General features: G+C 44.2%; 3 protein-coding genes and 1 long non-coding RNA gene across 9 annotated transcripts; 1 reads left to right on the plus strand and 3 right to left on the minus strand.

Moving 5' to 3' along the window:
* Positions 1 to 12,744: 12,744 nt before the first annotated feature.
* Positions 12,745 to 16,621, minus strand: LOC309345218. The gene is made up of 2 exons (XR_014158108.1): positions 15,896 to 16,621; positions 12,745 to 12,958 (listed from the first exon to the last, which is right to left on the minus strand). It is a non-coding gene; the product is annotated as an uncharacterized lncRNA (long non-coding RNA).
* A 14,778-nt stretch (positions 16,622 to 31,399) lies between these two features.
* On the minus strand, positions 31,400 to 99,454 carry JPH2 (junctophilin 2). Of its 4 annotated transcripts, none has more exons than XM_081867663.1 (6): positions 98,226 to 99,446; positions 87,407 to 88,190; positions 47,650 to 47,768; positions 36,115 to 37,015; positions 33,986 to 34,081; positions 31,400 to 33,188 (listed from the first exon to the last, which is right to left on the minus strand). In XM_081867663.1, the coding sequence occupies exons 1-5, from the start codon at positions 98,602 to 98,604 to the stop codon at positions 34,003 to 34,005; spliced, it is 2,262 nt and encodes a 753-aa protein (XP_081723789.1). In that variant the 5' UTR covers positions 98,605 to 99,446; the 3' UTR covers positions 31,400 to 33,188; positions 33,986 to 34,002. The 4 variants fall into 4 exon arrangements, with proteins under 4 accessions (XP_081723789.1, XP_081723790.1, XP_081723791.1 ...); XM_081867664.1 differs by having other exon boundaries at positions 33,986 to 34,083; positions 36,147 to 37,015; positions 98,226 to 99,444; XM_081867665.1 differs by lacking the exon at positions 98,226 to 99,446 and adding an exon at positions 89,915 to 90,072.
* Positions 99,455 to 105,352: 5,898 nt separating this feature from the next.
* Positions 105,353 to 116,674, minus strand: OSER1 (oxidative stress responsive serine rich 1). Its single transcript, XM_081867966.1, has 4 exons — positions 116,335 to 116,674; positions 108,732 to 108,828; positions 107,080 to 107,190; positions 105,353 to 106,138 (listed from the first exon to the last, which is right to left on the minus strand). Exons 1-4 carry the CDS (start codon positions 116,657 to 116,659, stop codon positions 105,460 to 105,462), a joined length of 1,212 nt encoding a protein of 403 aa, XP_081724092.1. The 5' UTR covers positions 116,660 to 116,674; the 3' UTR covers positions 105,353 to 105,459.
* Positions 112,029 to 126,252, plus strand: LOC309345047 (oxidative stress-responsive serine-rich protein 1-like). 3 transcript variants are annotated; one of them, XM_081868081.1, is made up of 5 exons: positions 112,029 to 112,152; positions 121,820 to 121,940; positions 123,191 to 123,295; positions 123,731 to 124,366; positions 126,022 to 126,252. In XM_081868081.1, the coding sequence occupies exons 2-5, from the start codon at positions 121,864 to 121,866 to the stop codon at positions 126,098 to 126,100; spliced, it is 897 nt and encodes a 298-aa protein (XP_081724207.1). In that variant the 5' UTR covers positions 112,029 to 112,152; positions 121,820 to 121,863; the 3' UTR covers positions 126,101 to 126,252. The 3 variants fall into 3 exon arrangements, with proteins under 3 accessions (XP_081724207.1, XP_081724208.1, XP_081724209.1); XM_081868082.1 differs by lacking the exon at positions 112,029 to 112,152 and adding an exon at positions 116,577 to 116,713; XM_081868083.1 differs by lacking the exon at positions 112,029 to 112,152 and adding an exon at positions 116,806 to 117,857.
* Positions 126,253 to 128,784: the final 2,532 nt, after the last annotated feature.

A 128,784-nucleotide genomic window follows, 5' to 3' on the forward strand; every position in this document is an offset into this window, starting at 1 on the left:
ATTTGCTCCCCCTCCTGTGTCTCTCCTTCTGAACCCCTGACATCCATCCCCCCCTCGAAGCCCCCCCTTCCCTTCCCCCCTCCCCCTCTTCAGGTGCGGGTTCCGGGTGCTCCAGTGTTGTGGGGGTAATTTCAGGATACAGTTCGTCCCCCGAGGCGTGCATCCAGCGTGATAAGTCCGGGAAGTCCTCCATGGGCTCGTTGACGGCGATTTCCTCCGCTTCCATCTCCTGGGCGGTGTGTTCAAAATCTGAAGCCGCCCCCAAATCACCCAAGACCCCCTCTCCCTCTGTCACCTGAGGTGACTCCACTTCCCAGGGTCCCTTCGGCATGTCTCTGCGCCAGCCCACTTCGGGTTGGTCCTCCCACCAATAAGATCCCCCCGTGCCAAACCCTGAGAGTGATCCCTCTGGGGAACTGCCTCCCGGAGTCGATTCCTCAGTTGAAGAGAAACCCCGGAAAGTGCTGGCTGAGTGTGTGGGTGTGAACAGACAGTCGTCAAAAAGGCCCGCCGGCATGGGCTTGTGCAGGAAAAGTGTATGGAATTCTTCCTTGAGCCACTGCTCCTCCAATGCGTAATCCTGCACCCACCTGTTGGCGCTGGCCGGGGTGTCCTCTGTGGCGAGAAGATATTCGATCCCGTCCTCCCCCCACCTTGAGTCTAAAATCTCTGTGGCTTCATTGAGTGGCTCCCCTCTCGGCGACCCCCCCTTTTTGGGCGCTTCCCTGAGCTGGTCTGGCGCCGTCCCTGGTGCCTGAAACCTGTGGGGCTCTCTGTAGGGTGTGAGCACTGATCTATGAAAGACCGGGTGCATTCTGGACCCCTCCGGGAGTGTCAACCGGAAGGCCACTGGGTTGATCTGCGCCTCTACTTGGTACGGCCCTAGCTGCTTGTGCCCCAGCTTCTTCTTGGCCAGCGATCTGGCTGGAACTGCCTGGGCCGCTAACCACACCCAGTCTCCTACCCTGATGTCTTCCCCCACTCTCCTGTGTCGGTCTGCCTGCACTTTGTAAGCCTGTTTCGCCACCTCTAACTGCCTCCTGAGCTGCTCGTGGATCTCCTGCAATTCCGCTGCCACAGCCTCTGCTCCCTGCGGCTCCCCTGCCTTCACTGTCTCCAAACCCGGGAAGGTTCTGGGATGCCGCCCATTGTTGGCGAAAAACGGCGTCACCCCCGTGGACGCGTGCTTCGTGTTGTTGTAGGCAAACTCGGCCAACGGTAGATAGTCCACCCAGGTCGAGGGCTGCTGGTTTGCGTAGCATCTCAGGTACTGCTGCATAATGGCGTTGACTCTCTCCGCCTGCCCGTTGGTCTGCGGGTGTCGCGCCGACGCCAGGCTGACCTTGACGTTCAGGAAACCCATCAGCTTTTGCCAGAAGTTGGATATGAACTGGCGCCCCCTGTCGGACAGGATGGACCGTGGCAGGCCGTGTACCTTGAACACGTGGTCTATAAACAGCTTGGCGGTCTGCTCGGCTGTAGCCACCTTCGCGCAAGGAATGAAGTGGGCCATCTTGGTGAACAAGTCTACTACCACAAGTACTGCCGTCTTGCCCCTCGAGCTGGACAGATCTGTGACAAAGTCCAGGGCCACCCTCTCCCACGGTTCGAACGGTGTCTGTAGCGGTTCCAACAGGCCTGCCGGCGGCTGGTGTACTGGCTTGGCCCTTTGGCAGGTGTCGCACCTATTGACGTATTCCGCGACATCCCCTCTCATCTTGGGCCACCAAAAGTCTCTGGCTACTAAGTCCACTGTCTTCTCCTTGCCGAAGTGTCCCGCGCTGGGCGCGTCGTGCATCTGTTGTAGGACTTTCGCTCGGAGGTTGTCTCCCGGTACGTAGAGGGCTCCTTTGCGGATGAGCAGGCCGTCGCGTATTTGGAAGTCGTCGTCCCTCGCCGTGCCGCTACGGACCTCCTCCATCTTGGCTCGCGCGAAGGAGTCCATCTGCAGCGCGCGCCGCACTGCGTCCAGGTCCACCGTGGCTGACGCGCATGCCCACGCCTTCGGTGCGAACATGTGCTTGGCCGCCGCCGGTGCCTCTTCCTCGAGATACTGCGGTTTCCTGGACAGCGCGTCCGCCATGATGTTGTTGTCTCCAGGGATGTATTCTATTCTGAAGTCGAAATCTGCAAAGAACTCCGCCCAGCGGATGTGTCTCTGGTTCAGGAACCTCGCCGTGCGCCAGTACTCCAAGTTTTTATGGTCTGTACGGACCTGCACCGTGTGTTTGGCTCCGACAAGGAAGTGCCGCCACGCCTTGAAGGCTGCATGTATGGCCAGTAACTCCCTGTCCCAGATGGTGTAGTTCTGCTCCGACTTGCTGAGTTTTCTGGAGTAGAAAGCGCACGGTCTCCAGTCCCCCTGGTGGTCTTGCTGCAACAGGACGGCCCCGACGGCCCTGTCTGAGGCGTCCGTCTCCACTCTCATGGGCCTGCTGGGGTTCACGTGTAGCAGGTGTTCCTCGGACGCGAAGAGATTCTTGAGCTTTTGAAAGGACTGCTCTGCCTGCTCTGTCCAGATGAATTTCTTCTTCTTGGCACTGAGGGTGTCAGTGATGGCCGCTGTCTGCATGGCGAAACCTTTGATGAACTTGCGATAAAAGTTGGCAAAGCCGACAAACCTCTGGACTTCCTTCCGATTGCGTGGGCTCTTCCAGTCCAGCACTGCACGTACCTTGGTACTGTCCATGGCGAGTCCCTTGTCGGACAGTTTGTAGCCCAGGAAGTCCACCTCCGTCTTGTCGAACTGGCACTTCTCCAGCTTGGCATAAAGTCTGTGCTCCCGCAGCCGTTGCAGGACCTCCCTGACATCCCTCTCGTGAGCCTCCGGCGACTCCGAGAAGATGAGGATGTCGTCCAGGAAGCAGACGCACTTCTTGTAGAGAAGACCCGCCAAGACATGATGCATGAATGCTTGAAAGCAGTGGGAGCCATTTTGTAATCCAAAAGGCATAACTCTATACTCATAGGTGCCCAGCGGCGTAAACATGGCCGTTTTCCACTCGTCACCTTCGCGCACGCGAATGAGATTGTACGCTCCCCGCAGATCCAACTTGGTAAAGATGCGACCCTTCCTCACCGTCGCTAGCAAGTCATCGATCTTGGACATAGGGAAGGCTGAGGGCTTGGTCTTCTGGTTTAAGACGCGGTAATCAACGATCAGCCTTTTCTGGGGCGTGTCCCACTTCCCCACAAAAAATACGGGACTGCCCCCCACCGCCTTGGACTCTCGGATGAATCCCCGCTTCAAGTTGTGATCTATGAACTCCCTGAGCTCCTGCAATTCATCCTCCGACATGGAATACAGTTTCCCCTTCGGGAGCGTTGCCCCCGGCAGGAGGTCAATCTTGCAGTTGTAGGGTCTGTGGGGAGGCAGCTTGTCCGCTTCTTTCTCGCAGAAGACCTCCAAAAACTCTTTGTACTTGTTAGGTACTGCTTGCAGGATGCCCAAGTTCAGCTGTGGTCCATCCTCCTGCCCCTCATCTTCCAGGTTAGCCAGGATGCAGTGTTCTGCGCAGTAGGAGGAGCCGAAGGTTAGTTGACGCTGGTACCAAGCTAATGCCGGGCTGTGCCTATCCAGCCAACTCATGCCCAACACTATGGGCGTGTCTGACAGGCGGGTGACGTTGAAGCTGATGACTTCGCGGTGATTACCAATGCGCATCACCATTGGCGGTGTCTGCTGTAGCACTTGCCCTCCCAGTAGCTCCCTGCCGTCCACCGTGATGACGTTCAGAGGTACCGTCGCTGGCAGAAGGGCTATGCCATGTTGCTGGATGAACTCCATGCCTATAAAATCTGCATTGCTCCCAGAATCAATGGAAATGGGGACTTCCACGGTGAGCCCATTTGGGAGCTGGAGGGATGCGGTGAGCTGCACCACTGGTTTGGGCGGGAGGGGGTCTGTGGGCTGTAAGATGCCTGGGGACTGCTTCACTGATACGTCTGGCTGGGCCCCAGTGGCTCCACTTCCAGCCAGACAGTGCCGTTTCCCTGCTGTGGTGCAGTCTGCTGAACTGATTCTGTTACTGTTGCTGAGGCTGCAGTGTGCTTGTGGATCCTCCGGGGACACTCTTTCGCCATGTGTTGAGCACTGTCGCAGATGTAGCACTTCCTGGTCCCTCTAGGAGGCTTCATTTTGACTGCTCCCGGCGTTAGGGCTCCGGCTGGGGACTGAGCCTTAGCACCACCTATCTCCATCGGCTCCTCTCCCTCTCCCAGCGGAGGCATGGATCGAGCGCGCGCCGCTTCCTTGGGAAAGGGGGGCGGTCCTCTCGCTGGCGTGCGTCCCCAATGCCCTTCCTCCTTGTCCCAAGGGCATCCTTCCAGCCTAACCCCCATCGTGAGTGCCCTCTCCACAACGTCTTTGGTGGTCTGGGGTCTCTCCCCCCTTGCAATTTCGTCTTTTACAGCTCCATTCAGCCCTTCCCAGAAAAGGTCTCTGACTGCAGCTGAATTTTTTTCCCATCCCAGCGCATTCACCAATCCAAAGAAGCGGGAATGATACTCCCTCACCATGGCTCTCCCTTGTTTCAGCCCATGTATCTGTTTTCTGGCGATATCAATGTCTATTGTTGATAAAAAACACGAATCCATGGCTTTAATGAAGGCATCCGCACTTCGGAGCGCCGGATCCTTATCTCTCCACAGATTGCGCAGCCACGCTTTTGCTTCTCCATGCAAATGAGATAATATAAATCCCACCCTCTCCTGCTCATCTCTAAAGTCTTTATCCAGCAATTGCAGCGCAAACAGCACGTCTGCTCGGAAGTTAGGGTACTGCTGCAAATTCCCATCGAAATGAGACACAAGGCTGCCCCCTCTCTTCCCCAGCCCAATCCCCTCTGGCTTTGGGGGGGGGTGCCCCTGCTTTGTAAGCGCTTCCAACCTGGCTTGTAGATCCTTGCAGGCAGCAGCTGCTTCGTCTTCCCTCCTCCTAGATGCGAGTATCTCCTCGTTGAGTCGCGTCACTGCATTTTGCAGGGCTGCCATTTGCTGTTCGGTAGTCATCTTGCCTTGCTTTTGTGAACTCGTTAAGCACCAATCTTCGCCCCTCGCTGCGAGGTTCTTGGTGAAAGATGGGGAGGGGACTTACTGTCAGGTCTGCCTCTAGATCCCAGCTCACAGAGGACCAACGCCCGGTGGATATAATATACAAAGTCTTTATTGAAGTTTAGTTTCCATTTCAAGGCTCTGGGCGCGCAGACCCACGTCTCGACGCTAGACCGGCTAAGTCCCCTCTGACTCACTGCTCCTCCCACACCAGTTTAAGATCCTCGCCCGGCTCCACCTCCTACGCTGTTCTTTCCTTCGCTGGGTCTTTCTGCCCTCTGGGGTCTCCTCCTTCCTGGACTCTTCTGACGCTGACCCCCCTTGGTCTTCCCCTTCCTTCCGGCGGGCTTTAGGACCTGGCTCCCTACCCGGGCTCCCTGCTGTGCTGCTCGCCTGTACATTTGAACTTGGCGCGCGCGCCCAGCCGGTAACCTTCCTCCTGACCGTTTCCCCGCTTCCTGATGTGGGCGTGACCAAACCTGACTCCTCTCCTCCCGCTGGTGGTGAGAGCACTGGTCCCGATTCCTGGGACTCCCCCTCCCCACTGCGCTCTGGTGGGGAAGCTGGTCCTGATTTCCAACTGCTGCTCAGGGACTCCCCGCTGGCCCCTTCCTCCTGGGGCTTCCCCCCTGGAACCCCCCTCGCCCTGGCCACCGGCGCTCCCTTCTGTGAGTCCTCCGATTCGCTGGAGAGGCTTGTGGAATAACTCTTTCCACTGTCACTGCCTGCTCCCCCCTCGTACTCCTCCTCCTCACTCTCCATTTGCTCCCCCTCCTGTGTCTCTCCTTCTGAACCCCTGACACATGAGTATTTCCCAACTTTTTAAAAGGGAATCTGTGGCCACTGAGGCCTCATTTGTCAAAAGCCAGTGTGGCCCCATGGTTGGACTAGGAATGAAATGTTGGATTACTTAGAAAACCCACTTAATAATAGTAATAATATGCCACCCATATGACTGGATTTCCCCAGCTACTCTGGACAGCTTCCAACAAACTAAAACATCGAACACAGTAAAACATTGAACATTAAAGACTTCCCTACACAGGGCTGCCTTCAGATGTCTTCTAAAAGTCAGATAGTTGTTTCATTTCCTTGACATCTGATATGAGGGCTTTCCACAGGGTGGGCGTGACTACCACAAAGGCCCTCTGCTTGGTTCCCTGTAACCTCATAATGAGGGAACTGCCAGAAGGCCCTCAGAGCTGGATCTCAGTGTCTGGGCTGAACGATGGGGGTGGAGGCACTACTGCAGGTAGATAAGACCACCCTAGGTAAGTTCACATGTGTGCTAGGCCAGGCTGCGAAATGATGACTGATCCATGGTTAACTAGTCATGGTAGAATTGGGAAATGGCTGCGAAGGCTCACCAAAAGAGCATCTTCTTGGCGGTTTGATGGTCCCAGGTTTTTTCTCTGGAATCTCCAGGTAACATGGTGTCAACACCAGGGAAAACTATGGCAGTGAGTAGGTTTAGAAAAGGGCATACTTTTCAATAATCATTATTTTGATGAGAAGTGGAGAAAAAAAATATCATATTTCCAAAGATGTTTTCCATTCCAAAACTGTAATTAGTGAGCATCATATGGCACTGCTGATTGCCTACAGTAAGTCATATTGCTACCATGGCACTCCTGGCTCTAGCCGAAGCCAAGCGAACGACGACACGCTGAGAAGCCTCTTTTGCAGCAGGGGAGATGTAGAACCACAGACCAGCTTTAGACTGCCATTGTCCATGCCTTCCTCTGCTATGCTGACTGAACATGCAGTCCCACCTGCAGCGCAGCTGAACGTGGGGGCTGTGGAGGCTGTTTTGAAGGTCAAATGCACAGCAGGTGTGCACCGCACAGGCAGAAAATCTGCTGCACAGATCTAACTTTGGTGAAGTGATGCCATTTCTGTTTGTCAAAGTTCTTTGTTGTTAAACGCTAGAAACACAGAATGCAGAAGACAGCAGCGGCCCTGCTTCTGTGCACCTTTAAAAGCACTGTGCAATTTTTAGTCTTGGAGATGCTTATTAGGCTGCTGAAAGCAGGCAGTTATCAGTAGGGTGGAGCAAATATATCAATTACAGTTTCTCTCAGTTTCTCATTTTTTTCTATATTAACTTCAGTCCTCTGTTTTGGCATCAGATGTGATTATTATTTTCTTACAAGCTCCTCACAAAAAGATCACCATCAGCTTAATGCGAATTTCACCTAATACACACATTTGTCTTTGCAATTTTGCCTAACAAACAACATTTTTGCAAGCAAGGTGCACTTTTACATATGCATATTCCCCCCTAATATATGCATTTTTCTACACTTTATTTATTTATTTTGCAAAATATTTGTTTGCTCAACTGTATCACAACAGTAAGAGAAACACGAATTTTGACAAAACAAAATAAAAAAATTCCTTCCAGTAGCACCTTAAAGACCAACTAAGTTAGTTTTAGGTATGAGCTTTCGTGTGTATGCACACTTCTTCAGATACCAATTCTTCAGATTGGTATCTGAAGAAGTGTGCATGCACACGAAAGCATGCACACATGGCTGATGAGCAGCAAAACAAAAACAACAACAAAGAAAAGCAAAAATATGTAAAATGCCTGCTGCAGCAAGACAGAGTTAGCCTGGTGTATTGGTGCCAGGTAAGCCTTCTTGGGTAGATGTTCCACAGCTGGAGCTGAAAAAGCCCTCTCTCTGTTTCAGGGTGGGGAACCTTAGACCCAAGGCCAAATACAGAACTGCAGTCTTCTCTTTCATGCCCTTGGACTCTGCCCAGGTCACACCCCTTCCCCCAAGACACACCCCATCCCCCAGGACACACCCCTCACTGGCCTTGCTTCACATCCTCCTTGACTGTTATTGTCTGGATAGAACGTGCCCTTGAACTCTGATAATAACTCTTGCCTGGATACATAGTACTGATGGTTGTTTGTTGGCTATTAACGTCCTACACAAAGGCAACATGTTCCACTCATTGTTCAGCTCACTTTTGTCTCTGCTCTGTCCACTACTGGCTTGTGACCCTCAAAAGGCTGCCCAGTATGGCCTTGGTCCAGTATACCTGAAGGAACATCTCCACCCCCATCGTTCTGCCCAGACACTGAGATCCAGCTCCGAGGGCCTTCTGGTGGTTCACTCGCTGTGAGAAGTGAGGTTACAGGGAACCAGGCAGAGGGCCTTCTCAGTAGTGGCACCCGCCCTGTGGAACGCCCTCTCACCAGATGTCAAGGAAATAAACAACTATCTGACTTTTAGAAGACATCTGAAAACAGCCCTCTTTAGGGAAGTTTTAAATGTTTGAAGTTTTATTCTATTTTTAATGTTCTGTTGAAAGCTGCCCAGAGTGGCTGCGGAAACCCAGCCAGATGGGCAGGGTAGAAATAAATTATTATTATTATTGTTTTATTATTATTATTATTATTATTATTATTATTATTATTATTATTATTATACCTCACTGCCACTCTAGTTGGCATGAATCTGACGCTCCGAGGAGGGCATCAATAGTAGCCCTCATAATGTGGGAAGGATAGTACGCAGATGGGTGCTCCGTTAGGTATTTGGATCCCAAGCCAGCAGCGATTTTAAAGGTAAGTGCCAACACTTAGAAGTAGGCTGTGAAATGAGTAGGCAGTCAGTGAGGCACTTTCTAAACCAGGTGGGAGGTGATCCAAATGAACTGCTCCCATACAAAATTCTGGCAGCTGCATTCTACATTGACTGAAACTTTCAAGCCTCCTTCAAAGGAAGCCCCACATGTATTACATTTCAGCAGTCAAAATGGGAGTTTACCATGGCTAACTATGGCCACACTATGCCTATTCAGGAGTGACCACAGCTGGCAAACAAAGTTATACGTAGTTGCGGAAGAAACTCTGTGCTATATAGCCACTTGAACCCAGGAGGAGCCACATGCTAAAAAAAACCCTTCATTTTCAGGTGGAGCGTCACTCTGTTGAGAACTGGTTGAACATCCTCTTTCTGAACAAGAGAACCATCTACCCATGGCACCTGACAGGCTTTGGGCTGTAATATTTCAGCAGCGCTCTGTTCGACACCTGAATTCAGCCCCACCACCCGCCTTCTGTTGTCCATCATTGTTGCAGCAGCAGCCCCTGCAGCACACTCTCGGCTCAGGAACCAGTCACACTCCCCTAAATCTGCTTCTGACCTTTGTCTTGTTAGTACTGAGCTTCAGTTTATTGGCCATAGTTCAGCCCATGATCAAATCCAGACACCAGTTCAGAAATTCGGCAGCCTCATCTGACTCTGAAGACAAGGATAAATAAAACCATCATCAGCATATTGATGATTCCTCACACCAAATCCCCAGGAGACCTCACCCAGTGGCTTTCTATGGATATTAAAAAGTATAGGGGACAGCAAAATAATAATAATAATAATAATAATAATAATAATAATAATAATAATAGGGGACATGGTGGGACTCCCATGGAACTCTGTAGCATAAATGCTGAGGGACTGAGCAGAAGGACTTAGTACACTGGTGGGACCTTGTGGGAAAGGTGATTGCTTAGACTGACACGGGGTCAAGAATAAGGTTTTTTTTTTTATTATTTCCCTTAAAAGAAAAACTGTGAATAAGACACTTTCCCTATTGCAGCACGTTTATTATCACAGGGCAAATCAGTACTGAATAATTGCCTAGATCCCCATCATTTCTCTCTAAGAACCACAATGTCCAATTTCTTCCTGTTCGTATATCAAATTAACACTTTCCTTACATACCCCCTCCGTCTCCGGCAGCAATGACTTTCTTCTCTCAATTTCAACATCCAAGCAATTGTTCTTGGATGATTCAATTAATCATTAAAACAGCACATACATTGCTGTGATGAACAAAACAGACTATTTCCCCCCCATGCTACAAAATGTTTCGGCTTCCAGCATCATCAGTTGCTCCAATAAAAATGTGATTCTGTTGTTTCCAAGGTGGCCATTACAGAGCCTTTATTTGCTGAAGCCAAGTGATGTTGGTTGAAGCCATACAGTGAGTACATTCAGAAGTTCTCTGTTTGTTAACATTGTTGGATCTGTTCGCATCTCTGTAGCAACTACAGTGGTACCTCGGGTTAAAAACTTAATTCGTTCTGGAGGTCCGTTCTTAACCTGAAACTGTTCTTAACCTGAGGTACCACTTTAGCTAATGGGGCCTCCCACTGCCACCATGCCACTGGAGCATGATTTCTGTTCTCATCCTGAAGCAAAGTTCTTAACCCGAGGTACTATTTCTGGGTTGGTGGAGTCTGTAACCTGAAGCGTCTGTAACCCGAGGTACCACTGTATTGATAAGTCAGCCAGCCGGTAGTTCTCAGAATTAAATTGTTTGCTTCACTTTTTACTTTATTTCACCCAAAACTCCCGATTTGTGTTTTTTAACGTGTGTGGTTTACCTGCAGTTTTACCTACCTAAAGTGTCTGGCATCCCATTTTTTTTACATTCCGTGACATATAGATAATATTTCAGGACCTGCAGGTAATGTTCTGTTTGATGTAATATGTTCTACCCATCCTGGTGCTTTTGAAGGCAGCTGTCTCCATGAGATGCACGCAGGTGAGGCATCATTTGGAATTGCAAGGCGGAGATCCAGGATTGCTGATACATGGCTCAAGTATAGCTCCCACTTATGGTTTGCATAGATATGGTATGGAGATCAGCAAAATGCTATAAACAGAAGGCTTGCTGATAGCTTTGGCATTTTTATCAGAGCAACTGACAACATAAATGAAAGATACTCTGTTTTGTTAATCACACTGATGTGGGAATATTACATGTATTTTCAGTTCTTAGTTATGTTTAATTCATGCCAGAGCTTTACCCATCTTTGCTGTAATCAAGCTTCCAGGCAAGTCAATTGGGTATCTGAAATATACAAAATGAGGGCTCATCATAGCCTACGTTGAAGTTAATGGAAAGATTTTAGCTTAGCTGAAACAGGTGCCTTGGTTATTTCCAGCATTGCGGGGTGGGGGATGGCAACAAAATTTGCTAATTCAACTTTATGAAGTTTGTATCCTGAGCTCTATAATAGACATCCTCAGACTGAGCAACCGGCAAACGTCAGACCTGCAAGAAGTGTAAGTTATGGGAAGAAAAGAGGCACCCAGTTTTATAAAAGCAACTTGCAAGGTATCTTTTTTCAAATAATAAGGAATTCAAGCAGTCAGTGCCAAAAGAACGGAGCCCAAACAGAACCCCTGGGAATCAAGAGGAAGGTGTCAGCATGCTGAGGGAATTCTGGAGTTTGCAGAAGTACAAAATAAATATTTTAAATAACCCTTTGAAGAGGGTAAAGGTGTTTCAAAAACCAATGCAATTAGGATAGTATGATCAGTAGCTATGGAATGTTGCTGAACAAGAGCTCTCTGCTAAGGAGGCGAAGATACAAGGCGACATTTGTTGCAAGTCGTTTGGTAAGGATTGGGCTGGTAGGGGATGCAATGCATGAAGCCTGGAGGCGTCAGGGTTGTGCTTTTGGTTTTGGCAAGGGAAAGTGGGCACCTCCATACCACAGAATGGAGAGATACGCGAGCAAAATGCTGACCACACCTTGTCAAGTTTTTCTCACCAACAATGAGATACAGGACTCAGCTATACAGCAGCAAATGAAACCTTCTGAATGTGTTGTAATGTGCAATATACAATTGCAACACTAGATGGCATCTGTGACCTATAGCAAATTCAATGCATTTTTCAAAACGATTATAAAAAAGTGTTTTTAACATGTGCGCAGATTCCACCCTAGAAACTTGAAGAAATTTCAGAGCGAAAAGTTAGATAATTGAGAATTGCCACCCCATTTTAGCCAAGACAGTTTCTATCCTGTGAATTGTAAACACCACCAATCAAGAGTTCCTAAAACGCTTGAGGTTAAATGTTACATATAAAATATTTCTTCACAAATTTTAAATTCGGCCAACATATTCTATATCTGAATACAAAACGGGCTGTTTTAAAACTCACATTTAAAATGTAATTCTCAAAACCCTTCTAAAACTAGTTCTCACATCTCACCAAATCATTTCAGCAAATGTGGAATGATAACTATTAAAAATGCTTGATACTCAGGATATAGATTAGCTCGGGCTTCCAAAATTCCCTTAATGACAGAGGAGGTGATTGAGTTTGTGACAAAGCAGTACATCTCCTCCCCTTGCAATAAGGTGTTTTTCATTCCAACCCTAGGGCAACAGCCTCATATTTAATAAGACTTTGCAATCTGAAATGTCACAGAATGGCTACTATTCAGAAAGACAGAGAGAGAATATAAATGAAACATGAATCTCATTTTTAAAGACTTCCTGAAAAGGAAGTAAGACATTATCAAAAAGAAAGATATGACTCTATTATGCTTTGGGGGGGGGGGTTGCATAAAATATATAAAGGCCACAGTCCTATCCTCATTTTCTTCCTTCTGAGAAGATTGCACTGTAAAAGTCATAGTAAGTTGAGAGTTGCTGAGGGGCTGTAGATGGGATTGATATAAACCAGTTCCTTCTCCAGTTCAATCTGTTTTGCTCTCCCACCCTGAATCTCAGGACTCTCCCCACTAATTAGTGCAGAATGGCAATTAGCAGGCAAGGTAAATTGCTACAGAGTCAGGGACATCCAGCAAGTGTGAAGAGGTGGAATCCTGCAGTGCTGAGCTCCTGCCCACCTCCCATCATCATATTAATGCAATTTGTCAAAAGTTGTTTGTTTATTTTGCAATTCATGTTTTGAAAGAACCCCTGGAGCTCCTCAATCAGCACATACTTGAGGGCATCCTAAGTTTTCTGTTCAGAGAGTGCTTAGAAGCAGCTCCACATCTTCGCAAAACCAGTGAGCAGGAAGTGGATGCAGAGAAGTGATTTGTCTGTCTGTCTCTCTCTCTGCCTCTTTCTCTCATATACTACTAGAATCTGGAGTTGTCCAATGAAGCTAAATGATGGGAGATTCAGGACCAAAAAAAAAAAAAATACTTTTATCACAGAGAGAATGTTCAGTAGAGACAAGGAGGGTGCTGTGGTCTAAACCACTGAGTCTCTTGAACTTGCCGATTGGAAGGTCAGCGGTTCAAATCCCCGCGATGGAGTGAGCTCCCGTTGCTCTGTCCCAGCTCCTGCCAACCTAGCAGTTCGAAAGCACACCAGTGCAAGTAGATAAATAGGTACCACTGTGGCGGGAAGGTAAACGGCGTTTCTGTGCGCTTTGGTTTCCGTCATGGTGTTCTGTTGCACCAGAAGCGGTTTAGTCATGCTGGCCACATGACCCAGAAAGCTGTCTGTGGACAAGCGCTGGCTCCCTTAGCCTGAAAGCGAGATGAGTGCCACAACCCCATAGCTGTCTTTGACTGGACTTAACCGTCCAGGGGTCCTTTACCTTTACCTTTTACCTATTCAGTGGGATTTGCTTTCAAAAGCAACTTAATCTCTATTCATGTATTAATAGGGATAGTTTCCATCCCAGTTCTACCTGGGGGCGGGACTAAGTCTGTCTCCTCCCATTTCTACATGGATTTCAATGCGAAAGGGTTGGACCTTTGATGCCCTATATGGCTACCAATTCCTGCCTTATGGTTTCTAGCCACATTTGGTAAGTGGTGGTACGTAGTTCTATGACCTCTCTCATAGCCATAGTTCTCCACCTGCCACCATCCTGCTCCCTGCCAGAATTTATTCATTTTTTAAACTGCATTTCAAAATTTCAAATATTGGGGCCAGGATCACTCAAGCATGACATTTGAATTTTCTAGATTTGGGCTTTCGATCTGGGGGTGGAATGCCTGCCACAAAACGGCCATTAATATAACCATGGTCCTGTGCACTTGACCACAAAGATAAATTGGCCGGTCAACAGGTGGGAACTGGATGAGATCCCAGCTGGAGCAAACTCCCAGGTTCAATGGGACTGAGGATATGGGCCAGGCAGTGAGGAAACTGATACCATCAGTTATTTAAAAGAAATGTTTATCTCAAGTAGACAGCATGAGGGATTTGCTACACTTCTCAGCCTCAGAAATAGATCAGATTATTAGGACAGCTGCTCCCAGAATTGCACTCCCCGTTCCAAATGCCTCCTTCTACATTCCAGCTGGCCGCAAGGACATGGTCCTTTTATAAGTATTGATTTGTCAGCTCAAGACGTTTGTGAGGGGCTTTACTTTATGTCTCAAGCACTCTCTCTCACACACACACAAAGTAAGGGCGGGGGACAAATTTGATTCAGTTCTCATTTAAAGGCGAATATGCCTATCTGATGCTTCTTAAGACCATGTGCAAACCTGAAGCACGGCCATCTTTCAAAATGTGCACTTCTCTGAATTTTGCAGTGAAGTTCGCCAACCAAGTAATGTGTGCTAAAAAAAGGTATATTCTATGGGAAAGTGCTCATAAATAAATGTATTAGTGGAGATAACAGATAAAATGCATTATATTAGGGGGAAATACTTGCAAAAATATTTATATTAGGTAAAATTGCATTAAAAAGTGTGTATTGGGAATAAAATATGCACTAGAATGCAGGCAAGATACAGAGATGTGGAGAGCCAAAGTCTGCTCCAACTGTGGGAACTCTCCAACATGTCTGCTTTTCAAACTTTGCGCAGCTAACATGAGAAAGCAGGTGTTTGGTGTGGCGTTTGCTCCTAGGTGGGTCATAAGGAAAGGGTTAAATGAGTGTGAAGTGATTGGCCCGTGGAAACAGAGGGGAGGAGTTAGAGTGAGAGTTGGAGTTGTGTGGAAGTCAGTTGAGAGTGGGGTGTTGGAGAAGGAAGAGGGAGGATAAGTCGGTGGGTTGGTCGAGTTGTGTGGTGAGAGAGTGAGAGGAACTGTTAGGTGGAGTCAGATAGTTAGATGGGATAATCGGTTTGAAGTTGTTAGGAACGAATAGGACAGTTAAGGAACTAAGATTAAGAAACTGACAAGAAAAATTAACTGAAACCATAAGCTTGTTCATGCCTATAAAATAAACTTGATTATTTGTTAATGTTAACAACTGTCTGGACTTAGTGTGTACCCGTGAGAAACAGGTTGGTGGCAGTGAAGAAAGCAATCACAGTGGTGGCACAGGGTCAATAGACCATCAAACGTCTGGGGACCCTGTGTGGTTGCCACACTTGGACTCACAAGAGATGCCCAAGCAGTCTGTGTTGCGTATTATCTACATATATACTCCTTCAACCCATCGCCACCTCATGAAAGTTCAGCTTACTCATGTTGCTTTCTGCCCTCCAGAGGGTACAAAGGCCACTTATTAATTTTAGTCAGTTACCAACACTGTTGCCATTCCTTTCCATCCATTCTCCAAACTGCTCTGGGAGAAAGGTCACCACACTTAATCTTGCTTAAAGGATGGGGACTTGAGAGAGGGAGAGAGGGACTTGTGCTGAGCCACTTGGAAAGTTCATGAATGAAACCGAATAAACCTCTGCTCTCTCTCTCATCTCTTAACAAGCAAAAGGGGAACCCTGAGAAGCACAGACTTCTTCATTGCGCACTTGTAGTGAAACAGAGGAGTTCTGGAGGCACATGTTGCTCGTGCATCTCACTACATGCGAGATCTGAACATCTCCACTTCAGTATTACACAAAACCACTTTTTAAAGAGGCAAACAGCTAGAAATCCTGGCAATCACTTGAAATGGTACTTAATGAATTGCAAGTAAATTCCACCTTCAATATACTCACTTATTGTTCTTAGGAACCACCCACATATAATACATCTGCTTTAAGAAACAGTTGTACATATTTACACTCTGCACTTTCAGCTCCGACCTAACCATGTTTACTCCTGAGTAAACACAATTGATTTAAACTGGAATTACTTCAAAGCAAGCATAATTATAGGCTTACTTGCAGACGCCTGGTACTGTCCCCCAGAAGACCAGTGGTTAGCATGCTATGATGGCTGGATGGTTGGCATCTCAAGGGTAAAGTAGCTGTCATCCTATGCCTTCCTTGGTGAGTAATTACCCTACATTAAGAAAATCCATGGTGTCATCTGTCTCCTTGACCCAGTCTTCCCTGCCAAAGCAGTTTTGAAGCAATGCCCACTGTGTTTTTCCCCCCTGCTCTCCATTCTGTAAGTTAAATGCTCCCAATTTGCTCCATTTGCAGGAATCGAATGTGTTTTCATGCCCAGTCACTTGTGTGATTTGATGCCAGTCCTGCTCTGCTTTGCACCCACAATGCCAGGGCTCTTTTGACAAAGCCAGGTGCTTCTGCTGATACCCAAGTTTGCCTGCCTGAAAGCTCAGGGTGCCTAAGTAAAGTTCAACAACCCTTTAATCGAGATACAGATTTGGATCATGGATCCAGAAATTCCAAATCCATACAGATCTTCTGGTTAATCACGGGAGGCCCCCCTCCCTGGGATCATTTGAGATCCATTAGATGAGACCAGAAGTATCACATGTTTCCCTCACAACAACAATTCACAACAGGCAGAGGTTGAAAAAGTCTGCTCTTCATTTTCAGGTGCTATGCTGTGGTTAATGCTTAATGTGTCATGCTTAATGACATCATCAGAGCCTGTCTCTGTGACATCACAGGGACCTGCCGCATGACATCACTGAGGTTTGTGGCCTAAAACCTCAGAGTCTGGGATATTCCTGACCTGACAATCCTATTCAGAAGTGCCCTCAGGCTTTTTAGTTTGCTTTTAATGTGAAACTAGCATTTTAGCCTCCTCCTCTGTTTAGTTTTCTTCTTGTCTTTGTATGCTGGTGTTTGTAATAATTTGAATGATGTCCAAATACTCTGAGCAGACCCATCAAAATATATGGATTCAAGTACAAGGACTATTGATTCAATAGGCCTACATTGAATAGAAAAGGTAAAAGGGAGAAACGTGCTAAGAGAAGGCACGCTTGGCAAATCCACACCGTGATCAACTCCTCCCAGAAACCTATGTCCCCACTGTGGAAGGACGTGTGGATCCAGAACTGGCCTCCACAGTCACCTACGGACTCACTGTTAAAACCGTGTTTATGGAAGGCAGTCTTACTCGGCTATGAGTGATCACCAAAGAAGAAAGAAGAATACTTTGAATAGAACTAATGTTGGATATAAGCCTTGGGATTTGCAACAGGGGTAAGTAACTTCTAGCCCATGAGTCAAGTGCAGCCCTCTCTCCAAGTCAAACCCCTCACCAGCTGTACTCTACACCCTCAAGTGCTTTTGCTTGTTTGGAATGTTTCCTTGAACTTTCATAATGCTTCTTGTTTAAGGGGATTGAAAGATGAGCTGGCGGGGCCCGTAGAAACCTCTGACTTCCGCATAGCTGAAATGGAGCCTACTGCACAAGCTAAGAGACACATTGGCTCGTCCCCTCCACCTGTGACCCCACTACCACTGCTGGCATGCAATCCTGAGGTGGGAGGGGGTGTTTCTCTGAAGGGGAATGCAGCCCTTTTGCTGAAAAAGGTCCCCTATAACATTTTTATTGCCCTCCCTGGTATCAGTCCATGTAGGTCTTTAAATGTTTTAAATAATAAACAAGCACACATATCAATTACTGCTGAGATGCTCCCACAATTGTGAGGCCCAAGGAGATGATGATGATGCCTAGCTGTTGCCGTTGGCTACGGACTACCTGTGATGTCACAAAAGTACATGGCAGCTGAGTGGATATAAAGGTGGGGCCTGTTCTTCTCCCCCAACAGAACACAGTGGGCAATAGCTCTGACATCCAGCACTGCCCAGTCTTCTTCCACCTGGAGGAGAAGTGGCAGGTGGATGCAGGCAGTCACCTGGCTGTGGGGTGCTGTGGGGGTGACCATAAAGCAAGTCTACTTCCTGAGTGGGATCACAGCTTGAAGGCAGCTGCTATTCACAGTTGCAAGCTGGCTGATGTCTAGCGATGGGCCTAGCAAAAGCTGACAGGTGTTAGCGGGTGAAAGCTGGTGGAAATCACATTGGGAACCAGTGGATGCCCTGAGCCTGAAGCAGGTTGGTGTTTGTGGATGTAAGCTGGTTGACATTCGCATCTGGAAGCTGGTGGACAGAAACTGGTGGATATTTGTGGGCTAAATCTGGGGCACTGATGTAAATGAACGGAGAGTGAAAGATGAGTGAATATGTCCATTGGCATTCCTCACGCATATTGGTTGGCATATGCTTGCGTGTATGAAAGGGAGGCTTCAAATGCAGGTAAGGCAAATGGTATGTGTAAATGTGGTATGTGATAGAGAACTGGTGGACATTCATGAATAGATGAAACTCAAGTTGCCAAGCTGAAATTAGTGGAAATGCATGTTTTTCTAAATGCATCTACCTTAGTTGTGATTCTTTTTCTTCAAAGACAGCGGAAATATTTGAATTTATGGTCTCTCTCTCTCTCTCTCTTACACACACACACACTGCATGAGTATATATGAAGAGGGAGCTGTAAATATTTTTAATAATAAACAAATTACTGTTGAGGTGCCTCCACAGTTGTGAGGCCTAGGGAGGTTCTGCTGATGCCTCCCCAGTTGTTGCCATTAGCAACAGAATGCCTCTGATGTCACAAAAGGACATGGCAGTTGAGGGGGAAGCCAGTTATTAGTTTAACGTGCTTTTATACCACTGTTTGACTGGTTCCGTGTTCAATTAAAAAAACGGGATTTTGTCACTGAGAATCCCCAACCCCCATCCAAAATAAACTTCATAGGCTCCCTAGGGTTTGAAAAGTTCTGTTTTAGCTGAAATATTTCTGCTGGGTCTAGTAAGGTGTCTATGATCAGTCAATGCATATTAATAAAAATAATTTATAAACAGCTTAATATCATTAAAACAAAAATTCAACATGAAACCAGTCAAACAGTTGTATAAAAGCACGTGAAATGAGGGCAGGATATATTGTCTTCCATCTCGGGTAGTGAAACATCTTGGACAGGCCCTGAATGCAACAAACTGGGATCAACATTTTCTGGATTCCTAGTAATAATGAGTTAATGAATGGGATCAATACTGAAGAAAAAGGCTGTTCAAAGTTTCCTTCCAGAAATGACAAACAAAAGTTTGACACTTCCCCAAGCACTTCATTAATTAATGCTGGCGTTGCATAATTGTGTTGTGTAATCAGGATCTCTGTATATTTTCATTAATCTCTTCTCAGGGATCTTCAGTGCCCTGCTGAACTGCAGACCATTCTCACCAGGAGGAGCTGATGGTTGTGCACAAGTTTAAAACTTTATGCTTCAATTAAATACAGGATGCACACAGCATCTGGAATCCCAGTTCCTCTGAGGAGAATGAAAGACTTTTCAAAGATTACCTGTCAGGATTTAACACTGAACAAACTGACTCAGATTAAGATGTTTATATTTTCAGGTACGATTCAATCATATACCAGCAAATTCATTGTCTAACCTCCCCACAAAAAGATCAGTTAGAGACCCACACTTCTAGAACTAGTTTCCAGGATTGCCTAGTATTATGTATTGGGTTTAACACTTTTTATGTTACAAGGCGTGTTTTAACCAATCGTATAAGCGTTGGTAGACAAACGTTCTAATGGTAAGTAAGCGCATGCACTTTCAACTGTCAACTGTCAACGGTCAGTTCATGTTGAGGCTTTTATTGAGTAGTCCTGTGAGTTCGGGTTTTGTTTTCCTATGAGTGAGCCATTGTCATTGACAATGTTGAATAAACGTAGTTGAGGAACTTATACTGCCTTTGGCTTCTGACTTTTTCTGAACATTTAACGAAGAGGACATAATTATTAAAGGAGTTAATACAACTGTGGTATAGACAAAAGCCCTTAAAAACTACCATCTGTACTCAGACCTGCTGCTCTCAGACTACGACCCCACCTGTGAGATATATTTAAAGCAGCACCATGACACTTTACACAGTCATAGTGAAATAGAGTCACGTGGTGATTTCATGCTCTTTATTGCAGCTCGTGAAACAGTGAATGAATTTTCCCCAAAACCTCTGGCTTTATATACATTATTTACACAATGGGTCCCATCTGATTGGCTGATTCTGCTTCCCTCCTGGAGTCCGATTGGGGTGCTCCTGCTGGCCAATCAGTTGTTGCATTCTAGGATCCTACTGGCCTAATAGGCTGATTAACTCCCTCCTGGGGCCTAACTGGGCTGCATAACATCTGGTTTCTTCCAAAGCATCCTGGGAACTGTAGTTTGTTAAGAATGCTGAGTGCTGTTTCCCCTCATAGAGCTACAATTTACGGAGTGGTTTAACATTCAATCCCTCTTACAGAAAACCATAGTAATTGTAGCTCTTTGAAGGGAAATAAGGTTCTCCTAACAACACTTAACAAACTATAGTTGGTTAACTCTTAATGTGACACTTAACAAACGATAGTTCCCAGGATTCCTTGAGGCATAGCTGTCAACTTTTCCCTTTTCTTGCGAGGAATCCTATTCGGAATAAGGGAATTTCCCTTTAAAAAAGGGAAACGTAGACAGCTATGCCTTGAGGAAAGTGTCCTTCTTTAAATGTAGAGTGCAGATGGGGCCTGACTTTTTCTATCTACTTATGAAAGGACAGTGACAGTATTGTGAAGCGTTATCTAGAGCAGGCAGTTCCAAATGCAGGCACTGCCATACAAAATCCAGTTGGCTCCTCAACCTCAGTACTGTCTACACTTGGAAGAGCTGTGGCTCAATGGCAAAGCACCTTCTTTTGCGTGGACAGGCGGAGTCCCCAGATCCCGAGTGGTCCCCCCGTCATGTGGAATAACGACTCTAGACAACGTGCTATGGGATTAAATTGGCCACAACTTTATTAAATTTCAAATGTGGGTAGACCTTGGCTCAGGCATTGGGCGTTCTCCCTCCCTAGTCCCCAGCCGGGGACCTAGGGAGCATCAGGGTTATCCAGTGTGGGGGGGGGGATGGGCCGGCTCTGGAGAACATATGTTCAAGCAGAGATAGCCGCCCCCGTTACGCCGCCGCAGGGGAGAGCAATGACGACCTTTCGGCGTACAGCCAAAGCCTCCCTTCAAAAACCCCTTTAACGGGGAACCCTGGTATCGCCGCCGCAAAGAGGAAGATGGACTAAAGGATTCCGCCCAAGGCCTGATCCCGCCAAAGTTGTGACGTTTTGCTACGGGAAAGGTGAAACCTGCCAATGCAGGGAAATTCCTTTCCGGCCCTTTAACAGCAACCTTATCGTAGCAGCGCCCGCATACCTGTGGAGACAGGTTAACCTGCAAAACCTATGAAGAAAAGTTAACCTGCAAAAGAAGACATTAACTGAGGGTGGGTAGGGTGGGAGAAGCTCTGGAGCCAAGTGAGGATTAACAATTAAGATCCACCCTCTATTGTGTGGGCAGGTAATCCCTCCCCTTACCTGGCCTGGTTTCCCTGGCAACACTTCCCCCAGGTGGGATTGGACAACTCGCTGGGGTAGGCGGGGACCTCCAGGTATCCCACCTGAGGGAAGGCAAAGCCTATGCTGATGGGGCCACTCCAGATCCAGGGCTGCACGCGTCCACGCAAAAGGCGCCCCCCGTTTTAAGTGGGGAGCGGCCATTCATGTAAAAGATCCCAGATTCAGTGCCCAGCGTCTCCAGGTAGGGCTGCAAGAGATCCCAATTCATATCCCAGATACTGCCAGTCATTTTAGGCAATGCTGAACTTGATACACCAATGAAATGACCAAGTATAAGGCAGTTTCCTATGTTCCAGTGTGCACTGACAAACAGGCGCTCTCCTGGGTTTGGGGAAGGAATCTTTCTCCGGCCTACCTGGTGATTCCAGGGGCTGATTCTGGGACCTTCTGTGTGCATAGGATGCTCTCCACCACAAAGCTGCGCTCCTTCCCTGTATCAGCTTAACTCTGGACTCATGTGTAAATTAATAGATATTGAAGCTGTCCGTTGATCAGAAAATGGGAGCCAGTTTTACAGCTGGCAGCCAGGACAGAATTGATCCGAAGGAGGTAAGTAGCCAATGAGACATAGTTGTATTTTAACCTGTATTTTTAAATTGGTTCCCCCCCCCCATTATGTTTTTATTGTAATTTTACTGGTGTTAGCTGCCCTGAGCCCAGCTCTGGCCCAGGAGGGCGGGGTATAAATAAAAATTATTATTATTATTATTATTATTATTATTATTATTATTATTATTATTTTATTACAACTGTAGATTTGGTTATTGCTGCTTCCCTTTGTCCCTTCCTTCATTCTCTCTCTCTCTCTCTCTCTCTCTCTCTCTCTCTCTCTCTCTCTCTCTCTGGCTATTTTAGCCTAAGACTTCCCTCAACCACGTCTAATGATTTTCAAACCTCTTTTAATCTTACATTTATTGCCCTAACTATTACTTTTAATAGTCAATAACTTAAAATCCCTTCTCATAAGTCTTTCTGTAATATTTCATATCGTTCTCCTTACATAACTTCTTGTAGTCCTACAAGCGTAGTGAGTACATTGTCTTTCAAATAACTCACATATTTACTCCAATCTTTCAAGAATTTCTGGCCCCGCTGGTTTCGAATTCTTCCAGTCATCTTGTCCAATTCTGCACAGTCCATTAATTTCATCTGCCATTCCTCTTTTGTCGGTAATTCTTCTTGCTTCCATTTCTGTGCCAATAATACTCTTGCTGCAGTTGTCGCATATAAAAACAATTTTTTATCTTGTCTATTAATATCAGTACCTACAATACCAAGTAGAAATGCTTCCCTGCTTGAAGATTTTGAATGACCAGGCTGGTGAACAGTTTCTACCATGATTGCTGTTCTTTGTCTTAATAGATCCCATCAATACAAGCTCTCATACAGAGAGATTGCTGCTCTGGATTAGTCACAGCAGCTATTATATTCAGGGACTTTAGACTCTTGAGTGCTGGGAACTCATTTATGAGAATGTAATGGCTCTTGATAGAGCAATTCATCTAATGGTTTGGGTTCATCTTCTGTGGAAATACCGAACAAGCTTCTTTTTTGTTGAAATGCTTCTGTTTGTGTGCAATATGTGATTCCACTAAACCATAAAAAGTGTTGCTTCTTTCTAGGGTTGTTTTGGCAGCTGTGGAACAAGCCTGCTGAAGGCACAAGTCCCATCATGGCCTGTTGTCCTTGCTGATCAGGGGCAGGGACTGGCTGTGCTAAGGGCATTTCTAATCAGGAAGTGTTATGTACTGAAGTTCTCACCTGGGCCAGCAGGGGGATACTGTAGATAGTTCAGGTCCACATATGCAAATAAGGGATCGAAAGTGACGTTCAGTGATTGGATAGTTACAGAAAATGGTTACTGTTGCGTTCTAGTGGAGCTCTATATAAGCAGGCTGGCTGAACCCTTCAGTTCAGTTCTGTTCTGGCCTGTGAATAAACAAGAGCTGTTTAAAGAATTGCTGTGTCATCTGATATGTTCACCCACAACTTAACACTGGCGACGAGGATGGGATGGATAGACAACAGAGCACAGCCAGATGCAGCCACCCTCTGAGCGGAGCTCAATCACTGAGCTGAAACACCAAGTGAAATCACTGAACGTCACTTTCGAACCCTTATTTGCATATGTGGACCTGAACTATCTACAGTATCCCCCTGCTGGCCCAGGGTGAGAACTTCAGTGCATAACAGGAACCCCATAGCACAGCAGATCCCACCCAGGTTAGCTACCGCCACCAGTCAGCTGATTGGTGCTGACAGCATGCCTTGGTTCCAAATGAGCAATTGGGAGACAAGCATGCAAGGTCTGATTTGGCCCCCAGGCAGATGGTTCCTAACTCCTGGTATAGGAGCAGCGCCTGCACCAATTTTGACAACCCCACTTAAAGAAGGCAAGATCATGGACTAAAAGTTAAACAATTATGAAAATAGTTGGATGAGACTCAAGAGTATACACCGCCAGCCAATATACCAAGCTTATTTTTGCACACAATTTTATTCCCCACTTGGGTAGTCCCACTTTGGTAGTTCCTGTGTGGAGCTTTCTTCATTAAAGAAAAAAGCATGCTGATTTAGATTCCTGCAGTGCAATGCATCAGCCTCAAATCTCTAAAGTTCCAGACCATCAACCCAGGCAGGGGAGTTATTATTATGAAGAAGAAAGTCTGCTCCAGTTGTTTTATTGAATTGGAAACATAAGAAGAGGATTCCCTTTCTGTATCTGATAACTCTGCTCTATTGCATAGTATTATTGGTGAACAATGACCATTGTGGGCTGGCAGAGAAACAAAAGCCTTTCTTCATGTCTGGCTTGCTGCAGGGAGCCAATTCTTCGTCTGCCTTTTATCAGGACAAAATTTTGACTTGAAAGGAAGTTCTGTTTGTGAAGAATTGCATGTCTGCCCACCACAACCCCCCAAGAATATTCAAGCTATTAAAAGAGCAGGGATGATTGAGAGGCAGGGACATGGCTTTGTGCTCTGCCGTCCCAGGGTGGCAAAAGTTTTTAAAATACGTTTTGACATGAGGACAACTTGACCTTGCTATAGTGGATTAAGAGCAGGTTTATCAGAAATACAGTCGTACTTTGGAAGTCGAACAGAATTCGTTCTGGAAGTCTGTTCGACTTCCGAAACATTCGGAAACCGAAGGAAGCTCCTGCAGCCAATCAGAAGCCATGGAAGCCCCGTTTGGCTTCCAAAAATAGTTCGCAAACTGGATCAGTCACTTCCAGGTTTGCGGCGTTTGGGAGCCAAATGTTCAAGAACTACGTTGTTCGAAAACCAAGGTACGGCTGTATCAGAAATGTCTCTTGCCTGTGTTTCTAACCAACCTGGTCCCTCCAGATGAAACCTGGAACCCCGTTTCCTGGATTTTCTTGGTTTTTTAAACCACAGTTTCCCGTGACATCCACACTGGGAGATTGTGGTTTAAGTGCTCCATATGAACCAGGGTTGCAGACCAGGATCTGGGCAGCTCCTTCAAGCGTTGCCCTCATCAGACTCCATCTTCTCTCCAGAAGAAAGAGGCATTAGGGGCTAATGTTAAAGAAAGACCACTTTCCTAGGGTGATGCTACCAGTGGTGTAGCCCACCTTTTCTTGGTGCAAAACCCAGATGTGAGTCACATACCAAAAATACTAACTTTGGGACAGGGAACCTGTGGCCCTCCATAAGTTGCTGGACTACATCTTCCATCATCCCTCATCCCTGGCTATGCTGGCTGGGGCTGATGGGAGTTGGCATACTCCAGTACACATCTAGAATATGTGTGTTGGTTCTACTGTCATCTTTTCACTGTAGAGTCTTCTCTTCTATAGAATGTTTTTGTTTTTCTCCCCAATTGCTTATGGTGCTGCTGCCATTCTGGGAACCAGAGATAAAAATGAGGCAAGGATAAGGCAGACAACATAGGTTGCCTTAGAAACCCTTCTTTAAAACAATATCCCTTCATGGAAGCTAGACACCAAGGTTACAGGCTCCTTGCGAATATTCCTCTGCTCTGTGACCAATAAGATTTTCACCCTATCTCATAGCTCTTTCATTTATCAAAAAACCACTGTAGGCTTCCCAAAGGACTTTTTCACTAGGGCTTGGAATTGTGATCTGATGAGCTTTCTTGTGTGCTTCGATCAGAAATCTCTGCGCAAAGAACTTGGGATGAGCTCTCATCAATGTGTATGTTGCAGTGCATATGTCCTATCTAAATATTTGTTAGCTTTGCAGATGTGAATGCTGAAGCCATTTAAAATCTACGGATAAAGCATTGTCGTCACCCTGTCCAAGCAGAGGATACCAGTGCACAAGTTGGAAATCATGAGCCTAGAGGCAGTGGGGGAGAAATTTGGATTTTATGCGCACCTCCCTCATGCACACTTCTGGTATCAATACATTGAAACGAAATGCAGATAAGCTTGACAATTTGCACTTCTCTGAATTTCAGGATGCAGTTCTCCTACCAAAGAAATATGTAGGAAAATGTGTACATTAGAGGGCGAAAGGTGTACAAGAAGGTAGGGTGAAAATAACATATAAAGTATATATTAGAGAAAAATTGTGTGCAAAAATGCATGCATTAGGGAAAATGGCATATAAAAATGTGTATATTCAGAGAAATGTTCACACACACATGAAGTGTACAATTTTTTTCTGCAGACCTTTTAGGAGAAACCCGAAACTGAGGCAGAAATGGGGTGAACTTCACTTAAGGGGTGACATCACCACTGAATGTGAAGGATCCATGGTGGATTCATTCATTTATTTTTCATTTGTTTATTTGTATCATTAATAGAGAAGCTTTCCCCCAAGGCTGACTGCAGTGCAGGAGGAACTTTTACCATAAGGAAGGTAGGTGCTTCTTTATTATTACAATTCTTTATATTCCCCATTCAAGATACAGATCCTTCCAAGGCAACATGCAGTTCGCATCATGTGTAGTTAGGCCCTAACCTGGGAGGTGTTGGTGTAACATGGAAGCACCTAAAGAAAATCTTTCAGAAGAGAAATAGGATTGTTTCATATGGTACTGGGATGCAAGGTGTTGTTGTTGTTTAGTTGTTTAGTCGTGTCCAACTCTTCGTGACCCCATGGACCAGAGCACGCCAGGCACTCCTGTCTTCCACTGCCTCCGCAGCTTGGTCAAACTAATGTTAGTAGCTTCGAGAACACTGTCCAACCATCTCGTCCTCTGTCGTCCCCTTCTCCTTGTGCCCTCAATCTTTCCCAACAACAGGGTCTTTTCCAGGGAGTCTTCTCTTCTCATGAGGTGGGATGCAAGTTTATATAATACAATATCTCTTTCCATCTTATATAGATGACATCCCCTTTTCTATTTTTCCTTCCTGTTCTATTGACTTTCCTTTACATCCTAGTAATTTCTTAATTCATATTACATTACATTGTGCATTGACAAAATGTTACCTTTATTTTTTTTATTAAAAAATTTAAAAAAAATATTTGGTGATATGGAGATATGATAATGGGATATGATGGGAGATTGGTTGTTTCAAGAGCAGGGAATGTGACTCAAACTCTCTGATGGAAGCTGAAGCTTAAATTTTGCCTGTCAGTGTTGAATAAATGAGGTATGGATTTAGCCCTGAAGCATAAGAATAGTTGGAGGTAAGGCACAACTGCTTGAAATATCATTTTCTGTGAGTGTCTTCTGGGAAAAGCCATCACTGTTAAAGCAGTCAGTATTTTGCAGGAGGGATTAAAATACATACTGGAACTTTGGACTTGTGTAATCAAAGTGGATGAAAATGCTCTGTTGTCCTAAGTGCAAGAAATCCACTTTAAGGGAGGAAATGACACTTTTGCTGTTAGGAAAGTGATGGGGAAATGCACTGAAAAGTGTGGAATGCAGCATGTCATATAACCACACCGTAAACAAATCAGAACAAATGCTAAATAAACACTAAACAATCTAAAACATCATGTAAGCTTTGGTCACATCCACACCATATATGTTAAAGCACTCTTACACTTTGGATTAACATCATGGCTTTCCCCTGAAGAATATTGGGAACTGTAGTTTGTTAAGGGTGCTGCCGTCACATGGTGGTTAAAGTGGCAGAAGTGCTTTAAATGGTCTGGATATGACTTGAGTGCAAGCAAATCAGGGTGAATGCCGAATCAGCAGGCCATCTGGAAGGGCCACATAATGGCCTCTCATTTCCAGTAGGGGCTCCCACAGCACAAATTATGAGGCTACTTAGGAATAGCAGCTGTCTTGGGCAAGATCTACCTTCTACCAAGGAGGCGTTATTTTATAGCTTCTCTATACTCTGTTGCAGCTGGTATTTCTGGCCTGGAATCTCTTCAAGGCATTAACCATGGAATCTTATCCTTGTCATATCATCTCACAGCAATCAGATGTGTCAGTGGGTTGGAGAGTCTCCCATGTTCCTTCACCAGCCACTGCGGTTCATATCTCTTCCTTGTTTTCCGCCTGAAGTCTTCTCTCCAGTCATGGAAGGCTGCAAGTACATGAACCCGCTTTTTATGCTCTTGATTGAGGTGGCTGGGTGTCTCTGACGCCCCTTCATTGCCTACACAGCACTTACTCAAAAGCCCTTGACTGAAATTGTTAGTTTGCTTTCCATTCAAGTCCTCCTCTTGCTTGAAGTTACCCTATAGCCAACCTTGAGCTGGCCTGACAAGATTTATTGATCATTCCTGTTGGTTTAAAATCTGCTCAAGTTACTCCAGCTACAAATTGGCATACACAGAAATGCATTTACTTATTTCATCTATATTCCCTCCCCCCCCCCCCCATGTTCCTCCAAGATTTTGTGGTTGCTTGGACAGAGTTGTTCCGCCTGGCCTTTGGCTTGGAGTCAATTTGATTCCCTCCCCCTCTTTCTTTTTCCTTTCTCCTCCTGTGATGAGGCTGCATTTTAATGTTTTAATGTTGTATTGTAATCTTGCTTTTTAAGTTGCATTTCAATAAACTTGTTTTTTATTGGTTGTTAGCCGCCCTGAGCCTGGTCTCAGCTGGGGAGGGCGGGGTATAAATAAATTTATTATTATTATTATTATTATTATTATTATTATTATTATTATTAGGAATCAGATAATCATTCCCTCTATTTCCTATGTTCAGTTTGCAGGTTCCGTTGGTTATGTAGCCAAAACAACGAAACACACACACACACACACACACACACACTATAGGGAGGCCTGAGGAAAACCCCAAGCTAGAAGAAATACAAAATAACTTTAGTGATTCCGCGCCCCAGACTTGCAATCCCCTGAGGACTGATCATGTTCACTTGCTGTTGAGGCCCCCCCCCCGAAACTGAAGAGGAGACTAGAATAGAGTGGTGGAATTCTGAACAAGGGAGCATACCACACTGCAACACTTTGTTGCAGGTCTGCCTTGTTGTGAGATATGACGGGATGGTTAAACCCTCCTGCTGATGGAGGCTGATGGAGGGCCTCTGCAGAGAGCAGAGAATACAGCCAATTTGGATTTTGGCTCTGCAGCCTAGGAAACCCTAGATCTCAGCCTTCCTTCAATAAGCTGCTGGCATTCTACCTGCACAATTGTTACTGTAGGTGCTTTATTGATCGTTTGAGTTTTCTTTAGGTCAAGGAAAGGAGGGGCAGGGTAGGATGCCCTGACCCTCCTTGCCCTGCTGCCAAACTTGCCTTGATGCTTGGTCCGCTGGGGCTCCTTGTAGCGAATGGAGTGGGCTCCACTCGCTAGGATGCTCCACGTTTTTATGTCTGGCTAGTTACTGCAACGAGGACAGGAGGTTGGTTCAAATCCAGCCATCCCCTGGGAAGAGGAGTGGACAATGAGTGTTGATTAAATGGGGAGTGGACAATAGCAGCTGACTCAAGTGGTGGTGGTTCCTTAGGGCAGGGTTTCCCAAACTTGGGTCTCCAGCTGTTTTTAGGTTACAACTCCCACCATCCCTAGCTAGCAAGACCCAGTAGTCAGGGACGATGAGAATTGTAGTCCAAGAACAGCTGGAAGAGACCCAAGTTTGCAAAACCCTGTCTTAGCGGATAGACCTTCTAACCTTCCTTCTTTGTGGTCCTCTTCACACACTATTAGTAATATTACTGAAATGGACTGACTAGATCTTACTTTATTTTTGTTTTTTGTACTGGCAACTACACAATTTTTAGCGTTCCAGTTACCCTGCAGGTACTTTGCACTCTACCTTTCATACTAGGCTAGATTTTAGCTGGTTTTAATCTGTACTGGCAGCTGGAACTTTTAGCTGAATCTTTTTTTCGGCAACGACAGCCTAACCTGTATAACTGAGGGGGAAAGAGCTTGTGGGGTGGGTGTGCTTTTAAAGAAGGCTAAACTTGCCCTCCTCTGCTAGGGTAGCACTGAACAGTAGCTTTCCTACAGACTTCCAACCCCTAGAATATAGTTCCTGAGTTTTACATTTTTACATAATTTTGCTTCAAGCACACAGTGACCTTACTATGTCCTTACTTGCCTGACCTTTTGAAATAACTAAATAAATAAATGTGCTTTTCTTACCCTCTCCTCACACGTTTGTTTTAACTCACATTTACACTTTCTCAGCTGGGGCCAAGCACTTTGCCACCATGAAACAGATCTCACACATTCTGACTTAAGTTCTCACTAGTATGTTATTATTTGCAGTTTATATAACAACCTGACACACAAATCAGTTAAACCCCAGATCTCTTGGGACGTGATTCCACCTTATTGATTTCAACGGGAGAGATTTTATTATGCATTCAAACGGTCCTATTGAAAGCTACGGTACTGAAAACGACTTAACTTTGACGGGCTGCACCTAGATTTGTGGCTTGCTGTTTCTGTGGAACAAGACTAGTTAACATTTAACTTAAAATGCATAATATCAGAGATATACCATTTCTAACAGCCACCGATCTAAAAATTTACAGTGGGTAACGTGAGCAAAAGAAAACATTTTATTATTGCACATAATCCAGCAGAACAACTGATGAAAACTCCTGGACGATATTATACAAATTGCCATACACTTTTTTATTTTTTAAAAAACCTTGTGATTAAGGTGTGTTGTTGGTGGTGACAACATTTTTCCGTTTTTGTAAGACCTGAAAAATCAAACAACAGACACCTACTTTTGAAGGCATGGAAACTTGAGGTAAACCTGTTCTTGCTCACGCTGGGAAACAAAAAACCCAGCAGGCTTGTGCATACATTTGTTCTGATCCATCAGTTCTTTGAGGATGCCAGCACTACGCTGCACACATGCCGCTCCCCTACCAACAAGACCCTTCAACTCGCTTTAAAAGAGAGGGCAGATTATGAATGCATGTGCACAGAGCCCCTTTCATTGAAGCAAATGAAAAGTCTCCATCATTTGTGCACCTGGGCTCACAGGGGGCTCTGGATTTGAGGCATGATGTTTGTTCATTTTAAAAGTTTGTCACGTTCAAGCTCATCTTTGGAACAATGAGGACTAGGAAATTGCCATTTTAAAAACACGGAAGGCTGGGGTTCACAAGACTCTAGAAAGACATGGCAGGGAATATGAAACTGCTTGGGAGCTGCATTATCAAACGTAACCCGTTTGTGCTCTACTGAATTACTTATCATTACTTCTTGGAGGTAGACCTGTGGCTACCTGTATGTAAACACAGCAGTTACTACAGGTTGTAGGGACCAAGGGATAACCATGTTTGCACAAGCCCTCCGGATCTACATACAACACATATGGTTAGGATTCAAAGAACTACGCAAACAGTTCTGTACACTAAACTGCAGTCATGACGTGCTGAATGGCAAACTGCACATGAAAGTGATGAGTTTCAAATGCAGCTTGGGATTTGGCATGGAGTTTCAGGTGTTCAAATGAATTAAAAAACAAACAAACCCCACAGTGGATGCACACAAGCTTTTGGGCACGTCTAAAGAAGCCCTCTCGATCCCAGTTCATATATTTATATATGCCACATAAAGCAAATCTACCTACTTTCCCCATCACATTGTAAGGAACAAAGCACAAGAATGAGACAGCAGAACATCATATTTGTATGAAGCGGGGTTTATGAGGTGGGGGTAGGGTTGGCAACAATCTCTGCCTTTTTCAAAAGGACCAGATTTTGTGCTTCATGATAAATAAAGGCCACTGAGGTCTCTCAAAGAAAATAACATACATAGTTATAAAGCAGTTTGCATACTGAAATTGGACATCTGGTGGCTAGGGAGCCAGGAAACAGGTTGTCACATTTCAAAAGCAAATAACAGCCTATTTGTTACAAACACCTTTAGAAGAGAAAAAGTAATCATAAAACCCAAGGCTGACTAAATTGTTATCACCCCATGTTCTGCGGATGTTCCTCAAACATGGCTAAGCATTTTGCTGAAGCCTCTTCCAACACATGGGCTGCTGGGCAGAGATAATGTATCCCTCTTCCTCCAATTTACAATATAATTTGATTAAAGTAGAAAAAGCAAGTGGGAAAGGCACAAAATGTCATCACTCCTGCTTCCCAATTTCATTTTCAGCGACTTATGAATTCTAAGTAATCTGATCTGAAAAAAATACTACCCTGGTGTCTACCTGCTGCCTGTCTATGGCACCATATTTATAAGGCTTTCACTGCTTGGCAACTGCAACTGGAGCCTTCCTTTTTAAACCCAACATTTTTCAACATTTTTCCACTTTCTCATTTTAACCAGCTTCTGCTGCACCAAGGAGTGTCAGCAAACATACAAGTTCACAGTCAGTTTTAAATAAGGCACATTTTAAAGCTTTTGAAATTGAATCAAAGTCTATGCTTTGGGAGGGGAGGAAAAACATCCAAACACATTTAGGGCTGATTCATGCATTACATTTTTTAGGGTTCTGCATATGCCAGGTCATATGTGCATCTGAATACCCAGAGAAAAACATAAGTGAATCTCACGGCTGGCCTAACTTCTGGGGAATAGGCAACTTCCAATGACAAGAGGATGCTGACAAGGCACTGCTTAACTGAGCACTGACTTCATCTACCAGTACTTTGCGAACCACATTCAAAATGCAGCCCTTAGTGAGAAGGTTTCTTAAACTCTAAAAAAGATTCACTCTATCTAATTCCTACTTGGCAGAACTGCAGAGGATTCATTTCTAGGGACTGCTTATAAGACTACATTGAAGCATCCTTACACTGAAATCCATGGGTGTTTTCATTTTTTCCACTGTGGATTCACTTGGATCCTAATGTGGATCCACTACTCAAGGAAATGGCTTTTGCCTGCTCTAAAATCTGGACTTCTACACAGAACTTTTTCCAGAGTTATGCAGCAGCGGGGAGCATAGCCTAACCTTTCCTAACACTGGATTCATAACAATCTTGGTTTGGGTGGGAGAAGTTAAATCAACAGCTATAACAATTATTCCTGGCTGCTACATAGCTTAGAAACATGGTGTTCTTCAGGAGATTTATAACGACGAGTCTTCCAGTGAAGCCTGGAATTTTCAAGGTGGAATTTGAAGGAGAGACTGCCTTGTTTGTGTTTCCACAATTACAGATGAATCCTTGTTTCTTCAAACTGCAGTACAACAGTATCAACAAAGTTATGAAACTTTAAGGCAATTCTCATTCACAACAAAAGGAAGAATGAGGAGAGGGATGCAACAGTCAAGGTTTCTTCCTGCTGGGCAGAAGAGATCGTCTATAGTTGGGGGCCTAGGCTAACAAGCTCTTCAGAAGCCTTCTATGGAAGTTCATGACCACAATGCCAACACTGGGTTCTAAGCTCCTCCCTCTTTAGATGGTTCTGAATGGATGGTGTTATACCTCTGGCAAGGCATAGATGTCAGCAGAAACTTCTGTAAGAATAGAAATCAGCGAGAAAGAAAACAGGGAGTAGCAATGGTAATAGAAAATATAATTATTGGTTTAAGTTAATGTTTAAGATGTCACACTCCAAAAAGCTTTCAACAAGAGGTGTCAGGATAAAGGAATTATTTAACAAAGAATTAGAGGCCTTAACCCAGCAAAAGTCATGGCTGAATTATTGCAATTCATTTTATGTAGGGTTGCACTTGAAAATGAAGCTACAGCTAGAATGCAGCCACTGGCTATTGAGCAGAACAGCAAAATGGGATAATGTAACACCAATCTTGAAAGTGCTTCACTGACTGCCTGTAAGCTACCTGGCCCAATTCACAATCCTAATGCTAGTATTTAAAGTCTGAGATGGTTTGGGTCTCATGTATTTACAGGAGTTTGTGTATATGAGTGTGGTTCTGTAAGGAAGCTTTTGCAGCTTCTTGTTATTTTTTTATTCAAGATCTGAAACGTGTGTGTGTGTGTGAGAGAGAGAGAGAGAGAGAGAGAGAGAGAGAGAGAGGGAGGGGGGGACATGGAGAGAGGGTAGATATCCTGTTGTGACCCTGTATGCAAATTTTCTTGGGATCAACCCCTCACTGAACTGCTTCGAAATAAACATGCACAGAACTGGAAGCTCTCCTCTTCTTCACAAAACAGGAAACAATAGTTGTGCACTGATGTGTAGCCAGATAACCAAGTTGTCCTTTTACAAAAAGGTTCCAAAGCGAAGTCTTCATTTCCCAAAATGTCAAAACAATAGGGCACTCTGAGCCATTTCATTTGTCCCCCTTACCTTGTCTTAGCATCTCATCATGTCAGAAAATGGACAAATAAGATGGAGAGGCCAACGTTCAATAGGATGACCATGCAAATGATGATTGTGTTAGGTCCCTAAGGAAAAAAACAACAAGAAGAGTATAATGTTATCTACTGTGATTTAGAAGACACAGATGAAAAAAATCCTCACTTGTGAAAGCAAAAATAGTTCTGTCAATGGCTTTTATGCATTATAGCCACCACTGTCAGAAGCAATTTGTAGAGCAGTGGTGGGAACCTGTGTCTCACCAGATGTTCTTGGACTACAACTCCCATAATCCTTGTCCACTGACCATGATGGCTGAAGCTGATGGGAGCTGCAGTCCAACAACATTCACAGGTTAGCCACCCTTGTCCTGCAGTAAGTACTAATGAAATCAATAGGGTTAGGGTTATTTGCTTTCATTCCATCATCACCACACCTAAACATTTGTGCAGGTCAGTCTCATGCCACCATATCTGGGGTAATGTTCATTTCGATGCCTGGAGCAAGCTGCACTAAATCTTCATTTTGGGAGAAGCTACACATGTTGCATACCTGCCTTTCCTGCAGCTGTTAAAGGCACTGGAGCCCTGTGCACAGAAAAGATGGTAACCAAATTTGTCTTCTGCAAATATACCACCTGAGGTATTTTTCTAGACTGTAGAGTGACAGCAGGAATGTCAATCCCTGTTTTGCTGGCTCTGCTCCTGTGAGTTCAGCATTAGCCTGTTTTTTAAAAAAGCTGGTGAATGCTACACTCATATGAACTTCGGGGGGAAATAACTTCTATGTATACAGGCAGAAACTCAGGCTGGAAGATGTTTTCCCCACCATGGATATAGCCATACCTGTTCAATTTCTGCATGTCAGACACAGAAGCACGGCTAAGAGAAAAAGAGGGGAGTTCTAACCCGGCACTCCAATACACCAGCTGCTCTCAACCTGATGCCTTCCAGATATTGTTGGACTCCAACTCTATACAGCCGCAGCCAGCAAGCCCAATAGTTAGGGATGGTTGGAACTGTAACATCTGGAGGGCACCAGGCTGGGAAGTTTGCAGTATAACTTTATTGGGAGCACCCAGCAGGGCTTACTTCCAAGTAACCATGCATTGGATTGGGCTGTTTGGGATTAATAGCTCTGTTCTTGAAGGTAATATTTGCTGGCTTCTCTATCAGAATCATGTATTATCACTATATGAAGTGATTAATTACACTGATGAGGTATGATTATGAATAGAATCATGTGCATTTTTTATTCAGAAGCAAGTTCCAAGATGCTCACTTACTCTTCTGTGGGGGTGAATAGGTTTGCTGCCTTGGAGCGCTCTGCCTTCCATTCACTCTGCCTATGCTACCCCTGAGTTCACCAATCATCAGCTACCCTCTGTACTACCAGCCCCAATGAGCACCAGCTGCCATTGATGCCAACCCTGTTCTACAATCCAGGAACACTCACCCTAGCAGTAAGTCAGCAAAGTTAACATTTTCAACAAACCACGACATGTATTTTAACATGGCTGTGGTACTGGAAATATAGATAGCACACAATATATTGTGTGATTCTCTCTCTCTCTCTCTCTCTCTCTCTCTGTGTGTGTGTGTGTGTGTGTGTGGAGAGAGAGAGAGAGAGAGAGAGAGAGAGAGAGAGAGAGAGAGAAATCTTCTGAACCACAGAGCAAACTTTACAGCTAGAAGATTGCTCTAGCTATTTTTTTTTTTTAAATTGTTTGGCAGGAGGTGGAAAAGGGATAGGTGATACACACACACAAAAACACCCCAGACTGTTACACCTGAGTAAATCCTATCTGCATCTGGTAGTATTTATTGACCTGACTTAAAAATGTCAATTCACAGTACCTTACAGCCCCATCTGAGGGAATGGAACACATAACAATTCACACAGTACTGTAGTTTTTAAAATAAGTTTTCACATGTAGACAGTAGTCCTGATCAGGTGCACGCATGTCGTGCATTTATGTACCCACCTCAGTTTTTGTACATGAAAGCAATGTGGCACAAATGACAGCAGTGAAGCAAACGAGAAATTGAAAAGGAGATTCAGATTATTATTTGCTTCTTTCCCTCCCCTATCCAGCCCCCAATGGAAAAAAAAAAACACTCCCCTCTCCTTTATAAAGACCATGTAGCAGCACCTCTTCATGCTCTTCCACCTCTTTCGTTGCTGCCTCTGGTGAAGCAACTTTCTTCACCACAGCCTTGGGGTCAGTTTTGGCCACCACCTTCGTTTCAGTTTTCCGTTCAGGCTTGCCTTCAGCTGCAGCTTCGGCTTTCTCTTCTGCTTTGGGTTCTGGTGGCGGATGTTGCTTGAGATCCTGCTTAGGTTCTGCTCTGAGTGCTTTTTTTTCTTCGTGAGCTGCTTCATGCTGAGAGACAGGTGTACCTCCCCTCTTTTGTGGCTCCGGTTTGTGCTCAATGGCCTTCACATCTGCTTTGGGCTCTGGGGAACTTGGCTTGGCAGGCAACTTGGAGTCAGGGAATGATTCCTCCTCAAAGTCCACTGGGGGAGTAACCGGGGAGGTCCTCACAGCATAGCTGTGATAGCCCTGAAATAATGCAACGTCGCCTTCCTGATGTATCCTCTGAAGGGGTTTGATCTCCATCTGGTCAGCAGCAACCCTCACATGGCTAGGGTGGCTGGGGCTCCGGGAAGCAGGCCTACTACCACCTGCTGCCTTCTCTGCAGGTGCTAGCAAAGCTTTAGAAGGTGTGTTGGGCCTACTTCCTGTGCCGCTGCCATCCTTGCCATGATCTCCATTCCAGCTCCCAGGGCTTTTCTGAGAACCTTGCTTAGCTCGTTTGGCCTCAGGTGGTGTTCCAGCTGGTGAAGGCGTTCGAGCAGGACTTTCTTTGGGCTTGGTGGAATCTTGCTCATCAACCTGAGGGCTCTCTGGAGGTGGTGGTGGAGGTGGCTGTTCCACAGGTGGTGGCTCTTCAGTATTCTCTATATTCTCTTCGTTCTCCATGAGCTCCTGGAACAGTCGCCTCTTCAAGTATTCAGGACCTAGAAAAGGCAAGAAGAGGTTTTTGAACATCGCCAAGAGACAGTCAACCAGCATGAAATTCCAGTGGAATTAGGAAGCATAAGGCAGAAACAAAACCACAGGGGAAGGACCAAGGTTGCTTCATCACAGTCTCATCACCTCATAGAGGGAAGAGAAGATAATCAGTTAAGGAAAAAAGGGCCAGTTCATCAGTAACCCCATAGCTGTGCTGAATAGGGGGTGGGAAGGAGGCAGACCTTGCGAGCAGGAAGCTTTTAATTAAAAGTGAAGTAGTACTTAAAAGCCTTAGTAATGCTTTGTTACTGGGCAGGCAGGTGCTACATTCACATTTTATCAAAAACTAGGTCTAATAAACAATGGAGAACAACACAGAAAGCACTAGAATGCAACAATTTGGCAATGACATTGACTGAAGGGGCAACTCCAGAACAAAGTATTAGCGTGGAAGCAACCTACAATACAAGCTCACATTACGAACACCAAGGCAATCTTGGGCATAGATTTTGGAACTTGCACATAAAAGATATAAATTCAATCCTAACTCAGGACTAGTGGAGCTATCACAAGTGATGCTAAGAGCACTTTGTATGCCTTAGTTTATACCTTCTGACTGTTATCTATCTGGTAATAAAAGCAGATCAACCCATTTTCAGAATGTAAGTGCATTGTGATTAATATGGATTTATCATTTGATTTGACGCCTTGATTTCAAGTTTCATTCTTTTTCTTCAGAGATGACCAAGGGTCTCTCTAAAACTTTAATTATTATTTGGTTTGAGGCCAAACTATTAATTACTGATGGGATATCTGTGATCTCCCAATGTTATATTTTTGTTAATGAAATGTAGCTGAGGGAAGGCTGCCAGTTTCCCCACAGCCATGGCGGAGAAGGGTGTGAGTTAACCCTTCCTCTCATAACAGTTCTCTGGTTTAAATAGCCCCCCTTTCATAGTCTGCTACTAGACTAGACTAGAAACTGTCACAGAGACAGGAATGGGTGAATCTGTCAATTTCTATTTTTCCCAGTTTATCAACTTTTCTGATCTTCAGTTCTCCACAGTTCCACATTAGTTTGCACATTTATTTTATTGAAAGTATTCATGAAAATTCATCAGCAAATATCTCCTAATAAACACATCTTTGTATGCAATTCTGCAACATGTACACATTTTCCAAAACAATATGAGAATAGAAACAGACATCCTTCTAAATTCACATTTATCTGAATTTTTCAATGCAAGTAATATGTACAATAAATGCATATACTAGGGTAAAGTATGCATACAAATGCATGTACTAGTGAAGGTAACATACACAAATGCATTGTATATTAAGAAACTGCTTGCTGAAATGTATCCGTTAGTCAACACATGCATACAAACATTTGTTTATTGGGGAAAAATTGCACTTAAATGCTTGAGAACTTTTATGACCATTTTATTTGTAAAAGTTGCTGCAGAAAATTGCAGCTGGAAAAATGAACAACTGTGAGAACCAACACTGAAAGATCCCTTTGCCTCTACTCCCAACAGCATACTGAGGAAAAGCAATGGTCCTGAAGCCCATAAAACATTTTGATTGGCCAAATCTTTGTACATCTACCTGTACAATGATATATTTCACTGAAGAGGGCTGGTTGAGAGAAGGTGTGAAGAGAGCTGTCAGATGTGTGCATTGCTCACTAATAAGGTCACCCACCCGTGACACTAAGATCCTACTGAACACACTTGAGCAGTTGACCCGCCTCCATTAAACAAGGTGACTTCTGGATTCACATTTCATTCTGTCCTCATCTGACTGGGTTGTGTCATCGTCTCCTAGCAGCACTGCCATCGGCTGCCTTATTGTTTACATATTGGTAAGCCTTAGCTCAGTGCAGAAACGAAACAGCAAATCTCCCCCCACGCCCCCGTCTCTCAAACGAACGTGCTTATGAACCGAAACAGAGCAACCGGCCTTAATTAGGTCCCAAATATTTGTGGGCAAAACTGAGCCAGGAAGCTCCAAGTCTACATTAAGGTCAGAGCACTGTCACACACAACACTTAAATCAGTCGACAATGCCAATGTAAAATATGCAACAGCTGCAGTGCTAATTTGATTTCTTTCTCACAATCTGTCCCGTGTTGACAGCATTTACACATGGCACATCGCCTCAGAGAGGGTCAAAGGCACATTTTAGTATGTTGTGCAAAAGCTGAATTTGGGGTTGTAGTGGAATATAATCTTTACACTTCATATAGTTTCCAGCTATATCCAGGACTGAGGAGTGCTTCACATAATATAGAATGGAATGGAACGGAACGGAATTCTGCATCCAGGCAATTTAAATTATGCTTCAAGAAAATAAGTATTCTGTAACCCAGAAGTGGGGAACCTTTTTTTTTTTTTTTTTTTTTTTTTGAGAGCCACATTCCAGTAAGGTGAATAACCAAAGCAAAAATGGGCCGGGCTGCCCTTTTTATTTCTCTCTTTATGCTCCCCCTATCCTCGTTTTTCTGTCCTTGCCACCTGCATGAAATTAGTTCAAGGGCTACATAAATTTATGTTGACTGCTACATGAATGAATATGGGGAAGCATTATAATTAGCAGGAGGAATACTTTTCCCTCTAGAATTTCACTTCCATTGCAGTAGTGAAATTAACACAGGGAAAAGTTTCAAAATCAGTCAAGAAGAATTCATCACTAGTTACCTGCAAAACTTCAGTCCATATGGCAAGTTCTTCTTGACCCATCTTGAAAATGTCTTCCCCTATCTTATTTTGCTAGTTTGTTAAGAAGATAGCTATACTCATGCAACATATGAACGATTGCTTTTAGACACAGACTGTGCATGGACAAACATAATGATACTTGGAATACATTTAGAGAAATTGTAATGACTTGTATACTCGTTGGAATAATAGTGGTACTTATTTATCTATATATCATATTGTATTACAGTCTCAAAGCACTTTTCCCTTTCTTCCACCCCCCATTCTTTCTCTTTATTTGTTCACAGAAAAAAAAAATCAATAAAAAAGGACAGTTATATGTACATATCTGAGAGAAAAACAGTGCCATTGAACACAAGGGACCGACATTTGATTTGCATAGATTAAACACTGGCAGTTTCTGTGCATATTAACTCAGAAGTAAGCTGGCTGTGTTCAGAGGGTTTCCTGCCTCTCTAGTTGGTGGGTTTAACATTGGGGGTAACTTCCTGCATGGAGTTACCCCCAATGAATGCAGCAGGACTTACTTTCTAGCCAACATATATAAGATTGAATTGTAATTGTATCTGATATAGTACTCTGGGGGGAACACTTATCAATTATTTGACTGGAAGCTGTGTACCCTGCCGCTCCAGCACAGAAGATCATGTGCCACACCACTGACAGTTTTTTTACAGGAAGAACAGTGACCAAGGCAGCTTCCAGACCAGTTGTTGGCTGAGGATTCTTGTTGATATGTTTGCACAAAGACCTATGAGACGCTCTTGGAGCATAGATGGCCACAAGGTTGAGCAGGTCTCTTGTTTCAAATACCTGGGGGTAGTTTTTCACTCTACTGGCAGTAGGAAAGCCCATGGGAAACATGTTGCTGAAAACAAGAGGTGGCCACTATATACCGTATTTTTCACTCTATAGGACGCACTTTTTCCCCTCCAAAAATGAAGGGGAAATGTTTGTGCGTCCTATGGAGCGAATGTAGGCTCCTTGGCTTCAGCGAAAGCAACGCGAAGCTTCCAAAGCACAAAGGGAGCGCTCCCTCCACGCTCCGGAGGCTACGCGTTGCTTTGGCTAAAGCCTGGAGAGCGAGAGGGGTCAGTGCGCCCCTCTCACTCTCCAGGCTTCAGGGATAGCTGCCTGAAGCCTTTGGAGCGCAGTGGGACCTCGCACTGTGCTCCAAAGGCTTCGGGTTCCTTTTGCTGAAGCCAGGAGTCCCGGCTTCCCCCTTCAGCCCTGACACTGGCCGGGTTGGCTGGGGGAACCCCCAGCTTCCCCATAAAGCCCCGACAATCTCAGCCGGGGCTGTAATTCAAGCAAAGGGAGAGCTGCTTGCACGCGTGTAAGCAGCTCTTACTCTGCTAGATTTACAATGTGCCGGAAGGATGGGGACTGCCCCTTCTGCCCCTCCCCCAGCTTATTGTGCCCGTAATTCCCGGCATTTCCTCCTTTTGCGCTGGTTCCACGAGGCAAGGCAGCTGCAATGATTTGATTCAGAATATTTTTTACTTGTTTTCCTCCTCTAAAAACTAGGTGCGTCCTATTCTCGGGTGCGTCCTATAGAGCGAAAAATACGGTACCTGCAGCACTCTAATTATATGAGGCCAAAACAATAGCACAACTTCTCTATGGTGCCCAGGTGGGCCCCTTCTCTAATTTTGGCCCCCTAGAACTTGTACAATCCAAATTCCAAAGATCAGCCCTTCAAGTCCCAAAATGTGTCTCTAATGCCACCCTGAGACTAGAGACAGGTTTCATAAAAGTGGAAGCCAGAGTGTGGGTGACCATACTCAACTACTGGCTCAGACTATCTTTATTTCCCCTTGGCCTTGCCCCACTAACTATGAACAATGATTTTCAATACGCACAGAAACAAACTGTGGTAACTAAAATCTCAGCCTTGGGCTTCTCTCCAAGTTTGCTACTCAGCATGGGATACGAACAGGCTAAAGCTCTCATAAAACAACGTGTTACAGATACTGAGCTCTAGTTGGATCTAGCCTGGACCCCAACTTTTATTGCCAATGAATATTCCAGGTACTCTGCCTCCCCTATGGCATATCTATCTAAACTTGAAGTCCCTAAGCACCGGATGGCCTTTACCTTGGCTTAATGTCATGCCCTCCCCTTGGCTGTCCTTGAAGGCCAATACAGGAGGATTGCTTATCTGGAGAGGCAATACTCCTGTGACTCTGGACAAATAGGAACAATAGAGCATGTGCTTCTCCAGTGTCTTTACTATAGAGAGATTTGTACTAGCCTCATTTAACCATCATTGCATAAGTACCCAGGGCGCACAGGACAATTCTATACCTCCCTGCTGCTTTCAGATACCAATCCTGCTACAACATACAACATTGCCAGATTCTGCACGGCAGCGTTCAAAATTCGATGGATTACAACCTGTGCCACAAACTAAATATAATGAGCACTCATATTAGAGTGCTCTGTAGACCGACTACTATAGTCTTATATATATAGTGGTACCTCTGGTTGTGCATGGGAGCCGTTCTGGAGCTCCAGTCAGATCCCGAGGTGTGTGTATCCAGAGGTGCTGCTTCTACGCATACGGCGAAACCTGGAAAAATACTTCTGGGTTTGCCGTGCATGTATCCCGAAGGATACATAACCAGAGGTGAACATAAGTAAAGGTACAACTGTACTAACCTTTTACGCTCTTTCATTCTTGTCTAATGTTCCTAACACTTCTTTTGGATTTTCTTAGCTTCTTTTGGATTCTTATAGACTTTTATGTATATATTCTGTTTTTACTCCTTTTAGTTTTTGTTTTTAATGGTTTTTTGTTTTTTTTTTCTAGATTTTAAATGATCGTACCCTTCCCTCCTTATACTGGTCTATGACCATAAAAAAGATTTGGGGGGAGGGGAAATGTTTGCCCAAAGTTTGCCAAAAGGTTATATGATGTCATCGTGAACACTAAACCTGACATGCTTGTATGGAGGTTATACAACTTTGCCAGCTAGTGGTTGTCATCCCACAGTTTTCAGTGCAATTTTCTGCTATTTTTCTTATCAGACTTTCTAAAGTTAGAAAAGTGACAGAACGATTGCGCTAGAAAGTGCAGGATAAAGGTCAGTTTTTGTCTGGAATTTCCTGCAGACTGATGTCTGTGGCTATTACTTCTCAGGAAGGTTACATGTATCCCTATAGATTATATACAATATAATGCAGATAAATCATCCAAACAAACCGTGAGCAGTAAGCGAAGAACAAACTTTGGCTGCAGCTCGTGGCTTGCTTGGAGCAAGAGAAACCATGAGCTTAGAAATGTAACTCTAAGCCAAACCATGGCTCAGCTCCCAGTACAGTAGCTGCAATTTCCTCCCTGTGCATCAGCACACTTTCTCGTTCACAGTAAGCCGTAGATTGGCTTAGCGTTACATGTGGGCCAAACCAAAGTACCATTTTATAATGAGGTGGTCAAGAAAATGGACCTATTTCATTAATTATCCAAACTGTTTACAAATCCGTGCGATTCTACTGTAGAGCAAGAAATCAGGGTGGGGGAACCCTGCTATTTAAAACATAGCTGAACACATACATTTAATCTCCTGTAATGATTTCAGCTGAATGATTAATGAGAATTCCGACCAAACTCATGTCATATTTGCATTTGCTTTTTATGATGGCAGCAGGAAACAGAATGACTTTCCACCTCCATAAGTCAATTTTGAAACAGCGTCTGAGAATTTTGTTCCAGTAATGAGTTCAAATATCTGAAATTCAAGGGAGCAAATCCTGCCCAACATGTTCGGTCAGAGATTAGATAAAGGTACATCTCCTATGCCTGTGTGAGATTGGTTTGCATTTCTAATAATGACTATGGCAAGCTGCTTTCACTGACTGATCAGCAAGGATAATTTTAACTGGTGAATGAATATGAGAAAACTCAAACTGTCCCCCAGATGTCCCGGGAATAAAAAAGAGCAGTGTCCATCAAGTACATTAGTGGCTGTGAATCTAGGCCATGTGACACCTACCCACTGCTTGTAATCCTGAAGGACTCTGCTGAAGCTGAAAGGAATATTTTCTGGCAGACAGATATATCTGGCACAGCCTGTGCTATGTGAGGAGAGGCCACTGAGGGCCAACTGGTGCAAGCAAAATCTATTAGTAAAACTTGCCCTGTGCTTTGCTGCTGTCTGTCCACAGGTAGGGATTGACATATCAGTCTGCATCCAGTCTATATCACTTTTGTATGTGCTCATTCATAAATCAGTTTTGTCCTGTTTCCACGTCAATCTTCCTTTTTAAAAAAATTAAAATTAATATTTATAGAAAACTTACACTTGGGATGCCAGAAATGGGATGAGGCATTTCTACCCTAGATATGGGGTGAAGGAATACTGTTTTAAGATCAAAATATAACTATCTCCCTGACACCTCTCCTCTAGTTCCACAACTTTCAGCTGGGCTCCTGTAACAGAAGAGAACTCAGATGTACCTGTGGGGTCAGACTGCAGGTAGAATAACTCAGCACCTCTCACTTCCTTGCCCCTCTTCCTCTTCAAACAGACACCCACACAGCTCCTGCTTTATACAGGGTTGGAGCAGACCCACATTTAGACAGATCTACTGCTGTCAACTTTAGTTTATGCGGCTGGTCTAGACATTTTCTCTCCTCCTTTTGCACACCACCAGAATCTGTTCTGGAGGGTCCTTCAACCCTGCAGAAAATATTTTCTTTTCTTTTTTTAAAAAATATTTTTTTATTATTTTTCTCCTTAATATTTTTGACAATACAATAACAAACATAAAAACTTTCTGCTCTGCCGAGTGTGTGACTTCTCTCCCTCCCTTCAGCAGGTTTTCCGCCTTTTTCACACTTTAGCTCCTTAATGTCTATTGTTCACATTGTAGGATTTATTTCAATCCTGCTAGTGTCTTCAAGTTTTTGCAATTATTATTCAAATATCCAATAAACTTACTCCAATCCCTTTGAAATTTTTGATCGTCCTGGTCCCGAATCCTGCAAATCAGTGGCCAAGTCTGCAAAGTCCATCATCTTCGCCTGCCACTCTGCAATCATTGGTAACTCCTGTAACTTCCACTTTGGGGCCATTAAACGTTCTCGCTGCTACTGTGGTGTGCATAAATAGTCTTTGGTCTATCTTTGCAATTTCCTCTCCCATCAAACCTAGCAAGAATGCTTCAGGTTTTTTGGGAAAGGTATATCTAAACTTCTTTTTTAATTCGTTGTAGATCAATTCCCAGAATGTTTTTACTTTGTCACACGTCCACCACATATGGTAAAAATCTCCATCTGATTCTTTACATTTCCAGCATGTTTTATCTCTCATCCTATACATTTTCGCTAACTTTACTGGTGTCAAATACCATCTATACATCATCTTCATTACATTTTCTTTTAATGCCATACAAGCCATAAATTTCAAATTTTCATTCCACAGTTTTGTCCAAGAATCAAACTCAATATTATGCCCAAAATCTATCGCCCATTTTATCATCACTTCTTTGACTTCCTCATCTTTAGTATACCATTCTAACAACAAATTGCACATCTTAGATAATAATTTACCTCTGCTTGCCAACAGATCGATTTGAAATATTGATTTTTTTTATTTTCAAAGCCACCCAGAAAATATTTTCAGGCTGCATAGTGGGCTGGAGGGAACAGGAGAAAAAAAAGGAAGTTCCATTGTGTGCACAGAAATAGGTACGCGAGTGGAGCAGAACTGGATACAGCACTAGGGTTTAAAAGGGAATTGGACAAATTCATGGCGGAAAGGTCTATCAGTTGGTATTAGCCATGACAGTTCCATGGAACCACTATAGAGGAAGTACACTTTGCATTAGGGCAAAGGATGAGGAATGTTTTTTGTCTTCATCCCGTGCTTGTGAGCTTCCTAGGAGGATCTATCTACTTGGGGAGCAGGATACTGAGCTAATGGACCTCTGGACTAATCCATCAAAGGTCTTCTTGTGCGTTTATGGTCTTAAACCTTTGATAAAGGGACAAAAGCACACCAAATTTCACTGGGTTTAAAAAAAAAAATCCAGTTAACAGACTTAAGGTATACAGTACCATACACTAATGGAGAAATGGGGAACCTGTGACCTTCCAGATGCTGTTGGACTATAAATCCCATCACCCCAGATCATTACCCATACTCACTGGGGCTGATGGGAGCTGGAGTCTAAGAATATCTGGAGGCCCATATGTTCTCCACTAATGCAAACCATGGGCACCTGTGCCTCACTATAGCGTGTACAAATACAGTATTCATGTGGTTAAAACAAAGGGTTACAGAAAATACGAGAGGTATTAGCATATAGTTGCTATTTCAGAAATGTGAGAATCATCTTTAAGGCTGGATTCCTACGCAACTGAATTCAGTGGAACTCACTCCTGAGAAATTATACATAGGATTGAGCTTCAAATCTGTTCAATCATTCTGACAAAGCAATGGTATAAATTGGATGCTAATATCTGTTCTACACAATTCTATACCAAAGGGGCTCAAGAGGAAGAGAACTGTAAAACATTTATTTTAGCCATCCTGCCCTGCCTGCAGGCTCCCGTCAATCATAAAAAGACCCATTCAGGGCCATTTATTTCTGGCTGCAAGGAGGCTATTTGGAAGCTATTTCACCAGTTGCTCAAGCTCCTCAAAATAGCACTCAGCGGCAGACTGACCATTCGTAGTCTCTTGACTCTCTGTTTGTGACATCTTCGTCTAAATAAATCACACAAATACCACCACACTGAAACAAATACAAATCAGTGGGCTTTGGTATATTATTATACTACTAAGGCTACTTTTTATGACCTCCACTGATTTCTATGAAATCCTCCTATTACCTCAGAATACATATTTTTAATGAGTATTTTCCCTCTGATTAATCAACTGAAGTCTTGTTAGGTTGCAATCCTGTGCACACTTCCTTGTGAGAAAGGCCTATACACACTTATCTGAGAGTAAGCCCCACTGATCTCAGTGGGACTTAGTTCTGAGTAGAGATGTATAGAACTGCATGCTAAATCAAGTAAAGATTGCAATTATATATATCTGTATGTGTGTCTGTATATACATACATGCGTACACATACCAATGTAACATTCAGGACTAGGGGTTAACCTTAAAGTGCTAAGGGGTTAACCTTAAATTCATTCGCTGAAAATATAAGTTGAAACTTACATGCGCTTAGCTTGTACACATGCAGCTTTATGCACTTGGTTTAAAAAAAAATAAACAAAAACGGGGGCAGACATGTGGGAAAAAAGATTTTGGCAATCCCACCTACCATTGAACCCAATGTGTTTTGACTGTACAGTGATACCTTGGTTTACAACCATAATCCGTTCCAGAGGTCCGGCTGTAATGAAAACAGGTTGTAACCCAAGGTGCACTTTCGCCAATGGGGCCTCCAAAAAAAGGGGGGGTTGTAATCCCCAAAAAAATGGGTTGTAATCCAAAAAAAGGGACACGCACTTCCGGGTTTGATGTGGTTGTAATCCAAAATGGTTGCAAACCAAGGTACCACTGTAAACAATTTTGGCTTTACACACTATCCCTGGAACGTAACTACCATGTAAGATAAGAGTTGCCGGTATGTAGTTCTCTGATTAAATACTATTCTTGGCTGTGAAATCATGAAAAGTATATAATTATGACATATGACATGGGCCAATTGCATGGTTTTCTTCACTCAGTGCCTAAGCCTATGCAATGTTTCAAGTCATTTGACAGCAAAGCCACTTGGTTCAGCACCCCCACTTCAACTCATGCATGCTGCGTTTTAAACGCCCTCCACTCAAACACTTCATAGGACTTCAGCTTATGGGCTGTACTATAGTAATGTCAACTTTGGCTTTACTCTGCTTAGTACCTCACCACTGCTGAAAGTCAGCAAATCAAAGCTGGGCTGATTTCACTTCCTACCTGGCTGATAGAAATCCGGAGATAGTTCCCTGGCCATCGACCTGGCTAAAGTGGATTCATTGTTAGCTGCCACTGCTGCTTGCTCAGCCCCTTCTGACTTGGCTTTGGCATGGGCAGTCCTGTGGAGAGAACATCCATCATGGCAATTAGTATTTCCATTTGTTGCCAAGGCTGTCTTAGGCTGAGTTCCTTAGCCATTTATTCCAAGGTGGCTCTTCTGATGCGAATAGGACTCCTCTTTAATAAATGGTTTCATAATGACAGTCTTGCATGATGCTCAGTTCCTTAATATAGATGACTTTGCTTTGTAATTGTTTTAAACATAAAATAAAAGGAGTAAGGAGGAATGAAAAATACATATTATCATGATATACATTTTACTAGCTTGTTGATTAGTAGATCCAGCTTTTGTATTTATATTTATGTTGCAGTGTTCTTAGCAAAGTATAGAGTTCAACATTTTCTTCTGTTTTATTACACCAGTACATCATAAAATAAACTCCACTTCTCCATAAGCTGGTTAATAATTTGTCTCCCTTCCTGTACTCTACTATATTGGGCAGCTTGACTTCCCATATCTTCATTATCCAGTCCTGCAATGTTTGAGCATTTACTTTTCTCCAACAGTGTACGCCAGCTCCCTCGGCCAATAAAGCGAGATAAGCGCCGTTACCCCAGAGTCAGTCACGACTGGACCTAATGGTCAGGGGTTCCTTTACCTTTTAAATCAAAACTCCCAGACTCTTTTTATTATGAAGATTACAGATTTCTTCTGTTCACATTAAGCAATCATCATTGAGATAACCAATTTTACCAGGACCAAGAAAATTGTTGTCACTGACAAAATTCAATTCAGTCCTGCCCCTTTGGTGATGTATGTTATCTGCTATTGCTATTGTGGATAAAGTGTGACGTTTGTGCAACAGTCATGGGCATCTACTGAAGATACCCTTTCTGCACAACCAGATTTTTTGCTCAGTAATTGCAGTGTTGCAGCTTTGCAGATCTAGCACATTTCCTCTGCTCTCAAAATACACCAGCTGGTGGAAGAAGCACATATGATAACATATGGCAGTCAGAGTTGTGAGAAAACACGGTAGCTTCACAACAAAAGTGCTACCTTGAAAGGAGGCATTTGGGTGCAGCATACGAGTAACAACCATGTGACTGTTGTGCTGTAAAGTGATAGTCTGAGAAGGCTTTTTAGCAAGGAAGCAGAGATGATCTTGCACATTTCTTCTCCATAAAATAAAAAAATTCCTTCCAGTAGCACCTTAGAGACCAACAAAGTTTGTAACTGGTATGAGCTTTTGTGTGCAAGGAATTTTTTATTTTGTTTCGACTACGGCTCCCTACCTATATCTAGTTCTTCTCCATGCAAGGTATGCCAAGGAAAACTAATAAAACGTATTTCTTTATTTTCCTTTTGATACTTTTTATTTTAGTTTTCACAATACAAACAATAATAAAGATGCAGCAAGAAACAAAGCACAAAGTCAAGAAATGCGGCACAGAGCATAAAGATTGTTTCAATCTGCAGAATGAAGAGTGTCCAGCTGTTGGACCAGCCAGAAGATCCTATATGCTGTAGGAAGGCTCTTGTTGTCCATCTTAGCCACGCATGCAATAAAACAATACCAGTCTGCTGTAAATGTGTCTGTGTTCTTTTCCCCCTCTTGCCATCCTCAGTTTATGGGGAAGTTTCTCATTCGAGGCAATCTGCTGTATCAATTGATACAAAGTTCTGGGAGAAGCCCCCTCCATGTCCTTCCAATAACAGTATCCAACATCAAGTCCCACAGTGGCCAAGCAAATAAACCTAGGAAATTGAGAAACAGGGCATGACCCTTCTCTCTGCTGTTCCCCAGCATCTGGTACTTAGAGGCATGCTGCCCCTGAACCTTGAAAGAGCGTGTGTGTGTGTGTGTGTGTGTGTGTGTGTAAAGGGACCCCTGACCATTAGGTCCAGTCGTGGCTGACTCTGGGATTGCGATGCTCATCTCGCTTTATTGGCCGAGGGAGCCAGAGTTTGTCCACTGACAGCTTCCGGGTCATGTGGCCAGCATGACTAAGCAGCTTCTGGTGAACCAGAGCAGCACACAGAAACGCCGTTTACCTTCCCGCCGGAGCAGTACCTATTTATCTACTTGCACTTTGACGTGCTTTCGAACTGCTAGGTTGGCAGGAGCAGGGACCGAAAAACGGGAGCTCACCCCGTCGCGAGGATTCGAACTGCCGACCTTCTGATTGGCAAGTCCTAGGCCCTGTGGTTTAACCCACAGCGCCACCCGTGTCTCTCATATATATATATATACACACACACACACACACACACACACACACACACACACACCATGGCTATTAGCAATTGATAACCTTCTCCTCCATGAATTTGCCTAATCCCCTTCTAAAGCCATCTAACCAAGTGCCTGTCACCATATCTTGTGGCAGCAAATAATCCTTAAGTCGGGGTAGCCAACAAGTTGCCCCTCAGACGTTGTTGCCACTCCCATCATCCCTGACCACTAGTTATGCTGGCCAGGGCTGACAGAACTGGAGCCCAACAGTATCTGAAGGGTTGGCTACGTCTGCCACAGGTTAACTATGTGCCGTATGAAGAAGTGAATCTTTCAAAGGCACTTAAGTATCTACATCCCAATGAAACATTTCAAAAATCTCACATGAGTCACCTAGTGTGTACACAGCATTCTCTGCCCTCCCTCCAGCAATGCCATTTAGATAACCCACAGGACATTCTGTTTCTTGATGCAACAAATCCCACCACGCTTCAACCTCCTTTGAATTGAAAGCACGATTCTTCCTATTAACTCATCCAGAGAGATCCCTATCCTTTGAGGCCTGTTCTGTGGGGGAATGTTTTTGGCACCCTGCATCCTGTTAAGCAGCTCTCTGGCTCCACGGCCATTTGGAGACATTTGGCCGAGGAGGTAGAAATCTGCAGTTTTAAGCCCTGACAGCTCACAGAAGGCCCCCAAGAAGCTATAAACAGGCACAGCATCTCCTTTTTTGGTAGCATATAATCAGTGTGATTAATTCCACTGTAATCTGTGGGAGGCCCAATGGCATATTTATGTCTTATTGTGCCTAAAGAACTGATGTTGGAAGCAAAGTGTCCAGAATATGCAGCACAAGGTAAAATCAATCTTTAACCAGATCTTTAACCACATAAGCTTTAACTCTCCAGAAGAACTCACTGAGAAGAGGCACAGCGTGAAAAACCCAATCAAGGCAGCTAATGGGCAAGGAGTGACTAGGAAGAGATGTAGGATTAATGTTCCTCCATTAATGCACTTGATGTGTGCCTGTTTGTGGAGAATTAGGAACATAAGGAAGTTGCCTTATATCAAGTCCAAATATTGGTATGTCTAATTCAGTATTATCTAGTCCAACTGGCAGAGGCTCTCTGGGGTTTCAAGACAGGAGTTTTTCCCTGGGCCAATCTAAAAATGTTGAGGATTGAACCTAGGACCTTTCATACACAACCATGTGCTCTACCACTGAGCTATGACCTTTCCCTCATTTCAAAGGAACGGTGCTGAAATCTGTATCCTTCAACACGAAAATATGAGCATAGAAAATTGTGGAAGTTGCCAATATATATGTTGCTGGCTCACCCATTAACTTGTGCCTGTATATAGCCCTGGGGACAATTATTTATGTTTGCAATACAAGACACTATCCTCAGTGTAATGTAGAAAATGACTTATTGTGATTAATGGTAGCAATATAGGGATATAGCAAACAATTCAATATTCTTTCTCCAGTAGTCTTCACAAGCAGCAACATTCCAATAGCACCTACTATCATCGACTCTATTCTTCAACAAAAAGATGAGGCTGTGCTATGGTGGAAAAACTTATTTTCCTTTTATTCGAAACCTCTCCTGTCACAGCTATGTAACATGGCTACCTCAATGGAAGTTCAAATATCAGGTAACATCTTTCTCCACTGACAACTATAAGCTCAGCCCTCCTCAGTCATTCGTGACTCCAGAAAATGAGATCAAAGGAACAACTTGGCAATAACATCAGACAACCCCTCATCATGCTAATCTTCAGGCGTCTCCATGCACAAGGGTCTTCCCTCAAAGGCTGCTGTCTAGAACTTTAGCATGATTGCATCAGCCCATCTTAAGCAGTACCTTCCTTTTAAGCACAAAAACACCAACAAAGCCAGGGATGAATGAAGAAGTTAACCAGAGTTGGTCCTCCTAAGATAAACACACCTGAAATACTTGTTTGTGTTCATACAAGGAATGATTAGTGATGGGAGCAAACAGCTTTGTAATAAATTGGGTGGGGTAAATTGAAACTTGAATTGGTATGAGATCAATTGGTATGAGATCAATGTTTATCTCTTCTTATGTGATGGAGCCACTTATGTGATGGACCCACACTTGTCCTGTGCTTTTGAAGGCAAGGGTCTGAGCAGTTTTCTGTTTGCCCCACTGCTTTCCCTGGGAAACCTGTCCCTTATCGCTGAATCAGAACGAACGTCAATCCACGGAAAACCTGATGGATGTCTGCTCCAATTCAGCTGTAAAGAGTGGGTTTTCCCAGGTGAAACAGTGGTACAAGAGAAGTGTGAATGAGACCTCTATGAATGGTTTGGGGGCAGCTAGTAGGATGGCCACATAGGCAAAATTTAGGAAAATTCACTATACTTTCAACAGAAATATATTACATTTCACCATAGTGACTACGGCACCTCCAAACTGTCACTATTTTGAAGGAATTCAAGAGCATGGCAAACATTTAGGTTTGCACAGTTAAAAGTGGATTAAAGTGCTTTGCTGCCCCACCACAACAAGTTGACATAAGAAACAACAACAGACTTATGTGGTTAGGAAAGTGACAGGGAAATCCACTGAAAAGTCTGGGATGAACAAGTGATCAGTGGGAAGATATATGCAAGCAAGTTATGATAAACGCAAGATGAACAGTCATTGTTGTATAATTTCCCTGTAAACCAAATCATAACAAAAGCTCAACAAAGGCAGTACAATAGTCTAACCACTATGAAAGCTTTCTGCAAGCAAATCAGGATAAATGCTGAATAACCATGTCACCTGGAGAAACCCTAGGTAGACTGGCGTGCCTGCTCAATCTCCAGTCCCGATGCTAACTGTTGATGGGCAAACTTCAAAGTGCCTCTATTCTTATGGCTCTTAAAAGAACTTGTTTGGACTTGAACTGGACAACCTTTCAAATATAGGACTGTCTTCTGTAAAATAAGACTCATGGCCACCCTTGCAGGAAGTGAAGGACACTACATTCAGTATGACTGCAATGGGAATTCAAGCCAACAAGGCGTTGGCATCTTGCAGGAATGTGAGTCAGGCATTTCAATCTCCATTGCTGGTGACCGCTTACGCATTGCCAAAAAAGAAAAAGAAAATGCATCACCAAGGGAGAGACAAATGAGGATGGCCAACGTCATGGCCCCTCCTGCTCTCCCTTCTTAGGGATATTTATTTTTAAACCAGACTTGGATTGGACAGCCTTTCAGTGTCGTGCCATGAAATTTACAACAGTAGGTACCATCACAGATCAAACCAGTAACAGAGAAAGGGGCAGGCAGCCTAGGAGGCAGGGGTGAGATGCAGGGGTCAGGGTCGCAACCATGTGCCAGATGCACTGAGGGGAGGGAGGTATGGGGAAAGGCATGAGGCTATGATGAGTCTCTAGATATAGGAATGACAGCCTTCACGTTCCCTCACAGTCCTGCCTATTCCAGATAACTGGGTCAAGCTTCACAGGCAGAGCTCACCTTTCCCTGAATGAAAATGGAGGACCACACTTCACAGTAAGCCAGGGGATGAACTGCATTTCTATTAAGAGAGACTTGGACAAATGGGCCCCAGGCCAATACTGAGAAAAAATAACACTCTGTTCTGAGATCTGATACCTAAACACATACTTAACAAGAGCATCTATTTACCTGTTGAGTGATTCTGTCTAGCCTTCCTTCATGGACCCTGGAAGTCTTTCACAGGTCACACAGATTATTTTGAATCCCCCCCCCCAATTAGAAACCTACTGTCGCTATTTTCTTATCATTTAATAAAGAGGCAGGTTCTGAACAGTGGATCTGTTTAAAGAACGACTGCCCAAGGATCAACACCTAGGATCGCTCAGATAATTAACACATGATCAAATGCTCCAGTTTAGCTGAGGCACTGCACTTTAACATAATTAAACTAAACATAAATCAAGCCCTACAAGGACATCAATATCTTCTTGGCATGAAACCCCACAGCTACTTAGATCATTAATTGTGGAAGAGATTGAATGATTGATGTCCCTTTGGAGCGTCCTGGTCTGAGATGCAGTAGGCAAGATACTCCTGCACACGGTTGAGTTGGCAAGGAAGATTACAACCTTAACTAGGTTTCCTAAGAGGCATCTGAACTCTAACCAGGTGCTTAAAACAATAGTGAATTATCAAAAAGAAGACAAATGAGAATGGGGGATGGTTGAATTATGGCTTTCTATGTGAATAGAAAGAAGAAAAAGAAACTCACAGGCTACACATACACCTAATGGGGAAAACAATATTCTTTCACATATGGAGAAGGTTATATCCACAGTGCAGCAGAACCCAAGTTGCAGGCTGCATTGGGAAAATGTTGCAGGGTGCAGGGGGTGGGGAGTGGAGGAGGAAGAGGTGGTGAGGCCAATGAAGATAACCTTTTCCCCAAGCCATTATTTTGCCTTTGGTTCTGCTCTCAAGCCACTCTTTATACCTGGCTTCAGTTGGTGGGCCTTGACTGTCTTGTTAAAAGCAAAGTAGATCTCATACGTCTCAATTCTGCCCACTGCTAGCTAGGAATAGGCAAATCCATCAGTTTTGTTTTCTCTCTGTTTCTCATTTCCCCACTCTTAAATTAAGATCTCTACATCTCCATATTGTTTTGCTGAAAAAAAAGTCTTCATGAAAATTCAGCAGCATTTAGTACAAATTTCTCCTAATCTCTGTATGTAACTTTGTCTAATATACAAAGCAATTTCCCCTTATATAATGGGTTTCTGTATGCTATTTTTACTAATGGTAGGGCCAGATTCAACTAATTCAACAACTAAGTCCTGCTAATAGAAGCACCACACAATGGGGCTTTCCCCTCCCCCTACCTTCAAATTGGCTAGGGGTTGTGGGGAGAACATACAGAACAATGTGTGGGGCCAGTTGAGGGAGATTCTTCCATCTGGCAAGCTGAAATGCTTGTTCTGATAGAATGATTGCCACACCACTACACTGAATTCCTCCCCACCCCATCAATTTCATGCATGCTTTCCACATTACTTTTCAGGAAAACTGCAGTGCAAAAAGTGTGAATTTCCAAGGATGGCTGTGTTTTGGTTTGCACACATTGTTTCAGGAAGTGTGGATTAGGTAGATTCACCTATAAATGCAAACTGAATCAATTTTCTCCCACATTCCTACTCCTGGCCTAGAGATAATCATGAAAAAACTGTCTGCTGGTGGCTGGCTAGTATCTGTGCTCTCTGCATCACTGTTGTGTGGAAAAGAGGGAGCCTGAATGAATGGGAAAGAAAGATTTTATCTCCATTTTCAATCTCTGCAACTGGTCCTATTATACATGGAAGTATCAGAGCAAACACCCTGCACAGGAACCATATCTAACCATATCTAACCCTGCACAGGAACCATGACTGTCTGACACCCTGCTCCATCTCCTACACAGCAGATTGAACTTTAGTTACAAAACTCAGTTGTAGTATGTATAGCAGACATGTCCAAAGTCCGTTTCGGGGGCCTAATCTGGCCCCTGTGGCAGTTTATTTCCTGGGGTAAAATCCTAAAAAAAAACCTCAACAGCTTCAATCCTAAAAGAGGATCAACAACTTTGGTCGGCCCTTTGGTTGGCCCTCACAGCCCTTCACTTCATCAAATCTGTCCCTCTTTGAAAAAAGTTTGGACACCCCTGATGTATAGTATAGAATCTATATGTATGGAGGAAGATGTGTATCAGAAGCATACCCCTCAAGTGTCCTGATTTAATCAGGACATCCCGAATTGACAGAAGCTGCCCCAGCTTCTGATCCCAATCTGGGATGCCCTGGTTTTTCAGATGCGGCATGGAGAGGGGCGACCTTCCCAGAGGCCATGCCACATCTTGTGAAGCTGCAGAGCAGGAGGCAGGAGGCAGAAGACAGCAAAGAAAAGAGAGAGGGGGAAAGGTGGGGACAAGCAAGAAGGTTGTGGCAGTGGGCAGGCAGGCGAGGAAGGGGTCAATGACGGGGATGGTGGGGGTGCCCTGAATTTTTGTCACAAAATGTTGGAGGATATGCAGAACAACATTACTAATATGTATGTAGGCTTGTCACGGGGCTAAGTTCTATCATTTGTGGCTTGAATTCAGATAATGGGTCACAATTTGTTTTAATTAGCTATCCAATGCCAGGATGTTTCTCTCATCACCTACACATCCTTTGTGAATAGATGCTGTTAATTGTAATTGTCACTGTCTGTACTGTCTACATTTCATTGCCCTCTGACCTTTCTATTTACAAATTCTCTCCACAACACCAGCAACTCAAGGAAACACATCTGATGACTCTTATACCATACTGTATTTTTTAGAATTTAAGAGTAGCACAAGCATCATTATAGGCTTTCCTACAATAGATGAACAGGGCTCCCCTTCTGGGAAAGTCATGGATGTGGGCTCCCTATTCGCAATGGGTACTGAGACAGGCTCTGTCTTCTCTTCCTCCCTTGACAAGAGTGTAGCTGTGACAACTGGCCAACAAACGTGTCCCCCTTGGATTGTTTATGGGATTTTCTGCATCGAGGTTTCATTAGACTGTAAATGAGATTTGGATTAGCAGAGTCATGCAAATGTTACTTGGAAAACATCTAAGAGCTCTGCACAGTGAACAGATGCCAGGCTGAATCTGCAGCCCAGCCCAGCAGAATACTGAAACCCTTATCAATGTAAAATTAAAAGCTGGAATCCACAAATGTCGGTCCTGTGCCATGTTCAGTGTTCCTGTGCTTTCTGTATGGCAGAAGGGCAATGACTCAGCCCTGAGATAATGTTTGCCTTCAGAGGCACTTGGAAGCAGCATGACTACTTATGGCTAACAAGTGCCTCCAAAATCCAATACAAAGTCAGAAGTGAGCCCCTGCCTAGTTGTCTCTCATTTTGTGTGTATTTGTGTGCATGTGTGTATGCATGTCACAAATGCAGTTTAAGATTGCCACTGGTAGTAGGCTGGTGAACACATTTGCAGACCCTTGATTAAAAGATCATGAATGACCCTTGAAAATTTGCATTCTGGGATCCCACACCTACCAGACCCATCTGTTATATACTTTCCTTTGCTTAAAATCAGAAACACAAGTTCGGTTTAGGAGTTTGCCTGAACATGCAAAGAGTAAAACAGGTGAAGGGGCATACATGTAATCCCTGGCCCCAATGTTCCTGGGCTTGATAGTTGCTGTCTAAACCTCTGCATGAGTAGCACAAAGGTCTGAAGAAGTTTCTCAAAAGCATCTGGCTGCCACTGTGAGAAACAGAATCCTGGCGGTGATGTGAAAAACTTCTGCCTGAGACACCTCAAGGGTCCATCTTTTTGTAACCAAGGGCACATTTGCAAACCAAAGAAATGTCCATGGGGATGACAAACACTCTGCAACCAAGCACATACCATAATGTACTCTCTGCTGGCTACAACAGAATGCCTCTTTCAAGCCTAATTTCAGTAGGGGACAAACAGGCATCTTTGCCTGACAAGGCATGGAAAAAATTCAGCGAGCTGGACAAATAATCTGACCTGATGTTACATTTGTTCACAGAATCATGAGCGTGCATGTATGAAGCTGTCATACAGCAGATTGGGATTGCTTTCTTGCAAGCATGTAGTTTTATGCGAAACAACTCTAACAAGTTTAAGACTGACAATTAAAAGTACTTTTATCAAAACTAAAATGCTGACTTTGCTAACTGCTACTCCACCCATCACTACATTTTGCATTAACATTTTAGCATATGTAGATTTTATTAAGTCAATATTAGTTTCTGCTTCACTGCCTGCCGGGGAATGTTTTGAGCATGGGTAGGCAAACTAAGGCCCAGGGGGCAGATCCGGCCCAATCGCCTCCTAAATCCGGTCCGCGAACGGTCCAGAAATCATGTTTTTACATGAGTAGAATGTGTGCTTTTATTTAAAATGCATCTCTGGGTTATTTGTGGGGCATAGGAATTAGTTCATTTCCCCCCCAAAAATATAGCTGGCCCCCCCACAAGGTCTGAGGGACAGTGGACTGGCCCCCTGCTGAAAATGTTTGCTGACCCCTGATTTTGAGCATTAAATTAATTTCCAGAATGCTGGAAGCGCATCAGCTGAGACATCATTTTTAATTCCATAGCTAACAGAGTATAAACCAATCAACAATGACCATGCATGACTCTGTTTTGTCAGCATAGTTTGGGCCTCATCCAATTTAGACTGTAAATTCCTCACATCAGGGTCATTGTTTATGATGCCCTGGAACCAGACACACCTAACCAAGGATGTTATGACTGAGGGCACTTTCAGACCTCACTTTTACCCCAGTGATATGGCAAAGGAAAACAGCTCATAGTGTTCCTATGATGTCATCTGTTTATTCCTGGCACTTGTTTGGGCATTCTTTTGATCTGGTGCTAACATGGTCACAGCTTTAATCCAAGGACATTTCTACACACACTTAAATTCCTGAATGCTATCCCAGAATGCATCCAGGACAGCCACAATTTATGCATTTTCTCTTTGGGGCTATTTCATGTCATACTTGGAGGGTATGGAGAGGAGAATTCGGGACAGTCAAAAGCGTCCTACATATATATCATCTTGTCTAAAAAACAGGGATCTGCAAAGTATCTTCCTGGGAATCCAGGAATTCCTACGAAGCTTATTGGAGGGTCCTCAGTAAGAAGATTAGCAATGGCAGGCAAGCTTCTGTGACAGGCAGCTTATCGCCTTTACTTATCTTCTGCTGCAACTACATGAGGACATTAGGCACATTCTAGGGCTAGCTCTAGGCTTGAGTGGGCAGCAAGGCCCAACTGACCTGGCTGGCACTGGGCATGACCTGAGAGAATATCATAGCATGGTCAGCAACATGCAGGGGCTCAATGGCAGGTCCAGAGGGGTTCCTCTGTGTATAGCGACTGATATGGGAAAATTCATTGGAAGGGAGGAAGTTTGAAATCCACAGAGCTGGGAGAAACTGTCTCCCACCCTACTGCCTCTTTCTGGCCAACCGTTTTCTCTCAGTTAGGAATGGTCGTCGGGGTTCACTGAGCTCCAACGAGGTCACCACTGCCTTAGCCTTCATGATTACTTGGTGAATTTTTTAAATGCTGAAACATTATCCTCAGCCCTAAATAGCTCAAGGCCATTTGCATCCTTCCTTGAAGGATATCGCCCCATGGAACAATCATAGGACTGAGACAGTCTGCCACTGTCTCCATGATAATGTATCTTTACCTAAAAGTCCCACTCTAGCACACACACAAAAATTATAATAAAAAAACACTTTAAGGCTGCAATTTTAAACATGCATACTACGGAATTAACCCCACTGCACATCATGAAACTTCTGCGACCACATTAGAACCCTCCTCATTCCCATGACAGATTTTCACAGGTGGTGCATTTTTGAGATGGCAAAGTACCGGTTTTCAACTTCACGGTCCTCTACCTGCATTCTGAAGCTGTACATTTTCAAAAGGACCATACCCCATGCTTCTCCCAATCATGTATAGCTCCTCTTAGACTTGCAAACTGCATTTATAGTTCTGCAGTCTCCAAAGGTCATACACAACAAAGATACATAGGTACAGGCTGCTACATACAACCTCTTGAGATATAAAGATATGTGAATTATTGAATATCAGTAATTTAAGAAATTTGGCTGATTCAGTTCCAAAAGCAGATCTGAACCTGATTGCAGTAGATCTAGATAATCAGCCTCATCCAAGAACATCTGTAGTTGCTCCACTGTTGCTGTTCTTTTCTTGTTTAAGAGAGACAATAAAGGTTTATTGCAGGCATAGGTAAACTCCGGTCCTCCAGATGTTTGGAACTACAATTCCCATCATCCCTAGCTAACAGGACCAGTAGTCAGGGATGATGGGAAATGTAGTCCCAAACATCTGGAGGGCTGGAGTTTGCCTATGCCTGGTTTATTGTCTAGCTTTTAAGCCTCTAATGACAGTCACAGCACTAGATCAGCAGAGTGCAGAGATACCAGTGACTAAGATATTTTAAAAGCTCACAAACTGACACTCTATGTAATTTTAAAATTATCTATTACACGTGCATACTCAGAAGTATGTCCCTTTGAGTTCAATGGAATTTATAGAATCACAGAATTGTAGAGTGGGAAGGGACCTAGAGGGTTATCAAGTCCAACCCCCTGCAATGCAGGAATCTCAGCTAAAGCATCCATGACAGATGGCCACCCAACCTCTGCTTATGCCCAGGTAAATTGCACAGATTTACAGCAGGTAGAGGTGTTTCAGCCCAGTATGTTGGTAGAATGATATACTCATTCTACCTCACCTTTCAATCAGAAAATATTCCCAATGAAGTAATAAAATAATGAAGTATTCAAATCATAAAACGTGCAATTAAAATGACCCAACTTATGCAATTTAAAGCATAAATGAAGCACAAAACCTTTGTCAGGGAGTTCCACTGAGAAGGCGCAACTACTGAAAAGGTCTTCCTGACTTTCAAAAATCTTCTGAGCATCATGGCACTTAAAAGGCCCCATCCAGTTATTTACAAACATAGGGAGCTTCATATAAGTGTTGCTCTGTTCCTAGTCAGTGAGTTCTTCCTATCTATTTCTTCCAATTATAAAGGAAAAGTCCTCCTGTTAGTAAGAAAAAGCAAGCATCAGTAGGCAAGATTAATTCACAAAGCCAATGTAATTCTATTGAAACTATCCTGTTTTGTTTCAACACTGTCACATTTCTTAGCCTTCAAAAAGTCACACTTTAAAAAGTCAAATATATACTTTCTTTCTTCTTTATTTTGTCCTTTTAAAAAAGTGACCTTTCTTTCTTCAAGTTCCTATTTACTTCTACTAAAATAAGCTGCTGTTTAACTTCCAGGAAGACACAACTTTTCAGTAGTTCAGCCAGTACATTTCTCATTCACAGGAGATTCTCTCTTTCCTGTCTTGCAGCTCTGAGCTTCTAAATGATCCCTACCATAAATAACCAGGTATGTATGTATCTGACAGGTGCTGAGGTTTGTGGAGCAAAAGAACTCACCGGCAGTGAACACACACCATAAAGGTAGATAGGAAGCTGGAGAGATTTCCTCTTTTAATGACATAGAATAAAAAGGCCCTGCTGAGTACAAGCAGAAGCATCACAAGATGCAAACCTTGCTATATCTTCTGTGCAAAACAAAAGATTTTGACATCCTCCTGTGCCAGCATAATTTTCAACCAAGCCAACTTTTCAACCTTCATAGTGGCTCTGAAAAATGAAAATCTGGCTCAGTTGAGAATTGAACTGGTCAAGAAACATGTCAACATCTTTTCCTTAGCAAGTTTTGTCTTTTTAGATGATGACAGGTCTTGTTTAACTGACATGGGATTTTGAGGCAGGCAAATTGTTGTACCCTGCCATGGGTCCTGCTGGTGAAGGGCAGGTAATAAATTTAACTATAAGAATAAGAATGAGCCTTTTGCCTTTTAATGCTTTCAATCCAAAGGCATTAGTGAATAAAGCCTAGAGAAAAAAGATGCAAGCCCTGCTGTTACCACTTGCTAGATAATATATTTTCAAATAAGTGGATGCATTATTGACCTGCTCCTGTTATGTACAATGTACACTTAATGACTTTCTGTTTGCAGTGCCATCAGCAGCAAACCACTCGTTCCAGTTTTCATAGCGTCTGGGGAAGCACCTGGCAAAATAAAAAAAATCTACTGTAGGATGCATCCTGACTGTTATGGGTACATATTGGATAATGCCTGTGACATCACTGATGAGCTATTGATATAAGCAGTAAAATGCTTAATTAAAAACTGAAATGGAGCTTCCTGTAAATAAACTGCAAATAAGGGATGAGGAGATGAGGGGGGGAAACGGCTGGTTTTTCCTTATGTGGGCTGCACCACCTATACTCAAGTTTGCAATTCCCCACCCCATCCCTTCTTTTATGGAAATAAAACGCACAGAGTTTTAGCACAGGTTAGCATTACACATGCCTTGAATTAGCAAATATCGATCCCTTTGTAGGTGGGCCTTCCAGCTCATATCAGATTGGTGAATTTTTCTTAAGGAAAGAAAACTATCCCTTGACATTTTCTTTTGCATACTCTGGACCAGGCAGGATCTCATACCATATAGTAGAAACAATAAAGGGCTACGTTACACTATAAAAACAAACAGGCTTATTGTGCCATAAAGTATTGTAGGCTACAACCTGATGTGGCCTGGAAATCTGGTATGGTGAGTTTACTATCTAATTGCTGTAAATGAGTCTGTGGTTTGGACAAAGGAGAGTTAACAGTCAAACAATGAATTACTGTTCCTTAATTATTAATGGATGTCCTTATATAAGAGCTAATGGGTAGAGTGCTCATGTATTCTACTTGCAGAGGGCAGTCCTCAATTTGAAGGTGGGCTATCCAGTTTGGTTTAAAAGTAAAGAACTATTAGAAGGGATAACTTTGAGGGAGGTGTAGCTGTTGGAATCCCCTTTTCTACCCAACTACTAAAGGTGAAAGAGGTCCTTGTCCTCTTTTTCAGCTGCTACAGAGAGTGTTCCCTACTCACAGACAGAAGTGAAAATCTTACGTAGCTGCAGACAGTATTATTCCTGGTTGCATGGGCCAACAATTACACTATTTGTAATCCCCTCTTCAGCTCAAGGGAAACATCAGATTTGCTAATGAATTCTAACTCAGCCTGTTCACGTTCTAACCTCACTCTATGAACTCTTTTTGTTCAAGTTCAGTGACTCTAAGGTCAGCTGCAGAATCCATAATAAAATAAGTTATTTATTCCCTTCCACTTTCTCCCCTACTGCTGCCTTCATAGAAGCAGTTGGCTGCCAACCTGTGGCTCTCAGCAACACACAAACAAGCCACTGTATTCCCTGTCCTCAGACAGCCACACCCACCGCTAGACGGGAAAGGAAAGGGCTTGGATGATTTGGCAAACCATGGTGTTGTTGGCACAAGCCATTATAAGCAAGTTGCTGCTGCTTAACAGCTTGCCATAGCAAAGGAATAGACACAGTGGTCAAAGCTGAGATTCTGGCTGGGAGCCACCAATTAGTAGGTTCATGCTATGGGAAGTGAGAAAATGTCATGAATCCAAGAAGCACAACTGTCCAGACTCCCAAGCGGCACCATTCCAATCACACTTTAAGAACTGGGTAGGATAGCCATCTGTCCTTTACTTGAAGAAAGGCTCTTTTTGAAAGGCTATCCTACCCAAATCCAGATAAAGGACCCTAAGAAAGGTGAGCAGGTGCTTTGAAGTTGCCCATCAGCAGTTAGCACCTGAATAGCAGACTGAGCAGGTGCAAAGGTCACCTGATCACAGGCTTCTCCACTCTGGTGGGATGTACTGTGGCTGCGCACAGACATTTTATTCTAAAATCAATGGGGACTGAGTATTTGGGGGGGGGGGGGAGTTCTACATAGTCCACACAAAATCTAGATTCATTCATTCATTCATTTTTGCCCCTGAAAAGCACTTCTGAGAAACTGGTTTCATTCTGAATGTAAGAGCTTGTTAAAGATTTGTTCTGCTTTACCGCTCAGCGTGTCCCTTTCAAAACAGATGAAACAGATGTATGCAGTTGCAGCAGTGGGAGGGGGCATGTAGCCACACCTACTCAATGAGGTTGTGGGTGGGCATATAACAAGACTGCATTCACCACTTCCTTCTTCACCTGGGGCATGTGCAGGGAGGAGAAGACATGGGTAACCAGTTTTTGAAACTCCCATTGTTCTAGGCGCATTTTGCAACAGGGAATTTCATTAGCGCAAGCAGTTTCTGAGCTCTGGGCACAGTACTGCGCCTAGGATTTCATATTAAAACTGCAGTGGAAGGAAAGGAGGATATTTTTCTGTCTCCCCACTTCCAGCTACTCTCTGAAGACTGGAAAAGAGACCCTCTTAATAATAATTTCGGGGGTGGTCAGGGGAAGGACTTGTATTCTTGTTATAAAAAAAAAAGTTGTTGCACCCATAAAACTAGGTTTAAGGTGCCATTTAGCTCCTAGCTTTCATATCTCAGTTCCTAACACTGTAGGTAACCTAATCAAGGGGAGGGTTTTCAAATAACCACACCCATCCTTGTGAACACCAGGATCAAGAGTCAATCTAGGCTGAAAGCAGCATGTTGACTATGTGCAGGAATAATTGGAGAAACACAACCTTTTTGGCTACAAATAGGTTGGTGTGTATGCAGCCTGTATTTTTGTTTGAAATACTGTTTATTTATTTATTTTCAAATCACAATCCGAGATAGAAATATAATGAACCAAACTTAAGGACTGAAAAAATGAGAAACTGAGAGAAACCGAAATTGATAGGTCTGCCCACCCCTGATTTCCATATACAGTGGTACCTTGGGTTAAGTACTTAATTTGTTCCAGAGGTCCGTTCTTAACCTGAAACTGTTCTTAACCTGAAGCACCACTTTAGCTAATGGGGCCTCCCACTGCCGCCGCGCCACCGGAGCATGATTTCTGTTCTCATCCTGAAGCAAAGTTCTTAACCCGAGGTACTATTTCTGTGTTAGCAGAGTCTGTAACCTGAAGCGTATGTAACCCGAGGTACCACTGTACGACTTACCCCTCTCATATAAAATGAGAGATTGACATAGTAGGTTCTGCAGACCTGTATTTAGGGATGCACATCAAGGGCCATTTGTAATGTTGCCTCAAACACTGCAAACATGATGTATTCAGTGTCATAATGCTTTTCTGGAAGTCTGATGCATATTAAGGTCTGTAGTAGCAACTGTGAGCATTAGCAGAACAAACTCCATGCCCTCTTGCAATGGTATAACTCTGCTGCATTTAAAAACCAGTTTCAAGCTCGTTTAACGGCCATATGTTCAAACTAAGAAACATTGGCACCCTCCCCAAAGCATATTTCCCATGAACTTTGGGGGAGGAAGTCAACTGTTGCCAAGCCAGTTTGAAACTGGTTTTGAGGATGCACCCATACAGTTCCCTAAAGCTGCAGGAGTCCAGAAGGAGCCAAGGGAATAAGTGCCTCAGAGACAGAGTTTTAGTTGCACAGGTGGTGAAACATCATCTAGCAGGCAACTGGAAGGAAACAAAATCCGCTCCATCTAAATCCCTGCATATGATGTTCACCCACCATGGCCAAAAGGCAACTTCTCATCTTAACCCTCTGGTATAACAAGCTACAGAAACATCCCTGTAACACGTACACATCTAACTCAAAGAATATAAGTTCAGGGTTATTGCTGCTTTACCAGGTGGGGTAACTTTATTAAATAACAAAGGAACTTCCAAGGAGCTCAAAGCAGCATACATTATTCTTCCTGCACTCCATTTATCCTCATGACAACACTGTGAGGTACAGTCAGTTGCATATAGTGAACATCTTAAGTGTGTATAGTATACTCACTTACCGAAGAGTAAGTCCGGTGCTTTTGGGGGGGGGGTATGCAGGGGTACGCATACCCCTAAACATTTTGTGAATCTTTGTACTTTTGTCCATTTACTGTATTTATTTTTCCTGATTTGAACTATAAAATGGTGATTTTCTTGAGTCAAAATGAGAGTACCCTTAAACATTTTTTTAAGGAAAAAAAGCCCTGAGAAAGTCCCATTGAACTTGCTTCTGATTTGACATAGGACTGCATCCTTACAGCACATTCAACGCCCCATGAATCACCACGTTCCAGACAAGTTAACATGACCAAACAAGACCAATAAGCAAACCTCAGGTGTCATGCTGTTTCATTTAATTTGCAAATACTGTACAGCTTGATTTCTAGCAATGTGGCTTTGGAATTCCGCAATATCTAATGTCACATCTAGTCTGCTCTTAACTTCTCCTGAAACATGAGCATTGAGACAATAACTATTTCCAGTTTTAATGATAATTTTTTTACTGTATATGCACATTTTTCTTTTTCCCTGTTTAAAGTAACAAGAGCTAAGGAGGGCAGGATAACTTTTATTTTTTTTTTTTTTTAAAAATTTTTTATTAATTTTACAGAATAGAAAAGAACAAAAAATAAAATACAAAAGTTTCATAAATCATATTTCTTTTACAGAATCTTTTGGACTTCCCCACATCTTCCCGAATCTGCATTATTTATAATACCAATTTCAGCATTTTGTTATCTTGTTTCATCACTTATTGTATCTTTCATTTTGTCATATTACCCTTTTCAATATATTTATAACCCAATGTTCATAATACAAAATCTTCAGCTATTTATTGTCTTATTTCATTACTTATTGTATCTTTCAATTCATTATTGTATCTTTCAATTTCATGTTACCAAAATCAAAGTTATTGTAACCATAATCTTATATATTGTGATTAGAACGTAATGCAATAAAGATTTTTCTTAATTTCACCTCTCTTTTCTTGTGCCTTAATTTTAATTTCACCTAATTACCATTGCTGGGGCTAATATTTCCTAAAAAGTGCATTTTCTTAACATTCATACAGCTTATAATATTTTTGTAAATAGTCCTTAAATTTTTTCCAGTCCTCTTCCATTTTTTCTTCTCCCAAGTCTCGGATTCTGCCAGTCATTTCCGCCAGTTCCGTATAGTCCATCAACTGCGTCTGCCATTCCTCCAGTGTGGGTAAATCTTGTGTCTTCCAACACTTTGCGATGAGAATTCTTGCTGCTGTTGTAGCATACATAAAAAAAGTTCTATCTTTCTTTAACACATTCTGGTCTACAATGCCCAGAAGGAAGGCCTCCGGTTTCTTAGGCAAGGTATATCTAAATACCTTTTTTAACTCATTATAGATCATTTCCCAAAAGGCCTTCACTTTCGGACATGTCCACCAGAGATGAAAGAATGTCCCTTCCGCCTCTTTACACTTCCAGCATTTATTATCAGACAGGTGATATATCTTAGCAAGCTTGACTGGGGTCATGTACCACCGGTATATCATTTTCATAATATTTTCTTTCAGGGCACTACATGCCGTGAATTTCAATCCGGTGGTCCATAACCTTTCCCAGTCCTCAAACATAATGTTATGTCCAATATCCTGTGCCCACTTTATCATGGCGGATTTGACTGTCTCATCCTGTGTATTCCATTTGAGCAGCAAGTTATACATTCTTGAAAGTAATTTGTCTTTAGGTTCTAACAATTCTGTCTCTAATTTCGATTTTTCCACCTGGAACCCAACCTTTTTGTCTGTTTTGAAAATTTCTCGAATTTGGGCATAATGCAACCAGTCTCGCACCTTACTTTTTACATTTTCAAAACTCTGCAGCTTCCAATTGTCACCATCTTACCTTAGTCTTTTGCTTGTTCAACTTAAATCCCGCCACCCGACCATAATCAGATATTAAATCCAAAACTCTTTTTGTGCTAGAAACTGGCTCCTGTAATGTTAATACCAAGTCATCTGCAAATGCTTTCAGTTTATATTGTTTCACTCCGACCTCAATGCCCCGAACTGACCGGTCCCTTCTAATCATGTTCAAAAGCACCTCCAGGACCGAGATAAACAGTAATGGGGATAGAGGGCACCCTTGCCGTGTCCCTTTTTCAATATTGAATTCCTCCGTCACCACATTGTTTACTATCAATTTAGCTTTTTGGTCTGAATATATTGCTTCTATACCATTTTCAAACCCCCGTCCCACTCCCATCCCTTCCAAATTTTTCTTCATGAACATCCAAGAAATGTTGTCAAAGGCTTTCTCCGCATCAATAAAAATTAACGCCGCTCTAGTGTTGATATTTGTTTGTAAGAGTTCCAAGATGTCAATAATGTTTCTCGTGTTGTCAAACAAATGCCTACCCGGGAGAAAGCCTGCTTGGTCCTTGTGGATCACTTCATTCAATACCTTTTTAAATCTATTTGCCAAAATGTCTGCAAAAATTTTGTAATCCACGTTTAGGAGTGAGATGGGACGGTAGTTCTTAAGTTGAGTCTTTTCAGTTTCTGTTTTAGGAATCAATGTGATGAAAGCTTCTTTCCACGTTTCTGGTGCCTTCTTACCCTCCATAATCTGGTTACATACCTCCATCAAGGGTTGTATCAAATAGTCCTTCAAAACCTTATAATATTTGGAGGTAAGTCCATCAGGGCCTGGAGATTTGCCTAATTGGAGGTTCTGTATGGCACTCTCGATTTCCTGCTGTGTAACTTTAACATTCAGGGTTGTTCTCATTTCCTGAGGAATTTTTTGTAATCCGTTAGTTTTAATAAATTGATCTATCTCGGATTCTTTCTGCGGCCCTTGTGCATAGAGATCTTTGAAATATCTCTGGAAACATTTCCTAATTTCTTCAGGCTTCTGAACCATTCTTCCTTCAATCTCTAGATTTGTAACTGTATTTAATTTTTGTCTTTTTTTCAACTGCCATGCTAGCAGTTTCCCACATTTATTTGCTGAATCGAAAGATCTTTGTCTCATTTGTTTAATTTTCCACTCCACTTCTTGGTTTATCAGTTTCATATATTGGGCCTGGAAAAATTTCACTTCTCTCAACACTTCCTTAGACTTGGGCCTAGATCTTAATTTCCTTTCACCCTCACTTATTCTCTCCAGTATCTTCTGCTTCTTTTCATTCCAGAGTCTTTTCTTTACAGTGTTTTGTTGTATTAGAAACCCTCTCATCACCGCTAGGATAACTTTTATTTTTAAACAGTTGTATAGAAAAAGGCTCTTGTTACTGAGAAAGGGGGTGAACCCCCCCCCCCACACACACACACAAAATAGCTGTACAAAGAGTTCCGGGTGCTCTAAAATCATGGAGAAATGGTTGTAAACTCCTTTGTAAAAATTGCTTGGAAAAACTTTCATTCTGCAGCTCATCAAAGCTGAGTGAAATGTAGTTAGCCCAACAGGATATGTATTTAATTGTTTTAAGATTTCTTGGGTGTTTTGTGAAAGAGGCATATCTGCCATAATATCTTCTCCTACTCAACAATTAAAGATAAAAAGAACTCTCTCCCTGCATGTCTGTGTGTGTCTCCTTCCCACCCTTTCTGTTTAAAATGAAACTCCAAAAAGGAGACATTTGTGCGAGCCACCTTGGATCAGAGTATGGCCATATTCGGTGGGTCCTGGGGCTCACCAAATTAAGAACAATCTCCTTCTTATTGATGGTCACAGTCCCTCAGAGGTAAACTGTCAGGAGCAACATGCCAGCAGTGGATTGGGTTAGCCAATAGGGACAGAGTTTTCTGCTTGGCCACCCTTTCTCTGTGCCACCTCTCTCTTACACTTACACACACGACACAAAAGAGGAAGCCATTCCTAAGGCAGTGATCTGGAGAGCAAGAGTGGACTCACAGTGTCCAGACCTTGTCCACCACTGACTTACAGAGTGTCATCCAATAAGTTACCGGTTCAAATCTCAGCTCAACTATGAACTCTCTATGGCAGGGGCTTCCAATCTGTGGCTCTCTAGATGTCGGTGGACTACAACTTCCTGGCCATTAGCCATACTGGCTGGGGCTGATGGGAGTTGGAGTCCAACAACATCTGGAAGGCCAACAGTTCCTCTCCCCTGCTCTGTGGCCATAAGTAAGCCACCATCTCTCAACCTTAGTATCCTCCCCCATAAGTAAAGATACCAATCTTGCCTCTCTTGCAAGGGTTATTGCGATAGTGTACATGAGGCAGTGGGAACAATGAAGCACTGTAAAAAAGAAAAAATATTAAGCATTATGTAAATGCTCAGATTTGTGTTGTCTTCTTATTTGACAAGAAACTATTGTTGTCAAGGATGGGTAAACAAGGGACAAACAAGAGACTCAGTAGGTTAATGACCAGGAGAGAGACAAAGAAGAGAAAAGCAGCTGAGCTACACATTCTGGCCCAGAAGTACTGCCTCCACTGTCCCACAGCCAGCAAGGCTGACCTTAAATGAGAAAGTGACATTTACATCCATTCAGAAATACAACAGGCTGGAAAAATGGGATCAAGAGGCGAGCATCTGCAAACTTCCTGCCAGGACATGTCACATGGGAAAAATAAAGGCTGTTCTAGTCTCATTAAGAAATCCAGTGGTCCCTGGGGAAACTATGTTTCTTACTGAGCTACTGACCACTAGTATTTCCAGGCATAATAATAATAATAATAATAATAATTTATTATTTGTACCCCGCCCATCTGGCTGGGTTTCCCCAGCCACTCTGGGCGGCTTCCAACAGAGATAAAAAATACACTAAAATGTCACATATTAAAAACTTCCCTGAACAGGGCTGCCTTCAGATGTCTTCTGAATGTCAGGTAGTTGTCCATCGCCTTGACATCCGATGGGAGGGCATTCCACAGGGCGGGCGCCACCACCGAGAAGGCCCTCTGCCTGGTTCCCTGCAACTTGGCCTCTCGCAGTGAGGGAACCGCCAGAAGGCCCTCGGAGCTGGACCTCAGTGTCCGGGCAGAACGATGGGGGAGGAGACGCTCCTTCAGATATACTGGACCGAGGCCATTTAGGGCTTTAAAGGTCAGCACCAACACTTTGAATTGTGCTCGGAAACGTACTGGGAGCCAATGTAGGTCTTTCAAGACCGGTGTTATATGGTCTCGGCGGCCGCTCCCAGTCACCAGTCTAGCTGCCGCATTCTGTATTAGTTGTAGTTTCCGGGTCACCTTCAAAGGTAGCCCCACGTAGAGCGCATTGCAGTAGTCCAAGCGGGAGATAACCAGAGCATGTACCACTCTGGCGAGACAGTCCGCAGGCAGATAGGGTCTCAGCCTACGTACCAGATGGAGCTGGTAAACAGCTGCCCTGGATACAGATTTGACCTGTGCCTCCATGGACAGCTGTGAGTCCAAAATGACTCCCAGGCTGCGCACCTGGTCCTTCAGGGGCACAGTTACCGCATTCAGGACCAGGGAATCCTCCACACCTGCCCGCCTCCTGTCCCCCAAAAACAGTACTTCTGTCTTGTCAGGATTCAACCTCAATCTGTTAGCCGCCATCCATCCTCCAACCGCCTCCAGACACTCACACAGGACCTTTACCGCCTTCACTGGTTCTGATTTAAAAGAGAGGTAGAGCTGGGTATCATCTGCATACTGATGAACACCCAGCCCAAACCTCCTGATGATCGCTCCCAGCGGCTGCATGTAGATGTTGAAAAGCATGGGGGAGAGGACAGAACCCTGAGGCACCCCACAAGTGAGAGCCCAGGGGTCTGAACACTCATCCCCCACCACCACTTTCTGAACACGGCCCAGGAGGAAGGAGCGGAACCACTGTATGACAGTGCCCCCAGCTCCCAGCCCCTCAAGACGGTCCAGAAGGATGTCATGGTCGATGGTATCAAACGCCGCTGAGAGATCCAGCAGAACTAGGAAACAGCTCTCACCTTTGTCCCTAGCCCGCCGGAGATCATCAACCAGTGCGACCAAGGCAGTTTCAGTCCCATGATGAGGCCTGAATCCCGACTGGAAGGGATCCAAATGGTCCGCTTCTTCCAGGCGTGCCTGGAGTTGTTCAGCAACCACTCGCTCAATCACCTTGCCCAAGAATGGGAGGTTTGAGACTGGGCGATAATTGGCCATCGTGGCCGCATCTAAAGATGGTTTTTTAAGAAGCGGTTTAATAACCGCCTCTTTCAGCGGGTCTGGGAAGGCTCCCTCACGGAGGGAAGCATTCACCACCCCACGAAGCCCATCGCCCAGTCCTTCCCGGCTAGCTTTTATAAGCCAGGATGGGCAAGGATCCAGGAGACAGGTGGTTGGCTTCACTCGTCCAAGCAGCCTGTCCACATCCTCGGAGGTAACAGATTGAAATTGATCCCACACAACTTGACCAGACAGGACTCTAGCACTCTCCCGCCCCGGCCCTGCTCCCACGGTGGAGTCTACTTCTTCCCGAATCTGAGCGATTTTATCTGCAAAAAAATTTGCAAAATCATTGCAGGAGAACATGTGGCCCGTACTGGGCCCCGATGTTACAGGTGGTTCCGCTAAATTGCGAACCACCTGAAAGAGTCTCCTGCTGCTGTTTTCTGCAGATGCAATAGAGGCGGTGAAGAAAGTCTTCTTCGCCGTCGCTATCGCCACTTGGTAGGCTCGACGTTGAGCTCTAACCCGTGTCCGGTCAGATTCAGAATGAGTTATCCGCCACCGGCGCTCTAGCCGTCTCAACGATTGTTTCATTGCCCTCAGATCCGTGGAAAACCACGGGGCTCTCCGGGCTTCATGCAATCGGAGAGGGCGCTTCGGAGCCAAACAGTCAATAGCCCTGGTTAACTCCACATTCCAGCGGGCCACCAGGGAATCGGCTGAAAGGCCATCAACATGGGATAAAGCATCCCCAACCACTCTCTGGAAACCATTTGGATCCATTAAGTGGCGGGGGCGAACCATCCGAATCGGTCCCACCTCCCTGCAGAGGGGATGGGTCGCGGAGAAGTCCAGTTGCACCAGGAAGTGATCTGACCATGGCACTTCTTTCGTTTCGCTTTTACTTAGTGTCAGATCACCAACATCCGTAGAGGTAAACACCAGGTCCAAGGCATGTCCGCGGCTATGGGTTGGGCCAGACTTATTCAGGGACAGCCCCATGGAGGCCATGCTTTCCACGAAGTCCCGAGCGGCCCCTTGTAAGGTCGTGTCGGCATGGATGTTAAAATCCCCTAGGACGACCAAGCTAGGTGTCTCCAGGAGAACATCCGCCACGACCTGAAGCAGCTCGGGCAGGGAATCCCTGGTGCAGCGGGGAGGTCGGTACACCAAAAGGAATCCTGTACTGCCCCTATTGCCCAACTTCCAGAACATGCACTCAGAAAACTGGGTCTTCCCAATAGGACGCCTGGTGCAAACTAATGACTTCCTAAAAATCACTGCAACCCCCCCTCCCCGCCCACATGACCTGGGTTGCTGTGCGTAAGAGAAACCTGGTGGACAAGCAGCGGCAAGGACAGGCCCATCTGCTTCATCCAACCAAGTCTCTGTTACACATGCCAGGTCAAGTCCTCCATCCATGATCAAGTCATGGATGGCAGTGGTCTTATGAATCATTGACCTGGCATTGCACAGCAACACTTTCAGGTCATGTGGGTATCCCTTGCTGATTCTAGTATTCATCCGGTCAGGACCAGACCCAGAGGCAGGGATAGTCCTCAGACAACGACTAAACCTGCCTCCTCTGTAATGACATGGTCTGGTCTTAGCGTAACTCCTCCTCCTACCCGTGATCACTGAGATCGGTTGTCCCAGTGCATTCCCCCCTGTGAAGCATATCCCAGCCATTTTATGGGCTGAGGCCCATTCCCCGGCAGCCCTGACCCCTCCCCTTAAGAACAAAATAACCCCTTTAAGAAACAAACAAACAAACAAAAAACACAAATAAGACAATATAAACAAAAAACAATAGAAATTACAAAAATTACAAAAACATAAAATCAAACAAATTCCCAGGCCCAATAAACATCCACCGCACCCCCCCCCCACATACAAAAAATTCAAAATAAAAATTTTAAAACATTTTAAAAGCACTCTGCACCCCTCCGGCAGTAACCGCAACTGTTCCAGTGAGGCCCGTCAGGCCCTGCCCCAGGCCAGATGGTGAATGGCAGGAAGGAGCAGGGCCCTCAGACACTCACATGCAGGAGAGTCCTCCCGGGCAGCAGAGTCCAGCAGTCCTTTATGAGGCTTCAGGCCCCGCCCCAGGCCAGATGGTGAGTGGCAGGAAGGAGCAGGGCCCTCAGACACTCACATGCAGGAGAGTCCTCCCGGGCAGCAGAGTCCAGCAGTCCTTTATGAGGCTTCAGGCCCCGCCCCAGGCCAGATGGTGAGTGGCAGGAAGGAGCAGGGCCCTCAGACACTCACATGCAGGAGAGTCCTCCCGGGCAGCAGAGTCCAGCAGTCCTTTATGAGGCTTCAGGCCCCGCCCCAGGCCAGATGGTGAGTGGCAGGAAGGAGCAGGGCCCTCAGACACTCACATGCAGGAGAGTCCTCCCGGGCAGCAGAGTCCAGCAGTCCTTTATGAGGCTTCAGGCCCCGCCCCAGGCCAGATGGTGAGTGGCAGGAAGGAGCAGGGCCCTCAGACACTCACATGCAGGAGAGTCCTCCCGGGCAGCAGAGTCCAGCAGTCCTTTATGAGGCTTCAGGCCCCGCCCCAGGCCAGATGGTGAGTGGCAGGAAGGAGCAGGGCCCTCAGACACTCACATGCAGGAGAGTCCTCCCGGGCAGCAGAGTCCAGCAGTCCTTTATGAGGCTTCAGGCCCCGCCCCAGGCCAGATGGTGAGTGGCAGGAAGGAGCAGGGCCCTCAGACACTCACATGCAGGAGAGTCCTCCCGGGCAGCAGAGTCCAGCAGTCCTTTATGAGGCTTCAGGCCCCGCCCCAGGCCAGATGGTGAGTGGCAGGAAGGAGCAGGGCCCTCAGACACTCACATGCAGGAGAGTCCTCCCGGGCAGCAGAGTCCAGCAGTCCTTTATGAGGCTTCAGGCCCCGCCCCAGGCCAGATGGTGAGTGGCAGGAAGGAGCAGGGCCCTCAGACACTCACATGCAGGAGAGTCCTCCCGGGCAGCAGAGTCCAGCAGTCCTTTATGAGGCTTCAGGCCCCGCCCCAGGCCAGATGGTGAGTGGCAGGAAGGAGCAGGGCCCTCAGACACTCACATGCAGGAGAGTCCTCCCGGGCAGCAGAGTCCAGCAGTCCTTTATGAGGCTTCAGGCCCCGCCCCAGGCCAGATGGTGAGTGGCAGGAAGGAGCAGGGCCCTCAGACACTCACATGCAGGAGAGTCCTCCCGGGCAGCAGAGTCCAGCAGTCCTTTATGAGGCTTCAGGCCCCGCCCCAGGCCAGATGGTGAGTGGCAGGAAGGAGCAGGGCCCTCAGACACTCACATGCAGGAGAGTCCTCCCGGGCAGCAGAGTCCAGCAGTCCTTTATGAGGCTTCAGGCCCCGCCCCAGGCCAGATGGTGAGTGGCAGGAAGGAGCAGGGCCCTCAGACACTCACATGCAGGAGAGTCCTCACATGCAGGCAGAGTTGGAAGAGACTCCTGTCCAAAACCCTCAAGGAGATAATACCGAGCTACGTGGACCAGTGGTCTGACTTGGTATAAGGTACATAACTTTCTATCTTCACACACAGTCATATAATTTTGTCAACCCTTGACCTTTGCTCATTTCAGTGATTAAATTGCATGGGGCTAGAAGTCCGTGCCAGTTCCATGAAGATGCTTTATCCCTGACTTTTCAGAAAAGGAAGGGCTTCCAAAACACACTCTCTTGTCCCAAGAGATACAAAGCGTATGATAGGTAGAGATCCACAGAAACTAGTGGATGCATTTCAGGGTAGTGTGTATGTGAAAGAACTTATTTGTGTCCCGCATTCACTTTTGCTCACATGCACCCATTCACACTACTCACATGGGATACTCATACATACTCTAGTCACATATGCCATTCACACAAGCTGGGCTAGGACTTGAGCTGGGCACCATCTCAGAACCTGTCCCCTTTCACTGGCAGGGAGAAAGATTCAGACAGGAGCATATTCTGGCTGGCTATCAAGCCGAGCTATGATTTTTTGACCTTTGTCTATTGCACACCACTTTAGCAAGTACAGTGTGCCTCACAATCCTTCCTCACACCTCCTGCTCTAATGTGGGTAGTGACAACAGAGAGTTTGAGAGGCTGGCATTCATAGAGAAGCTTCCATTAGAAAGAGACTTAAGGATATATGCAGAGTATGCCGCTAGCCTCAGGCACAGAAACTGAAGCACAAAAGAATGAATGGCACAGGGCTGGCCCAGTTCTTGTACAGTGAGGGTATTTTTTTTTCTGTCTGCTGGACTTGCAGAGAGGGAATGAGGTGAGCAACCAGCTGCTAGGAGTAAGGGAATCATCAATACGGAGGGAAGGCGAATAAAAGAATAGGGAAGGCAGCATATATCTATAGGTATAATCCTGCCACTCTATGGTTTGTTGCCCTGCTCTAGAAAGTTAGGAGCTAAGCAGGGGCTGCTCATGTCATGTGCAGCAGCAGACAGCTCTCACACAGGCTAATTTGCCTTATTGTGCTTTGCGGACAGCATCATGTGTGAGAATGACCAGTGTACACCTTTAAAAACTGCAAAGTAAAAAAAGGGGGGGGGAGACCCAGCTACGTACAGACATATTGGCAATGCAGAGAGGGAAATGTGTGCAGAATGAGCATAAAGCTACAGCAAAGTGTCCAATTCCAGAATTAATTTTGGAAATACTCCAAGTCAAACTGGAATTTAGGAATGGAATGCTACGCGGAATGGAATTCCAGAAGAATAAATGAATGGAATGATGGAGGTCTGCTTCTCCCTAGAACTCCATGGTGCACTGAGGAACAAGTCACACAGACTCTTTCTGCTCAGACTTGTGCCGTGCAGATTGCACCTGTCCCTGCCAGCCACACGTACTAGTGGGGATCAGTGTAGGCTGAAGCATTCTGCACACGCCTGCCTACACAGAGAGCCCTATGGATGAGCTCCATGAAGACATCAAAAGTGGAGTGCACATTCCATGGGTCTCATATCACCGCTGGCCCAGAATAAGAAAGCTGGTGCAGACAAAGCCTAAAAGGCATTCCTCTGGCTGCCGTATTTCTCCCCTTGCTAAAATAGTGCCTTTGAAAGCTCCATGACAAGAGTAGAACTGTTGGATATGGGCGTGGTTTGTAAGAACGTGAATTGTCAGAAACCCTGGCCCTGAATCAGTTCTAGTTGAGCCCAGCTGCTCATGGCCTATAGTGGCAACAGGCACCCTTGTCTACATGAAAATCCACTCAACTGGACCTGATTGGGCATCATGCCATGGATGTCAATGGACACTTGGGTCAGTAGTGTGTTTAGAAGACAGCTTCCAAACACACATCTTCAAAAAGAGTTTGGAGTGGCTATTTAAAGCAGCGGTAGGGAACGTTAGGCCCATAGGCCAAATGTAGTCCCCCACTCTTCTAGGGACTCCCTAGGCCACACACCCTCATCAGGCCACACTGCCCCTCAACAGCCCTGCATCTGCCTTGAGTGTTTTTGCCTTGCTAGAATTTGTCCTGGAATTCTGATAGTGCTTTTTGTTTGCTTGGGCAGAGGATGGAAAGGAGTTTGCAAATCTATGTGGAAACTAACCTACTGTACAAAGATTTAAAAAATCACATCCATTGCTCTAGTCACTTTTGCCTAGTTACTTTTGCCTCTGGCTCCATCCCACTGGTACTTGGCACCCCAGAAAGGAATGTGGCACTCAGATGAAGGGGGGCGAGGTTCCCTGCGGATTTAAGGGATGCCTTAATCTATACCAAAAAACAACCATATTTCTGCTTCAGGAAAATCCAAACTGTGCAATCATAAGAAGGCCTATAAATGTGTATAGATAACATGGATTTGCATAATTTATTCCGAGTGCAATATTCAGCTTTTATGAATTAGCATTTATTGGAAAGGATCATGAGGGGAAAGGGCAGGCAAGGAAAAGCAAGAGAAGGGAAGGACAGCGAAGGCAGAACCTTTATTAAGAACTTCCATTTTTATTTCCCAACCATTAGCCCCTAGAATTAATAAAACTCCAACTTGTTGTTTGCAATAAGCAGTAGAAACTTCCTTTTCCAGGAGAAAAGGACAAAGAAGCACAAATTTCTTAGGAAGCTGAATGTTTTGTCATGTTATTCTATGAGCACAGCACAGAATCTACACAAAGCCATTACTTTAGTACTTTGGAAACATAGGAATAAAATCCACCTGAACAGGTTTGTACTTAATAGACAAACATGTAAGCTCTTGGCTGTTGCATTCTCCTGTCGGTTAGGTAAACTACTGCAATGCATACCCTTATTTAGTCAGGGCCTTCTCTGCTGACACCAGCACTTTCAACACGTCATTTACACCATGCTCCACCAGTGTCCCCCAAGGAGACTCTCATTCCTGCCTATGTAATGTAGATTTGAAATGCTGAGCACACTGGAGATATAAGTTAACATTGCTTAAGAGCATGATTGGCCAGGAGAGTAAAGGAAAGTGATACGAGGGAGGGCTGCAGTTCAAGTCTCGGCAGATGAGCGGCTCTGTTATTTTAAGGGCGGGTGCAACGTGTCCCATGGAGACAGGCAACACCAACGGACGGAAAAGCTGGCTAGGATTTAAAACTCGATCCTTTTAAACAACTTGCTTCAAACAGACAAAAAACAAGCATACAAACTGGGCAGCAGAGGTTTGGTGTCCGTAGACATGTTTTTATATTATACCTGATTTTTTTCCTGAAGGGCAGAAAATGGTAGAGAGAAAGGCTGCAGTGAAAGAGAGTCCGCTTTGCATGCGGAAGGTCATAGGTTCAATCCCCAGCATCTTCAAGTAAGGCTGAGAAAACCTTGGTTTGAAAACTTGGGAGAGCTGCTGCCAGTCACAGGTAGATAGTAATGAGCTAGATGGCAGTAGAAGCTGGCCCAACAGGGCAAATTGCACACTGCGGGTGGCGCTGTGGTCTAAACCACAGAGCCTAGGGCTTGCCGATCAGAAGGTCGGCGGTTCGAATCCCCGCAACGGGGTGAGCTCCCGTTGCTCGGTCCCTGCTCCTGCCCACCTAGAAGTTCAAAAGCACATCAAAGTGCAAGTAGATAAATAGGTACCACTCCGGCAGGAAGGTAAACAGTGTTTCCGTGCACTGCTCTGGTTTGCCAGAAGCGGCTTAGTCATGCTGGCCACATGACCCAGAAGCTGTCTGCAGACAAACACTGGTTCCTTCGGTCTATAGAGCGAGATGAGCGCCGCAACCCCAGAGTCGTCCACGACTGGACCTAATGGTCAGGGGTACCTTTACCTTTACCACCAACCTGATGTGCCCTCAGTCAGCCCCCACCTGCCTGCTTTCTTACTTACAACTACTAAGTGGCGTTGACTGTCATCTTCCTCCTCCTTAGTCTTGGGGCCCAGCTTTCCCTAAGCCTGTACCTCTTTGCCCCATGTTCAGTTTGGTGTTTCGACTTGTGATTTTTGCCTCAGATTTCAGTGAAGAAAGACCCCCCTGAAACCCTGTGTTTTCCCATTAATTCTTCCTATAAACCAATAGTCTGCTTTTCATGTTGCCTCCACCTTCAGCTCTGCCCACCTATGGCAGAGAATCAGAAAACCAAAGAATCAGACAATCATTCAACATATACAAAAGGAGCCCTTCCAATATGTATTATTTAATACTTATTATTAAAGACAGAAAATAAAGCTGTGGTTGGGACCATCACAACCAATCAAAATGAACAAGTAGGAACACAAAAAAAAGTGTTTTGCACATACGTATATCGTTTGATCACTAAACAAGGAAAAGTAAACTAAAAAAATAAAACTGCAAGTGCACTGCTCAAAGTTGGAGAGACAACTGGAAAAATCATAGGACTCCCAGGAAAGTACTAAAATCCTGTTCATGAGCTATTTTAGAACTGGTTCTGAAGGAGGAAATTTTTTCTTTGGCTTTTCTGTGGATTGACGTTTGGTCCAATTCAGAAGTGAGCAGTGGATTTTCCTGGGGAAAAGTGTCGGGGGCGGGGAGGACACCTCTCAGACCCATGATAACAGATCGAAACAAAATTAGGGCTACCGTATGTCCAGATTTTCCTAGGCATTACCAGGATTTCAAAGTTGGAACTGACGTCTGGGCTAATTTCCAAAAGGCAGCACTTTGTCCTGGACCTTAGGCAAGGACACATTTTGGGTTGTTTTAAAAAAAGATCAACAACTTGGGGGGGGGGCTGATTTTTTGTTTTTGAAAAATGTCAACCGTAACAGAATACTAGAAATCATGGGACAAACAAAAGTGTGGAAGGGTCCTTAAATTAATTGGTTCAGTAGGTTTGCTCTGAATATGACTAAAACTGGATATCCCTCATGATGTTTAGGAAGGAAATCAAAGAAGTATGTGTCATTCATTTATCATAATTTTATCTAACCCTTTATTCCAGCAACTGAAAGTAGCATATATTTCTCATTGTACTCACACAACAACCTTGTGCTGAACGTAAGTAACCTGAGTGTGAGCAGTTTGCCGAAGGTCACTCAATGGGCTTTATAGCCAGGTAGGGATTTGAATCCAGTGTCCTCAAATTAATCCTGACACTCTAGCCACAATATCACACTGGCTGTGCGGTAAAGCATATATATCCCACAGTCTTATCCAAATCAAACAAATACGTAGCAGCAAGGTTATTAGTTCAGTGGTCTACCCTCAAATGGATTTTTCTTTCTTGTTTTTCTACACCAGTGCGGTGTAGTGGTTAAGAGCGGTAGTCTTGTAATCTGGGGAACCGGGTTCGAGTCTCCGCTCCTCCACATGCAGCTGCTGGGTGACCTTGGGCTAGTCACACTTCTTTGAAGTCTCTCAGCCCCACTTACCTCACAGAGTGTTTGTTGTGGGGGAGGAAGGGAAAGGAGAATGTTAGCCGCTTTGAGACTCCTGAAGGGGAGTGAAAGGCAGGATATCAAATCCAAACTCTTCTTCTTCTTGGTTTTTTCTTGTTTTTATTATTTTTTCTTCTGTATTTTATGATGTGAACTGCCCTGAGATCTTCAGATTAAGTCTGGTATACAAATTTTAATAATAATAATATCAATAATAAAGGTAAAAGGTAAAGGACCCCTGAACGGTTAAGTCCAGTCAAAGGCAACTATGGGGTTGTGGCGCCCATCTCGCTTTCAGGCCGAGGGAGCCAGCGTTTGTCCACAGCTTTCAGGGTCATGTGGTCAGCATGACTAAACTGCTTCTGGTGCAACGGGATGCAGGTGGCACTGTAGTCTAAACCACTGAGGCTCTTGGGCTTGCCGATTGGAAGGTTGGTGGTTCGAATCCCCGCAATGGAGTGAGCTCTGGTTGCTCTGTCCCAGCTCCTGCCAACCTAGCAGTTCAAAAGCACACCAGTACAAGTAGATAAATAGGTACCACTGTGGTAGGAAGGTAAACGGCTTCTCTGTGTGCTCTGGTTTCCGTCACGGTATTCCGTCACGCCAGAAGAGGTTCAGTCATGCTGGCCACATGACCCAGAAAACTGTCTGTGGACAAACGCCAGTTCCCTTGGCCTGAAAGTGAGTTGAATGCTGCAACCCCATAGTCACCTTTAACTAGACTTAACCGTCCAGGGGTCCTTTACCTTTACCTATCAATAATAATATCCAGAGCAGCTCATTTGGCTACATAATATACAAACACATGTTAAAGCAGGTTAGGGAACCCTGTCCCTCCAGATGTTGCTGCACTATGAGTCCTATCATCCCTAGCCATTGACCATGCATGATAGGGTTGATGGGTTGATGATAGGGTTGATGTTCAGCAACATATGGAAGGCCAGATATTCCTCACACCTGAGTTTAAATCATTAGGGAAAGCCTGGCTTTCTGTCCCACCCTTTCCTGATGCCAGGTTGTTGAGGATGCCAGTTAAAACCTTATCTATCCTGAAGTCTATCCTGCAGAGATTTTTTCCAAATGAGGCCTGTCTGAGCTGGTCTCTATTTTTTAGGAATGTTGATGATGATGATGATTTTATTTAAATCTAGTTAGCTGCTAAGAATTTATACCAGTCGTGTAAATAAGCCCACAAAATATACTAGCCTGCATAAATGTTGCTAGCCTGCTGGAGGCTGGCAGAGAGAATCAAACTGCTCTGACCGTCCTGCAGCAGCCTACTGTTTTTCTATGCTGGGCACAGAGGAAGAGAACTTCCATTCTCCAGCAGCCCACTTTGTTTCTGCTCTGGAAGCATTCACCTGATTCTGCATGGAATTCCACGCACTCACCTTGTCACCTATGGCTTGTCACCTGTAGCTACTATTGAATTCAAGGCTGATTTACACTGCTTTTCGTTTGCTCGTCTTGACTTTGTGGTATCTCTTTTTTTGATTGACTCCAACTAATTTATTGCACAATGTCTTGGGGCAAGTTGTTTTGTTTGTTGTGATAATCTAAAATAAAAGCAAATAAACAGAACATTTGGCTACGTTTCCCAAGGGAAACATGCCTGGTCTCGAAACTCAAGGGCTAATTCACAAGAGAGTGAGATGAGCAGGGGCTGCTAGCATGGAAATTGCAAGCCCTCTTTCCAAGTGTCTCAAGCAGCTGCATTTGTGCAACACGCAAGGAGGAGGAAAATGGCTCTACGTGTCTATTTCCCCTTGCTCAAAAGTTTCCTTAATAGGAAATTATGTCCAAGCAGCGCTAAGGGAGGGATGGAGTCCCCCGCTCCACCAGGAGTGCATTCCAATCTCTGATGTAAACCACCAGAGTTCCCCCTTTGATTTGAAGTGTAAATAGTGTATAATAAAAAGATCCTTTTATAAACTGCCGAGCATTTGTACAGCAGTTCAACAGCTCCAACACCATTATTTATAGCCTTGCAACACTTTATATGCATGACTTTTCCAGCATGCTGTGGAAGAGACCACAAGCAAAGAATCGGCAAAATCAGACAGCATCTCCTGTGCTAATATGGATGTAGATCATCATATCCCACGGCTACAGATTCTTTAAAAATTACCTAAACCATTATTGCCCATGTTAATCAGAGCCCAGGCCTATTCCAAACATAGATGAAGCAGAGATGAGGGCTCAGTTTTAAGAGTTAAAGGGTCAAAAGGATAAGGAAGCTGAATGCACACGTAGGGGTGAGGAGTATGCGTCTGTGTGCCAACTCAACAGTGCTTAGTTAGGTTTTGGTTGCTAATGTCAATATTATTTTGTGGACTAGGAGTCCTGTAGTCCTTTGTGAATCTTATAATATGACTTTTGTTGTGTTTTTGCTGTTTAGCTTATTTTTTAGTTATTTAGTTAATTGTGTTTTAAAGAATATGACTATTTTACTGATGATATGTAATTGTTTCACGGATGATTTGTTAATTAATTATTATATAGGATTTATGTTGTCATTGTGATGTTCCATTACATTATTGTTTATTTATTATTTGTGAGCTGCTTTGTGATTTGTGGAATCACGGCATAGAAACATAATAAATGAAAACAGCCATTCTGTCAGTTTTGGTTTCTCTCAGTTTCTTATTCTTCCAGTCTCCAGTTCTCCACATTTCCCCATCAGTTTGCAATTAGAAAAAAAATACGGAAAACTTTCATGAAAATTCACCAGAGAATTTCTCCTACAATATACATTTTTATGCAATGTTCCTTAAGATACACATTTTGGCAAAGCAATTTCCCAAAAGTAATATATTTTAATGTTATTTTCACTAACCTATGCATTTCAGTACACAGTTTACCCGAGTATATGCTTTTTTTGTACACAATACTTTGCCAGAGAATTGCCCTGCAAACTGAGATGTGCAAATTTTGAAAGATGGCTGTGTTTCCGTTTGCATATTATTTTGGAAATTGTGAATTAGATAGATTTGCCTTGAAGAGAATCTGAATTCAGTTTCTCTACCACCCCTAAAGGTAAAGGTAAAGGGACCCCTGACTGTTAGATCCAGTCGCAGACGACTCTGGGGTTGCAGCGCTCATCTCGCTTTACTGGCTGAGGGAGCCGGTGTACAGCTTCTGGGTCATGGGGCCACCATGACTAAGCCGCTTCTGACGAACCAGAGAAGTGCACAGAAACGCCGTTTACCTTCCCGCCAGAGCGGTACCTATTTATCTATTTGCACTTTGATATGCTTTCGAACTGCTAGGTGGGCAGGAGCTGGGACTGAACAACGGGAGCTCACCCCATCGTGGGGATTTGAACCGCCGACAAGCCGTAGGCCCTGTGGTTTAGACCACAGCGCCACCCACGTCCCTTCAACCACCCCTACCCACATTTTAACTCTCCTGTAGACCAGATATAGGCAACTCCCCACTTACATGGGGTTTAAGTTCTGAGCCCCCATGCGCATAAGTGAAATTGCATAAAGTGGGGAGCACCCTCTAAACATTCTTTAAACACCCTCTCTTTCACTTCTGTTCAGTCCAAATCAAAAATCCAATATCCAAAAATATCCACAAATAGAATTGAACCTCTGAGGCTGAAGGACATGCAGGCAAGTGGCAACTGCAGCTCCGCTACCCTACACATCAGCTTCTAGATAGGGAGGCTGAGCAGGCTAAACAAAGCCCTGCTGTGCCTTCAGTCTCTTCGGGGCTTCCTTCACCCTCACTTAAGTCCTCTTCGGGCTCCACACAAGCCACAAGAACTTTCCAGCTCTGTTCCGCCACTTCTGAGTATGAATTGAATTACAGTGGTACCTCAAGTTAAGTACTTAATTCGTTCTGGAGGTCCGTTCTTAACCTGAAACTGTTCTTAACCTGAAGCATCACTTTAGCTAATGGGACCTCCTGCTGCTGCTGCTGCCACGCTGCCAGAGCACAATTTCTGTTCTCATCCTGAAGCAAAGTTCTTAACCCGAGGTAATATTTCTGGGTTAGCGGAGTCTGTAACCTGAAGCGTATGTAACCTGAAGCGTATGTAACCCGAGGTACCACTGTATTTACATATTTCCCAGCACCGCACTTATGCACAGTCGCGTACAAGTCAAATGCATGGGGGGGGGCACCTGTACATGTTTTCTTCCTCCTGGTTGGAAGGGAAAGGAGTTCAGGCTACAAAAGAGGCAAACCATAGAAAGTGCGAGGGTGTCCTGAAATTCCTGTATTGCGCAGGGTTTGACTAGGTCAGTGATACTCAAAACAGTGGTCCACAGACAATGGCTACTTAACCCAGCCCAGGTTGGGTAGGATGCTTCAGAGTCCACACATTGTACCGGTCACTGGCACATTGAGGAGTGGGAGATTTGTTGGTCCACTCCATCAGATAGTTTGGGAAGAACAGGACTAGATAACCTACAAGACCTTCTCCAACTCCATGTTTCTATGAGTAGTATTGGTTGTGAGTGGTGCACTCCTATTTTTTAGCACATAGAAAAACAGTATTTTCTTTTCCATGTATTTTCCTAAGAAAAGTGCCATTTAATGCATTCTGGGATTGCGGTGCTCATCTCGCTTTATTGGCTGAGGAAGCCGGCGTACAGCTTCCGGGTCATGTGGCCAGCATGACTAAGCCGCTTCAGGCAAACCAGAGCAGCGCACGGAAATGCCGTTTACCTACCCACTAGAGCGGTACCTATTTATCTACTTGCACTTTGACATGCTTTCGAACTGCTAGGTTGGGAGGAGCAGGGACCGAGCAACGGGAGCTCACCCCATCGCGGGGATTCGAACCACCGACCTTCTGATCAGCAAGTCCTAAGCTCTGTCGTTTAACCCACAGCGCCACCCGCGTCCACTTGCATGAGTAACTAGAGCCAGAAACAAACATCAAAGTAAGATGAAGCTTAGCCCAGACTATAATTCCTCATTTATGCTTCATGGGAACATTAGTGCCTTTGGCAGAAAAGAACCTGCAATGACCTTTTCTGTGGCAAGATCTATTACCTTGGAGATGTGCTACCCTTCATTTAACACCTTGCCAAGACGCATAAATTTCTACTAGGCAAATCTGGTGGGTGGCTGTGATTTATTTCTATACCACCAGCAGTGTGCATAGTATTTTACATGCCAAATAACACCATAAACCTATGTATCTATTATCAGTGTTCACAGCACTTTATAGGTAACATTACCGTGTGATTCTATACGTCTACACAAAATTAAGTCCTATTGAGTTCAGTGAGTTCTTACTCTAAAGTAAGTGGGTAAAGGATTTCATCCTAAAGAGCACAATCAACTGGGAAATTATCTTGCCCAACCCCCACTGAAATCAAAGGGAGCATTGCAATAGTGTGGTAGTGCTCTCATGTAGCTCCTTAATTTTAATGGGGATTATTTCTCGTTGGCCAGAAATGAACAGTGTGTCAATGCATGCTTCCACTTTGCTGTTTTCCCAGCTACGAGCTAGAACAACAAACCCTGAACCTTGGCTTACCATGTTGCCCAGATCCAGGATTGTGGGATGTTTCTCACTAAACAAACCATGATCAGATGCCAAGAATAAACAGACTCTTGGGCTGGGGTGTTTGTGGTGTTTTGTTAGGGGGTTGCTATTGTTGTTTTTAGATCTTGTGGTTTATGTGGAAATTATCCAGTTTGGTTGAGCATTTTTAATGTTGTATTTATTGTTTATGACTACTTTTGTTATGGATGATGGATGGAAGCCCGCCAATATAAAAGAAAAGTTAAGTACTGACTCAGGGCCCAAAATACCTTGATTTCATTACTGGACATTAAAACATCAATTGTGTGTGTGTGGTGGGTGGGTGTTCTAAATCTAATACCAAGGGAATGAACATATGAATCTGCTTTAGCCCACTGGTCCACTTAGGTTTACAGCCTCCCACTCGGGCTAGCAGTAGTTATCCAGCCCATGACACCTTTAGATCCAGTGTCCTCCTCAGTCACGTTGAACAGGAACTTTTTTTCCTAAGTCTACTTTGTTGTGTGTAAGTGTATCCCCACCCCCACCCCCTGCGAGAGGTGATGGCAGTTAAGATGAGACAGATTAAAACAGTGTCCCACTGAAAATCCTACTGTTAATTTTAAAAAGTCCTATTCACACAAATGGTGCCTTTCCCTGCCTTAAGACTGGAGATAAAGTAGGCATGATGTACCTTTTGCCCAGGGCCAAACTAGACCCAGCAGGGGCCCTAATTAATCTTGCAAGGTTTTCCCAAGTCACAATAACTTGCCCCCTATGACATCAGATGTAGGGCAGGTTAAAGACACAGCTGCAAAGGAATGATCCAAGGTAGATAACCTGGCTAGATATAATGCTGGTGCTGCCTGTCCCAACAGGATGGTGCTGACACAGGAACCAAGGTCTGCCTAAAATGCACAACTTCTATTTTCACATTTTGTCAGATCTCACCAAATGCATCATTCCCAAAACGATTGCTCCTTGATGATACGCAATTCTTGATCTATATGTAATCAGTCATGAGACATATCTAAATTCAATAACACCAAACAGATTGTTCTTTGTTATCCTTCTTAAGTTCCTCACCCATCAATGTGTAGTAGACATGTCAGAAAATAGTAGGTTTTATCTCATGGATGTAATTGACTATGTTGCTCCATTTATCAGAATTTTAAACCTGCCCAGAAATAGAATTTGCCAGAAATTGAGGTTTGTTTTAATGTACATCTTATTTCTACACAAGTATATTTAATAGATACAAAATGGATTTATCTTTCCTCATCCATCATTGTGCAGTGGACATATCAAAAAACAGTAAGTTTCATGTCCTAGCCATAATTAACTATGTTATTTAGTTTCTCGGAACTTTAGATTTCCTCATCTGCCCAAAACTAGAATTTGCCAGAAATGGAGATTTATTTTAATGTACATCTTATCTACAAATATTTCTTAAACAAAAGACAGGGAACCTGTGGCCTTCTAAATGTTCCTAGACTACATCTCCCACCACCCCTGATTATGGGCTATGCTGCTAGGCGTGATGGGGAGTTGGAATCCAACAACATCTGGAGGGCCAAAGGTTGCCCATCCGTATCTTAAGCATCAATTGCGAACACTTATTCAATTAAAAATGAAACTCTGGATGATTCCTTCTACTTTCACATGGTAAATGTCAAGCCTCAGGCTCTTACCTAGAAGCTGCAATCTCAGATTTCTGTCTGGCGATGGCTGCTGCCCTCTGAGCCCCTTCCAGGCTCCTGTCCACCTTCTGCCTTATCTTGGCACTTTTCAGAGGTATCACCCTCTTCTTCATGCCTTTGATCAGGACGTTCATTCGGTATTTCCCTTCTTCCTTCTTACCATCAGGCAAAGTGGTGCAACCGTATCCATGCCGTACATTATCCAGCCATTCACCCTCATACTTCAGGCCACTTGATCTCTCACTCACGCCAAACCCAGAGCGCTTGTCATTCTTCCACTCACCCATATAGGACTCTGTCGTGGTGGCATCAATATCAGCGTCAAAAGGCGGGAAGTCCTCTCCCTCAGCTCCTTCTCCTAGGCTAGCTGTGGAGGTGGCATCGCTACCAGTGGAGCTCATCCCGCTCTCGCTCTTGAGAAAGCTGAGTCGGCTCCTTTGGCTGGCCAGGGAAGTCTTAGAGTCGGATTTCTTCAACTTCCCAAACAAGGAACTCCGCCTGAAGAGCCCTCCCTTCTTCAGCTTGCCCGCATCAGCATCCGCGTACAGGCTGAGAGCAAAGCCACCACGGGTGATCGTAGGTGTCATGGGAAAGTTCTCCAGGTTTGCTGATGGGGAGTCATGTTGCAACAGGGTGCCATTGCTGTGCTCACTACGGAGCGAAGTAAGGGAGGTCCTTAGAGGGTTGCGGACTACAGCTGCTATGCCATATGGGACGCTCTGCCGGACGCCATAACCATGGCGCATTCCATTGGTGAACTGGCCTTGGTATGTACCTACAATCAAGAGCAATAGTGAAGTTAGTTACACATTTCCTGAAGAACACGGATGAAATCATGGTTATTCAGGCTGCAATAGCCTTCCCAAAATCACCCACAAAATGGCCCCTTATGTTGGCTGAGCAGGAAATGAACTGTGTGCTCATTTCCCATTCAGCAAATACAATTTTCCCTCCACCATGAGTCCAAAGGTAGCATCTGTACACTGTCTCTGTGGCTGGAGATGTTCTCTGGTGGCATGAGGGAACTACCCAGAGATGTTACTCACCATGGGCAGTTTTGCAAGTTTCAGGAGAGGCTGGGTATGGGTGCTGCAAACCCCTGCTATTTTTTTTGCCAGAATAGGGCATCTGAATATTTGCTCTCCAATCCTCGGCTCCTCTCTTTTTAGACATCCAGAAGGATGTTGTCAGCATACGATGGAAATGAAGGTGCCAGGCGCGCTTATGTAGGGAGGGAATTTCACAACTTAGGAGCTGCCACAGAGAATGCCCTCTCCCAGACTGCCAACCCCCAAACTTCTGTGGGTGGTGGAACAACTAAGAGGGGCACCATTGCTAAGCTGAACACTCAAGAGCAGGGTTCGGCAAGGTTTACCTCACCTGGGCTGGTTCACCCCCGCGGAGATTGCTCCGTGGGCTGGATTGGGTCTGCGCAGATGTGATTTTTGGCTTCTGCATCTCCACAGATGCGATTTTTGGCGCCGCGCAAGTGAGTTCCCGCTCTGTGCTGGTTTAGATCAGCGCGCGGGGACTCACCAAGCGGGCAGCTCAGTTCGGGGGCGGCTCGGGAGCCGTTTGAATGACCCCTGTGGGCCACTTGTTATCAACCCCTGCTCAAGAGTCTGAAGGGGAAGAGGCAGTCTTTCAGATATTTGGGGGCAAAGTCATTCAGATAATTTGGGGGTAACATTTCTCTGGAAGGAATCAATAGTGTTTTACCAGATAAATAGGGAGAATCAGAGCATACATTATTGTACAAATGAAGTTAGAACTAAACTGGAATGCAATATGCAATTGCAAAGGATAAAGACTAACAGAAAGACGTGTGTCATTCATGACTGTATTTGTTGTTCATGCCCAACATTTCAAGGAGTGATACCAACAAGCCAGAGGGAAAGGGTGGATGTGAAGGAGGGGGGGGGGGACCCTGAACAACTTTTTGTTGCAAGTTTGTGTATTCCTAATACCAAACTAATTGAAATACAGCAAAAGTTCCCTTGCTGGAGCCAAGTTGAACACTTCCCCAGAAGGAAGCTACGGTAGTTCCTTCCCACCAATTGCCTCAGAACATTAATTTCCCTCACAGCAGAGTTTCTCTCTCCCTTGATTGTCGTCCTTTTGTTGATGTGGTTACCTAGTAACTAGCAACCTACCCAAAGAAACCCACTTTGGCTCAATCCATCACTTGCTATTAGGAGCCTCACTCCCCAAATTTGTAAACCACCAGCTCTGCAACCAACCACCCAAATCCCCATTCAGCTAGAGTATCCTGGGACGAAACATGCTGGAGAAATACAAATATTTATTACCAGTATAAAAGAATTAGCTCCCCCAAGGATTTGCTTTCTCACAGGCAAATGGCCATGGGGTATTTTTATAGCCACAGACTGCCAGCGATTTCTGTCATGTTAGCAAAGCACAATAATCCTTGGGGAAGCTAAGAAGCCAAAGGACAAGAAAGAGCCCAGAAAGAAAGGCACGAAAACATAAAATGGTCACCTAAGGTTAAATAGCTCTGGATGGGAAAAGACACTTGCTCAGTGGCAGAGCACACACTTTGAGAGCCCCAGCCTTAAACCCTGCTATCTGCATTTAAAAGCATCTCTGAGGAAATCCTTTCCTTGTGAAAGCCTTTTGGTAGACAAGGCCGAGCCAAGAGGAACACAGGCCTGTCAGCTTCTTCATTCTTGCTGGCTGTTGAATTGTGTTTCAGCTCTAAATCAATCCCTGGAACGAATGGAGATGTGAGAGAAACCTTCCTTGTCTGTTTGTGTGCTGACAATTTTAATGGCAGTGTGGTGTAGTGGTTAAGGTGAAGGACCTAGGAGACCCAGTTTCTAATCCTCACTCCTAACCATGGAGCTCACTGGAGAGGTGACCTTGGGCCAGTCACAGTCTCTCAGCCTCTCAGCTCTACTTGGCAACACAGACAGATGGGCAGGGTATAAATAATATAATTATTATTATCAGTACTATCAGAATCAGTGTTTAGGTGAAACTATTGACAAAGGAAAGGGTAGGACACTGATTCAAATGAGGAAAGCATATTCATTTTTAAACAACAATTTGTAATGATTTGTGAACAAATTCACAAGTGAAACCCTGAGAAAAGCCCAACAAGCAACTTCCGGAAGCTTCATTCCTCCAGCCTTAGGACTTAAGGAATATTGAAGAGGGTTGAATCGCAGAATGCCAAGAGCTGAGGGTTTTCTTCTCTTAAAAAAGGAAAATCGAGGGGGATGTTTCAGTAGAGTGGGAAAGGGAAACTATATTTTCCCTTTCCTAAGCTTCTCAAACACTCCAGTGTCCCACATATCGCTAAAAGGCTCAGATTATGAGCTAGCTATCAGACTGTGACTACACAAATTTACCTTGGATTAAGCACCATTGAATTCAATGGAGCTAACTTATGCATAGGCATGTATAGGATGGTGCTATTAATCTGAGCCCTATATGTGTGTGTTTTTTTAAAAAATGAAACCAGTGTGGTGTAGAGGTTTCAATGCCTGACAAGAACCTGAGAGACCAGGGTTCAAATCCCCATTCAGCCATGAAGCTGACTGGGCCAGCCACTCACTCTCAGCCTAGCCTACCCCACAGGGTTGTTGTGCAGATAAAATGGGGGGGGGGAGGAGACCTATGTACACTACCTTGAGGAGAAAAGCTGGGGTATAAATGTAACAAATAAATAAACAAATCATAAAGTTGTGAAAACGTTCCCACAGGAATTCCTGCACTCCCTCAGTTGTGATATGTTATAGTATCTCCTTCTCCTGTCACAAATGTAAAATTTCTCCCCGATACAGGTGTCTTTGGGGAGACTAATTTCTTTAGTATAAGCACTAGAATTTCTTTCTTTTTCATTCCCATGAGAACCACTTCAAAATAGCAGCAGAGATCTCCAAGGGTGAAATATTTAACTGTCAACTTAATGAATCACTTTACCATTAGAAAATTCCCAAGTGCCCTAGAGAAGCATCCCAGAGATCACTTGAAGAAAGCTTGTGGGGAGCGTGGGGACAAGCAAAGCGAGTAAACAAGGAGTTGGAAAAACTTCCTAATTAGAAGAACGACCAAACCCTCGCACCATTATAAACTTAAGCACTGTACATCTGATGTCAGGAAATATCCCATGGAAGAGAATGAAAGGGGAAAATTGGGAATCAGAAATGTAAGAAGCTCCCTTATATCATCAGATTATTGGTGTATCCAGGGCTGGATTTAGGTTTGATGAGGCCCTAAGCTAATGAAGGTAATGGGGCTCTTTATATGTCCAACTGTCCTTTGTCAACAACTAATTGTTGCTGTTTTTTGTGTTGAATATATGCTATATGGTAATTTATGGACCTAATAGGTATCTAAAGCCATTTGCACATGTTGCCTTGCAACCAGTCCATGCAGAATGCAGGCACCCTATATATAGAAATGAGCAAACCAGGGATATTTTAGGGAGCAGGCTAGCAGACAGGGCCCATTACTTGCCTCATAGGAGCCTACACAACACAAAACACTGTTGCTGTATGTAGGTTTTATTTTATTTTATTTTTATCATATTTTGGAAATGTACATTGTTGTTTTTCCTTTAATTTTTTTGGGGGGCCCCCAAGAGAGTGGGGCCTTAAGCTATAGCTTGTTTAGCTTATACGTAAATCCGGCACTGGGTGTATCTGAGGTATGGAGAACCTTTGGCTCTCCAGGCATTACTGAACTGCAACACCCATCATCCCTAGCCATTGGTCATGCTTGGTGAAGTGGGTGGGAGTTGTAGTTTGGGAACATCCGGAGGGCAAAAGGCACCCTTACCCTGGTCTATCCAGCATGGTAAATGCTGGTTGTGTTTGAATGTAGCACTAAGCTAGGCCAGAAAGCACATGAGCTAAATGCTGGCAACTGAAGCCCTCCTACTTTGCAAGCAGGGAAACCACAAAGTGGCTAGCTTGGCATAACATGCGAACCTGGGGTTGTGGTTTCCTCTACCCTAACAAAACCACCATCACTAATCCAACCACAAACCGTGGCTTCAAGGTAGCTTAACAAGCATTGCTTGTTAGGGCAAAAGAAACCACGATTCCTGCCTGTGCAGAGTATTATTCAATAATTTTATGGTGTTATGTGCCAGCCAATACAGTCAGCGGCTGATAGCATCTCTCCTGGGATCTCTGCCCCCCCCCCACACACACACCTGGGCATGCTTGGATTGAACCTGGGAATTTTTATCTTCAGCTCAGGATCAGACAGTTCTGATTTAATGGCACTGTGGGTTAAACCACAGAGCCTAGGACTTGCTGATCAGAAGGTCAGCGGTTCGAATCCCCGTGATGGGGTGAGCTCCCGTTGCTCGGTCCCTGCTCCTGCCAACCTAGCAGTTCGAAAGCACCTCAAAGTGCAAGTAGATAAATAGGTACCGCTCCGGCGGGAAGGTAAACGGCGTTTCTGGTGGGAAGGTAAACGGCTCTGGTTCGCCGGAAGTGACTTAGTCATGCTGGCCACATGACCCAGAAGCTGTACGCCGGCTCCCTTGGCCAATAAAGCGAGATGAGTGCTGCAGCCCCAAAGTCAGCCACAACTGGACCTAACGGTCAGGGGTTCCTTTATCTTTTAACTCTCCTCACAATACAGGTTTAGAAGGAGCTGTGTCTAAGAGATTGGTTTATGGCAGCTCTGCAGGGTGATTCACACTTAACACTGAGTGGTTTTTCAGAAGTATTAGCCCCTATCGCAGCTTGGTCTGAAACCGAGAGAATGTCTTACAACAAAGTTTTTATCCTCTCTTTGCAGGTTGGGCTGAGTATAATATACAAGAACTCTAAGGTGTTGTTCATTGCCATAATCCTATTGCAGGTTTCAAGGCTGTGTTGAGAAAGAGCAGCCTAAGATAGCCCTACTATGTAATACATTGTTAATACTGAGCTCAGAGGAGGAGCTTAATTTAGACTCAAAGTAAAAAATTACTGGGACATCTCAGGCTGCAACTAAGATAAATCTACTTAAAACTGTCCCCTCAGACCTCCTCCAGACCAAATCAAGCACTCAGTTGCATGCAGAATCCTCGCGCTCTATTGACTTGCATGCAGACATGCAGACTAGTTGCCATTTTAAATGTTCAAAAACTGAAAATAAAACAAAACAAATTTTGCACATGAAGTAAGACTCCAAGTAGAAGCTGGGTCTTAGGTGCCAACCACTCACACTTCCAGTTCCAGTTCAGGGTCTTAGGTGCCAACCACTCACACTTCCACTTCCAGTTCAGGTAACACACACACCGGGGATAAGCTACAACATTTTGTCGCAGCACTCTACTCGTTATTTTCAGGTTCTGCGCAGGGATGCTGAGGCTGAGAGATAGTGGCTTCCCTAAGGCCACGTAGTGGGTTTGCAGCCGAGATGAGATGTGAAGCAAAGATGTCCTTGTTCAGTCCCTTAGCCACTATGCAATACTTATTAATAGCACTCATTGGACGGTATACCTCTCATAATACTGCTTGTTACCAAAGACACCCATTAAAGATCTTATTAGTATTTTGAGAGGGGAAATAGCCATGCAATTACATTCCACCGCTTCTTCTCTGGCTTCTCCTATTGAAGGAGCTGGCAGGAGCCATATGAGCACCTGCAAAATCTCAATGCCAAATCTACCCCCACTGGTTTTAGTGCTGGTTAAAGCCATCAATCACCATGGAAGCTAGTTTACAAAGCAGTTCAAAAGACATCTGGAAGAAATGGTCTCCTATAAAAGAAAGATAACTCACAGAACAAAATTACAAGTGTGTGAAGACAGAAAACATTCAAAAGCCTGTAACCCACAAAAAGTATGCAGAAAAAATTATTACTATTATTCTGCAGGCTCAGTTTTATTTGGTTATTTTATGCAAGTTAAGTAATTAAACAGAAAAAATAGCCACCTCCACTTACTGGACAAGAGCACAAAAATGAAGTACAGCAATCATTATGGTAGACTAGAAAAGGAAATATTCAACCACTGTAAGAAATATGCAGCCGCTGCAGCTTCACCGTTCAATCTCCTTGGAGTTCTGCAGATTCCAAACAGCTTTGTGGATGGAGTCGCTTTCTGAATTCCCAGTAATGCAGCACATTATTATACACATATTGACGGTGTTTGAGTAAAGAGAACTTGCCAGACCTCAACTCCAGAACTGATTTTGAATGGCTGGAACATGAGAGTAAGGCAGCACCTCTGGGCACGTACAAAGTGCATTTTTCCCTGCCCCTAAGTAACCCTTGCTAACACACATCTCTAGGAACGGGAACAAAAGTTGTCATTCCGAAACCTACAGCTTCAGACCCATTTGTGCCACTCCCAACAATTGACATGGTTTGCTTGACACCCTGATGAACTGCTTATATTGCCATATAAAACTCCTCACTCTTAAATTAAAGCAAGTTCAGTTTTGGTTTGCATTTAAGCTTTGAAACGGGTGGTGCTGGATATGCAGAGCATGTTTGCACCATGACAAAAGACCCAGGTAGCCTCTCTATACTGTATTTTGTTTTAATCTGTTGCATCTGCACATTTTTATTGTATTGCTCTTATTTTTGTAAACTACTCATTTTGGCAAATGGGGGCATATAACAGATTTGTTAATAGATAACAGCCAGTTTATAACATAATTGTCTGTACAGAGTCAAACAATGTTTATCTGGGAATCGTACAAACATTATCCTCCTTCTCCCTCCAACAGAAGTCTTTGCCAAACAATTTTCAGTCCCTTTGTTGTAATTCCTTACGTTTCTGCCTGATGTAAAATATCTGTTTTCATTGCATACCGCCCTAAGATGCAAGTACAGTGGTACCTCAGGTTAAGTACTTAATTCGTTCCGGAGGTCTGTTCTTAACCTGAAACTGTTCTTAACCTGAAGCACCACTTTAGCAAATGGGGCCTCCTGCTGCCGCCGCGCCGCCAGAGCACGATTTCTGTTCTTATCCTGAAGCAAAGTTCTTAACCTGAAGCACTATTTCTGGGTTAGCAGAGTCTGTAACCTGAAGTGTATGTAACCTGAAGCGTATGTTAACCGAGGTACAGTACCACTGTACTGCTATTCCAGGAGGGGGAAGGCTGGAAGAAAATGCATACCTGTTGCTCCACCCACTTTTGCCTCTGGCCCCACCCACCACTGGAATGTGGCCCCTAGAAAGTTCACCAGGAGACAAAGTGGCCCTTGAGGGAAAAAGGTTTTGCCACCCCAGTCTAGAGACCAAGTGCTTGGGGGCCTGTAAATCCAGCTGTCCCTGGATTCTTGATGTCTTGCCATTCAGATGCCGCACCCTGTTGGCTCCTCCTGCCTATCTATAGAGGATATGCCATCAGGAGCTAAGGAACTCTGGGACTTGTAGTTCTCGAGAGATCATATTGCATAGGGTAGGGAGGCCCACTTCTGTCTGTGAGTCCTAGAACTTTCTGTTCTGGAGGAGGGCATGGGCTTGCAGCACATTAATATTGCTTGCTATTCTAACACTGCTTCTGATCGGCTCCAGACAATCTCACAAGATATAGGCATCTTGTACAGGTACAGAGAAATAAAACTGCATCCTCAAACATGATTTGCAATTCAGTTGCCAGTTTTTGCTGCATGGTTATGGGCTTGGGTGAGGGGCGCGGGTGGCACTGTGGGTAAAACCTCAGTGCCTAGGACTTGTCGATCGCATGGTCGGCGGTTCGAATCCCCGCAGCGGGGTGAGCTCCCGTCTTTCGGTCCCAGCTCCTGCCCACCTAGCAGTTCGAAAGCACCCCTAAGTGCAAGTAGATAAATAGGTACCGCTTTATAGCGGGAAGGTAAACGGTGTTTCCGTGAGCTGCACTGGTGCTGGCTCGCCAGAGCAGCTTCATCACGCTAGCCACGTGACCTGGAAGTGTCTCCGGACAGCGCCGGCCCCCAGCCTCTTAAGTGAGATGGGCGCACAACCCTAGAGTCGGACACGACTGGCCCATACGGGCAGGGGTACCTTTACCTTTATGGGCTTGGGGTCTTCAACCATAGACTGGTGAGCCCACATAAAGTGTTCCTCCAGCCCCGTCTGCTTGGGCCCTGCTAGCGTGACCAAGAAACAAAACCAAGACCAGGATTGGAACACAGCTAGGACATGGCTTGATTCCCAGGACAGAAACATCATCAACTGGGAACAGTCTTAGCCCTTCCCCCAATGGTACCCATAAATGCATCCTTTGGGTAAAAGTGAATGTCTTCCATTCAGTCCCATAGGAAAGGTAAGCTCTCCGCTTGGGGAGAGCAAGGCAAGGAGAGCAAAACCCAACCTCCACTCCTGACATGGCATGACCCAGTCTTTGCAAAGGACGCTCATGCAGGAAGTGCAATGTTATCTCCAACCCACAGCAGCATATAAGCCCTCCATTCACATCACAATCCATCAGTACGGCAGGCATTTTGCTTGTCCTCCACAATATAGGAGAGCTACACAGGCCCACCACAGCATATGGCATATCTAATGCAATGTATACCACATAGATTCACATACATGAAATCAAACAGGACCTAAGATTTCAGATGAACTTGCACGGGGGGGGGGGGGACGGACACATTAGGAATAACAGCATCTTATCACCTGCTGCTGAACATTTTCTCCCTATTTGCCACCAATTGCTGAGCATTTGTTCAACAAGGGCTCTCCCCTCCCTCCCTCCATGCTTGCCCTGAAAAAATGAGCTTGCTAAACAGAAAGGACAAATTGGGCTGAACGAAGATCTTGAGTCATTACAACAGTCGATAAATCCCCATCGGATTATGTATTAAAAGTACTAATAGTTGTCTAATTAGGCCACAGTCTGCTTTAGAATGGCCAAACATATCTCCGTTAGTCTCAGATTTATCTATTTCTTTTCAGGAACCACCATGTTAAGGAAGGTATTTAAGCTCTTAAGTTTGCACCAGCTTTTCCTAAAGGGAAAACTGAACTACTGTTCTAAAAAGTGATTTCTGAGCCACCTATACAATGTCTGAAAGAGGAATGTCCCTAGACCAGGGTAAACTCTGTGACTGGTTATAAGTGCACACACACGTACTTTTGCTGCCGGCCTTTCCATAGGCATCTGGTTGGCCACTATGAGAACAGGTTACTGGTCTACATGGGCCACTGGCCTGGTCCAGCAGACTTTTCTTACAAACAACATAAAGACAACCATCAGGTTTGGAATCCAGTAAGTTGCCTTTTTGCAAGCAGTACTATCTCAACAGCACCTTCTACCTCGTCTGCCATGGGCAGAAGCTGCCGGCCACTTTTGGATGCATTCGGTGTTGCACACTAGATGGTCAACGAAGCAGCAAGATCTGGCTGTGGAATGACCACACATCCAGTGAACAACTGGATGGCACACAACTCGCACTGCAGAAGAATCCAAGCAATGGTCCCATTGTGACGTCAACCTCTGAGCACTAAGGAGCGCCACTGGGAATGGGCTATTTTTGACCTGAAGCCTTTTTTCTTTTAAGCACGTAGATAGCATGGTTCATTCAGCAGTTACATTAGCAGAACAGCAAGTGCGCCCACATGCCTATGCACCTAGGAGCCCTTGTGCACAAACAGGCATGCTGGGCTGAGATTTTGTATAAAGCGTGCATTGCTGGAAAGATGAGGACAGGGCCTTAATCTCACCTGTCCTGCATCAGTTGAGGGATCAGAATTGAATTCTTTGCCCGCTGAAGGAGCCACAGCCATTAGCTCACATATCACATTCCCTGGTTCCCAGGACCCTGCCCTGCCCTGCCCTGCTTTCCACCCTGCAGCCCAGAGAGAAAACAGCCCACTGGATAGCGACTTCCTTCCGCCCAGGCTTACCTCCATCAGCATAGGTCTCGGTGCCATAACCGTCCTGCAGCCCGTTATTCCAGGTGCCTTCGTATTTTGCCCCGCTGCTGACATTCTGCCTGACCCCATACCTTCCTTTGAAGCCGTGTGTCCATTCGCCCTTGTAAAGCCACCGCCCTTTGGTCTCGATCCCTAAGCCATGCCTCTTGCCTTGAGACCAGTAGCCCTCGTAGGTGTTGCCGCTGGGCCAGGTGTAGACTCCCACCACTTCGAAGCCGTAGTTCCAGGAGCCCGAGTATTCGCCCTGGCCCTTGGGCCCGGTGCAGATGCCGTGCCCGTGGGCTTTGCCCCCTTCCCAGCCCCCGCAGTAGGCCCCTCCATCGTCAAAGTCAAACCTGCCACCGCTCATGCTGTCAAGCCAGGGATCTGTGCTCTTCTCTGGCTCGTTCCCTCCTTCCTACGTGGCCAGATCACTTCTCCATTAGTGGAAGCGGCAGGTGGTGGTGCATAGCCAAGCTATGCTGGAGGGCCACCTTTGGGGTCAGGCGCAGTGTCCTCACCCGGGAAGGGGCAGCTAGGGAAGAGGCTGCGAGGAGGTGGCAAGCAAGCTGTTCCTAGGCTCAGAAAACTCAGGGCCCCCCAAGGCTTGGCAACGCTAGCCTGTCAAGTGTGGAGGCATGGAAGGAAAACTCTACCAACCGGCCTTGGAGGTAGCAGAGAAGGCTAAACTTCTGCTCAGCTGCAAGGCGCGGGCCTCCCCATCCCGTGCGCTCTCTCCAAGCGCCCTGATGGGCAAGAGGCAAGCCTTTGCAAGACCTTAGTTGCAAGGTAACCTTTCTCTGCTACACCATCCTCGCAGCCTCTTCTAAACGCCGGCAGCATCCGGCCCCTTTATGAGCCAAGAAGGGTATAGATCCTTGCTGAACCTTCCCCGGCCGCCGCCGCCGCCGCGACCCCCTCCCCTATGGCGCGCTTTGCGCCCTCGCCTCTTCCGCCCTCCCGGGGCTCCTGCGGCCCCCGCGGCTAGTTGCGCGGGCGGTGCCAGGCTCTTCTTCAAAGCCCCATTGGACAGGCGAGCCTCTCCGGCTCTCCTCCCGCAGCCTCCTTCCTTCTACCCTCCTCCGGGAAGAAAGGTCACAGCTGCCCTAACAAGGCCATCGGATCCCTGGAGCTGCTCCGAAAATAAACCCACGTAGCCCTGCCCACTTTGCAGGACCCTTTTATGGAGGACAGAGACACCCACCGCCGCCACCCCCTTTCGGGCTGGGATGAAAACGAGAGAGAGAAGGAGCAAGTGTCCTATTTAAAAATAGCACCCTGGGAAAAGGAGGGAGGCGCGGGCGAGAGCTCTGCCAGGTCGTTTGCTCCGAACTTTGCAACGGGCATGGGAGGAACTTCTGCTAGTTACGGAGCAAGGAAAAGGAAAGGGAGTGAGCGGGCGAGAATGAATGGGAGAAACCATGAATGAAGGTGCTAAAGGCACGAGGCGAGGCGAATTGGGAGGGGACAGGATCGGAGTTCAGGTGGGATTCTGCCTACAGATGCAGTGCATGTTAGGCCCCACCCTTTTCTGCAGCTAATTAGGGGGCCATATTAGTGTATCTATATCAGCCACCCAATAACGCAGGTTTCTCAATTTAAATTGGTAAAATATAACATTTAGACTATAACACTTTTTTAAAAAACACACCCTCCTGTTTGGTAGGCTGCACACATATTCGCGGCCCTTGCCAGCCACAAATTGGCTTGCTATATCAAGTAAGCCAGACCTTGTCACAGCTTGTGAGAGCTTTCAAAATTCTCATAGTTTATTATTATTAATATTATTATTAACTTGCTTCTGAAGACTAATTAGTGGACCAGCATAATTACTTGCCTGACAGGCATAGGTTTATTTAGAATCCCAGTGTTCGATATTGTTATATACAGGGTTGTCCATTAAAAGAATTGCATGTGAAATGTGTAAACCAATAGCCTTTGTCAGGTTTTGTCGCTGGAGGAAGTCTCTCCTCCCAGTGAGGCTGGCCTTCCTTCCTTGCTTGTTGACCTTCTTTGTATTATAGAGAGCATGGCAAGGTATAGTTTTAAAGTGTTTATTATTAAACAGATGGTCTTGGTGTGTGTGCATATGTTACACTTGTGACAACATACCCTTGCAGTTTTCTACTCCAACGTTGTGGCAGTTTTTACATTGGAGACCCAAGTTTGGGAAACACTGATCTACCACAATGTAAAGGGGTCCCCAATGTGTTCACAGGCAGCATAGCCACCGCATATATAGCCTTTGGCACCTGTCCCTCCCATTTTGTATTTTCATTGTTGTTGTGCAGGCTGTCTGCTTTTTGTCTGTTTTGGGGTGTGGGGTTTTGATCCATTTTAGGGGGCTCTGATAGCATTTCCTGTTTTTCTAGTGAAATGGTTATTTTGTGATGCCCACAAGTTTAATTTCCAGAAGTGCCTCTAGGGCTAAAAATGTTGGGGAGCTCTTCTCTGCTGTGTTTTAGGATGGGAGTCTTTGCCAGCCTTACCTGAAGATTCCCCGTTTTGAAGACTGAGGGCTTTTGTGTGTAAAATAGGGGCTTACATCTGAGCTACAAATTTACCTTATTCCAATGAAAATGAAGTGCATAGTGAAATGACAAACTCTTCCTTTATTTTAACAGAACTAAACTACTGCAAACTATCTAGGCAAAGTCTTGAGTTTTATTATTCAGGAGCAAACATTAATTTGGTGCTCCCAAATTACTGGTACCTGCACATACACTGAGGCTACAATCCTAATCCCATTTACCCTGGAGCAAGTCTCACTGAATTCAATAGGATTTACCTTGGAGTATTTGTGGTTCGAGTTGCACAACTAACCAGCAAGTGCTTGTGATAAAAATCCAAGAACACAGGTAGCAGATGCTGAAAAGATCATTCCTCACTTTCCTGAAGAGGACAGGCAGTGATTTCTTGACAGCAGCCCATTCTTACATCACATGAAACCATGGTTTATTCAAATAATGCTTTATTGAACAAACCATGCTCAAAGCCAAAGGACATTCTACATGCAATGTAATTATGGTTTTGTCATACTCTGCCCTCCTTATTTCCTACCCTCGGCTCTTTTGTGGTGCCAAATTGCTATCATTGCTTCACCTGCAAGAGAGGATGTGAAAGATTCTCAGTGATCTTCATCAGCACCTGTCATGGAACAGCAGGTACCTTCATCCCTTCACCCGAGAAAGAAGCACCCATACCATTTTGCAGCTTGTAGGTGTTTAACCTTTTTATTCTATGCCCCTAGACTGCAACCACACCCACCCACCAACTGGCATTAGGCTGTTAATGTGAATGTTATGCTTTACATTTAGTGAACATTACCTATGCTGGTGTCACCTATGTCTCTGCTGGCAGGGAGTTTGAAAGGCCATTTCAGTAATGAATGTTTTAGTAGTTTAAGCATGTTAATTGTAATGACTGTCAGGAATGGAACTTAATTTTGGAACCCTCCCACCCCTTACTCAACACCTGCTCAAATTTAAGGGAGGAACGCTCTTAAAAATCAATCATTTTTCCAGGATCCTGTTACCAGGCAGTTAGCAGCAACATCAGCTTTGGGGAAGAGATTAGAAAGAGGAGCTGAGTGCCGAGAGGCACTTCATTTTTCATCATTCTTGTCTAATGTCACTGTTGCTTGGCTAGTAGTTTGAGAGCAAAAACTTTAACCACAGTAAATGAGGTACCCACACCAAGTCATTGTTCAGGTTAGTAAACCAATAACATGAATGAGCCATAGTTAAACAAACCATAGTTAAGGCACTGTACTGGGCTCCGATGCAATGCTAAGCCATGGCTTGTTAACTAAGTTTTATTTAAACCATGGTTAACAGGGATGTCTGAACTTCCAATTTTCACGAATTACAAAGATCTGGATTAAGAAATTTAAGTTCTTTGCCTGCGTTTATATTGGTAGTAACTTCAGTATAATGTATGTAGCTTTGGGGGTTGTTTTTTGCTTTACAATCACAGGTTGAACTTCCTTAAGTTGCCAGTGAGTGAGCTGAAATGGCTGGAGAATAAAATATTTTTTAAAAAATATGGTCCATTTGCTACAGAAAGCCAACAAGTTATAACTCCACATCTTTCTGGATGCATTCAGTATTTCATGGGACCACATCATCATCAGGGCTTTTTTTCAGCTGGAACAAAGTTCCGGCACCTCTTTTGTGTGTTCCGGCACCTCTGTAGTGTTGCGGTGTCATTTCTTTTGTTGGAGGTGGTGTGCAGCACAGCTTTGGCTAGTTGCCCCCCCCCCACAAAAAAAGCTCAGATTTGGGGGGGGGGGCTCTCCTGGTCCCAATAAATACATCAGGTTGGGATCTGGGGAAACGCCTTTTTCAGTGGCTGCACCCACAGGCTCTGGAACAACCTCAAAAGGAAAGCTTGTGTTGCCCCTCATTAATGGCTTTTCACTACACACAATAATACCTTTGCTTTTAAAGAGAACTTTTGAGTCTTAAATGATTTTAAAATTCTGCTGAAAATGTTATGATTCTAAGGGGTGCTTCAGTGTTGTTTTTTTGCTTTGTATGCTTAACTTTTCTAGTTATTATCTATTTTACTTATTACCCACCTTGAGGCTTTGATAGATGCAATAGAAACATTTTATTTCTTTTAAAAGCCAGAAAATGGCACTCACCATCAACACGCCAACTATTCATGAATATGTGCTTTGCTAATAAGCGGCAAGCTCCAAGTCTCATTTCAATAAAGTGCTATTCTATTTGACACAGGCAATTTAAGACTGCTGCAGGAGAAAGGAAAGGACAGTGTAGTGCTGCTGCCTGCCCCATCCCCAAAGTCTCTCATCACCTCCGTCTACATCCTACTCCCTTGTGCTTGTTTTCTTCCCATGTAAGAGATATTAGTACTGTGAAAACACTGCTTAATTATTACTGCTAAATAAATCCACTGGCTATAAGTAGCACTTCCATATGCACTTAAGACTAAAGAGGTAAGCACTGTGGTCCCTCTCTCAAAACAGTCTATATTCCAAGAAAGAACTGAAGTGAATGAGAAGGGGGGGAGGAGATCAAGGGCAAGCACAGCAAACCCAGTTAAGCTTTCAGCTTCTTCAGCCACACCTGTCTCTTATTATGCGGAAGATCAACACTGGAAGGCAAAATGTGTGCTATTTCCTGAGCACATTACAGGGAACAGGTGCTCATTATACAGAAACAAAGACAAATACAGAGCTAATCTGTGTAACTTCTGACACATTATGCAGCTATTACAATTGTTAAGTGTCAGAAATTTCCAAATTAACTCAGTGCCCAGGTTTTGTGCCTTAATATTCACACAAGCACACGCATCTTAAACTTTAGCACTGTGCAATAGAAATGCATACTATAAGTCTGAAATTTACACACATACAAAATAGAGCATGCCCTCAACATTTTATAAATCGCCATGCTTGGAAATATAAGTTGCAATAATCCACAACTCTCACAGCCTCAGTAAGGTGAACAACATTCATCTGGCAGGGTTATTTTAAAGACATCTCTTTTTAAGCACAAAATCTCTGGATTTTGTGTCTAGTGAATGGTCTTGATTGGTATTTCTGCAAGTTCTCAGTACAAGCTGGAGAAGGACCAAACACCATTCACAAAGCAGGAAAAGCTACAAGCTTCCACTGACTGTAAAGGCAATGCAAAACACTGGCTAAATTTAAGGTATACAAGCAGAAGCACATCTCAGAGCAGCTTATTTCCTGGAGGGTTTTGGGTCCCTGCTTCCCTGGCAGAGGAGGCTGCCTCCATAGCGCAGGGAGGTTAGTTGGCAAGGGACAAGATGTCTCAGAGCATATGCTATGAGAATATATCATGAAATCTTTGTTCATTGCCACCCAAGATGTAAGAAACTGGGTATATTGCCAACATGGCTTTTAGCTTTGCATACTTGTTTGGTTGAAAACTGCTTTCACACATTGCAAATGGCAAGAAAGCCAAACCAAAGGAACTTGCAAATAAAAATAAAATGGCAAAAGCCTTCCGTCCTAGTTCATACTGCCTGATGGTAGTTTCCTTAGTCCAAGTCTGCCATTATTGCTTTTTAAGAGAATCCAACTTGCATCTTATTTACATAATTGCATCATTGGTCCCCTGCACCAACTCATAAGAACTCAACATTTTAAACAGAGTTCTGTGGGTTTTTATTAAAAAAAATATGAACGCCCAAGGGCTGACCACCTTGATGCCAAGTGGGATGGTTTATGAAGTGGAGTTCCTCAACAGAACTTAGTTGATGTGCAAGTACAGCACAGGCGGCTTCAAATCAAAGTTATGAAACAAGGCTGACATCTAGCGGCCAAATATAAATTACTTCATATTTTAATCTTTATCCACAGATTAATAGGTAAACTACATTTTGATTGTTCACCCTGCTGAATTCAATTTCCTATAAAACAAGCTAGCTAAAAGCCTTCATGCTGTAATTAAAGCAATGCTCAGTAAGAAAATGAAATGCAATTTGCTTCTCTCACTGAAACGGGAAATGTTTACCTCAAGACACCGCCAGAGTTAGCTGGTAAGTACTATGTTTCACAAATAGTAAGATTTCTGGGGATGACCCAAATACTAGGAATATAGGCAGAAGAAAATAAGTTATGGTTTTCAAGTACTGTGCCCTCCCACAGCTTACAGTATCTGTGGGATGTACATAAATATTTCACCAGAAAGTACAGCAAGATGTTTTATTTCACCCCAAATGTAGATTATATTGGTTTCCCCATGGAGTGATTTTGCTACTCTTGATTCTGAATGTTCTTTGCCAGTTAATCCAAACTACCGCATTAACTGATCTTGTGCCCTGTACAAGAGAGTATAATTTCCTGGTCTTACCATTCACCTTTGTAGTCTTGATTTGGAATGATGGTTACCATTAAATTAGCTGAGGTCAGCACCCCCCTTCCCCAGTGCTTAGTGAAGACCTTTTTATTTCAGCTGACATTTTAAGTTTTCTTATTTTATTTTACTAGTTTTAACTTATCTTTATTGTATCTTTTTATTCTTATTGTACAGTGCTGAGATATGAAGGTGTTTAGCAGTATATCAATTGCTGAAATAAATAAACAGTAGTAATAAATTAATGAGTATGAAAAATAAAAGATTGGCTGTGATGCAAAGTGTCTTTATTACAAGCGCAGAGAGCAACTGCTTCTGAGATGGAGTGTGACCAAGGGCAGATACCAAAACCCTTTGTTCAGTAGAGCCCACTGTTGTCAGGTGTACATCATTTCTGCCATGTGGGACATTTTCTTAGGGATATACAGGAAATACTCCATGTACCCTGAAAGATCTTCAATTGTCACATCATCCACATGAGCCCTGGCTTGCTCAGAGCAAGACCTGAGAGAGCTGGAGGGAGTTCTTGATGGCAAAGGTTGGGAACTGTCCTGCACATGTGGTGGTCTTTTAGGTGCAGACTGGGGAGAATTTTGTGGGCCAGAAAACATGTACACTTTCATGTCCTGCCATCGCTTACACTGGCAGGCCCTGTCTACACACACACAGAGTTTCCCTTTATTTTGCTCAGACACAGATTGGAAATCAGAAAGATCTGTGGCCTTTAGAACGGCTGAAGTAGGAAAAACACCACTCTCAAGTTTGTTCTTAGGCATTTCAACCATGGATGCCACAGAATGCTGAGCACCCTTTTGTTTCTCGCCAACATCATTGAGGGGGTGACTGGCCTGTTCATTCTTAGAGAACTCCTTTGGAGCTGACACATCCGGGTCACTGCTGCTTTCAGAAGTGTCAGCTGGGTTCTTGTGCACTGGCTGGTTACAAGGCAGCATTTTCGTGGTATAATGGATAAACTTAGGAGGATGGAGTACTGGAGACTTTGACCGCCGCCGACGCTGTGTTCTCACTGTTCCTCTCAAAGGTTTCCTCAAACACCTAGAAGGTGAAAATTCAAAAGTTAATACAGCATAAATGGTCATCCAGCTCTCTCTGGTCACCCTATGCTGCAATTTACGAAGAAGTGAGTGTTTAACAACTTTTCAACTTTCCTATATGGATCACATGGAATGTGCCTACATTATACATCCAGACCCATGTGCAAATAATGTCATCAAACACCTAAACGGCAGAATAAGGGGGTCATCATGCCCCAGCATACATATAGTTTTAATACCTACCTAGAACTATTCTAAGGCAGGTAAGAAAACTCAGCTGCATGTTAATCCTAGTACAGTATAGTTTACACAGCTCAGAGCTGTGGGCCTAAGAAGAGCCCCTATCATCAAACTTAATGCCTTCAAGAGTGGGATCCAATGTAGTGCCAAGGCATTCGTTCATCAGTGCAAGGATTTCTCCTTGTGCAATGGAGAGTTGCTCTTTTTTCTTATGAAGAAATGGTGGAAGGCATACATTTTACACATAAATATATATCCTTCTAGAATCTGAATGCAACACGGGATGTTTCTGCAGCTCCCCTTCCAATCCCGTTGAGGCAATAATGTGTTGTGTAAGTAGCAGTCCCCTCATTTGGAAGAAGACACCACCCTGATAACAGCAACTTTTCTGCCAATGGACATGTAAAAACCAGTTATCTGTTTTACAATTATGTGAAGGGCTAGAGATTATCTGAACAATAAGACACGTGGCAGTTTCCCCTGCCCTCCTCCTGGGGAACAGGAACATGCCTCAGCTGCAGTGGTCAAGTGTGCTACTACTTGATGAAACCTCTTTCACATCTCTTCTTTGCTCCCAAGTCATCATCTTCAAGCTCCAGCCTCTTGATATTTATAAGCAGCTCCAGGAGGCCATGTTCAGCAGAAAACTTTAGCATTTCCACATTTGACGTAGTTCCATTAATCAGAACCAATTCATCTTACCAATGCCAGCTCTCTTTAGATGCACACACAGACTTCACCTTGGTTTCATCTGTAGTTTTTACAAGTGCTCTTGGAGACACCCCCTCATTTACAGGAAGAGAAGCAGTGGATCTAAAACAAGGAAAAATACAGGCTGTCATAAATTTGTAAGATTGTTCTATTTCCCTCAATAGAGCTTAATTTCTGTTAAAGTTCTGACCTTGTCTTCCATTGTTCCTTGGCTAACTTATGAGGGCATTCCAATACCCACACTAAATCATCAATATATTACCCACACTTGGCTCCTTTTTGTATTTTGGCCAGCATGCTAGTTTGGACAAGAACAACCTGACCAACAGTGTAAAGCCAGGATGCAAGGGGAAGAAGTCCTGTAATAAAAGGTGCCCTACAGATGTTCAATCACAACTCCCATCATCCCTGACCACCAGCCTTGCTGGCTGGGGCTGATGGAATTCCAACAGCATCTGGAGGACACCACATTGCCTACCCCTGCCATAACATATGAGTTAAATTCCCCCAATCATGTGTGGTCCAGAAGGGGTCATTCCCTGAATACGCAGAAGGAGCAGTCAAGTGTGACTAGATAGCCATACCCCGAGAAAGCATGGTGCCAACCTGCATACCCAATTACACTTTCCTGCAGCTGCACTTAAAAGGCAAAAACTGCTGGCCTAACCAAGTAAACCTTTCTAAGCTTTCCAGGGATTTACCCAATCACTGTACTCAAAGGAAGCAAAAGAGATCATGGAGCAGATGGGTAATTACTTAACCAACGAAAAGTTTTTGGTGGTATTAAAAAACTGTAGTTCTAAGCTCTATCATAAAATCCATCAAGACTCTATGTCTCATTCACAAAAACTCTTCAGTACTCCCTATTTCACTATGCTTTGTCATGCTTCTTCAGTAATTTCATGGTTCACCCCAACTGGCCTCATCATATTCCATTTCTACAAATCATCCAAACACCATGGAAAAGCTAGGGGTGGACATACTTTTATCACATAGTTGTAAAACCTAAACCAGGTCAATTAAGATGAAACTGTCTCATGAAGGCCACTAATCTCCTCCAATGAGGAGTGTATTACAAACTAAAAATTGGTGATATTACTACCAGTGAGTACTGCTTATAGTTGATGTGTATCCAGTAAATGGGACTGCCCTGTATGCTCCCTATGTCGCTTGTGATTGTAAGTCGCTTTGAGTCATTTTTAGGAGTAAAGCAGCTAATGATAATAATCAGCTACATTCACATAACGCTAAGCCATGGTTTGTTTTAACCATTGTTTGTTCAACAAACCACAAATCAACTCTCAGAAGAACAGGCTACAGTTTGTTACTTGAGACCTTGGCTCGTTGTCCAGCAGCTCTTTGTCCTATGCACTGTAGCTTGATGAGAGTCTGGGGCAGGATGGGCAAACCATGGTTAAACAAGGCTATTGGGCTTGGAAATAAGATAGACTACAGTTAAAAACTAGATTACGCTTTGGCTCAACAAACCATGGCTTGGTGTTATGTGCTAACTAGACCAATATCAAGAATTTTTTCATGGCAGCAAGAATTTTTTCAAAACAAACTGCAATCACAAAGCCATTTCATTTCCCACATTGTGCAGCCAAGTTTTGCTCTTAATACTAAAAATTACATTAACTTACCCTTCTGAGTCTACTCTTAGCTTTTTGAAAGCTGCCTGGAGATTCTCTTCTATCTCCAACATTGTTAGAGAACGACCCACTGCTTCCTCTCTGCAAGCTAAAGAAAAGAAGAAAAATAAGCATGTGAGAATAAAATGGAGGCAACTAATGTTGTACAGAAATTCATACTAGATTTGACTAGTGACAGCGATCCCGGCTCCATGGTATTATCAGGAAATGCAACAAAACTTATAAATAGCAATTTAATAGTGTTTTCACACAAGGCACTCAAATCCTGTTGGAGAAGCCAAAGTTGTCAGAAGGCTTATACACCAATCTACTACACTGACCAACAGTTTTAAGTTCTGGTTGCTGTGCAAACTTCTCCAGGGGAAAAAATGACACCTCAAAGGATCACTTCATACATTACTTGTAGGGCTGCTTCACCATTCCTACAGGAAAGGCAATTATGTGTAGGAATTAACATGTTATGCATATATAGGCCATACGATACAATAATCCTACAAATGTTTAACTTCCTAATTCCTATCCAGGTATTGTCCCATTCTGGAATTTTGCAGTGTAAGAAGTTAATGCATAGAATGTTCAGTTGTGTGGACACTTCTATAGTGGGGGGGGGGGATAATACAGAAAAGAGCCTTGAGACTCCGGTCCAGGTATAGGCAAACTTGGCCCTCCAGATGTTAGAATCATAGAATCATAGAGTTGGAAGAGACCACAAGGGCCATCGAGTCCAACCCCCTGCCAAGCAGGAAACACCCTCAGAGCACTCCTGACAGGACCAGTGGTCAGGGATGATGCGAGCTCTAGCCCCAAAACATCTGGAGGGCCCTAGTCCTACGTACATTTATTAAGGAGTCCCACTGAATTCAGAGCTTTCCTGGCAAGCCTGTGGAGATGGAGCTGCTGTGCAGTCAGTTTGGCTTGTGATCTCCATCTAACTGAAGCCCAGAGCAAGAGGCTGTTCTCCATTTTGTTGAGCACACATATGACTACACTGTTGGTATTCTTTGAACGCCTCCTGACAGAAAAGGCCATCATTGTCCTTATCAGTTTTCCCAAATACCATTTTGAGGAGCAGGGTTTTTTTAAAGGATAAGGTAGTTCAGAAAAGCAAAGCTATACAAATACCATATTATGAAGCAAAAATATTCATTTGGTGATCCTTTATCGAGATCTGAACATCTGTCACAGGTCCTGTGTGGTAACGTTCATCCCCTTCTTTAAGCAAAAAATATAAACTAGAAGTATGTTTCTTTCTTGCAGTGTTGATTACCATAAATATTCCAATCTTCTACTGAGCTTAGTGCCTATTTCTGAAGTTTTGCAGACTACATATGGTCAGATCTCCTAGTGGCCCAATTAAAACCTAACAGTATAAGCCCATTTAAAAACTACACAAATCTCAGGCTTAAATGTTTACCTCTCTTTGTTCAACATATGCCAGGAAAAGGCAGGAAGCACACGCTTTCTGGTTTAAAACTAACTGCAGCTTGCAATTTTATTAAAACAAGGAAGTTCCATTAATCAAACTATTGATTTATTGGAACAAAGTAGAATAAGCAACTAGAATGATCTTGGCTTACTTCAATAAGCCATATTTTAAACCAGCCACAGATTGTCCTTATCAGAGATTATGACAAACCACAGCTGGTTTTTTAAACTCAGAAATGGAAGCTTCAAATCTGTTCCTCACAGCTGCACCAGAGGGATCGGGTGTCAGGTCACAAGGCAGGGAAGCAGCCAAACCTGAGACCTGCCTCACTCCTTCACAGTGCTGAACTATATTATGTTGCTATATCTAAATCAAACCTTTTCTTAGGTTAGAAGCAGCCATAGAGAGGGATTTGGATTGGGCTTCAATGCTAGGGATGGGATTTTAAAAAAACAAAAAAAACACAAACCAACATTTCTTCCTCTATCATTTTCCCCCACCCAATTCAACCCAACCCAACAAGTTGCTATTAGCACCAAAAGGGAATAGACAATCCAAGGCTCTCCTCAAAGCTGTTTAAGCACCACAGACAAGACACTGGGATGCAGGACATCATATCTTGTATCGATCTGGCGTTAGCGCTTCTTGCAACAATCCAGCTCTGTGTATGTTTACTATGAAGCAAATCTCGCTAAATTTGACAAGGCTTACTTCAAAATAAGCATGCATAAATCTGCAGCCAGCATTGCTGGAAATGGTTGCAATTCCATTACCTTGTAGTGATTGCACTGCTACATTCATATTCCCTTCTAGTTTGTCAATATTTTCCAAACAACTGGTGCATATTGATACTACTTTAGAAATACTATATTACTATACAGGTAGTAAAGACAATCCTGTTTACAGGAGAGATTAAGACCTTCTTAAGACAGTGACTTTGATTATTACCGTAACTCTAAATCTCACTGATGTGGTAAAACTTCTTAGACAGTAGGCTGAGACACACATGATGAAATGCTAACTCATACAGTCCAGTTGGTATGGAAAACTAGATCTCAGAGAGTGGGTTCCTTAAGCCTACCAGTGGCAAACATTCGTCATTTGAGCCCTCATTTGCAGTGTACAGATCCAGAATATGGTTAGTCTCTCAGTGAAAACAAAACTTTAATTTCAAGTAAAAAAATTAACAATATGACTAACTTAGAAAGAAGGAAGCAAGTGTCACTGAAATTCAGTGTCTTATATTGAGACCCTATGCATGATACCTTTTGTATTAATAGCCATGCATAGGGCATGATTCAATGCAGCATGTGCAACAAGGCTTCTCTTCTCCTTGCTCTCCTCTTCCCTGCAGCCCTCCAAACCTGCTCCAGAGTTGGGGAACCTCTAGAGATTTTGGCAGCACACAGGGAGAGAAGAAAGCTAGCTTGTTGTGCAAGTAGATTTCCATTGCATTAGGTAGACAACATTGGATGTCTCCCAGAGAAACGAAAAACAAGGTGGTATAAATATAATCTATGGAACTGACCATAGATATCAGCTCTAATTTTTCCATGCAGAAGGCAGACAAAAACTATTTTAAAAATTACTAAAATGAATATTAGGTTGACACACCTAAGCTACCTACATATGCTCTAAAAAGAAAATGCTGGGGTGTTCAAATTTTGCAGCCTTCACATTTGTTGAAAAACTAAGATAAAGGCAATAAAATGAAAGTGGCAGAAAAATGCTCACTTGGACAGAACTCCCTCCCTGCTCCACTCAGCTGATGTTTGTTTGCTCTGAAATGATTTCATTCAGACATGTGCATTAGCTACTTGCTTGACAAATGTCATTGTGACACATCTAGAAGGATGGAAGTGTGTCATAATGTATTTGATGTACGTATTAAGTGTTGACTCAGGCAACAAGGAAGACACAAAAGGAAGTGATGAACTACAAGACTGCTTTCTGAATTCCTATCTGCCATACAGATGGATTACAAAGGTACATAAAAAAGCTTGTCTTTCGCAGAAATCTTAATTGAATACTGGAGCCTCTGAAAGCCTGAGGCAAGCTCTCACTTTTTATTATTCACAATGAAGATATAAAAACAGAAGTGTATATACTTTGTGCAAATCATGGTTAGTAGCAGTAATAATACTTTATGAAGCATCTCAAAAATTAGGTACTGTACTGTTAAAATGAGAACAAATCCTGTGGGGGGGGGGTTACAATAAAAATAATTATAGATGAAGGAAAAGGAGAGACAGAAATTAAAAGTTAAAGTTAATAATATATCAACTTCCAGATAATTTAAACTAAACCTTCACACAATGGGCTGATGGCACCATGAGCAAGCTCTGGATTTTCACCCTAAGCTGAACTGTGATTTAGTGACAACTATGGTTTGTTTTACCAGCAGTGTTAGAAGGTAAAGGTAAAGGGACCCCTAACCATTAGGTCCAGTCGTGGCCGACTTTGGGGTTGCAGCGCTCATCTCGCTTTATTGGCCGAGGGAGTACAGCTTCCGGGTCATGTGGCCAGCATGACTAAGCCGATTCTGGTGAACCAGAGCAGCACACGGAAACGCCATTTACCTTCCCGCCAGAGCGGTACCTATTTATCTACTTGCACTTTGACGTGCTTTTGAACTGCTAGGTTGGCAGGAGCAGGGACCGAACAACGGGAGCTCACCCCGTCACGGGGATTCAAACCGCCGACCTTCTGATTGGCAAGTCCTAGGCTCTGTGGTTTAAACACTAGGAGACAAATGGCTCCTGAAACCTGGGTTACAGAAACAAAAACAGAATGGCTAGTCACCATTTATACCCAATGCAGCAGCACTTTCCATTTATTTTTTCAAAACAGTTCTTAATTGGACACCACAAACTAAACGGTGCTCAACCTCAGCAATAGTGGCCAACCATAAGTATTTATAAATTCTGTTATGTTTGTATGTATGCATGTGTATCTCTTAGCCCAAAATGTTATACTGCAGCTTCAGCAAGTACTACAGTCAGTTAAATGTCTGTTATATAAAAATTCTTGGAAAAACAGGCCTAACAGCACAACCCTAACCATTTCTACACAGAAATAGATACTACTGAATTCAAAAGGGCTTATACCCAGGCCAATAGGATTGGGATTGAAACCTATTTCATTATTTTTAAGCAGCAACTCTTCTTTTACAAGATGACATTTTTTGCCGGACTGCCTGTACTGCTGTTAGGGCTGGGCGATATAAACTTTTCAACATCACAATGTATCACCAGCTAAGCATAACAATGTATTGTGATACATCATTAAGTTGAAAAAGAAGGAGCACATTCAACCCCAATCTTTTACTAACAATTGTTAGGTGTGTTTTGACAGTGTTTAGGAGAAGATCTCATGTAAAAAGCCAGAGTCATGTTTTTGCACCAAGGTTGCACTAAAAAGTCTCAGATCTAAGAAAAGCATACAGAATCAGGCCAACAACCCATCTAGTTCAGCATCCTGTTCACATAGTAACCAACCAGATACCTGTGGAAAACCCACAAATAGGACCTAAGCACAAGTGCACTCTCCAGCAACTGTATTTTTTATCATTCCATCTGCGAGGACAGATGTGATCTGAATCTGATAGTTGTTTGAAGGATATTGTCTGCAAAAATATGTGAAAACAAAATTATTCATTTTGTATTTGATAGATCTGACTTTTATCCAGACCCATAAAGTGTGGAAAATGTACATGGCTATAGTTGGACACACAGGTTTAAAAAACTGGGGGGGGGGGATGCAGTTTCTAGCAAGTTAGCATGTGGTCTGATACTTAAGAGAACCATGATACAACTGCATGTTTTTTGCTGCAGAAAGGTTGATTTCCTAATCCAAGAAATGTTTGGTATTTTTTTAAAAAAACAGACACTTTCCACATTGTAACAAAAAGTTTGCTTATTTTAATTCCTTTTCTCTGCATTACCACTACCTGATACATTCAGCTATCTTTTCCCTAATGTTTTCAAAAACAGAAAGCCAAACAATCACACTCAGACCCAACTGACCCAAGTTATCATGTTCTGGCTCACAGGCCAAACTGGGCCTGATAGGACCCCGCAACTGGCCAGGGTCATTTCAGCCTAGCCATGCCCACCTGACCTAACAGGCAAGGGCAAGTAAAACCTGGCTCAGCCTAAAAAGGTTTGCAGGCACCACCAGCCAGCTGACTGATGGTGCCCAAAAGCCCTATGCAAAGCATTCCAAAGATAGCCCTTTTGAAGGGTGTCAGCAATACTCCAAGAAGCCCTTATCAAGTTAGTGCTTTAAAGTAACAGGTAGGTAGTCGTGTTGGTCTGCTGTAGTGTAAAAAAAAAATTAAAAAAAAATTCATCCATCCAGTAGCACCTTAGAGACCAAGTAAGTTTGTTATTGGTATGAGCTTTCGTGTGCATGCACACTTCTTCAGATACGAAAGCTCATACCAATAACAAACTTAGTTGGTCTCTGCTACTGGATGGAATTTTTTTTATTTTGCTTTAAAGTAGGCTTTTAAAAGTCGCCTGCTATCAACTGACTGGTAGGTGGGGGGCTCCACCTACCTGTCAAACTTGGCCTACAGCAGGTGGAGATAACCATCTGGCAAGTTCGGCCAATTTCTGTAATAACAGAATGAAGACCAAGTGAAGCCCGACCTTTAATTGAGACAAACCACTAAGAATATCCTAGACCAGAAATGTCCAACGTGTTGATCATGATCGATCAGGGCACCGCAGGATGAATGTTAGTCGATTGCAGGGCTGTTTTGACACCCTGTGTGCCCAGTCGGGAAAGCAGCGGGCAAGCTTCTCTCACAAGAGGAAATGTTTAGCTGCTGCACGTGCCTGCTCTGTTGGGGAACCAGACATCAGAAAAGCAGCCGGCAAGCCCCTCTCACAAGAGGGGACATTTTGCCACTGTGCACACCTGCCCCTTCAGGGGAAGCAGCCAGCGCCCGCCTGCTCACCCTACACCCATCCCTGCCACCATCCCTGGGTGGGAGATCACTGCCAGTTTTTATATTGGATCGTAGATCAAAGCCGACTTTAAGTCGGACATGCCTGCCCTAGACAAAGCAGGTTAACACCTCCTAATCTTAGTTTCACAATTGCTCTGAATGCTTATACTGCACCAAGAACAAGGAGTAACTGTGCTAGCCTGTTGCAGCCCCCAAACATTGAAGGCCCTTGTGGCTCCTTAAGGAGGCATGAGTTTTGGCCATAAAAGGCTATTTGTCAGATTAGATCTGCGGCAAACATTTAAAAAATGCCACAGTGAAAATGCCTGCCATTAATAGCTAACAAAATTTCAAGTGAGAAGCTAGACCCACAGAAGATCTCAGTCCACTCAATCTGCCTGTCCCCATTTGCTGGTAGACCAACACTACTAACCGGAGTACTCATGGAACCTCAAAGCAGTTTAGAAAAAAGATAAAACATAAAAAAGACAAGCATAATTTTGAAACGTCGAATTCTTCTTTCAGATCTGGGTGCGGGTATCATGTGGCACCTGTAAACGTGTAAACGTAAACGTGCCAATACTTCCGAGCTTTGGAGCACCTCAGTGTGGGCTGCAAGCTCAACAGTCTAAGCCTTTTAAGGATTCTGCCATGACGGTTCTTGCTCTTAACGCACTACAGTGGTACCTCGGGTTACATACGCTTCAGGTTACATACACTTCATCTTACAGACTCCGCTAACCCAGAAATAGTGCTTCAGGTTAAGAACTTTGCTTCAGAATGAGAACAGAAATTGTGCTCCGGCGGCGCAGCAGCAGCAGCAGCAGGAAGGCCCCATTAGCTAAAGTGGGCTTCAGGTTAAGAACAGAACTCCGGCACGAAATAAGTACTTAACCCGAGGTACCACTGTACTGATGAGCGCTAAACGGCACATTAACATTCCCGAAACCGCAAGGGAAAGCTTTGCCAGTGGAGCTTCTGCCTGCTCTTATCTGTAAGCAGCGGCGGCGGCAAAGCTGGACTAGCGAGGCAAGGCGGTCGAGGAGCCCCGTCGAGGCCTCCGGGGCCACGGAAAAGTCGTCGCCGAGCACCTGGCGCAGTGACTCAGCAGAAAAGAGCCGCCCTCGGCGGACAGGACCCGGCGCCGCGGAGCTTCGCTTCCCCTGAGGAGAGAAGGGAGGGAGGCGAAGGCGGCCGGAAAGGACCATACTTACTCGGCAGACGAGGAAACGCGGAGGCCCCACCGCCACCGCTCCCCGAAACAGAACTTCGGACGTTTCGTTTCCCGCGCGGCGAGCGCTGCCGCTTTTCCTGAGGGAGCGACGCGCGAGTGACCCGGATGCAGACGAGCCTTCCTTTAGGAACCGGTGAGGGCGCTAGAAAGCAAACTCGGACCTGGCGGCAGCGTTGCGCATGCGCCGCGTCGCCGAGCGCGTCCTCGGTTACACAAGCGAAGGCGCCGCCGGAATGCACACCAGGACGGCTGCAAACGCGCGGGAAAGCCCCGCGTGTGCTGAGCGCATGCGCCCGTAGTGTCATCACTTCCTGTTGATTTTTTGTTCACTTCCGGCAGTGGCTCCCTTGGCTGATCGGGTGAGTGGGTACCTGAAAGCGGGGAGGGGGCGCGGCGAGGGAAAGAGGTTCGCGTCGCTTCAGGCGTTTCTTGGAGCCTGAGGGGGGAAGAGGCTGTTGGGCGGGAGGGCTTCTTCCTCGACGGGATCTACTCCGGCGGGTCTCAACCGTCCCTTGTCGGTCTCCTGCGCCCTTCGCCTTCAGGGGAACCGCCTGCAGGGGAGCCGAACGGGGGACGGGCGGAGGACAGGACCCCGACCGAACGCCACTGCCGTCCACTGTGCCTGTTCTCTTATTCCCCTCAGTAGCAGCCCTTCATGTCCACAGAATTCCTACTTAAAGCCTAGATTTGCTCTTTCAACTGCTCGTCTAGTTTAAAACAAGTACAGTGGCACCTCGGGTTAAGTACTTAATTCGTTCCGGAGGTCCGTTCTTAACCTGAAACTGTTCTTAACCTGAAGCACCACTTTAGCTAATGGGGCCTCCTGCTGCTGCCACGCCGCCGGAGCACAATTTCTGTTCTCATCCTGAAGCAAAGTTCTTAACCTGAAGCACTATTTCTGGGTTAGCGGAGTCTGTAACCTGAAGCGTATGTAACCTGAGGTACCACTGTAAAGGGGCGTTGTGGGGATGGAGGGGGGGAGACATATTGACGGTTGCCTGCCTCATCTGTTCGCTAGCTCTAAAGTACTTGCCGATTTATCCTGACGCTCTCATATTTTAAGCACCTGTATATCCCCCCCTCCTTTTTTTTAGGTATACCCGAATTGGTTTACAAAGTTCTATAAAATAATAATCCTCTCAGTAAAGAAGAATGCAGTGCAGCAAAAGTGGTTTAAGAGGGTTCTAGGCAAATTTCCCTGGAAATTTCCCTGTAAAAGCAGGGCGCCTGAAGAGAAAAAGGTCCTGTTCTGGGTTACCACCACCCTTCACTTCAGAAGTCTTGTAGGGTTCGACCTATAGCTTAATTTCATTTTTATGCTGCTCTTTGGTTGAGGGTCATTATAAGTTGTTGGTTCCCCCCCCCCAACCCACGCCCAACCAATTTAGTTCACTGTTGAGTTAAGTTGGACTGAGAAAAAGTAACTGGCTCATGGCAGAGTGTGGATTTGAACCTGGATCTTCCATATCTTAGTCTGGTACTCCTAACTACTACCCTGTGCTGGTAAGAATTTGGTGGTACTTATTTCTGAGTACGCGTGCAAAGATCACGCTGCTAGGCTTCCAGTTAATCCTAAGCCTGAATTCCTAAGTTGTGATGACTTCAGGGGAAAACCATGTTTTTATAGCATGTGAATTTTATAGTATGTGTATCCGCAGTACTTAGTTAATTGGGAACCACTGCTCTAGCAAACATTGCAAGGCACCAAGTTAAAAACAGCCTTTAAGGTGGCTCACATTGTCACAAAGACCCTGAAACCTTTATTACGGCATGTTACATGCTAGCTTTCCATAGCCTGATGCCCTCTTGGTGTTGTTGTTGTTTTTACTATACCCCTCAGCAACCCTGACAAGTGGCCAAACTGGTGGGTTGAAGAGGGTTGTAGTTCAAAGTACCTGGAGGGCATCAGGTTATGAGGAGTTGGCACATAACATGCCGTAACAAAGGTATAAGACTGTTGTTTTTAATGAAACAGATTTACCCTGTTCCACTCAAAGATAAAGTTTAAAAATTAAAAGTTTGTAATCTAAGTTTATTCCTTACTTAAAGAGTTTTGTCTTCCCCTTCTTCTTTATAAGAGATTGATAAATGAAATCCATGAAGATCAAAATAACAGTTTTATGAAAAAGGATTTGGAAGTAGGGGAGCAGAAACGATGGCTGCGTCCCTGCAGGCGAGGAGCAGTGCTTTTTCTGGTGGTACATGCCAGTACACCATATGGCACCTCTTTCCAAGAAGTCTGCAATGTTTGGCATACTAAGCACTTGAAAGTTAAGGTAGTTTGACCCATGCATCAAATGGCCCACTTTGTCCATCAGCACCAAGCAGAGTGGAGTCTGGCATACACTACCACTGCAGGTTGACAATGAGAAGCAGCAGAACTCATCCCCACAAGTTCATAAACAACTACTATAAACTTATAAAGAAGTAATAAACCACCAATGAAAGCAGTGCATTAAATTAGTCTTTCCCAACCTGGGGTCCCCAGATGATGTTGGGACTACAAATCTTGTCATCCCTAGCCTTCAGTACCAGTGGTCAGAGATGATGGGAGTTGTTCCTGTTTGCATCCGTCTGTCTTGGGAGGTACTGGAGGATGCCCCTTTGGGGATGAAGTCAAACTTTTGGAAGGTTGCAGCACTTGCTGTGGTAGTTGAGAACAATACGGGAGAGACATGTTTTGTTGCAGCTGGGGCAGATGAAGGTGCCCGGTTGTGCTGCTGTAGATGTACCATAGTGTTTCTTCTCTCTGCTCTCCTCCCAGCGGTCATTTCTCCTCTGGTCCCTGCTATGAATGCACAACCTGACTGCCTGTCTCCAGGCACTGCAATTGCAGGCAAGGGATTCCCCCACAGCAGCATTGATGTTGCCAGTCTTCATACCACGTTTGTAGATGTCTTTGTTTGCAGACATCTTTGTAATGCATAATCGGTCTGCTAAAGTGCCTAGTGCCTAAAGCCAGTGGTCCATAGAGCACATCTTTGGGGATTCTGCTATTTTTCATTCTGTGGACATGACCAAGCCAGCATAGACATTGCTCTCCAACAATATCTGAGAACCCAATAAATTCTCCGCTAAACTAAAAATATTCACAGGAGGAAACTTTTAATGGAAACTAATAGGAGTTCTTCATGCATGGGTTGCTAGAAATTTCTCAAGACTCTTACACTATTGGTTCCTTGATTGGTTTTGGGAACTCTTCTAATATAAATGAATCACTATATTTTCATTCTGAAAGATAATCACTAAAGTTTGCAAAACTTCTTCGTTGACAGCCTTACTGGTCCTTTAAGATTTACACAAGTATTAAATGTTATTTCTGTACTTGTTTGCTTACAGAAATATAATTTCAGCTTGGGTGTCCTCAGCTGCAAAATTCAAATAACTTCCTTCTACGGCAAATCATTGTTTCTTTGAGCTGCTATATATACTCTATCACCATAAAATAAACCCATTAAGTACATTTCAAACCCTGTATGTTGGCTCAAAGTTCATTATGTGCCCCATGTGTTAGCTGTAAAGAGTCAGTATTCATATGGTTTGCAGTTTCTTGAAAAATAGAGGGTGCTTGCTTCAAGAAGTGTGGTGTCTATTTTCTCTGTGTGTGAATTTTACACCCCTGACTTCATAACAGACTTGTTAATCATGTACGACTGTGTTTAGTAGGACTAGCTATTTGCTTAGAATACAGCATGCAAATGGGGCATAATCCTTGCCCAAAGGGCTTAGAACCCAAAGAAGGCAGGTAGGACAAAGGTCAAATAAGATGACAGGGCTTGATACTTTGTCATTAATTAATCTTCAGCAATTTCTTTTAGCGTATAAAATGCAGCATGCTTTTGTAGGTTAAAGTGCTCCTTAAGTTAGCAGTGGTGTTGTATATAATAATCAGTCCTTCAGAAAGCACCAGCACCCTGATCCTGATGTAATTGTGTGTTCATCGCTGTGATAAGCAGCTGCAAAAGCATTGTGTGGATGTCATTTTGCATGGGTATAAATCACTGTACTTTTTCAGAGCCTCCAATCAAGTAAGCTTTGTTCATTCCCACTTCTATGCCTCTGAATCCCGTGATGCCTTCCGTTCTGCCCTACATGACAGTCACATGGAGCCATTCCAAATTACAATAACATGAATAATACGTCCTGTGTGTTTATTTCATACTTAGCTAGGATGGCATCTAAACAGTCAGAATGGGGAAATGCTCATGGAAACACATTTAGTTTTGCTGGTGAATTAGACTTAAAGGATTAACTACACAATGGGGGTGGGGCTCCTTCCTAAACTTAGTGTAGACTTGGTCTCTTTCACATTCAAATTGGGGTACAGTACTGCAATGCCCTCTATGTGGGGTTTTGCTTAAATACAACTTGGAGCTTCATTAAGTGGTTTGCTAGAATCCTCAGCATTTTTCAAGTGGTCTGTTCTGGGGAACATTTGGGAACAACTGGACTCTACCCATATGAACCTACCAGGTCTTCATCTCAGGCCCTGGCTTTTTAGTCACCCTCTGTGTACCACAGCTTCAGATCTGGGCCATGGTGTCCTCAAAATCAATATCAACAAAATTCACGTAAGGGTATTTGTGTTTTGGTTGGGGCATTCTGTTGAGTATTTTCAATTGTCTCCTTGTACTGAGCAATATATGGTCCCCTGTCGTCGTCGTCCCGTTCCCCCCCCCCCCCATATATGTGAGTAGTGCCCATCTGACCTGTGAAAAATCTTTCTGCTTAGTAGCTTCAATCTTTCCAGTTTTTGAAGCATCTATTTTTTCAGCCCCAGTTCTAATCATAAATAGATTACCTTGAATGTTGGCTTGTATGATAAATATTTTATTAATCTATTAAATAGATCCTCTCTCCAGTGCAATTAATTTGTGGCTAAAGATTGGTTTGGGAAAAGGGGGAAAATATTGTCTGTTGATTCTAGCCTATCCTTAGTGCTGTGTAGAAAAACTGAGTTGCAGCTAATGCTGGTCCTACTCAAGGTAGATTCATTTAAATTAATGGACATGGGTCTACTCTGAGTAGGGTTTGGTTTGCTACAATCTAGCTTTCCACGAAGGGAGAAATCTTTAGGCTGCAATCCTAATTCAAATCCCACTTATTTGGGAGTAGGCCCTATTGTTGTTAATGCACTTTAATTGTCCCTTTACATCAGGCAACTTTTTACTTAATATTCGCGTAGTTCATTCCACTATTCTCTGCTGGAAATCAACCCATGTGGCAAAAGGTTTCAAAGTAAAGCAGAAAATGTGTGCCTTGGTTGTCTTGAGTTTCCAGTAGAAATTGCCCATGGAATCCTTTTATCAAATAACTATTGATGTGAGTCAAAATGTGGTCTGAGTGCTGGATGATGGCGAATGAAGCAATATATTTAATTTCAGTTGTGTAGAGTTTTACTATATGCTTACTACACTTGGTGTTCTCCACATCAACACAAATTTAATTGATTTATTTTTTGTTAGTATTCATTATATGGCAGGCCCAATAACATTCTAACATTCTGCAAATGGACTCAGAAACTAAAGAAGGAGAGGAAGAGAGCCTGCAAACAGCTTTCAAAAAGCTGAGAGTGGATCCATCTGGGTAGGTAACAGCAGTCCTGTTTACTCTTCCTGTGTATTTGACTATTGTAGCATTGTATTAGTGTCTTTCCATTTTTATAGAATTGACTCTGAAGAAAGGCATCAGCATTACATTACTTCTATGCATCTATGAACAATATGGGTCTGATATTCTTATTGGGCTGTTGTACCTGTAGAATAGCTAGTATTGTGACTACTTTTTTGTTTGCAAGGAGAATGGCATGCCAAGCAGTGTTAGAAATTCCCTAGGCACATTTTGTGACTGGCTCAGGTGCAGTTGCAGCTATGTGGAGATTTATTGTATTTATATCCCACCTTTTTCTCCAAGGAGTACATGGTTCACTCCCCTTCTCAATTAATCCCTACAACGACCCAGTGAGGTAGGTTAAGAGGCTGTGACTGGCCCAAGGTCACCCAATGAGCTTTATGACTGAATGGGGATTTGAACCCTAACAGTGAAGCCACCCACTTGTCAGTCACATAACATCACAGTGATGTCACGTGCAAGGTGCTGCCAAAAGGAATCTCTCTTCCTTCACTTTAGCAGCAGTTCCCTGCTACAACATGGTAAAAAGTCACCCATCAGTTTTAGCAGAAGAGTCTGATCCTGACTTAGGGAGGTCTGTGTGTATTGGGATTCTCCACTTGAAAGGGATGGATTTTCCCTCATCATCTTAGCAGCGGATCCAGGTTTGCATGGAATCCCCTGCCAAAATGATGGTCTAGCAGGAGATTTTAGCAGGGAACAGATGCACACAGCCAAACTGAGCAGGATTTAACCCCTGCTTATCAGCTGTTGAGTGGGGGTTAAATCCTGCTGGGATCAGGTACCCACAGCAATGCAGAACCAAACCCCAGCCTCCTGTCAGCTGATTGACAGGTGGGTGTGGCTTGGAGAAAATGGCCTTGTGAACCAAATTTGTGAACCAGTATTGGCCTGCAGGCCAGATTCCCCACTCAGGGTCTACACTGACTGACAGCAGCTATCCTGACTTTAGGGCAGGGATCTTTTCCAGCCCTACTTAGAGATGTCAGGGGTTTAACCCGGGATCTTTTGCACAGAATACCACTGAGCGGCAGCCTTTTCCTTTATCTGTTTGTCTGTAGATAAGCAAGAAAATGGTGGGGAGATATTCCATTTTGTTTGCTAATATAGGTGGATAATCCTAAGGGGGACACCGTATGGGAATCAGCCTGTAGATACTTTGTGTTAGAATCATACTTTAATATGTCATTTGCCTCTTAAATCAGAGCTTCCACATCTGTGAGTGACAGCATGGGATTGAGAGCTCCAGTCAGAGCTGCTGGTGATGGAGGCAGGCATCAAACAGTCTGTTCGAGAGAGAACTGGCATGGGTAAGACACTTCACTAGTAATTATGTTCAACACCTTTGAGTTAAACCCTTCTTTTATCTCCCAGTATTTGGCTATAATGAATGTTTAGCCAATAGGGTATAGCCTACTGTACTCCATTTCTCTTATCTTCTGTGGCTGCCTTCGTCTAATGTTTAGTTTGATGATAAGTTTAGGTTATACATGACAGGAAGAAAAGCCAAGGTTTGCAGATAAGGCTGAAAAAGATAATGCAGTTTCTAATTAGTTTACAGTTGCATCACATTCTTCTTCTGGATTTGATATATATCAGGGGGAAATTATCAGGAGAAAGCATGAGATGCAGCTGTTTCTTCCACAGAACTGCAGCAAATAATTTTAACAGACAACACTACCTTATTTTGGAGTGCATTTTGTTCCAGAGTCAGTTTCTGCTAACATTGCTGCTCTCTACTCCAGGTGTGCAAGGAAACTCTTGAGAGGGGCGACAAGACCGCAGCGCCGCAGGCGTTCTAAATCTCCTGTCCTTCATCCTCCCAAGTTTACATATTGCAGCATGAAGGCATCTTCCGCAAGTAACCAACTGAAGCACAAAAGCCAGATGGATTCTTCAAAGCACAAAATCGGTCCAGACCCCAGTGTTACAGAAGAGCCATATTTGGGAGGAAAGAGATGCCCCCTTTTTGATAGCAGCAACTGCAGGAGGGCCAGAGCAGAACAGCGGAGCATTTTCTCAAGGGAGCAGCCTTCAGAGAATTTGCGAAAGAGTTGTCCTGCTTTCTCTTTGACCTTTGAAACCAGCCTGGATCCTAGCCAACCCTCAGATTTCCAGTCACTCTCCAAGCTGAGTTACGAGAAGCAATGCCCTTGCGTGGACAAAGAATGTCAGTGCAAACCATGGCAAGCAATAGAAGCATACTCCTTTTCTGGTTTGCGGAGTGTCCTTTCAGAATGTGAAAAGGCAGTCCTGGAAGCACATTCGCAATCTTTGCCAAACCGATCGCATTCTGGGATGGGTTCATCAAGCTCTGCCCGGTCTTGTTCTGAGCAAGCTCGAGTCTTTGTGGATGATGTGACTATTGAAGATCTTTCAGGGTACATGGAGTATTACTTATATATTCCCAAGAAAATGTCCCACATGGCAGAGATGATGTACACTTGACATAAGAATCATGAGTTGGAAATTCAGTGGTGGTAGTGAGATGCTCCCTCAGTGCCATAGTTGGAAATGTCTCCGTTGTCATTGCTGTGTGTTTGATCAAATGTTTATTTGCGCCATACAGTGTAGTTTTTTAAATAAAGTGAAAAAGAGATAATATCCTCTGGCTGAAAGGTGCATAAGATTATCTTCAAGAATGTTCTTGGACAGAGTTTTACCCTTTATTAATTCTTTTGTTTTCAAAGTAGCCATCTTTTAAATATTGCTCTCTTTAAAATAACATTTACTGTGACTTGGATTATGTTTTAGCCAACCCATTTCAAAGGATTGAAATGCTGAACTTCGTCCTTGCAGGTTTTTTTTTAAAAAAATAAATTAGGTAGAGCATACTGCTACACCATCTTGAACAGGAATACCTAAGAAATGGTTTAGCGTAAGTCAGGGATGTGTAACACTCCTCTAAGCAAATTTTGCTAGTTTGAAACTCTTCTAGATTTCCTTAAATCTTGTCCTGTGGAGGATCCCCCAAATCAGTTTTTTGTTTTGCTTTGCATAAGATTTTTCTCACACTCCCCTAATCTGACACCCATTTCTGTTTAGCAGTCCACACCTGAAGTTTCTTGCAAATAATTTTGAAGTGATACAAATTTTCCTTGCACAGGTCTGGAAAGTGTTTATGCACTAATCCTTCAAGCCATTGTCCCACTGTAACTTTACTTGTCAGAGCATTTGTACACCTTTAAAATTATTCATATACTTAATTTGTGAGGGCCAAAAGTGAAAATACAAACAAGTTACTAATAGGGAACTCTTAAGAAGACATTTTGCGTAAGCAAGCACTGGCTTTCTCCCAGTAGCCTTCTAATGGTCATGCATGAAGATAGATGCTTTTAAAATGACTGATAACAGATGAAAAAATCAATTGCACATAACACATATGCATAATCAGTTGGCTCTTGAAAGCTATTTACAATTTGAGAGATCTGCTATGCTTTTCTATTAGCACCTTTAAAAAGAAATAGAAATTATAAGTTGCAAATTATTAAGTCGGGATAGCTGACTAAAGTCAAGATCCCTTGATTTCCCCCCCCCCCAGTTACCTCCCACCCCACACTTTACTGAATACATATTGCTTTTTGCATGCTTGCCATGAATTTTTACTATTGGTTTCTCAACTAGTGCCATTTTGTTCAGTGGTAGGGAACCATGGGGCCTCCATATGCTAATGTATGTGAGAGAAAAAGGATTGAATTAACTTCTTTGATTTCTTTCTGATTAGCAAATTTCCGCTGTATTTCAGCATCTCCTACACTATAGGGGAAATATACACTAGGATGGAAAGCAGAACCATTGCTTTGAGAGAAAACTTAACTTTGTAGCCATAGAAATCAAGCCTGTTTTACACCTAGCCAAAGTGGAAATCAAATTAAACCACTGCCAAAAGCACTGACCAGATAGCCCTTCCATTCCCATTTTTCTCGAGAGGAAGTCTGCCTTGCTATTGTATGATTAAAAGATAACCAGTGCTACTTGAAAGGAGTGTCTCAAGCACATAATCTGCTTTAGATTTATTGTCTCTTTCCCATTTTAGGACAGAAGGAGGGCAAGAAAAAACAATTCTGGAACCAAGGATACAATGCAGTACAGCTAACTTCCCCTGGTTTGGTTAAGCAAGTGCTTCTCCTTAGCCCTAACTAAATATCAGAAAGCATGGAGACAAGAATACCTACAGCATTCTAGAGGACCAATGAAGCAGTCATTCAGAATTCAGCTTCCTACACTACTGTGTCTAATAAATAGCCACTAGATGGAGCTTTCAGAACAGTGCTTAAGAATTTTTTTTTCTAGTCCCAACAACAGAACTTACTCAGAATTGTAGCTCTTTGGGTTTTTTCCAGATGACCTAAATCTAAAGCTGCGCCATTTAATTAGTAGTGTTTGCATAAGGAGCTTCAAAAGAACATTGTCCGGACACACTGTTGCAGGCAATGAAAACCTATCCTAACGTTATTGCGTGGGGGAAGAGAATGTCAAATATTAGGCAAAAAGGAGAATTGTCTGTCCCTTATTTTGCAGGCATTGTTGGTCAAAGGAGAAGGATGAAGTCTCTTTGAGTTTTGGAAATAGCTAGTAAAAACAACAAAAAATGTCAGTGCTACAGTATCCATTTCCTAGTTAAATGCAAAAATTGGGTTTTGAAAACACAAAGCCTGGAGCAAGATCTGAGAAAGTGGTGTCAATACAGTAGTTAGAAATTTGGCATTGAAATCCCAAGTTTTCAAAACTGATTTGTCAAAGCTATATTTCAAGGAAATTCTATAAAAGATTTCTGTGTTGATGGAGTCAAACCACAAGCCTGAATTCAAATAGAATGCTAAGCCAAACCATGGCTTGGCCTTTGGTAGCGCTGCAGGAGCCGAGGAAGCAACAGGAGCAGAGCAACAGCCACAATCTTCAATCCAGGAACCTGCATGTTTGCACTAAACTATGGTTGGGCTTAATGTTATGTACAAACAGGGCCAAAGACTGGTTCAAGGTCACCCGATGAGCATCCTCACTAACAAAAATGTGAACCTAGATCTTTCTGACTCCAGCGTATCTAACACGCCAGTGCATATGTATGTGTAAAGTCTTTATTCGTTCATGTTGTCTTGAGCACCTCACCTTTCAGGATACAGATTTTTCCATTTGGCTTGCACGCACATATATCAAGTCATCGGGATCCTTCTCACAGGGCACAGGTGATGGTAGATGGTCCTGTGGGTGGAAGGGGCAGTCCAGCTGGAGCAGGATCTAGTTTCTGATGTTTTCTTTGCCAGTCTAGTTCTCTCTTTTTGCCATCCTTTCCACAGAGTTGTTGGCCCAGGGGAGGGACGGAGCACAGTCCTCCCACAGCAAACTGCTCTGCCCTTCTCACCACCTTTCCCAGTAGTTGAGCAGTCCATATGAAAATTTTGGTCTTAGGAAAACATCCTCTCCCCCTACCCCCATTGGAATAATACACTGTTGCACGCCCGTGTGTTATTGGTAAAATCTGGGGTGTATGGGGTATTAGGGGAGGGGTGGCGCTGTGGGTTAAACCGCAGAGCTTAGGACTTGCCGATCAGAAGGTCAGCGGTTCGAATCCCCGCAATGGGGTGAGCTCCCGTTGCTCGGTCCCTGCTCCTGCCAACCTAGCAGTTCGGAAGCACGTCAAAGTGCAAGTAGATAAATAGGGACCGCTCCGGCGGGAAGGTAAACAGCGTTTCCGTGCGCTGCTCTGGTTCACCAGAAGGGGCTTAGTCATGCTGGCCACATGACCCGGAAGCTGTATGTCGGCTCCCTCGGCCAATAAAGCGAGATGAGCGCCCCAACCTCAGAGTCGGCCACGACTGGACCTAATAGTCAGGGGTCCCTTTGCTTTTTACTGTTGTGATGTACAAGAGCCCCACAGGAAGCATTCAGGAGGCAAGCTGTATTTTCAGTAAGGCTTTATTCAGTTGCAGTCTTGCAGCATTGTAAAGCAGCCTTTCTACATTCAGGATACACAGCATACAGGTGGAATTACATTCAAAGGAGAAGTCGTCGCCTCTTCCCACCCCTACCAACTGAAGTGGGAAGCCAACCATGCCTCTTTATACTAGCTGGCAATGGAACAATTAGGCAACGCCCCATGTCTCCTGATGCTTAGTCATCACATGCTGCTGAGTCAGCATTCCCAATTAGTTTGATTCCTTGATACCCACAACACTCCAACAGGTACTACGTTTGGTGGGGGGGGCATACTGCTGGGGTACTTTGTCTGTCTTTGATCCCTACCCTGCACTCAGCTCTCACCTGTGGCTCCTAGAAGCTGTCAGCATGCAACAGTGGCCACACCCTAGGATACGGCTTCGACTGGCTGGCTAAACGAGGTGAGGGCAGACAGTGGGTCTCAAACCCTCAGTTGAGTTAGGGACATCCCCTGTATGTGAAGACAAGGCTCTGGCAGATCGAGCAGACAAAACCAATAGTGGGTCCAATGGTCAAGAAGGCCATTTCTGCTGTAGAGGGTAATGAGGGGCACATGAGGCTCATCAACCTGGGAAGGTAGGCCATCTGGAAGAAGGAAAACTTTGATCCTAAACCTGCCTTGTGGGGTATCTTCGGGAGAAGAAAAGGCCAAGGAGTAAACAAATCGGGATCAGAGTCCCTAAGACGATGTTGCCTTATACACCTCTTTCTGGCAACTCTTGCAACCAAACATCTCCTTTCCTTTGGACCACGTCAGTGAGGCTGAAAGGGGGTCTTGTCATCTGGGCAGCCCAGGACCTCCATACACACTGCCCAGGCTTGCACCCCGGGGAGGTCACTTTGGTGCTCCAGACTTCACCCC

The sequence above is a fragment of the Podarcis erhardii genome (assembly GCF_964252035.2).
Source record: "Podarcis erhardii genome assembly, chromosome: 6".
In the NCBI taxonomy this organism is placed as follows: domain Eukaryota; kingdom Metazoa; phylum Chordata; class Lepidosauria; order Squamata; family Lacertidae; genus Podarcis; species Podarcis erhardii.

Bases quoted from the DNA above. Each gene is read 5' to 3' on its own strand.
- JPH2 (XM_081867663.1), bottom strand. From the start codon at position 98,604: ATGAGCGGTGGCAGGTTTGACTTTGACGATGGAGGGGCCTACTGCGGG. The intron at 88,191-98,225 runs GTAAGCCTGGGC...TCTTGATTGTAG, and splicing joins CGAGACCTATGCTGATGGAG to GTACATACCAAGGCCAGTTC. The intron at 34,082-36,114 runs GAGTGTTTTTTT...TTTTCCTTAGGG, and splicing joins GGTCTTTATAAAGGAGAGGG to ACCTAACACAATCATCATTT.
- OSER1 (XM_081867966.1), bottom strand. From the start codon at position 116,659: ATGACACTACGGGCGCATGCGCTCAGCACACGCGGGGCTTTCCCGCGC. The intron at 108,829-116,334 runs GTAAGTATGGTC...TCTTTTCTTTAG, and splicing joins CGCGTTTCCTCGTCTGCCGA to CTTGCAGAGAGGAAGCAGTG. The intron at 106,139-107,079 runs GTAAGATGAATT...TTCACCTTCTAG, and splicing joins TCTAAAGAGAGCTGGCATTG to GTGTTTGAGGAAACCTTTGA.
- LOC309345047 (XM_081868081.1), top strand. From the start codon at position 121,864: ATGGACTCAGAAACTAAAGAAGGAGAGGAAGAGAGCCTGCAAACAGCT. The intron at 121,941-123,190 runs GTAGGTAACAGC...CTCTTAAATCAG, and splicing joins CTGAGAGTGGATCCATCTGG to AGCTTCCACATCTGTGAGTG. The intron at 123,296-123,730 runs GTAAGACACTTC...TCTCTACTCCAG, and splicing joins TCGAGAGAGAACTGGCATGG to GTGTGCAAGGAAACTCTTGA.